Below are 121896 nucleotides of genomic sequence, written 5' to 3'. Positions count from 1 at the left end.
GCGTAAATCATATAAAAAAAGTTTTGTTTTTGGTATTTAAATTATAATTTCAGATTTATAATTATGATAATTTGATATTATAATTGTAGATATGAACATAATTTTCATATTTAATATTATCATTAAAAGTTATGACTTTTAAGCTTAAAGCATGGGTTTTTATAAGTTTTAATACATATTTAACCTAGGGTTTTGCATGGAAATTAATTAGGGCTAAAGCATGTTCGTTTAAGGTCATGATGCACTTTTAAGTTCATAATAGTTGTTGGAAGTTTATTAAAGTACAAGTAATAATTAGTGTATTATTTGCTACATGAGGAAGGTTTGATTAGGTGATCATTTGGGAAAAGTGACACCTTTGTTAGCATACTCAAGATACGTACATATTTAACAAAGTGCTTTATGTATATAGTATCATAAATAAGAACTTATTTGATCTTGTAGTATCATGTCATAGACATGATGCAGTTATTATTTGATTTTAAGATATGTATTGAGATTCATGTTTTAATATGTGATCATATATCTAATAGTGCATGTTTGTCATATTTTATTATGCAACCATGCAATGTGAATTCTTTATGTTGTAATTCATGCTAAAGAAAGTTAATTATTTACATGTTATTTATACTCCATGTAAAAAGAATAGTTGACTCCTCATGTAATCTTGAGTTGAGATAGAAGTGAATATATGTCAATATGACATAAATGAATAGTCAACCTGCTCATAGTCAGGTTGTACTAAATAGGCAAGGGAAGTTAAACGGCAAGCTAGGTCTTTGTCCACTAAGTGAAGAAATATTTTAAAGGAAATGTTTGTTGTATGCTTGTTATCATTTGGGATGGTAAATTAAATGGATATCCAATTACCCAATCCACCCGCAATTATTAAATAGATGGATACGAGAACTAAATGGATGACATGCGGGTGACGGAACGAAGCGGGTGGTGGATCGGGCCGGATACGGCTGACCCTCACTCCATTGGTTTAAAATATTTTCACCCAAATTTAAATAAAAATAATATGTACTCAAGTAAATATTTTAAATTTTTGTTGCAATTTATTTTTTTCGAAGCATTTGTTGTTATTTTTTTATACAAATAATATTTTATTGATGAAAATGACTATATATTATAGTTGATGTAATTTTTAAAAAATAAATCAATAATCCGTTATTCACCCGATCCACCCCTTTCACCTGCGGATGGCGGATGGGTGGATGTGGATGATGGGTTAAGTGGGTGATGGATGGATCGGATTGATAAACGGGTGGATGCGGGTGAAGCTCCACCCGACTCGAATCCGATCCATTGCCATCCCTAGACTTATGATCGACTTATTAACTTAAGTAAGCAACATGATAAAAACTAAAACTCTTGAAACGTATATCCTAGAGTATTGAACATATGGGGGGAGTAAATGGTAGCAACTCATGACTTTAGTTGCGGTTCATGATGCTGCACCATTTATTATGCGTTAGAATTCCGTCACAGATACGTGACACCGATATCTCATAATAGTTCGGTAGCTCCATTCCTAGTCTCATGTAGACACCGATATACAAGAAACTCGTTTTCTTGATCCAATCGGAGAATTTCATATTCCAATAGTAGAAATGGAGAACGTTTGATTTAATAGCAAGTCAAGAGTAAGTCAACAATATTATTTATTTATTCAATGATTGTTACGAACCTTGAATTGTCAAGGAAGTAAAGTTGTTTTATGAGAGCGAAGTTACAGTATTACAAGTAAAGTATGTTAGTAGCATTTCGATTTCATGTATATATTTAACTTTGCTGATTCATGCTTTCTTGTTAGTTTTGGTCATGGCCTATTCATTGTTGACCATGTAACGACCGATATTTTACACTTGTAAGTATGGTGATCAATCATCAAGTGTCATGAAGGAGGAAACATTGCATGTTGCATTCATCATTCGGGATTTAAGTGTTGAGTGTTCATTTTACGGATTGAATTATTTTAATTCAAGTTAAATTCATTTAATGGTTGGATTCTTAAATGTTTTAAACAAGTTGGTTGTAAGTTTTGTGGGCCTTAATGTTCCAGTTTGTGACTTTTATTTAAAGTTTGACTTTTCAAAGTTAGTCATTATAGTTAGTTCCGCTGCAAAATTCTGATACACGCCTTAACCTTTATCATGGTGGCGATAATACTTTGAGTAGTTCCTTTAATGATAATAATCAAGAATTTTTTTTGTAAAAGTAAGGAGTTACTAGGGTACGTGTTACGATCTTAATGATATTGAACATCTTATCACCAATATCATTAAAAATGAAATTTTATCAACTCATATTTCTAGACTCTTACGACTTTACAAGATGGAGATATATCAAAGAATGGGATCAATATAATGATTGTTAAAGAAGCCTACGACGCTCTCACACACACAAATATTTTCACCCTGCTCCGATAATGAAAGTAATATTCACCTGTTTAGAGATTATTCAGCTATTTATCGTTGTATGGAATATGATTTTTTTTAAAATCACTTTGCCTAAAATGAAAGAGGACCATCTATAAAACATCAATTATGATTCATACAAATGCTCATCTATATTTTATGTTATAAGTGAACTCTGAAAGTCATTATGGTAAATGACCTTTTGGGTGTCCCCTTATATAATAGTCTACAATACCTTCTGTAGGCACGCAATTTGTTAATGCATGTGCCACGTTGGATATTATTCGAGTCAAAAGTCAAAATATTGATTATGTAATTATTTGACGGTTAACAAAATTAATTAATTTGGGTGCATAAATTAATTTGGCCCATTTTAGTTATTTTAATCAAACTCGGGTATGTTTAATGGTTAAACCTAACAAAATAGGTAAAACTATAATAAAAATTCAAGAAGCCCAAAACATATAAAACCCTAAAAGTTCAACTCACTCCTATAAAGAGGAGTTTCCTGCATCATTTGTGAGAGGAGGAGAAAACGGACGGCAAACCTAAAACTCTCAAGTATTCTCCATGCCGGTCAAGTCCTATAAAACTCTCTCCCTAGAAGAAGAACAACAAGCATTCAAATTGACGTGCCGTTCCATTCTAGAAGATCAACCTTGGACGAGATCAAGCTCGAAGGCCCTTATTCAAGAAGATCAAACCTGTTCATGAGCAACACCAAAATCAACATCAAACCATCCTGGTGGAAGAAGAACAACAAGCATACAAAACCGGTATGCCGTTTTATTCTACATCAACATTCTTGAACGAGATCAAGCACGAAGGCCCTCATTGAAGTATAAATCAAATCAATCCGTGAACCAAATCAAACAAGTCCGTGAGCGAAGACAAATTCAAAGTGGAGATTGAATCAGAGGAGCAAATATTAGAGATTGTACCCCAAAATTACACAAATTAATTAATAAAATATATTTTATTCACGTTATTTTAAGTTTATTATTTTACAGACTTGAAATTTGTGTTTACACCTTCACTCACAATTCAAATTTTATTAAACAAAGAAAATAATAATTAATGTCGATATTTAGGGAAATGTTATGCAAATTTTCAACTTGTGTTATTTTCGTAAGGAAAGTGATCTGATTGGAAAAAAAGTAAAAGCAAGATTATTTAGTGATAGCGATTATTCGGGTAAAAGATTCAAATAATACATATAGTATTCACTTTTCAAGATTAAGATAAATACGAAGTACTAAAATTTATCAAATTATACACTAAAGATTTAGAATTCACTTTTCGAGATCAGTGGCAAACAATACGAGTATTAATCATGCACTGGAGATGTAGAAAAAAAACTTACATTTACTCGGCAAAAGACTAACGTAAGATCAACAAAAAGTATAGTAATAAGGTTGATTAATAATGTTGGTAAAATAATACTTGGACGAAGATAATGATTAAGGTATGCAAGATCCAAGGTCGTAATGGAGGGATAATATACTCCATTTCGATCTATGATCGAAACTAATATCTAATATTTTAAAGGGAAAATTAATTACTCCGTATCTGATTTGGTTTAATACGTTATTGTATGGACTAAACATAATTGATAGAAGTGGTAATTTGAGAGTAATAATATTGTGTGACCTTGCATAACATGCACATTTTAGGCTCCTTAACTACTGAAATAAAGTCAGCATTTAACATCTTTCAGTCTACTATAACTAAATATTCTTCTGATTTAATTATCTCATATTTATTTAAATTAAAAGGAAATTTTTTTATGTTTATGCAGCTTAATGAATGTAATCGGGTCATGGAAAAAAGTATTTTCAACCTTCGCAACCAAACCTTTTTCGTGGGGTGGTATACAGTTATCGTACACCAATTGAATATTTTATTCCAAAACATTCATATAAAGTTGGAGTAGTTATGTCCTGCAAATCGATTAGGCGGAGGAGTGCACATGATTTGTCAAGTGATTGAGAGTAAAATAAAATAAAAAAAAAAAGTAAAACACACTAGTTTTTATGTTTATTTTTTTTGTTTTGGTACTGCAATTTAGATTTTTTGGCATGTTATTGCATTAGTATTACATTGTTTCACTACTCATATATTTTGATTCATGATATCATGTCTAATTTTTCTTTAGATAAACTTTTTGAACAAATTTTCTTGCACATTGTTTGTGGTGATTAGTTGTAATAACACATTTTTTTTTGGGGGGGGGGGGTTCATTGGTGGCCATCTTGTTTTGAAAATTCTCAATGTAATAATTGTTTTGCCAAGTTCTCTCAAATAACATTGCTTTTTAAAATTTTCTCTACTATAGCAATATTTTTATAATTAGTAGCTAATTAAACTAATTATTAAAAATTAATTAAAAGAAAAAGGGAATTTCATTAACTCCTCCCGTCTTCTTGTTGTAAAGTGTAAACCATGGATCCAATCCGTTATACCTACATCATTCACAAACTTGCGACAACAAAAGCACAAACCTCCGGCAAAATCTATTCAATCCGCAACAATTTAACTAGGATTTTGAAGAATTGTGGCGAAATTAATGATGACAAAACCTTCCCAGCGCGTGAATGTAAGGTACACGTAACAAGGTATTGAAGAACCATACTCACACAACTCTTCCTTCCTCCATTTCCGATTTCCGGTGTTGTTTTCTCCATCAGTGGTGGTGTTCTTCACCATTTGATCTCACCGCTGGTGGAGCTTGTTTGGTGGTTCTGACACTATTAGACTCATGAAGGAATTGTTCTTGTTAATGGTAGTCGGAGAAGGAGACCGTGGTGGTTTGTTTGCGTCGTGAATTCTCGCCGTTGATGGGGTCGATTTTGCGGTGACTAGAGAAGTTTAAACCTCTGTTGCATTCGTTTTTTGGCTGGGGGAGGTACGTGATGGAATGACTTGTTTTATGATTATGGTGGTGATTGTTGATTGATGAAGTGATGCGAAGAGGTGAAGCTTGTTGAAGAAGAATAAAAAGAAGTAGGGGAAGTACGCTTCTTTAGGTGATGCGTTTTTGTAAAAATCCAATTTATTCCTAATTTATCCAGGGTCAAAGTGGGTCAAATAGCCATCTTTTGATTTTCGTTTTTTTGGTACAAAATTAGGCTAGCTAGGTTAATAAATTAGGTGTTACTTACAAGAATAATATTACTATGGAAAAACTTTTAAAAACTAATGTCTTCGAAGATAAATTGGCAAAAATTTTGTTACCATTGAAAATTTGTAAAAGTTCATGGCTACCAAAAAGAAAATTCCCCCTTTCTTAATTACTCCCGCACGCATCAGACTAGTATTATGCCAAATATAGTGTTAACTTTAGTGGCTATTTTTTGCGTAGTTTTGGAATAATTAAGTCTTTTCGTTGTTGTTCGTGAATCGTAGCTAGTGTTACTATAACCAAATGGTACCGAGTCTACTGACCTTTCAGTGGAAATGTCGGGCATATATTTATGAAATTATGGGCACATGTAGTGAAATAAGGAAGATTGTTAGCACACTAGTAGAAAAAACCCCTGTTGCAACCCCCTTGTTGCAGCGTACATGTGTTAATACGCTTCAACAACCAGTCGGTCAACGCGGGTCAAACCCTTTAAAGGGTTATTGCAGCGTACAATTTAATTGTTCCCTGCAAAAAAGTTTGTTGCAGCGTACATTTTAAAAGCCCGCTGCAATAGCTCGTTTTTGTTGCAGCGTACTTGTTAAAGCCCCCTGCAATAACCCGGGTAAAAAAAAATTCGCTGCAATATTCGTTGAAACTAATTCAAAACAAATTAAGCATCTCTCACTCTCAACTCCCTTCTTCTCCCTTAACTTTCCCTGCGTCATCCCCTCAAAAAAAAACCCTTTCTCTTCTTCGGTGGTTCTAGCCTCCTCGCCAGAGGCCACCTATTAGCTTGCTCGGCCGTTGGTTCCAAGGAAAAACTTAGCTTGCTCGCGCCGGTGGTTTCAAGAAAGAAAGTTGCTCGCGTCCTATTTTCCGTCAACCTCTTCGCCGCGGCTACCTGTCCCCTCTTTTAGGTTTGCTCGATTCGTTTACCTGATTTTTGTTTTAAGAATTAGGGTTTTAAAAATCAGATCCTAAAGTGACGCGCCAAATTTAGAAGCGAGAGAGAAAGAGATTTAATGGAAAAGGGAATTGGGGAAGAAAAGGGTTTGGGTTGGCGCAGAGATGCCCATCGTCTAACTCGAATAAATGCACATGAATTCGACACCGGGAAGAAATCCAGGTACAGTTTTTATCATCATTCTGCCTTTTGATTTCGATTCCAATTTCACAACTAGGTTTTGGTATTGTAGATGTCGAGTTGCAATTTCTAATCAATTGGAATTGCGGAACTTGATTTTGGTGGATTCATACATTTAATTTTTTTTGTTTGTTTGAGTCCTATTCTTGATGTGCGGAAAAGGAAGGCGGTTCGATTGAGCAAAGATGTCGACTCCAAACGTCTCCAAATTAACAATGGGTAAAATTTTCTCTTAAGCACCTTAATTTATGCACAATTTCAGTTTTCTTTGTTGTTGTTGTTGTTGCTGCGAATTTGAACATCATTAACTGGGTTTTTCCATTAAGTAATGATAAAGTGTGAGCTACTGTATAATTGAGTTGGTTATGCTTGTGAATTTGTTTGTTTTGATTGAATTTAAAGCCTTTTATGTGGGGGGGATTGGCAAAGGAACCATGGGTCAGCTTTTAATTGGGGATTCAGTTCATAGATTCGATTGTATGGTTTGGTTAATAGAGGATCTCATTTTCATGTGTTATTTTTCCTATGCTAAGAAACTCCTGAGCAAAGATAATTACATGTTGCAACCAGTTACTGTGTAGAAAAGCAAGGAATTCTGGAAATCAAATATATAAAATTTTTTTGTAATTGGTTCCATTAGATAGTTGGATTTCATTGTTCTGCATTCTAATGCCAATCTTTTCCTCCATTTATGTGATATTTTTGTTTATTTGGTAGTCTGTGTATCATGAATGTAATCATTGTTTATTATAAGACGACTAGTAATTTGATTTCTTCCACAAGTATATTTGGTGTGGTCTTATTAGATGTGGGATTGGATAATGAAACATGAGCCGGTGGTTTCAAGAAAGAAAGTTGCTCGCGTCCTATTTTCCGTCAACCTCTTCGCCGCGGCTACCTGTCCCCTCTTTTAGGTTTGCTCGATTCGTTTACCTGATTTTTGTTTTAAGAATTAGGGTTTTTCAATTCGTTTTTAGGGTTCTTTGCGTTTGTTCAATTCTTTTTTAGGGTTTGTTCAATTCGTTTCTTCAATTCATTTTTTCAATTCGTTTTTAGGGTTCAATTCGTTTGTTCAATTCGTTTTTAGGGTTTGTTCAATTTGTTTTTACGGTTTGTTTAATTTGTTTGTTCAATTCGTTTGTCCAGTCACTGTAGCTAGGCCTAACATGGTAGGAGTATGTGAGAGACACTGACAAAATAAATCAATGTAACAATGCAACTATTTTCTATGCGCATCCTCTGCTAGATTTTCCTGTATATAGACTTAGTGAGGTAGTGTACAGTTGTTGTCACTGACTCATTGGTTTGGCTTAACTTCCCTTGCTTTATTCCAAATCATGTTTTGATGACGAGTTCTGGTCTTCCCGTTATGATTATATTTTGGCCTTCATCTCTGTTCCACATTACAAGCTTTTTGCTTAAAAGACATCCTAATTTGAAAGTGTAACAATTTTTTTCATGAAAGTACTATTCTTAGAGGTCGTACCCAGTTATTCTCATAAAGTTGTGAGATCTCGGTAGAGTCCAAGAAGTCAATGATCTCTTTGCAACTACCATTTTTCCATATGATATGTAAGGTCGGTTATTAGTTTGTTGTAGTGTAGATTCCGGGTGATAATCATTCTTGCTTGTGAGTATAATTTTTAGGTCAGCATAGCTTCTTCATCCCTGAAAATAAATCATTCGTGATAGCCTCAATCTCAAAATAGTATAATCCCCCCCCCCATTTGTATATATGTTTTAAGTTTTTAACAGAAGATTGATTAGTTAATTCGGCTTTGGTAGGCTGTCGTTCATAGAGCTAAGAACTCAAAATATTCAGCTGATGAGGATATGGAGGAGACAGATGTTAAAGATCCAAATTTAAAGCAATCTCTGGAGTCTGCTACTTCTCAGATTAGCCAGCTAGCTCTTTCTAATAGTCCTACTGGTAAATCTTCACTGAATTCTATTGTGGGATCAGATACGGCCAATGCAGGTGTAGATATTGACTTTTTGACTTTTTATGTCTGTACATTGATGATCTGCATGCAGGTGTTGCCAATCTTGCAGCTGTTTTTCTGTTCCCGCTTTTCATAAATTATTTTCAGATGGGTGTCACTGGAGCAGCCACTGCCACCGTTGTGTCTCAGTATGCACTTTCTTCCTGAAGTCTGTTAGTCGGCTTTCTTTTAACTATATTGGTAATCATGCTGCTTGTTTGTGCTCCAGATACATAGGTAGCTTCTTGATGATTTGGTTTCTTAGCAAGAGAGTAATATTATTACCTCCAAAATTTGGAGATCTGAAGTTTGGGGTCTATTTAAAATCTGGTGAGTGTCAGAGAAATGTTTATGGTTATTTTCTGTTTTTGATTCTTTATCCAACACATTGATTTTAATAACCTTCTACTTAATAATCACCATTACAAACTTCTTAAATTAGTCTGCTTAAGTGGCCATTGTTTGTACCTACTTAAAGTGTTACTCGTACATGTTTGGATTGCCGTCTGTTTCCTTATGTTTACCTTTTTTCCAGGTGGATTTCTGATTGGAAGAACTGTGGCTGTTTTGATAACTATGACGATTGGGACCTCGATGGCTGCTCGTCAAGGTCCTCTAGCTATGGCTGCTCATCAAATCTGTATGCAAGTGTGGTTGGCTGTCTCTCTTTTAACTGATGGATTGGCCGCATCTGGTCAGGTATGAGCTTTCATCTAACTAGGAGGTTCGATATCCAGGCTATAGGTTTTTCAGGCATCTAGACTACCTCTATTCTACAGTGCTTGTCCATTATGATTTATGATTATCACAAAAGTTGAAGATTGTGAATAATGTGTGGGTTTTAACCAAATAGGAAAAGCTTCTTGGATTAATAAGCATTTGTTGTTGTCCAAAGATCCTGATTTGTGAACAATAAACCAAATAGGAAAAGCTACATATTTTCTCAGAGTATTACACTTATTACATGTTTAATATGAATAGTTTTAACTTTCTAACACTCATTCCAATCTACTTATGCAAATTTAAGGCTTGTTTGGTCGTTATAGGTCATATTAGGCTAAAATGAGGCTTTTTTGCTCCCAAATATGAAATAAAGAACCTTAGGACTCATTTTAAACATATTAAATGTTTTATATGATTAGTTTTAACTTTACAAGACTTAATCCAATCTATTTATGCACATTCATGACTTCTTTGGCCGTTATAGGTCATATTTAGGCTAAAATGACATTTTCGCTCCCAACTTTGATCTAACGAACTTAAAAACTAATTTCAAACTTATTACATGATTCATATGATTATTTTTAACTTTTTAAGACTCAATCCTATCTATTATGCACATTTGAGACTTGTTTGGTCGTTATAGGTCCCAACTATGAACCAAAGAACCTAAGGACTCATTTTAAACTTACTAAATGTTTTATATGCTTATTTTTAACTTTCTAGGACTCATTCCAATCCATTTATGCACATTTAAGGCTCATTGTGTCGTTATGGGTAATATTTAGGCTAAAATGACATTTTCGCTCCCAACTTTGAACTTAAGAACCTAATGACTCATTTTAAACTTATTATATGATAAATATGCTTAGTTTTAAGTTTCTAAGACTTATTCTAATCTACTTATACCCATTTAATGCTTGTTTGATCGTTATAGGTCATATTTAGGATAAAATAAGGCATTTTCGATCCCAACTTTAAAATAAAGAACCTAAGGACTTATTTTAAACTTATTACATGTTTAATATGCTTAGTTTTAAGTTTCTAAGACTTATTCTAACTACTTATACACATTTAAGGCTTGTTTGGTCGTTATATGACATATTTAGGCTAAAATGACATTTTCGCTCCCAACTATGAACCAAAGAACCTAAGGACTCATTTTAAACTTACTAAATGTTTTATATGCTTATTTTTAACTTTCTAGGACTCATTCCAATCCATTTATGCACATTTAAGGCTCATTGTGTCGTTTTAGGTCATATTTAGGCTAAAATGACATTTTCGCTCCCAACTTTGAACTTAAGAACCTAAGGACTCATTTTTAAATTATTATATGATTAATAAGCTTAGTTTTGAGTTTCTAGGACTTATTCTAATCTACTTATACCCATTTAATGCTTGTTTGATCGTTCTAGGTCATATCTAGGCTAAAATAAGGCATTTTTGCTCCCAACTTTAAAATAAAGAACCTAAGGACTCATTTAAAACTTATTACATGTTTAATATGCATAATTTTAACGATCTAAGACTCGTTCCAATCTATTTATGCACCTATAGGCTCATTGGGTCGTTATAGGTCATATTTAGGCTAAAATGAGCATTTTCTCTCCCAAATTTGAAATAAAGAACCTAAGGACTCATTTTAAACCTTTTAAATGATTAATATACTTAGCTTTAAGTTTCCAAGACTCGTTCCAATCTATTTATGCACATTTAAGGTTCATTGGGTCGTTATAGGTCTTATTTAGGCTGGATTGACATTTTCGCTCCCAACTTTGAACTAAAGAACCTAATGACTCATTTTAAACTTTTTACATGTTTAATATGCATAGTTTTAACTTTCTAAGACTCATTCGAATCTATTAATGCACATTTAAGGCTCATTGGTTCGTTATAGGTCATATTTAGGCTAAAATGATATTTTCGCTCCCAAATTTGAACTCAAGAACCTAAGGACTTATTTTAAACTTTGTACATGATTAATATGCTTAGTTTGAAGTTTCCAAGACTTATTCCAATCTATTTATGCACATTTAAGGTTTGTTTGGTCGTTATTGGCCATATTTAGGCTAAAATGAGTATTTTCTCTCCCAAATTTGAAATAAAGAACCTAAGGACTCATTTTAAACCTTTTAAATGATTAATATACTTAGCTTTAAGTTTCCAAGACTCGTTCCAATCTATTTATGCACATTTAAGGTTCATTGGGTCGTTATAGGTCTTATTTAGGCTGGATTGACATTTTCGCTCCCAACTTTGAACTAAAGAACCTAATGACTCATTTTAAACTTTTTACATGTTTAATATGCATAGTTTTAACTTTCTAAGACTCATTCCAATCTATTTACGCACATTTAAGGCTCATTGGGTCGTTATAGGTTTTATTTAGGCTAAAATGACATTTTCGCTCCCAAATATGAGCTACATAACCTAAGAATTCATTTTATACCTTTTACATGATTAATATGCTTAGCTTTAAGTTTCCAAGACTATTAGGACATTGTTATTAGTTGCTTGAATGTTAAAGTGTGATATTTAATTTGAATTTAATCTAATGCTTAGTTGAAATTTCTGTTTTTGTAAAGGTCTACACTCCGAGGAATGCGCCTATACTAGTGAGGAAATTGATGTGGTTCGTGAGCAACGGGCTAAGTGTTTTACCCGCAAGTATTTACTATTGGCTTGAGCGCGCTTGATCGAGGTGGTTTAGTTGTTATAGAACAATCGTTTTCATTAAAATGTATGCGTACATTGAAATTGGAACGTATATTTGAATGTAGTACGTGCACTTTGGTTTTGGGATATATATATGTATACAAAACACCAGTTATTATTTTTTATATTTGTTCTACAGGTTGCGATATTTTATTTATTGTTGTTGACAGGTTCCTATATTTGGTGCAAGACACCCTAGGTATAGATAAATAAAACTAAAATTTTCCCGCCAAAAGCACAGCTTTGTTGCAGGGGGCATATACTTGTTCGCTGCAACAAGTGTGTAAAATTAGGCAAAAATCAAGACTTGTTGCAGCGTACAAAATGATGTACGCTGCAACAGACTGGTTTGTTGCAGCGGGCTTTTATTTGTACGCTGCAACAAACTGGTTTGTTGCAGCGTACAAATAAAAGCCCGCTGCAACAAACCAGTCTGTTGCAGCGTACATCATTTTGTACGCTGCAACAAGTCTTGATTTTTGCCTAATTTTACACACTTGTTGCAGCGTACATGCAAATGTACGCTGCAAAAAAGTACTTTTCGCAGCGTACATTGTACGCTGCAACAAGTCAATACTTGTTGCAGGCCCCCCAGTTGCAGCATACGATGTACGCTGCAACAGGGGTCTAAAAGCCCGCTGCAACAAGGGTTTTTTCTACTAGTGGCATCAAAAATAAACAAGGAAGAATGTTCTAAGAAAGTTGCCCATATAATGAATTATTTAAGATTAAAGTATCACAAATTCTTATTTAAAGTTGGTGTACAATAAATATTGTACATCGGAGTAAAAGTTAACTCAAAATGTTTTGTAAGGCAAATTTCAAGTCTGCAAAACAAGAGAATCAAAATATGTGAACACCATAATTTTATTGATTTTTGATGTATTTGGTCACAATCTCTAATGTTTACTCCTCTTATTCGATTTCCACGTTAAATTTGACTTGGCTCACAGACTTATTTGATTTGGTTCACGGACTGATTTGATTTGTACTTGAAATAGGGCCTTCCGATTTGATCTCGTTCAAGAATTAGGATGCAAAATAGAACGACACGTCAGTTTTGTATGCTTGTTGTGTTTCTTCCACCATGATGATTTGATGTCGATTTGTGTTGCTCACGAACGGATTTGATCCTCTTGAATAAGAGCCTTTGGGCTTAATCTCGTCCAATATTGATCTTCTAGAATGGAACGGCACGTCGATTTGAATGCCTTTTGTCCATCTTCTAGGGAGAGAATTTGATTTGACTTGAATGGCAAAGAGAGTATTTGAGAGTTAAACTTTGTTGTCTGTTTTCACCTCCTTGGTAAATGAACTGGAGTACTCTATTATAGAGTTAGAGAACCTCTAGGATTTTCAATGTGCTTTGGGATTTTTAAGTTGGACTTATCAATCACGACTCATTAAATAGTTTTAACTTTTTTTTTTTGGGTTTTAACCATTAAAATAAACGAGTTCAATAAAAATAACTAAAATGGGCTAAATCATTTTGGTCACCCAAATTAATTAAATTTAATTGACCGTCAAATATATAACAAGTCAATATTTTGACCTTTGACTCTAATAATATCCGATGTGGCACATTTACAAATTTTCCGTGCCTACAAGGCTACAATGTTTAAAAGTTACCCCTGTGTAATGTCAAAGTTATCCTTCCAAAAATTTACTTTTACACTTATATAAAAACTATCCTTTCAAAAAATAAATAATAATAATGTATAAAGGTAACCAAACCATTTTAATGTTTATTCATCAATTTTTCTATAATATAAAAGTTAATTAAAACACATTAAAAATTATCCCGATGTACAATAATTTATTTGTACACCTTGTACGTACAAGACCTTTTGTTAAAATATACTCCGTGTTTGTGATTAGAATAATACTCCCTCCGTCCCGGAATACTTGACCTGTTTCTAAAAATGGAAATATTCTAACAATATTATATTATTTCTCACTCCACCCCTATTAACCCACCTACCCTCTACTCCATACAAAAAATAATTAAAAATTCAACCCCTACTCTCCCCAACCCCACCCCTTTACATATTTTCCACTAACTACATTAAAATAATACCCCATTATTAACTACTACCTATTAAATTAAATAAGTCAATTCAAGTCCCTTAAACTCTGTGCCGGTCAAACCGGGTCGAGTATTCCGGGACGGAGGGAGTAATACTGTAATAGTTAAGATTTTTTTTTTGTTAATTATTCCCAAATAAAAATGGCTTGTTGAACCCATATAGTTATATTTGTTGAGGTTTTCAGAAAGTGACTCGTGATCAAATTAGAATATAATAATTTTTTTTAGTACTAATGCAAAGTATGTCGGTACCATAACGCGAGTGACTCATATTAATAATACTCAATATTAGACTAAGCCACTAATCAATATTAATACCAAATTAATAAGTACCAATAAAATCACTTTTTTCCAATTACCATAGAAATAAATTGAGTAGAAGAAATAAGGCAAATTTGCTAAAAGGGACCTTTTATAGTCCCAAATTTGCGAGAAATGACCTTTTTAAAAAAAAAAGTTGTGAAAACACACTTAAACGTAAAAATTATTTGCAAAAGACAAAAAAATGAGACTTTCCGGCGTTGACTCGTATTTTCCGACGGTTGACTACCACGTGAGGCTCACGTATTCCAACTGATTGCTATTTAAACCCATTTCTGGCATTTCATTCTTGTTAAGTTGCTGCTGCCTGCTGAAAATGGCTCCTCCTTCTTCAACTACGGGTTCTGGTAATGGTTCTAGTTTTGCAGTCAATATAATGGAGTCGTTCCACATTTCCCCACAACAACCTTCCACCACAAATTCACATTCTGTCCTTCTCACTTTCTTTGACATTCCTCCGCTTCAATATCCTCCGCTCCAACCTCTCTTCTTCTTTCAACTTCCATCTACACCCCATTCTTCTTCTTCTTCTTTCAACCACAACTTGTACTTGGAGTTTAGCTCCACCATCCTCCCTAGGCTCAAACACTCCCTCGCTTCTGCCTTGCAATATTACTTTCCCTTTGCTGGAAAACTCACCACTACTACCCATACTATCCCGAACAACCTAGTTTTCTCGACAGACTCATCAGATTCTGTTGAGTTGACTGTTGCTATGTCTGATGCTGATTTTAATGGTTTTGCAGCTTTCTACGAAGGTCTCCTCATCTTTTCCAACAATTGGTTCCCTCCTTAATTGCCAAATATTGAATCCTCCAACCTCACTACTTTCCCTGCTCCTTTTTTAGCTATTCAGATCACATTCTTCCCCACATCTTCTCCTGGTTTCTCCATTGGCTTTGCTAGCAGCAACATAAAAATGTAGCAGCAACATAAAAATGTAGACTTGTTTTCTCAATCAAAGCCACGAGCTCCAAGCTCGTCAATGACTTCTCTTCTATGTTCTTGCTTACTTCTTTCCTCCTAAATTCACAAATTCAACATAATATAAGAGCGGGAACGATCCCAACTCTTCAATTCTGTATTAAACTTCCGTCCGAATCAAATTACAAATCTTTCCCAAATTTTCCCTGCTTTAAAATGTTCTCAAATTGGGTCATAAATTCGATAGATAAGGGTTTTAATCTGCCCTGATAACTTCTGGTTTTACTCACCGATCATTATTTTTTAATCTTGAATCAAGTAATTGTTGATTCTTGAATTCCCCTTTAGGGTTCTTCTTCGTCAGCATTTTCTGCGATGGCGTTTGGTCTGAGTTTCTTTTGAGTAGGTTTAACTGGTATGTAATTTGTTGATGCTCTTGGAACTCCTGATCTTAGAGCAAAAATGCATGTCATTGTTGATGAATTTTTTAGAGTGTTAGGTTTTGGAGGAAGAAGAACAATAGGGGGAAGAAACTAGGAAAAGGGGTGTAAATAGCAATCAGATGGAGCACGTGAGCCTCACGTGGTAGTCAACCACCGGAAAATACTAGTCAATGCCGGAAAATCTCATTTTTTTTTGTCTTTCGCTAATAATTTTACGTTTAGGTGTGTTTTTACAATTTTTTTTAAAAGGTCATTCTCGCAAATTTAGGACTATAAAAAGCGCAATTTGGATGGTGCAGGCGTGTGCACGTAGCTCTAGGTGCACCGGGATTAAAATGACCAACATTAAACACAAAACGCGCGTTTTCATTAAATTCCCAGAAAAAAGAACAATGCCCTTGAACAAAAGAACACCCCTGAACAAAAGAACATTAAAGGCTCTGTTCTTTTCAGTTATGTTTATCGCGTTTTTATTTGATTTTTGTTATTTTTGCGATATATATTCTTCTGGGTTTTATGTTTTGAATTCAAACTGTGAAGAGGAGAGAGAAAGTCTAGGTTTTCTAAAATGGGTTTTAGAGAGAGAAATTAATGAAAATCCCCAAAAATTCGTTGATTTTTCTGCTTCAACATCAAATTAAATTGATTCTTCTTCTTCAAATCTGAATTCTACAGCTGATAATCAGATTTTGGGAGGTAAATTTTCAATTTTGTAATAACAAATGGCATGTTTTGATGATTTTGATTTTGTAATAGTTGTGTTTTTGATGATTTTGACTATTTTGATTTTGTAATAATCGTGTTTTGATGAATTTGATGATTTTAATGAATCAAATTATGTAATAACACGCTGATTTCGTTGAAATCGTTGGTTTTGAAGATTTTGATTATGTAATTACGATTTTTTCCAGAAAAGAACAGTTTTACGTATTAAAAGAACATATGCTCGAATGAAAAGAACAGTTACATTATGCTCGTATTAAAATAACAGTTTCATTATAGTAGAAAAATAGACCATTTGCGTTTCATAATTTGTTCTTTTATTTTATTGTGTTCTTCTTTTTTATTATTTTCAATTTTATTTGCATTTCATAACTTGTTCTTTTTATTTTATTGTGTTATTTTTCTTGTTACTTTTTATTTATCCTTTGTTATTTTGATTGCGTTCTTGTTCTTGTTTTTATACATATTAACCTATTATTTTTTCAGATATTATGAATAATGTGCTTGATAATTCATAACAGAATGATGAAAATGATGATTCCGAATCATATGTTATTGTGGGACAAAGTACTTGACTTGTTCTTTTAGTCTCTATATTTGTTCTTTAAGACTTTTCATTTGTTCTTTTCATAATACTCTGTTAAAAGAACAAAATAAAAACACGTGCACGGTTCTCATTATGCACTCCTTTAACAATTTTTCTTTTCTCCTTCTCTGTTCTTCAATTCTTTGATTTTACTTCCTATTTGTTCATTTTCTATTTTTCAGCAACTATATATATAATAATTGTACTTATGAGTCATAACCATTAGTCATTTTAGAAATACATTTTAGAGAGAGAGAGAGAGGGGAGAGGATTTATATTCTCTCAACATAAGAGAGATTTTTCGAGAGAGAAAGAGTGAGATGGTAAATGAAAGAGTAAAAAAATACATTTTCTCCTTATTCTCTCTCTAAAATTCCTTCTGAATGTTTCTCGTTTGTTGAAAATGAGTGAATTAAGAAAAACACTAGTTCAATGTTGATGCTCCTGATAAATGTTGATCAAGTGTTTAAGGTACGTTTCCTTGTTTTTTCATCTAATGTTCTTTTCGGATTGTTATGTTCTTTTTCACAACTTTATTTTTACTGTGTCATCAACATAGTTTGTTCTTTTATATCAACGTACATAGATTGTTAAAAAAGAACATATAATGGTTTGAAAAGAACAAATAACACTTAAAAAAGAACATAGTCTGATTCGTGGTAAAAGAACACATATACTTTTTTTTTAAAATATAGATTTAGTTTTAAGTGCATCAAAAAATCGTCGTTTTGTCTTTTTAATTAGAACATAAAATCGTTTGAATAGAACAAATAACACTTAATAAAAGAACATAGATCTTATGTGTGGGATAAAAACAAAAATACATTTAAATAAAAATATAGATCTAGTTTTAAGTGCATCAAAGTATCGTCGTTTTCGTCTTTTTAATTAGAACACTAATTGGTTTGATAAGAACAAATACAACTAATAAAAGAACATAGATTTGTTGTTCTTTTCGTCCCTTTCATTCTGTTCTTTTGTTTGATAAGGAAAAAGAAAATGATGTTCTTTTTTCATGTGTTCTGTTCTTTTTTCTTTTTTTATTGTGGTTTTTTTTTTTTTTTTTTTGAGTTTTTGTTATTTTATTTTTCTTCTAATTTTGTTCTTTGTGTTTTGTAAAAAAGTTGTTGTTCTTTTTTATAATTATTTTGTGTTCCTTTTAATTTTTTTACAGTTTTTTAATATTTAATAATATTATCGATAATATGTATTTTTTTTTTGTTTTTCTATTGCATTTTTCACACGATGTTCTTTTTGAAAAATAGTTGTTCTTTTTATAGTTATCAGGAGAGAGAATATGTTATTTTTATTTTTGTACATTTTCTTTAGTTTTTTGACATTAGTGTTCTTTTCAGGTTTAGTTAATGTTCTTTTTGTTTACTCTAGTTCTTTCTGTTTAGTTTTTTATGTTCTTTTTCGTTTTTTTGTTTTTTGCGTTTTCTTTTAATATTTTTGCGTTTTGGTGCAGGTGCACGTAGATCTACGTGCAGGCCCCTGCACCATCCACGCGTTGTATAAAAAGTCCCTTTTAGCAAATTTGCGCAGAAATAAATTCCCACATTTATCCAAGTAGTTCTTCTTCTTGAAGAGTTGAAGGGGCGAGTTTCAAAGTTCAAAGCGGCTCAAAACCTGAACTTCCCCGCCATAGCAGTATTTTGCTTAGTTCTAAGCTCAAATGACAATGGCGGCAATGGCGGTTCTTCCTTCCCGCTTTATCAAGTGCTTTTCTCTCTCCTCCGCTTCTGCTCCTGTCAGCACCCTCCAAGAAATCGCCTCCGCTTCTCCTCAAGGTCTCTTTCGCTTTCTCTCTCCTCATTTCCGTCTTCTTCCATGACTTCGTCTCGCATCATTTGATGTTACTCATTGTATATAATAACTGTTAGTTATTACGAAGTATGATATAAGTTTGCAATTAAGAAATTAATTCGCCAAAAGTGTTAATTTTTGGAGTTTTGTTTTTGTTTGTGCTTTCTGCATTATTTGTGATTTCTTGGTGGGTCAAATTAGGATTTATACATAAGTAGTATAGAACTTCGAATGCTTCCTGTGTAAAAATAAAAATTCAATTGCTTATGATTTCAATTATTTTCATGATTTTGGCAGCATGTTGGATTTCAGAATACTTTTTTTTTGGGGTCAATTTGTGCTAGTTGATAGAAAAATTTGCACAAGTACATGATTTTGTGTTGTGTTCATTTGTTTTGTTTTCGGAGAAGTATACATTGTTTTTTCTTGCTGTGGCAATTTTGTTGCTGATTTTTGGCTTGATTGCTCCAGACTCCAGAATTTGTGTTTGTGCTTCATTTTTCGGGTGATGATTTGGTTGTGTTAGAGGACTAGAAATCATTTGTACTTGAGTTTGTGTTCCCTTTGGTGGTTGAACAGATTTGGGAGAATTACTGTCCCTAAGAGATACTCCCTCCGTTTCGAAATAATAGAGACACTTTGGCTTTTGACATTATTCACAAATTTCAAGTTGACTATCATTTGCGATTTATGGGTAAGGAAAAATATAGTCTTGTGTGGTCTTGTTTGATTCGTCTCGATATGTACTTTCGGAATATCAACTTTTTATAATTTTTACGAATACAAAATTAGAGATATTAATGTCCAAACATTTACATTGACAAGCGTGAAAAGTTAAACTGTCCCCGTTATTTCGAAAGGGAGGGAGTAGTCAAATTGTCAAATTTAATTGTAGTGACTGTAGATGTAAGCAAGCTAATATAACTTGGAAAGAACCATCTACTTCCTCTTAAGAAAGTCTATGAGGGTTTCAAGTAGTCAGTCTCATTTGTTGAAATGAACCCAAAGGGGTTGGAGGGAGGGTTTCTTCATCAATGATCTCCTTGTTCTTTTGGGTGCAGAAACGACATAGTTGGTTTAAGCGCCATACATATGCTACTGATCACTGGTGTTGTTGTTTTTACTTTGCAGGAGTTGCGAAGGTTGTTCTAAAGAAAGGGAAGACCCAACTCTTCAAGTATGGAAGTCCTATGGTCTACAGCGGGGCAGTTGATAGAATAATTGGTAGACCGCCTCCCAAGACTGGAGAAGTTGTTTTGGTAGCTGATGGAGCAGAAGTCCCAATAGGATGGGGCTTATACAATTCCGTTTCTATGTTTTGTGTTCGTTTAATGCAGCTAGAGGAGGAAGCTTCGAGGTAACTATGCTTTAGATCTTCCTGTATTTTCCTGGTTTTGTTATGCAGGGGATTAATCTAATCTCTTTTTTTCTACAACTGAAGAGAGCCTACATGTGCATTGAACATGGAGAGACTACTGGAGCATAGAATTAATGCTGCCACAGATTTACGAAGACAATTGGGGCTCCCTTCTATAAACACAAATGCATATCGTCTTGTCAACAGTGAAGGAGACAGGTTTGTACTTTGTACATCAAATTTGGGAGACGTTCTATTTCACGTATGCCTGTGCACCTCACAGTTATAGAGTATCATGCATTCATTTATATTTGTCATGCATTCTTTTAACATTGTGTTTAAAATTTTCTTCATCTCATGATATTTCCACTTTGGGCTCAGGTTGTCCGGGCTAATTGTTGATGTGTTTGGTGATGTAGCTGTTGTTGCATCTTCTGCTGCTTGGGTTGAGAAATACAAGCAAGAAATAGAGGCTTTTATCAATAAAGTTGATGGAATTAGTCATATAAACTGGAGACCTTCTGTTGACATACTTAAAGAAGAGGGTTTAGACCTTTTACAATTAAAGCATGCATCTGTTGCTTCTCCTTCACAAGTAGAGGTATTTACCTCCTTGAAAGAAGGCATAACAGAGAGAAATAACTTGCTTTTCCTATGTATAATTTGTTTAACGTGGAGAAAAGTTGTGTGAGTATTTCCTTGCGATGCCATTCACTCATTCCCTCCCCACCCGTCAGTGAAGCAAGTGCAATCTTACTGTAATTTTTTTTTCAGGTCAAGGAAAACGGCATTAGATATGCTATTTCTCTCGAGGGACAGAAAACAGGATTTTATGCTGATCAGCGTGAAAACCGCCAGTTCATTTCGACAATTGCAAAAGGCAAGAGGGTCCTTGATGTATGCTGCTACAGCGGTGGGTTTTCTCTTAATGCAGCACACGGTGGTGCTGTATCAGTGACAGGTATCTATTGAAATCTTGATTACATTTTTCCCCCCTTTTTAACTTTTCCGCCTTTAATCTGGAAAAAAAAATTCATCACATTTTGTCAGCTATTCATTTTGTCAACTCAATGTCCCACAACCTATATGAGCCGAATTTTGGGATAAGGCCAACAACATAATATGGCTAAGATGATTTCTGGACCTTTTATTTTTCTAATTTATTTTTGTTTGTATTTTTCTTACTAAAAATGAAATATCCCAATTATGTCGCAAACATGATTAATGGCAGTTGCATTTTGTCTTGGAATTACATTTGTACATTATGGATATTGGGGTTTGATTATTGTCTTAATTTATGTCCAAAGGTTATGCTATATAACATTTGAAGACATCATGTTCGTTACTCTTGTTTGCATTCATTGGTGTCTGTTTTTACATAATTGGACGGATACTGACAATTGTTATGGGTTGCAAGGTGTTGACTCATCAATGCCTGCTTTGGAGCTTGCAGAAAAAAATATTGTACTCAATGGTTTAGATTCCGAGAGAATAACATTTTTGAAGCAAGATGCATCCGACTTTATGAAGAAAGCTGCTGCTCGAAATGAGACATGGGATATTGTCGTTTTAGACCCTCCTAAATTGGCACCTCGGAAAGAGGTAAGTTAAAAAGTGTCCGAATCTCATTGGTTATCAGAAATAAAGACATCAAGTAGTTTGCAATTTTGTGACATAACTGAGTTGTTTAATGCCTTTTGTTTCTCGTAGCTCTCTTTTCTCAACACAGTTCTAGCTAGGAGATGCCCTATTATTTAGAGTCATGGATCTTGGCCCTTAAAAATTGAGCCTATGAAGAACATTTATCTTGACCTCACACTATTGTACTTGTTACTATTTAAGGTTATGTGATTGAGATTACGTTAAACTTAAAATGTAAGAAACTGACGTGAGTTTTGTTGCTAAAATAACTTGTGTAATCAAGAGGGTAGTCGACTGGGATTAATCTGTAGTCAATTAAAGAGTTTTTCTTTCATGTAGGACCTACTTTGGTGTGCTTGAGAAGCTGTAATAAGAGCTATATTGATACTTAGTATCATTGGTTTGGTCCCTGATTGATGTGTTTTCCTTCTTTACATATGATGTTATGATGAAGGTCATTAAGTTCAGGATTAATTTGTTTTTGCCTCTGCCTGTATCCTGTTAAGAAATGCTACTTTCCTGTTCCCATAGAACAATATAATCCCCACATTTTCTGGTGGTACTCTTTTTGCATTTGCCTTACCGCTCTTTAAGATTTCTGGCCTTTATGTAACTCTTCCTTAGGGACGTATGTACCTTCAGAAAAGGCGGGTTAATGACTTAATCCTCTTTACAATGCTAATTGTATATTGCAGGTTCTACAAAATGCATCTGGAATGTATAGGAATCTAAATGCCTTAGCCATGAGATTGACGAAAAAGGGTGGTGTCCTAATGACTTGCTCTTGTTCTGGTGCTATGACACAGAGTGGGACGTTCATGCGTGTTATCCAGGCAAGTATTCCATGTTTTCCTTCTTAAAACTTTTCAGTTCTCATGCTCTCATTTCTACTGTCATAGACTCATAGTAGAGATATGGATTGGAATTTCGAATGAAGCATTTAGGAGTCGCTTCTCTTTTCCATGGTTGAGTAGCTTTTATTTGGTGCTTTTTTAGGTCGTATACTGGTAATTGTGGTAGATTATACGTTTTCTACTTTGAAAGTGTATGATAGAGAATTATAGATACCGTTTCGCACAACATCTCACAATAATTGTGTCTGATACGGCTATGTTTTGAGTAAAAGTTGAATTACTCTCTCACGAAGTTTGGGATTTTTTTTTTCCTATGGGAATTGGTTTGACTCGATCCACCAAGAGGAAGTTATCTATTTAGCTCTCATCAGTCACAACTATAATTTGTTTTCTTCTTTTTGGTCCTACTTGAACTAATAGAGAGGATAATGAGGATTACTTTTATGGGTCAGAATTTGTTGTGGTAGCTCAACAAACCCACTTGAAAGTTGCATGTAAGCTTGCTCTTTAGTTGGTTATTTAATATTGCATGTATTTTGAGTCCAATGGCATACATTTAGAAAATATTCTAAAGTGGGTGCTCTATTTTTTTAATTTTTTTAAAAAACTAAAAAAAGTTGGGTTCCTTTTGTCTTAAGACATTCACCAATAATGCTCTGATAAATTGGTTAGGAAATTGTTCAAGTTTAACCAAGGTCTCGAATTTAAGCCCACGTTATGCAACTTATGGCCTTGGGAATTGCCAAGAGAGCTTCCCCACCCTTAGAGACTGACAAGGCCTCAAATCTGGATTAGTTAAGAGTCTAATACTGAATGAAAAAGTTTTAAAAACATTCAAGTGTCATTGTATTTAGTAATATAGATTTCAATTATGTAATTTTAATTGTTTATGTTGCATATTACTATCTACAGGGTGCAGCGGCAATGGCAGGCAGAAAAGTGACTATATTACGACAAGCTGGAGCCGCAAGTGATCATCCAATTGACCCATCATACCCAGAAGGAGCTTATCTTTCCAATATCATGCTCAGAGTTCTATAAGACGCGTTTTTGTAGGCAATAAATCAGACTGTAACGTAAAAACCTTACGTGTATGTATATTCATAAAATTAAACATAATACATTTCTCTCGTAGTAGTATCCTCGTTACAATAACCAAACATTTGGATCTAGAATGTACTTCATCAACCTTCAATTACAATACTAACCAAGTATTTTTAATTTACAAAACAACTTTCTTCCAGATAAAATTAACGCAGCCAACAACTAATTATCTCCCCCCTGGATTCCTGTTCCATGACAAGTATGAAGGATCTCCAAGTCGTCTGCAAAAATATAAACAAACCGAGTGCCAATCAGGGTATGTTAATCATTCATTATCTAAAAGCTTTTGAGACGAAGGAAATGCAACTGTTGATAAGATTAATTGTTGAAAACTCAAACCCTAGATATTACAAGTAGCAATTGAAGAAAACCAAGATGAAAATAAGGTGTGCAACAACAGAAGTTTACCTTGGCTTAACAAGATAAATGAGAGTGAATAACATGGCCAAAAAGAAGCATAAGCCACCAACAGTTAGATATGCAATGCCAAGGAAGTCATTTTTCCCACCGAGCCAGCTAGTGGTAGAGAGTACCAGCTTCTTCTGACCGTTGAAGTTGTATGTGTTGTAGTTATTCATCAAAGTAACATTTATGACATCTCCTGCTTGCAAATCCTCATGTATTCTGCCGTATAATTTCCTAAACGTAGGAAGAGCTGCGGTTCGCATCCATACTATGAGATCCTCTTGATCGCTAAGCTGTAACAGAAAACATTAGGGAATAATAAAAACATGAACTGCTCTCTCTTTGAAAAGCTTCGCACTTGTTTTTTTTTTTTAATAAAAAGAGTGATATAAATACAACATCATCAACCACCAAGGGAGGAACCCACTAATTAGGCTTTGGGGAGGATGATATGATAAATGCGTTCACGTGTTTTTACAAAAGATTACTTCAGGAAACTAAGAGTAAAAAATTAGAGCGAAGTCACAAAGACAGTTTTCTGACTCAAAGAGTAGAGAAAATTAACAGACTACTAATGTCATTCAATCACATGCACACACACTCAGAAGACTGCAGTACCGCGCCTTTTTTCAGAGGATGTTTTTTGGGGTGTTTGGAAATAGTCTCTTACTATTTCTCACTAATTAGAGGAAAGACTAAATACATTTACACCTCCCTCATCCTTCCCCGTGAAGGGATTCATTACGCCATTTGTTTAAAGAACCACGTCATACAATAGTTACTCTTATCAGTTTTGCCACTTATTGCTAGTTATACAAGCATAAAAATGAAAACTAAAATGCATTTAGTGCACATTCAAATGCTCATTTCGACATTAATACAGATTCATTCAAGACATGGGCAGCAGTATATCCTGTTAAGCAATCAAATAATCAACTTACTGGGATAGATTCATTTAAACTTGCACCACCAATAAGGCCTCCACTCTGAAAGTTACTTGGGAAGACATCTCTCCCGAATTTGTGATCTCTATCACTCTTCCATGCAATTCCATGCTTGTTAACAGTAAGGTTCCTGTTACTTATAGCAAAACTATAGGTATCATTAAACAAGCTCCAAGCTATAAGACCACAAGGCACGATTGGCCTTCCATTCGCTGTATCTTCTGGTCTGCAAGCGCTTACATCATTAACACTGCTATTATGCCTCAACTGCTGGTCACTTCGACTTTTCACATATCTGCATGAATCAATCAAAAATTGGCAAACATATAAAATTTTGAAATGCAAGGTGAATACTAAACAGAAAAATGAAAACAACCTTGGAATGTCTAAAGCTCTAAACATATTGCCAAGGCTATAAAATTGAATGCCCAGACACTTTTTATATACCTAGATTAAGCTCCACAATTAGATCTTGTCCATTAAGTACTTAATAAAATACAGTCAAGTCCTGCTTGACTAATCTGTCCACAGCAACTTTAGCATAATAATAATACAGCACGGAAACCACAAATGTCTCTAAAATTATTACCCTCGTATACTGGTAGAGACCCATTCCCTGCCCATATACATGGTACAGCTTTATGTCCATACAACTAGAGGGGCTGAACCGCTGAAGGAGGAATTCTTATGTTTCGATCGTATAAGAACATTTTCAAGCATATTTAAATTCTATTTCTACCAATGATTGCTTTTGGAAAAAAAGCCACATGAAGGTAAAACTAAAACCAAAAACTCCTAGCTTTGAAGTCTTTGTGCACATCCAGGTTGAGTCATACACTTGTAAAGCTGCAATCACCAGGTCATTTAGACTTCCTTACAAACTTCTATACTGAATCCAATGGCAATAAGTGCAGAAGTAACTCCAGACGCAAATATTGATTTTATTGAAACAAAAAAAGTACGTACCTGCGATGGTTCTGATAAAAGTTATCAAGCTGGTAGTATATATAAATAGGTGCTCTCATATGCTTTGACACCTACATAGATAAAGGGAGGGCAGAAAGAACTAAATTAGAAGCAACATTTATGTTGATGCTAAGTGGCATAGTGATAACACTTCTGTTTCCAGTTGGCAAATACTGACAATGGTAGTTTTGTGTTCAAATAGATTTATGTATCAATTATAACACATAAAACAGTTGCATGAAAACTTACTGTTAGTGTTCTATTGCAGGTTTTATCTCCAGGTCCTGTAATGAAGTTAACCTTTGCACTTTTAGACCCAGGTGCACAGTCATCATCATAACGGTCTACAATTTCAACAACCTTATAGCGAAAAGAGTATCAATAATTATTTGCCGGAAAAAAAAAAACAATGATTAACAAACACATCAATTTTAGAGGTGTCATAACACTTGCATATAGAAACATATTGTACGTATGTGACCTACATGCATATACATAGAAATGTCATAACCATCTGCGCAAAAAATCAAGTTCAAGTCTGTCTCGTCATTTAACAAAACCGTGAGAGCTTTCAACCTAGATCATCAATGTTTAAAAGCTGGTGTTAATCACCCTCATCATAATGACACAAACATCATCATAATTTTCATAAATTATTAGCATAATTCATATTACAATTTATCAAACAGTAGAAAGAAATACTCCCTCCGTCCCTTAATACTCGCATCGCTTTCCTTTTCGGGACGTCCCTTAATACTTGCACCGCTTCTATAAAAGGAAATCTTTATCAATATTATATTATTTCTCACACTTACCTACTACCCCACCTACGCCCCTACTCCTTACAAAAAATCATTTAAAATCCACACCCCACACTCACCACTCCCCTAAGGGACGGAGGGAGTACTTCGTAACCAAAAAAAGAACAAAAAAAGCTGTGAATTACTAATTTTTTTTGCACGAGTCCACTTCCAATCTACATTTTTGGGCAGAAAAGTCGAAGTTTCATAGATCTAAAACCTCTTTCAAAATGGTGTAGTGGGTTCTCTAAATTCCTCACTTCTTTTATCCCCAATAATTTATTGCTCTCCGGCATATCACCACAATCCCTGATAGAGGTAACATGTCTCTTCCTTTCATTAGGGTTGCCGATTATTTATAGAAGTTTAATTAACAACAGAAATAAGGGAGAAATAGATAACGAATTGAATTGAAATGGGATTACGGGGCCAAAAGAAGGTAGTGAATGCGAAGGGCATTGAACAAGAGAAGCCATTGGTTAGCCAATTGGAGACCCTAACACGATAGAGGAGCATGGTGAGTTAATAGTAGGAGAACAATGTGGAGGTATAGAAGAGCTAATTGACAACCATCATTCAATCATTATGGATATTCATTCAATAAGATGATATGGACAAGGAGCCGAGGATAAAGGAAGTTGGAGGTGAGCTAGGGAAAGGTTGAGATTGTAGTTTGAGTTAAATATAATTCTCATGATGGGGGAAGTTGGTGGGCTAGGGCCTAGGTGGGAATAGGGAAGTGAACACGACTAACAAAAGGTAAGAGAGTATTTGTTTTCCTTTTTCTTTTTAAATTAAATTGCATTCTGTGAGGCTTGGACAGATGTAACAATGCAACCCATTTTCAGACTGACCACTGGAGTATGGTTTCACACAATTCATAGTAAACTGGTGGCTCTTATCTGAATTCATGTAATATGTTCTTAGAATTGAATCTATGTATAAAAGGGGAATACATATAATTCATGAAAAAACATACGTCACGAGATGCGAATAGTGAAGCAACTCCAATTGGAATAAAGATAATGCTGACAACCATGAAAGCGGATATCACCTGCACATAAACATAAAAGCATGAGATAGCTTAATGTAGAAGAAAACTGGGACTAGGAATAAAAAAATAATACGAAGTACAACAAAAAAACAGAAATCAATTCTTTCATACCCAACGAGGAGTTAAGATTGGTTTGCAAGCTGGAAGTTCCTGTTGGGTGAACCTTGAATCTAAAATAAATAAAATCACATGTGAGACAATATCCTCTAAACACTTATTTCCAAACATTGGAAAGACTATGTTAGAGACAAGTTGGCAGAATAACAAATAAAGAAAAAAACAAACAAACTACCACTACCCGTAACTCCATAAGAAGACCAACACCAAAACTGTCTCATCAAAGTAACTCTCGTAGAAGTATCCCGATCAGAATATTAACCTCTCTAATTTTTATTTTAGGTTGAAGGGTTTAACACACATCATGTCTAATACTGTAATGATGCATCATCTGTTTCTAACAATTTATATTCATCCTTTATGTCCATGAAAGGTGGAAAGCTATTGATAACCCTTTCCCATCGTAGAGATGTATCGAGCTATAACAAAAACATCGTCTTCTTATCATAAGACCTCATACATGTTCAATAAGTATACTTGATGAATAAGTGCGGCCATAAATACAATATAACCCTATAAGAGTAGCGCATAAGAAGAAAAACATAAGCCTAAATGAATTTAAGGAAACCTACAAGGTAAGACTGAGAGAGTGCCAATCACACAAAAGTGTGGCAAAGAGCAGCTCCCGAAAGCCACAAAAACAATCCTTCCTTTAAGGTTAATAGTAACCCAAAATATTTTCCCCGAGTCATAAGCAATTGTGGATTTTACTATGCCACTTGATACTTACCTAAGATGTATTACAAACACTACTCACACTGAAATTTCAAATCAAAAAGGCCATACAGAGATGGTTATAGGAAAAATAAAATGATACTACAAGTCTACAAGCAAAGTCAAAGAGTTTGTATAAGAGCTTGTGACAGACAACATCCCCAATAAAATCAAATAAAAAAGACTAAGCACTGAATTCGTATTTCAGATTCCTGAGAAAAGGACAATGCATATAGGCATTTGTAACTAGATAATAGAAACTACAAGAAGGATATAAAAAATTCATGTCCAAAACTGAAATGAGTAAATGAATAGATCTTTTTTTTTTCTTTTTTTTGAGAGGAGATCTTTCGTTATTATAATCACCTCTTACTTTTAAATCTGCTTACCTACTAAATCCCTTTCAATACCCTTAAATATGGAAATTATTCTCAATCACAATGTTAAACTACCAATTTGATAAGCCAATCATAAAGCTCCTATTCACCTCCTTTGTAATTTCAACGTTCACTCTTTTTAGACCATAACTAAGATACACAGAACTTACAGTTTAATAACCCATGTCCATCCAACGCAAATTTCAGGATAAATCATGACATACTTTGCAAAAGTGAAGTTCTTAGATTATGAAGGTTCAAAAGATCAATGAAAATCAAATCTGTTACAAGAACATCAAAGAAGTATGTCTGAATATCATTGGCAATAGAGTCCTCTAAAAGCTGGGACCTCTCTTTGCCTAACTAACTCCTTATTTCATATTAAACTCTATGTCTTCATTTTTTTTAATCCTTTTCTCTATCTCCCCGTACAATTCAGTAACAAATTCCTGCGCTGTCTTTAAACACAAATCACTATTATAGAACTCACTCAAGCTCCTATAGCTAACCATGTCATCCTGTTTTACTTCCTTACTTTTTAGGTTCGTGATCATCAAATATGTGAAGTTATCTGAATCCAACTATATGGCTCCTAACCTTGCTTCATCAACTCTCACTTCTAGTCACTTCTAAAATCTGCATTTCAAATCAACATCTTCTGGAACAGTATGTTGTAAATTTTGTAATGATAAGTTTACGGATTTTCTTTCAAAACTTGATTGTGATTATGGCCTATGAGTTCAAGATCAAGTGAGTGTTATGTCTCACAGGCTGTGGCCTCCGGTTAACCCATAATAAAATATTTTTTGGTTTGTCAAACAATAAAGAAAGACATCAACTACATCAGATCCTTATCAAAAGGGAGTAGCCATAAGCATCACCTTTTGAAATTGGCTATCCCTTAATTCTTTATTTTATCTAATACCCACGAAAGTCACTCAACATCACATGTAAGTAACCCTTCAATTTTCAGCAAAAAGCGTCATTATATCAAGCAGCAGTACAGTATATAAAATATAACAAGAGGGGGAGAAGATAGAAAGTTGTGATCCATAAGTGACATATTCTTACCAGATGGGAATGAGAAAAAACTTCACAAAATATTTGAATATTTTTTAAGGGTAAGAAAAAAGGAAAAATTAGGATTTGTTCATTGCAACCACATGTCAATATAAGATAGGTTAACCTTAAACGTATTCGCATGTCCAAATAACCTTTAGAATCTAGAATATCATTCAGGCATGCCAAGATCCTGGTGACAAGAAGACAGAGTTGTGATCCACAGAGAAGCAGTTTACATTTTGAGAGTACCAAAAGATACTCCAGACAAGGATGAAAACTTAAGGTCTTGGACATATGGGTTTGTCATGATAGAAACTTATGTTTTCTTATTTATGCATGAGGAATAGGTTGATTGCAAAGGTGATCACTCACATAGTGAATATATGGTTCAAATTTCGTAAAACTGAGAATAGAAAATATACTTCGTATTTTCAACCCAATGTAACTAAATCTCTACTAAGTTCAAGCTATTATTTTAAGATCTGATTGCCCAATAAGTTCCTCTTAAATAGTGCTGACAAAATCTTTAAAATAGATTTCCGTAACACAGGTGCTATAGAACTATAAATTTGTTAAGAAAAAAGCTCAATCATCTTATATTCGTGTATGCATAGAGTACCAAGAGAGTTGTGGATTTGTGATCAATAAAACCCGTAATATCAAATAAAACAAAGGGAGGGCGCTTTTAGAAGTTATAGCTAATAAAGTAGGAATACAACGGGAAGTGAAGGAAAAATGTCAACCAAATAAGTGGGTGAAACTGTTATCTGACACTACAAGTCTAAACATTTTACTAATTCAGCTGTCTCTTCGGCAAGAAGGGTCATTTCTTGTCTCCACATTCTGTATTGATGAAACAAAAATATAGGTATTGGCTAATAACATAACCACAGAATTCGAACTAATAAAAAAGAAAATCCATTTTAAGTGACCCAACATGAAGCCTAACTTGCCATCCAGCTTATCACATGCTAGAGCTGCATTATTTTGACTTAAATATACACTTATTTTCTTTAACCTGCAATACTATAATTGGAACTCAAAGATCGAACCCAGTTGTCGATACAGGGCACAGATCATATGCGCAACGGAGTTTCCTCAAAGTTTGTCCCCCAGTTTATTTGGCTAAGGAGCACAACCCTTCTATATATTTTTTTGGACAACATTTGAAATATGGGGCATGCACAAATTGTTTTTCTCCCTCGTGGGAAATCGCCTCTTCCCTTCGTAGGAAGAAACCTATCCTTCACCAAGCAAAGTGTATATTCCAAAATTTCTTACTACCCATCAAGCAAAGAACATAAACAAGATTGAAAAAAGTCCTCCTCTGCACCAAATGAATCCTATGTCTAGCACTTGCAGGCCACCATGCCAATTTCAATTTCAACAAACAAAACGAAACACGAAACTACAAGAAAAAAAAAACGAAAAAAAAAACAGAAAAAAACATAGGGCATCGGCACCACAACCTACAATACCGAGGATCAAGCACCAAATATGATATTCACAATCAGTTAAGGCGATTATTGTTAAATTCACACAATAAAAGAACCAAAAACGTGATTCGGCCAATAAACAATTATTCAACTAAAACCACCCCAACAAGCAAGAATCTGAGCATGTATCTAGAACAACAGCCAAACAACCCAGAACAGATCCAACAAACTGCCAATTGACAAATAACAGCCAATAGAATTAAGAAACCCACATTGAGAGATGACAACTAACACATGATACGAAGTCAGAACTCAAAATGGACGTTGAAATCAAAATCATACACTAAAAACCCAAGAATCGCAGTAATTGGAAACTAAAGGAGGAAGAAATTACATTTGGGTCGCTTTGAATTTCTTCTGGCAGCTGCAGGATCGGCTGATCCAGGAGTTCCAGAACTCGATGTAGGGTTCGAACTCATGGCAAACGGCTTCAATACTTAAATACCCACAAAAGAAATTGAACCCTTTTAGCAGAAATAACTACAATTTTGATCAAAATCAAAGCACCCCAGAATATTTTAGAAGAAATTAAAGACTAAGATGATGAAATTGAGGAGATTGAAAAGATGGGTTAAAGGTTTTGGTTAAGATGAGGGGATTTTGACTATGGTTTTTCTAAAACATTTTCCAAAACTTCGTGAAATTTTGACTTTGAAAAGGAATTGAAAAGTCGTTAGGTTGAACAGGTAGCCACCTCTCTACCCAGACTCAAGCAGTCGAGAAGCGAGGTAGAAACTGCAGATGAAGAAGAGATAGCAAAGCCGGTGAAAGGGTCAAAGCTTCTGCGTTTTGGTAAAATTATAACTGTAATAGTATATGAATAATACTATGCCTACTTTTTATTTCCTTATTTAAAAAATATTGAAAAAACGAAAAAAAAATATGGCTATTCTATGACTTCTAAACATGGTTTCTAAATGCAGGAAAAGAATTCTTTGTATAAAACTTAGACAACTCCATTCCAGTATTCTCTTTGAATCTGTGGTATGCAGATCTTTTTTATCATTGTAGACGCCGTATGGCTTATTATAATGTATATTGTTCTTCCCCTAAATAAAATAAACAAAAAAGTAAATAAATCCATTCTAGTATTCTACCCCTGAATTTTATGAAAAAAAAAAAAAATACATTATCACTTTCGTTAACCTCATCCTTTAACCCCCATTTCCATATCCGTACGGTTCACCTTCCATTTTTTCAAAATTCAATTATCTTTAACTTTCTGTTTATCGTAACTAACTAGTTCATGGTCCGAGCGATACCCTGTAGTGTTGCATATAGTATGCATATTTTTATTCATTTCAAATTTATAACATTAATTAGTTATAAATTTCTTTATATATGTGATTTGAGAATACTATGAATTTCATCATGTATGTAATTTAAGATTTTTTTTTTTGATGAATCATACCTTTAAAAATAAAATTGGTTAACCAAAAATCGGTAAACTAAAATTTTGAGTAATTTTTATTATTTTTGTTAAACTTTATTTTTTGTACTACTTTAGTTATAACTTAAAAGAAACTTGTTTAAATTACAATTAATTGCATATTGAGTTACTCGAAATACGTTTTGGAGGAAAAAACACACATTTGTTTAGTTAAAAAAAAGTGCACTATTATTTTTTTCCTATTATTTTCTCTGTTAATTTCATGGTTTTATGTTCACTCTAAATAAATTTCTAGAAATGATATATGATTTGATTAATAAATGAATAAAAATAAAAATAAATTATTATCATAATTTGTTATTCAAATACATAATTTTGGGCGTTAAGTTTTTTTATACATTTATAAGAATGAATTTTCTTCTTTTTAATTATTTTAAAGTCATAAGTTGTACAGTTGGAGTGATAGATAAAATTTGCATTAACTTATGAGAGGTCATGAGTTCAAGGTGTGTGCGTATGAGTTGAAAATGAGAACTATAATTATTGTCTCTTTCATTTAAAGAACAATAAACAAGCTTCACCATCAGTCAAAATCCGGATTAGATCTCAACCAAGATAAATTGCTTAACTCTTATATATTGTGGAGAAATAAGCTAAGTTTGATAAAATTACGAAGTAGTGGAATAGCTATGAATCGTAAATAAAAATGGATGGCTAACTAATTAACTTGTCATCAAATACAAACTACAAATAGATCACACCAAAAACAAAAATGACCGATTCGTGTAGAACAGACCGATTGAGACTGAGAGGGAAGTTGTGAGTTCTTTTTCTTGGTTTTGGGAAATTTCGTCATTTTAAATTTTGCATAACGATATTATTTTCTGCATTTAGCAACTTCCACATTCTACTCAAAAAAATGAGTCATTTTTTGTTCTAAGGGGAGCATTAATGTGTTGAGCAGGGGGACACGAGAGGCGGTATGGTTATAAGAAGGGAAAACACCATTATACCTAACAATTGTACGTGAAGGATTTCATAAATATTACTCAGCTCAAACAAGTTGATTAAAATTATAGGTACGAGGTATACAAGAGCGCATTGATAGAATTACAAGTACGAAAATTTTACATAATATATTTTTTTTTTGATACAAACATAATATAGTTATAAAACTAAGGTTTGAAGTTTTGAGCAAAAAGATCGGTGAGGTTGAAAAGAGCTCGAATATGTACATAATTAGCCAAATGTGGTCAAACTAAACCAATTAGATCAAACTAAATCGATTTCGATAATAGAATCCAATTTTTTTAAGGAAGAAATAAAGGGTAATTTGGTAAAACTTAATCAATTTAGGTCAAACTTAGCTAATTTTATGAAATCGGATTCAATTATACAAGATGGTGATTGTAAATTACAAAAATGCAATTCTAACTGTACGTGAGAACCATGTTTAATGACATTTGACTGTATGTGAGACCCACACAATTTTCGTTATAAAATCAACTAATCCTAACACTTATAAAGCTTCATACTTTGATTACTATTCACCCAATAGTGCATTTACGTGCATGCCCCTCATTTCCTTCTTTGTTTTATTTTGTCTTATTCTTAACAATAAAGCATTTACGGTTTCACCCTTCCATTGCCATACAAAATGTATTATTTTCTTTGGGTATAATTTCCTATATATTGTACCTTCGAACTATCAATTAAAACGCATATTGTTTCTATTTCCCGTTACATGTAAATCCAACATCTAACTTTAACATATCATTTCTAGCATTTACCATAAATTGTAAGTTCCTAGCTTTTAAGTAACATTTTTACAAAAATAATTTTGTTTACCTTGGGGGGACCGTGCGCGCTAGCGCACGATCCAACAACTAATATTTACAAAATTGTCCTTTGATTAATCAAAGACACTGACTTTTGAGAATTTCCTAAGCAATTGTATTTGCTCAAAACTTTTCTATGAAATTAATCAATGGCAAACTTGTAAATCGTCAAAGTTTTTAATTCAAAATAAAAGGTTTTTTTTTCTTTACATACAACATTTCTGGTTTTCTATGCAACATTTATTCTTGAACATACAACATTTGTGTTTTTTGTTGTTGTTGTTGGCAACTCAATATGAGTAGATACAATTAAAGCTCTTTCCTAGCACAAGCTGCTAGTATATGAGCTCTTCTAACTAGAGAGCGGTCCATTTTGATTTAGCTATAGGAACATAGGCAAAGAATACAGCTAAGTCGCGAATGTTTGTCAAAATAGAGAGCGCTTTCACAACAGTGCTTCCACAACTAATCTCAGAATCCGACTGAACACGGACATTACCCCCGTGAAGCTTGATATTCGTCAAGGGCGATAAAACTGCATGTGCTTCCGCATGTGGAGGCGAGGAAGCAAATAATTTGGTTGCTCCAACCTTGACCTCACTATTCACCGTGCAACTCTCCATCCTGCCGCAACTAACCATCTCCCTTCCCTGGAATTCCCCTTACACTTCCACGATCCATCCACCTCTAAAAGGAGGTCGTCTACAATCGGAGTCCCTATTTGCCACGCCATCTACTCTTCTCTTGCGGCCAACTAACCTTGCTCACGTTTGGAAGCTCCAACCTCCTCCATCTCCCCATCCACACACTACTGATATCAAGCACCGTTTAGACAAAATCTATCTTTAATAACACATTCATTTCAGTAAAGCAAAATACCCAAAAATGAATATTTGTATTATAAAGAACAACATAAGGACAACATTTTGTACCTTCATGAAAACTCCTTCCACATAAACTGTAACACCCCGACAATTCTCTCTTTTCTAAAATAATATTTTAATATAAAACGTAGAGAATTATCAAGGCATTATCGCCCGTGTGAAAACGTAACGGCTTATTCAGAATTTTGCAGCGGAAAACATAAAACTAACTGTAGGTTTATAAATAATCGATTACAGGTTTAGTCCCAAAAATCATCCAACGAAAATAAGGAAATATAAATAGCATAACAAGTTTAAAGTCCCAATTAACAAACCCAAGTCAACTTAGCAAATCAAACTAAATACAAGCTCTCTATTCCCGATCCCAATGATGCAACATCTTCCAACCTGCAGATGGACAATGCTTATTGATCCTTAGAGACTGCTCACCAAAGATTGGGTCATCACAGGATCAATAAGGCATAGCCATGATCAACATGCACAAGCAAAAGCACGTAATCAGCAAAGCTGAGTACTACATACTAAATCAATAATAATCCTAACATGATTCTATTAAACGAACAATCATAACATGATGCTGATGAATCATAAGTAAGGGCAAACGACACATATTAACTTGAATACCACACTTGACTAGACTAAGCTAGACTGGACTAGACTTTTATAACAAGAGTATTATTTTAATTGAAATAGTCAATGGACTGAGTTGTCTACTAAAAACTTCTTCTTCTTCACTAAGGAAGACGAGGTACGGGCGCGACTCCGTAAACCCCAATGACCTGCGATATCGAGGGACTTTTAAATAAAAATAGAACCGGTGATCAATCCGGCCCCAGAAAAAGCCATAGGCGACCCATGACCCCAACTCCTGATTGTCCGTCACTTTAGACGTGCACCGTCTAAAGCTATTGCTACTCAGTTTCACTTTACATGATTTACAAATTAAACTCTGTTATGACTCAACAATCACATAAGTCATACAATCAACAATTATTCTCCACTGTTTTTATCTTGGAATTTAGTACGTGACCACAGATATGTCAATCAAGACTCATTCCAATTAAATCCAACATTTCCTTTAATACTGATCAACCCCTCTATATGGGTATAAGGTTTCAACTTACTAAACAAGGTCCTCGGCCCTTATAAAGTAGTGAAAAGCTAAAAGGGAAACAATGAACGATCGATCTGAATCAATATATATAATAATCTAATGTTCCCAACCAACATGTTCGCATCAATCATCCATACTAACATGCTATAATTCTCACAACGAAATATATATGCTTAACATGTCCATCCAACAATATTAAACATGCACTTCAACATAACCTAGTTCATCAACAATTTCAACATAACCAAGTTCCTTAATCATTTCAATATGGTTTCAACAAATCACACTCATTCCAAGCACACAGGTATGTACGTACCTTGTGTAAACAAACCGATAGGCCACTTTAACGAATTCAAAAATCGCCTACAAAGAATTCTCCGCCTAAAAACAACCAATAAAATTCCCCAATTAACATCCAACAATTTACAGCAATACTAAAGTATTCTAAATACATCCCAAACATATTTTGAACCATCACAAATATCGAAACTTAACTAAATAACTTCCTAGAATAGTAACTATTAAACTAATGATCCCAAAACGTTCTAAACTCCAATAAAACATCCCTTTTAAAATTTCCAGCAATATAGAATAATTTCAAACGTCCACAAAACATAATCAACGTTCTTAAAATCGTAAAAATAATAGCTTTAATAATATATAGTCATTCTATTATGATTTAATCATTAAAACCTTAAAAATTCACACTTTAATAATTAAAAACTCTTATTTCAATTCAATTATGTAATCTAAAAATTAAATTATTAATTAAGCATAGTATATAATCTGAAAATCTAACTTAATCATAAAAGCTTATAATTTATATTCAAGAAACATGAATTAAATTATTAAAACTCCATTAAAACCCTAACTTAACGTAATTAACAAATCTGAAAATAATTAAATTAATTTCAACAACATATAATCTGAAAAAAATTGACTAAACCATAACGATTATAATTTTAATTTAAGAAACATAAATTAAATTAATAAACATAATTAAAACATCAATTTGTTTAGGGTTTAAGAAAATAACCAATTCAAGAGGGAGAGAAGAGCTGGCCGGCGGACAGGCGGTGGCTCGCGGCGAGGCTGAGCAAGGTGGTTGCGTGCGGTGGCGACACGCGATGGTGGTGGCTGCGCGGATGGGCAGAAGTCAGCCACGAAAAGGAGAAGGACAAGCAATGAAAAAGAACGAAAATAGAAAGAAAAGGGCGGAAGGAGAGAGGACTACCGTGCGCGGTGGTCGGGGTTGAGCTGACGGCGAGGAAGACTCACGGCGGTGAGGCTCGTGACTGCTGCTGTTGCGTGCGAACCGACACAACAAAAGGAAGAAGAATGCAAGAAATTAGGAGGCAAGGAACGATGGAGAAGGAGGTCGAAGGAGCAGAAGGTGAGGAGCCTTACCGGCGGCGACGGATTGGTGGTCCGGCGACTGAGCAGGACGCAGTGGCGTGAAGGAAGGAGAGAGAAAAACGGCTGAGTGTTGCTTGCTGTACGTGAAACAGAGAGAAAGAAAAAGGGTTTTGGTGTTTTACGTGAAAATGGTTTGGGTGGGGTTTTGGCTTTGGATTTTAGTGTTGGGCTTTTCCAAGTGGGCTAGAATTAGGATTTAGCTTTTATGATTCGAATCCAAAACTGAATAGGATCATTTTCTAAATTCAATCAATTTTCGTAATTTAAATTCTTTTCAACTTAAAATTCTAAAATTATTCTTGATTGCACAAATCGTTAAAATATTTAGAATATATTTAAATAAAATTAAATATACATTAAATATATAAATATAATAAAGTTCAAAAATCGTTAAATATTTAGAACGTACTTAAAATAAAATAAATATACGTTAATTATATATTTATTACTTAAAATTCATAAATTCTATTTAAATATAAATAATATACGTTAAAATATATTAATAAAATTTATAAATTTACGGGGATTACATAAACACACATCACTACCAATTGCCTGTTGGTTCAGTGCTTCAGTGCTGATTAAGGCTGAACTTGATAGGGAAAACTCGTGTTCGATCCCCCGCAACAACAATTGGGAGGGACTAGAACCTATTCATCCAAAACTCACCCCAAATCTGGATTAGCTCTAAGAGTGAACCGGGTTCTAACACGGAAAAAAAAAAAAAAATAATTTGTTTTGTGCAACTCTTCTTAAAGACCAAGTTGTATGTAACAAACTTTTCTGTAACTCCAACGAAGAAGTTGGGAATCCATTGATCGATTGAAAAATGGCACTGATGATGAGAAGAGTGGTATCAGGCATGGCTGCTTCTGCCACCGTCAATTTGCTTTCTCGCTCCTCCTCCGTCGCGTCCTTGCACCGTTCTTCTGCTCTTCTCTCTCGCCAGGCAATCATCTTTCTCTCGCTTCTAACATTTTTTCATTTCTCTCTCGCTAATTCAATCACACAAATTTGAGAATGTTTTCAGTGGTTATATAATTTGTATTTGTGAGAAACTTGAGCCAATAATATTGAGTATGAATCCAATAGCATTAATTGTGATTCAATTTTATATTAAGGGAGGAAATGTTTAATTCCCTGGGATGTTGTGATTAATGATTTTCTGCAGATTTAAAATATACATTCAATCTTTAAATTACCAGAAATTTGGATGTATGATATCTGATTATGATATATTATTGTATTTTACGAGGAAAATTGAAATTTCTATTCTATTCTATTAATTTCCCAGATTATTAAAGTATGTGGATGATTCTGGAAATATTGATATATCCGTCTATTTTCTGTTGGCATTGTATTCCTGAAGCTAATATGATGAATGACTAATATTTTCTTCAGATGAGCACTGAAACTGAAAATATTGTTACAAGACTTAAAAGTTCGGGATTGCTACGAAGTCAAGCTCTGATTGCTGGAAAGTGGACAGAATCTTATGATGGGAAGGTTATCGAGGTGAGAGTCTCTTGATTTAGAGGTTTCAGAAATTGTTAAACTTTCAATTACTTGTGATTGTTAGTAGGTAAGTGGTCGACCTCTCTTATTTGGGTTTCAGTAAATGTGTATACAGATTTTGTAGGTTAGCAATATATTATTCATTCTTCATCTAGTTATGCATTTACTTAGCAGTATTTCTAGCTGAAGGGTAACATTTTGTTTCTAATGCATTGAGAACAGACTGGGGATTTTTCATTCAACTTTCCTTTCCTATTTTGGGGATAGAGAAGGACCAGTGACCACCGCCTCCTTAATATGACTGGGTAATTCATTTTACTCTATAGATCAACACATTACCAAACTTGACTTTGAATAATAGATCCACACTTTGCCAATGCACAAACCATAAAGAACATTTGCACTACAAGTGGCTGACTTGACATAAGTAGAGCATGGAAAGTTCTTTATCTCATTCGGCCACATAGTTTTTTTTTTAAACTATAGATCCTTCTCGAGTCTACTTCTACCATCCTTGGATCTGATACTTTCTTTTTCTTAGTTAAGAAGCCGTGGAGGAAAATGGTGATTCTTGAGTGGAAAATTGTTTATTTCGGAAGTACATGGAAAACAACCCAAGGCCAAGCACTAGGCAAACCGTCTCTTCTTTAAGAGGCTTTTTGGTTACCCCTTTTAAAGAGAGGTTTTGGGCTGCACCTCACCTCTCAGCAAAGTGGAACATGTAACCTGCTTGTCAGAGATGCAGCGCCGAGGTCTTCGAACCTTGTGCGAGTGTGTTGCGGAAAATTTAGACGGTTGGTAGGAGGCCGTAGGACTAAAAAACTGTCAAAGTGACCCTCAAGTAACATGCATGTGAAGTCAATTAGGAGCAACACAACAACCAAGCTGAAGCACAACGACCCAGGTGTTGTAGACTTGTACATGTCCGTGCATCATAATGGAAGGGTGAGCACACCAGAGGATACTATCTTTACATAAAAAGTAACAGTGATTTACAAGGAAAAGAAGTTGGGCAATATATAAAGAGATATCAAAATAGAATCTCCAGGAATTAGCAAGTATCTCCGTTCAAGAAGAAAAACACGGGTCTTCCTGAATATCAGGTGTCTATTTTTTTATAGTTTCATATTTTTGTGGTTATAAGACTTATAACCTATAAGGCGCCATCTGAGTGGAGTTATTAAGCTAATGCCTGTTCTTAGATGAAAATACTGCTGCCAGGTGGAATAATTGTGTGTTTTTTTTTTGGTAATTAAAGTACTTAATTATTAAATACCAAATAGAACAAATCAATGTTGAACAAATCTGTAAGACTTATAACCTATAAGGCGCCATCTGAGTGGAGTTATTATGTTTCTGAAGGAAAATAGTAGGCATCTTATGCACTGGCAACATTTTAGCTCTATTTTATTTGATCATATTGTTGAAGGAAGCAACACTCTTTAGTCTTTTCCTACATTTGTACCTTTTAGTCAACCTGTATGCGCTTCATGAACTTTTCTCATACTAAAGCGCATACAACATGATGCCAGGTAACCAATCCTGCTACTGGTGATGTTGTAGCGAATGTTCCATGCATGGGTGGGAGGGAGACAAATGATGCAATATCTGCAGCTTATGAAACATTCAGTTGTAAGTGACTTGAGCCATCAGCTCTTGCAACTTTTGACATTCTGAAATGTTCTTTATATTTACAATTCCCATTTTTAATTCATTGGTCCTATTGTTTTAAAAATGTTTCGAATATATAAATCTCTTTCTTATATACTTTCTTTTATTATTATTTGGCCATCAGAAGATAGTTGAAGCATAAATTAAGTCTGTAGTGGGATTTATAGTGGAAAATGGTGCTAGACTAGATTAAGATTACCTTGAAGTTACTCGAAATGATATTGTAGAAGCTGCAATCTCATTACAAAACACCCTTGTTCACAGGACCAATTTACTCGGAGGGCGTGATATTTGTAGAACCTACTTTTACCTCTATTATGAAGTCGTTTGAATTTCGTTAGGTTTTCTGGAATTCACCATTTTGATATTATAAAGTCCAAAACGTAGTGTTTTCATTATCGAAGAAAAGCAATTAGAAATATAGAAGGCAACATATACACTTAATAAAAATCATCTAAAAGGTTATTGACTAGAGTGAGTGTTGTGAGCAATGGGGACAGAGCTTGACTGGGGAGGAAAAGGGTGTTAAGAGGTATGGGGGATGGGAGAGGGTGGTTGTTGCTTGCTAGTGGTAGATTGAACTGGTGTTTGGTATGTGGGCAGACGGAGGTGAGAAATATGGGGTATGAGACATGGCTGGCAGAGAGGAACGTTCTTTAAACTCAGCACTGGTTGGCTTTCTGTTGGTGGGAAAGGGTCCCTTGTTGACTACTACCCTGCTTTAGGGATAGAAGGCTTGGGGAAGGAGGAAAAGGGGAGATGGAAGCGAGAGAGGAAAGAGAGGAAATGACTCAATGAGGACGTTGTTCATACCCATGTAACTCGGCTTGCAATTCTTATGGTGAAAGCATGCGTTGGAGTTCTTTACAGAATGAAAGGACCTACTCAAATAGATAACATTGTCTGTTAACAGTTGTGAACAATGTTTAAAGAGGAGCATCATAATACCACAGGGATCCTAATGGATACTTATTGTTTTATTTTGGCTTCTATTTTGTATCTGAGTTCCCAGTCTCTGGACCTGATATCCTAGTTTCTTTGCCTCTTTGTTTTCTCTATAGCATGGAGCAAAACCACAGCATCTGAGAGAAGCAAATGCTTACGGAAATGGTACCAAATATTATCTGTCTCCTTCCATGTTATATGCTTTTCAATCATTGTCTGCTTCCATTTATAAGTATCAATTTTATGCAATTTGGTTTTGAATGGATGTTTCAAAAAATTCCAGATCTAGGTATACTTAGTTGAATACGCACCAATATAAATCTTTCCAATAGAAAGATAATGTTGGGTACTAAAATCAGGTATTGACAGGGTTTTGGGTTGGCGAATGTCCTTCTAATATATTTTCCTCACCTTATCACATGTTTACAGTTCATGATACTTTACTTTCGACTTCAATTGTGAGATAATAATCTAGTTTCTAGAAAATTTCCCTTCCAGAGTGATCCCAAAGTTATTGAAGCTGACTAATATGCAGCTATTGGAAAACGTTGATGTCTCTGAATTTTCGGATAAGATGGTGGTAGTGGGGGCACCCTTTTGGTCTTTTCATAAGTGTTTCTATTCTCATTAGCAAAAGCTTCTGCATGTCTCAGTTTGTTCATATGCATATTAAAATCTTTGTGTGAATAGACTGTCTGGGTAGGCTCAACACCAATGATGATTGGGGGAGGTATGGAAAAGTATGTATTCCCTGGTGTGCGAGTGACTGTGTGCTATGCTTACAGTACTATCTTTTCCTGCCTTAAGAAAAAAATATGCGCCCATGTAGAAAGATTGTCACATCCTCACGTTTTGATTATTAGATTCTATATCATGAACGTATGCAGGAACTGGCAAATGAAGTTTGTTTGGGACCTTAAATCGTCTTCTTAGTAATAATATGTCAACGATTTTATCCTGTAATCGCCTAATAGGGCTTGTTTGTGTATTTTGATAATGTTATACAATATTCTACTCCCTCCGTTTCTTAAATTCTTTCCACTCTCTATAGATTCTAGTGCAAATGGAATATAGTACTATATCAATCAATATGTTTTTAAGATATTGATGCTTTAAATATACTTATACTGGGTCTTGTTTGATTCATCTTAGTTTGTAATTTCAAAATATCAACTTTTTTATGATGCGTTTTTAAGATATTGATGCTTTAAATATGCATTAAAAAATGTGCAAAAAAGCAAATGGAAACAAATTTAAAGAAACAGAGGGAGTATTATTCGGGAAAGTACTGTCTGCTTTCTTTGATTTTATGTTTAGAAATTTCAGCAGACTTGATCCTATTAATCAGACAAGCTATAATCAGTAAAATTAAGTTTGTGAGAGAAATACAGCAAGAGGACAAGGTTTAAGGGTATGAAGTAAAACATCAGTTTAAAAAAAATAGGAATCAGTTTTAATAAGTAGAAATCTGTTTTTACCAATAAAAATATGTAATCCCTTGTAAAAAAAAATATACTAGCTAATCAGTAAAAATAAAGATTCTTCTTTAATTAATAAAAATCAGTTTAATTAGTAAAAAGCAGATAAAGAGCACAGGGCCTTAGTATTCATTTCTGTTGAGTATTGTCTTAAAATTAAGAAACTCTGGAATTTATTTATGTTCTCTCCAGGAAATTTTGGAAGGTTAGTAGATGAGCATTTAGATGCTTTTATGTTGTACATCCGTTTAGAATACTTTTACGTAAGCAGTCATTATTTTTAGTGTTCTGGTGACAATTTATCTGTTCATTTTTAGCTTTTAAAGTTGTGTTACTTAACCATGCACCAAATACTTGTTACTTAATTTTAACTGTCATTTTCTTCAAACAAAGCCTTTATTTTTGGTATTGTAGTACACTACTGTTGTCTATGTAGGGCAATTGCGTAGACAAATCCCTGAAATGGGAGGGTTACATGTCATTTGTTTTCAATATGTAAGAATTTCCAAATCAATTTAGTATAATGTTCCCCGATCTGGTAGTTGCCCACGGTTTGTGCAAAGCCATGTTTCTATTTACTAGGTTAGCTGATACCATTTTTTTGTGACAGTTTCAGATCATGTGTCATTGTTCCATTTCCTTAACCATATTTTATTCAGGTATGATTTGCTGATTGCTCACAAGGAGGAGCTTGGACAACTTATTACACTAGAGCAAGGAAAACCCTTGAAAGAAGCAATTGGAGAGGTAATATTCCAGTAGTCTATCGTCTTAGGAATTAGCAGGATGTAATTGAAGTATGTCTTACTATTATAGTACTTCTCCTGGACTTGAAGGAGCATGTTCTTGTGGATGTTATGTAGTGCACAACTGATACTGCTTGAGACTTGTCTCCCAGACTTTAGTATTTCTCATTATTTTCTCCCCAGTTCAATCTACAGTCTTTAATATCTTTCTCCTGTTAATATATTGGGAAAGAGTAGATTCTTCACAATCTACTCTATACCAACTTACCAAGTACTGGTTAATCTACTATTTGGGACGGTATATTCTCTTGTTAACCTGATGTGATTTTTTTTTACCAAATACCTTTTCGTATGAAATTGATCTTATGTAAAACAGAGAAAATATTGAAAAACATTGGATCATGTAAGACATATAACAATTTTATTCACTTCACAATCTAACCTAAAATTGGGTTAAAAAAAAGGCAACTATCCCACCTAACCTGGAATTTAGACTTAATTTGCAAAATATTAACGTTCCAGATATTCCCTTGGGGAACTGAAATTTAACATCTATTATGAGGTAATTGACGATTGGTGTTTAGTCATAGCATTCTTCTCCAATACCTCTTTCTTCCACCTTCCTCCCCTGTAACAGAAGAAACAGATGTCGTAGTTGGAGTGTCTGACCCATGGCCATGTTCTTTTCATTATTAGTGCAACACAACAATAATTTTTGAGTTCATAAAAAAATCACAACCACCCTTTCTGAAAACAAACGTATTAAAGCCAGATATTGTAGAGCATCAACATTTTGAAAAACATAAAACCCTAATTTCATAGTCCAACAAAAACATTTAATGAATCAAAACAAAGAATCTTTCAATTTTTAGGTTATATGCAAAGTAACATAATAAAAAAAAGTAAATGATCTTACCTTAGCTAATATTAGCATTTCCCTTAAGCTGAGAATAATTGGAGTCATTAAGAAGTGAAACAAAGGAGATGGATTTTCATTTGATGCAATTTCTTAGCCTTGATTTATGTTTGATAGGCGGCGATGATCAAGTTGACAGTTAATTCAGTGGAGCAGTAGAGATCTGGGGGGGGGGGGGGGACACCTTGTATTTTTTCTACTCCACTATAGGTTTGTTGAGGCTTCTGAGGGTGTATTTTGAATCATGGAGGACATGAAAGTACTTTATTTTTTTTATTTTTTTTGAACTAATAACTAATATTCAAGAACAAACTGTAAGTAGATGTCATTAAAGAGACAATACCCCAGTTAGAGGATTTTTTTATTTTTTTATTGTTGTTATTAGGGGTTAGTAGCAGCACCCTAGTTAGGGTTGTTTCGAGCAAATTTTATTTAGTACTTCGTATTTTTTTCTTCCAATAATAGAAATACTTGTGTGTACTACTTAGGGATGTCTCACATTTGACACTATTTTACATGTTCTTGCATTGCTTCTCTGTATTTGAATAGCATGGGATGTTTTACTTTGCTGTAGCAAAAACTGAAGTTCTCATTGCAGGTTGCTTATGGGGCTTCCTTTATTGAATACTTTTCAGAGGAGGCAAAACGTGTCTATGGTGATATCATTCCTACTCCACTATCTGATCGTCGGCTGTTTGTTTTGAAACAGGTGTGTCTACAAAGTCTTTATAATTGATTCATGTGCTTTTTTCCGAATCAGATAATATTCACTTGTGCTCTAGTTTAATGTTATTTGATATTTGTGGAATTTTCCTTTCAGAAAGTAGGAACATAATAGGTTATGAAATCTTCATATCGTTCGACATAAAGAAAAAATAAGAACAGAATTGGTACTATGCATTATATAGAGGCACGACAAAGGTGAAACTTCACTTCAACATGTTTGTGAGAGTAAAATGAAGCCCCCCTGAAGATATTAAGGGTTTTGCTTGGAGAGATTTTGGGAAGGCTTGACACACTTGATACAATTTTAGATTTGGAAATTTCGAAAATTGGATTTCTTGTGTGTGTGTTTTATTTGTTACGTTAGACATGTACGAAGTGTAACTGTAAATGTTAGGATTTGATTTCTATTGTAAATGTTTTTTGGCTATCGATTATTCCTTATGTAAAAAAGTGTCTTTACCTGATGTACTCCCTCGGTCAGTCCGTCCCCAATTCTTTGCCCCCAACCCATTTTTGTACCAATGTATTTTACGTGAGAGTAAAGTTGTGGTTCCCCCTGATCATTTTTAGCATGGGGCAATCTTTTGGTGACATCCCAAAAAGGAAATTGGATAAACAAAAGGGGACAGAGAGAGTATGTTTAAAGAGTGATAACCTTAGTGTGAGGTGAATTGATATTTTTGGTCCCTAACCCTATCATGAAATGTTTGGAGGTTAGCTATACTTCAGGGGGAATAAGGGGCAGAGTTTTCTTGATACATCTATATCGTTGGCTATCTTGTTTGTAATTTTAATGGAAGAAAGGACTGAGTTTTCGCTGAGAAAACCTCGATTCATCAGGCTCTTTTGGGATAAGGTTTATCTGGCCTCCAGGCCCTCCATATGTGCTATTCCGTGAGAGAATTTTTTTATTATTGTTATTCAGCATGATGGGACTGCCATTTAACTTTTGGGTTCTTCTTTGAGGAAACCTGGTTCTCTGTTATTCTTTAATGTGTTTTAGTCTTTAATGTAATTTCCTTTTATCTAAAACCTCTTAAGTTAGTCGCTTATCTGCTACTATTTGAAGGATTGATCAATGTTTGTCTGTCATGGAGCAAGATATTTATCACTCTTCTTTGAGTAATCACCACCAGTAATCTGCATCAATGTATGATAGAAGATAGAAAGTCGTTCTTCTTTCAACAATGGGTTGCTCTTTAGATTAAAAACATTTTTTTTGCATGAAGAATAAAAAAGTGTCTTGATCAGGTAAGTTCTAGTCTGTGCTCCTATTGTGTCTTACTTTATAGTGCAGAATCCTGAATTCTACTCTCTATGTCCCATGTTAAGTCTTATTGCAGTAGATATATATTTCACTAGTGCACCTTTTTTCCTTTACTGGTGTTTAGGGATGTCAATGGGGCGGGGCGGATGCGGATGTAGGTCCCTCCATCCCCATCCCCACCTAAAATTTTCATCCCCATCCCCGCCCCATCACCCATGGCGGGTACATAATTCATCCCCATCCCCGCCCCAACGGGTGTAAGCTAAAATCCATCCCCGCCCCGCCATCCAACTGGGTATCCATCCCCGTCTTATCCCCGCTTCATACCCGCGCTAATACCCGCCTAATTTTTCTTATTTAGCAAATATTTGCTATATATACGGATTAGTGAAAGTTAACTATAGAAAATAAAATAAAATACTAATGACTAAAGTAACCTATATAATCAAAAAATACTCGTCATAAAAAAAATTCAAACAAAAAACATAAAAATCTCACCTAAACTTATATTATCACCTAAAGATGCAAATAAATCCAAACTCACCCCATCACCCATGGCGGGTATGAAGCGGGGCGAGTGGGGATGGGGCGGGGCGGGCGGGGATGGGGCGGGTTCAACACAAAATCCACAACCGCCCCATCACCCATAGCGGGTACGATTTTTATACCCATCCCCACCCCATCACCCGCCAAACCTACCTCCATCCCCGCCTACTTGGGGCGGATGCGGGGCGGGTCTCCCGCGAAACCCGCCCCACTGACATCCCTACTGGTGTTAATGTAGGACAGAGGACTCATGAAATTATCTTATGTGCAAAGGTCTGAATTTCGGATTCAGTTGTGCTGTTGTGGATTACTAACATCATCTACATCAAAATTTTCATTTAATGTTGTTCCCTAATGAATGGCTGAAAATTCTTTCTGCAGCCCGTTGGTGTTGTTGGAGTTATTACTCCTTGGAATTTTCCGCTGGCAATGATTACCAGAAAGGTCTGAACTTCGGCTCCTTTATGATTGATTAACTACCTTGAAGAAAATTGCTATGAAATTGGGAAATACCATCTCTAAGCGATTGAGTTTGAATCAATTTGTCCATACTTCATATTAGATTGATAACTGGTAGAATAAATGCTCCCTCTTAACTGTGTCAGGTTGGTCCTGCTCTTGCTAGTGGTTGTACTGTAGTGATAAAACCATCAGAGCTTACTCCTTTGACTGCTTTAGCAGCAGCTGAGCTCTCCATTCAGGCTGGGATACCTCCGGTAAGTATATCATGTTTGAAATTTCAGCACTAATCAAAAGAATTTTGAAATTTTCAGCAAGAATAGTTGAAATTAAAAATAGAAGATGTGTTTATTGTACATTCTCAAATGAATATCAATTCAATGCTGTGTTTACGGATAGGTAAAGTTTGATAAAGCAAGATATTAGCTGTACGTACGACTGAGATGATTGGCAATCTATCTATACTATATATTAAAAAGCGTTCCTAAGAAAATCCATGTGCCATGTGGCGCTCTCCGTTTCTTATGGGTCTCATTCCATGTCATTCACATACATTTAACAAAATAAGGTTAAAAATAAGTATTTCAGGTTTATTGCAGGAAAAGGACTCAGGATGTAGAGCTAGAATAATGTTGTCAATTATCAATTCCGAGGGCCACTATCTTTGGAAGGGCTTTATAACGGGATGAAAGCTATATATTTCCTCCTTAGATTTTTTTACGACTTCTTCTGGCTTATGTTTACTTTTTCTGTACTATAATTTTTTTTTTTATCCGTTTTTACAAATTAATGGTTTCTTTATTCTTGAGAAAAAATAGTTTTGTAAGACAGCATTACAGGAAATACACAGTTAAAGGATAGGATGTCCTCATAAAGAAACCACATGTCTAAGTTACAAATTTATCCTATTCCTTTGTATAGTATCTTTGTTGAGATTTTAAGACTTGTCACAAGATCAAATGCATCTTGACTTAACTAATTAAATGTGCGTCATTCTTGTATATTTAACAACTCTTTGGTATCCCATTATATTCTTATTGCTTACTCTTAAAATATGCAAACTTAAACTTATAGGAGGTTTCATAGTTTTCCTAAAGTTTCCTTAAAGGTATCATCACACTTGCTTATCATTACAAATCTTTAAATTTATACTTTTGTATCAAAAAGCGGGACCTCAAGTTTGAACACTATGGACTTATCCATTAAGCTATGTCATATAATATATTACCATTTACTTGACATGTTTTGACCGGCGCATAGTTGTAGGCAATTTAATTGACTTATGTGCTAGTTTGTAGTGGAGTACTCGTTTTTTTTTTTATTATTATTATTACAGTTGGTGGAAGTGGGGTAATTTTTTTTATTAGAGTTAGTAGGTGGTTGGAATTTTTTCTTATTATATCTAGTGGATAGTGGGGGGTGAAGACAGAGAAATAATAAAAAATATAGTGAGTCCATGCCATTTAATAAAAGAAATAAAAGTACGTTAAGTAATTGGGGACGACTTATAAGGAAATAGTGTAAAGTAAATAGGGACGGACGGAGTATAGTAAATTATAATGAAATTAAGAAAATAATTGTGTAAATGTAGGATTCAATTTATGATTCTTTTTTGCTCAAGGCCATAACACTATTATCCTTGTAATGACGGGGCATTGCCTGGGCTCAAAAACTAGTTGGAAAACTAAAATTTTATATGTTGCTCCTGAACAAACTGATTGTAGTTTTAAAATGAAAAGGAAATCTGAAAACTCATAGTGATATAAAATGAGACCCTAAATACATATTGTAATTCTTCTGTTTTGCGATTCGTGAAACATATAGAATACTTTGTTTTTTGAGGAAAGAGGAAAGGTTTAGTAAACTTTGTTTTTTGACTCCTTTATTACTTGCTTTCTATAATATGGTTTCTTGTGTTGTAGAGGTGAATCCTTCCTTCTGAAGATTTTTTTTTAACAATCTTGAGTCACTTCTCTAAGGTGTTAATGTTTACATATTTCAGGGTGTAGTGAATGTAGTCATGGGAAATTCTCAACAAATTGGGGATGCTTTACTGGCCAGCACACAGGTTAGTATTTCAATTTTCAATAGAGATTCTTATTTTTTTCCTCCTAATCTTTGTAGCTGAATGAGTTATAATGCCTGTAATGTTGTTAGGTGAGAAAGATTACCTTCACAGGCTCAACTGCTGTGGGAAAGAAATTAATGGCTGGTGCGGCCGATACTGTTAAAAGGGTATGGTTTAACTCTTACTTTTGTATTATTTGGATGTGTATGACGATCTCCTAATTACGTCCACTATTTGTGCTAGGTTTCTCTGGAACTTGGTGGCAATGCACCTTGCATAATATTTGATGATGCAGACTTGGATGTGGCAGTAAAAGGAGCTGTGAGAATAAAATATTTCTTTCGTCATTTTTTCTTGAATTTTACAGAAGTTAGAGATTATAGCTAGTAAAAAGTCTTCTGTCACTTTTCTGCTGAAGTTTATCACTGGTTTTGAGGACTTTAAGGGTCATTGGAAACTGGTAAGAGTGAGTTAGATTTGTTGCAAGGAGTACATGAGGGGTAAACGTCTAATAATGAGGGTTCAATAGGAGCTTAACTCAGGATGCCATAGGGTCTGCGTGGACATCGACTGGTCCTCCCTACTGCATGAGAAACTTTATTTGGGGGGGGGGGGGGGGGGGGTGTGTGTAAGTGGGAAAAGCTCTTCGGTGAGTTGCTTCGTTAGACCTCTTGTTTGCTTTATTAATGTATCATGGATATGCCCTTGCTGTTGGCCTTCCTTTAATGTTTTCTTTTCAATATCTAGTTTTGCAAATGAAACACTTAAGAAACTCCAGGCTAGCAAGTGAAATGCTTCACGGCATTTCGTAGTTTGCTTGGCTGTCCCGTGTGCATTTCCTTCGGCGAAAGAGTCCATGTTATACAGGGTTTTATAGTTGGACAACAGTCAGAGGAGCTTTAAATCTTTGAAAGTCCTTTGGTTGCGCGTGTCTTGGTCAAATAGACTTTTTTCTGTTTATGCTGTTTTTTTTCTTTAAATTTCCAGAGGAATCTTGGCCTTCCTTCTGTGATATTTTCTCTTCCATATTAATGAATGTTTTGTATATCTTTTGCAGTTAGGGACCAAGTTCCGTAATAGTGGACAAACATGTGTATGTGCGAATAGGATCCTTGTTCAAGAAGGTAGGGTGGAATTTATCTTAAACAGTTGTCTATGTATACAATTGATTGTTCATGTCAGTGGAAAATAAGAAAAAAGAGCAGCTCCTTGATGCTGTGATGCTGGGTCGGCATTTACCCCGGTCCATACCCGTTTCGACATGATCTGACTCGGTTGTGGACACGGGGTATTGGTCGAAAATGCCGTGAAAAAACGGACTCGACATTTGTTAGGGTTCAGTAACCCTAGATCTGAAAATTTTGGCATCAACTCAGGGATAAAGAAAATGGGAACTTTGGGCTTTGGTCTCCTGATTGATGTGAGCCCACGGCTGCAGATGTTGACACGTTGGAGAGAGAGAGCGGGGAGGGGTGAGTGAGAGTATGGGAAAGAGAGGTGAAGGAGGACAAGGTGAAAGTGATTTTACCTTCACTGACGTTACCATGGACTACACCAGTACACCTTTAAAAAAATCCTCCTTTCTTTAGTCAGTATATTCCCTATGCAGTCCACACCGTTTTTATAAAAATAAATAAAATCGGTGGTCTGCTAGTTTCAAACTTTCAGTAAGTCAAATGCTCAGTATTTTACTTTTCTTAATGAAAAATTTTGAATCAAAAAAATAATAGTACTACCATCCCATTTTACTTGCTTCATTTGTTTTTTGAGATGTTCCAATTTACTTGCCTCAATTCCTTTTTAGTAAATTTTAGTAAAAGGACGGAGGAAGTACAAAATTACAACTGTATTAATAAAAAAAACATTTTAGTATCGGTTGGCAGGTCCCTGAGTCCAATTCTGAATCTGGACACATCCCAGACGTATCCCGGTGTCCTCGACTCTAGAATTTCCGGGCTGACCCTCGGATCCATACCAAACAAGAGTAGGAGCATCGTAGGCTCATAGCCTTCATGAGCGTTCAGTATCAGTTTTAACTCTCCGTAATCTTGTTTACCACTTATGTCTGTCCATCCCATTGTGGATGATAGCTGTACTTCTATGGAGACTCGTACCCTGCAGCTTGAAGATTCCCTTCCAAAAGATACTCAAAACACCCTGTCCCTATCAGACGCAAGACCTAAATCTTTCAAGCATAAAAACAATCTAACCAAAGCCAGGAGCATCTTGATAGTAGAGACTAGAGAGTCAATTTATTGTGACATTTACTCTATGCTTTTGTGTTGCCTCTGTAAATACCCACTTATAATATAGCGCATGAGAGTTGTAGCAAAAATTATGCATTCTCTTCTCCGTGTAAAAGCTTGAAAATTTTCATTATGAATTGCAGGTATTTATGAAAAATTTGCTAGTGCTTTTTCAAATGCTGTCGAGAAACTTCAAGTTGGGAATGGTTTTGTTGATGGTGTTGCACAGGTAATGTGCTCATCTAACATTGTTTATTTGTTATATTTCTAGAAAAATGTGTGGTTGTTGACATACCTGTTAGTCAATGTACGAGTTAGTTTCACTCCATTAGGTTTTCAGATTATGTTCAAATTCTGAATTATACATATTTCCAACCAAGCATTGTTAAAGAAGTGCGCCTAAATGTTGCAGGGACCACTTATTAATGAAGCTGCTATTCAGAAGGTAATTTTGATATCAAGCTTATAGAAATTGTTATTTGGGAATACAGAAGATTACATGGCTACTTATAATTTTTAGTTTTCATGGTGGTGTGGTACAGGTTGAAAAGTTTGTTCAAGATGCCATCTCAAAGGTAACTAATTCGTTTTTGGTACACACTAGCCTACTTCCCCTCCTCTCTTGGTTCTTTATGCATAAGCTCTGAAATCCTTTAACATGAATAGGAGAGCATTGCAATGTTGATGAATTCTGAAGTTCATCCCCCGCCCCCTTGGTACTCTGATTAGTGTTATAGCTTAAATAACTGAAACATTTCTTCTATCTTTCCTTTTAAGGGAGCAAAAGTTCTTCTCGGGGGTAGAAGACATCGTCTTGGAATGACCTTCTATGAACCCACAGTCATGACTGGCATCAACAGTGATATGCTTATGTCGAGGTACTTACTGAATCCTCGTGGTTATTCTGATCTCATTCATATTTATGTGGTGTTTTCCTAAAAATAAGTTGGGAGCTTACCCACTAAGTACAAGAGAGCTATTGATCCAACAAACCTCCAACTTTGTTGTCGAGCGTTTTTCTTATTTATTTTGGTTGGCGGGGGATGGGAACATAAAGTAAGAAACTTGTAAGAAACTGTTGCCCGTTATCTCATTGCCTCCATATGGCTATAGCATTTTATTCTTTGGATCGTTTTATTTTCTTCTTAGGTTACCTTGAAGAGAATCTTTGAGTTACACTTGGCTTGTGATAACTTTGTAAATTGTCAGTAAATTAAATTATGATTTATATGTTAATGAGGTCTGATTATAGGACAATTGTGAAGAATACGTTATTTGAAGTGTTGAAGCAAGGAACTTAATTAGTTATTTGTGCCTTTCTTTAATGTTAAAATATGTCCAGTTTAGAGTGTAGTGGAAGGCAGATTCACTTTCCCAGATTTTTTGGGTAAGAAGCTGCTGGGAATTTAATTGCTGAAAATAGTCATTCTGTGTAGTGATTTTGTAACTGTTGCTTTTGATATGTAATATTCTTGATGATCTTGTTAGCTAGGTGCCGCTTTCTTTGTTGTGATGTTTAAGAGTTGGTATTGTTACTTCTTATATGGGGTAGGTTTAAGAGTGGATATTTTTACTTCTTATACAGAGTACTATTTGGTTAACTAAGAATCTTCATATACAAATTTGATGTGTGGTCTAGATTCTTGAGTGGGACTATCACATTCCAATCCTCTAGCTGTTTTTTGAAATCTTGCAGGGAAGAAGTATTTGGACCTGTTGCTCCTCTTCTTTCCTTTAAGACGGAGGAAGAAGCCATCAGCTTGGCAAATGACACCAATGCAGGTTTGTTCGTTGAGCTTAGATGGCAATTCATCAAGTTATTCTTCAGTCTATCCCTATTGTCCTCAAAGTTCACTGGTGTAACCTTTTGTTGGAAACTACTTATATATGTGATGTGAATTTCTCAAAAAAATTGCAGGATTAGCTGCATATTTTTTCACGACAAATATCCAACGTTCTTGGCGTGTCAGTGAAGCCCTTGAATATGGAATTGTTGGTGTTAACGAGGGATTAGTTTCCACGGAGGTCTGTGCGCATTGTCAAAGTATTCAATAGATACGAGCTAGTATGTTATTCTAAGACCAGTTTATGTGAAACAGGTAGCTCCATTTGGAGGTTTCAAGCAGTCTGGTATTGGACGAGAGGGTTCAAAGTATGGCATGGATGAATATCTTGAAGTAAGTCACTTGACTTGGCTTTCCTTAAGGAGCCAATTACTACTCTGTTGAAGGATCTAAATAAGTTAAATTATAGAATTATTACCAAGGTTGATCAAAAGTTCAAAACTGTTAACTTAATGTAGTTTACCAGAAGATCTTAATATAGTTTACCAGAAGACAAATAGGGATCTACATTTGGACACCGAAACAAGTTCAATTTATAATGGCAGATTAAGATTATGACACTCTCTCGTTCTCTAAGATGGAGATTTGAAATATAGGCTGTTCATGATCATTCATGAGAACTTTGTCTACTAACTTTAGATTTTAATCAAAGGCGTTAAGAAAATTAATGTTAGCCTTTATAATAACAGTCTGATAATTGGTGTAGAAACCAACTTGGTAGATCAATGTTCTGTGTTCTGTGTAGCTTAGGTCAAGGCTGTGTAGATGTGGCTGAATTTTGAGAAACAGTTCTCATTCGCAAATTCTCTCTGATCTCAATGCTGAATATTTCAAATGGAACGTAGAATTTGTTTGATTGTGTTATTAATCACACTTTCTGTGGTGAAATTGCAGGTTAAATATGTATGCATGGGTAACATGAATGGTTAACTCAATTGGGATATGCATTTATCTACAATGGTAAGCCCTAGAAACTTACGCGTCTTGTTGTAATCTTTCAACTACTTTTATCTGCTGTACAAATTTCTTCTCAAAGATTTACTCTCTTGAAGTTCAATTGGCTCGCGTGTATGCAGGTTCGTGTTCGTTCGTGCTGGGGGAAACATGCAATATAGTTTAGTATGTACACAATGAGCTTGTGTTGAATAAGTGGCTTTTTCTTAATAAATATGTAATTTTATGTTTTCCCTCCACCGACTAATGTACACTTTGGTAGTGGAGTCGGCAATCTTTGGCATGACATGAAAACACGACCGGAATCGACATGACTTTCACACGAAATTAGCGAGAGAAAACCTGAAGTGGCCAGGCATGACACTTCACAAAATTCACCCGAAAATGACACATGTTGACCAATTTGAATTGCACAATATGACAACACGAGATCAAACACGACATGTTTGAGATATGTTTTTTTTATAGGAAAAAAGAACTAGGTTAACCCCTTTGAGAAGGTAAACCTTGAAAGGATGATGGGGGGAGAGGGAACGATTAAAAAACGAAAACCATAACGACATAAAAGGACAAGAGCTTTCTTTTGTCGTCAAGAATGATGTCGTTTGATTTGCGTCCCGGTAAAAATGAATGATAAAAAATGAATCTAAATTTGATAAATCTCGATAAGCATCCTCAATGAGCTCACTAATCTCCTGCGAAACCTGTCAAAACTTGTTCATTGAATTGATCACCACCAAGTATCCCATTCGATAGTGAGATTTTTACGTCCCATGTTTGACCGAAAATGATGTTGTTTTATGTGACCACGCAAGTATAGGTGTGGCTCAAATAGTTGCTCTTGGATACTGCTCCAGTTGCCACTTGCCAGTTCTAAGTTACAAGAATTACGTTAGTTTTGGGTTTTTGATAAAAAAAAGGCCAATGGCTCCTAATTTCATCAACGTGTAAACAGAAGTTAGAATTTACAATAGTAATAATCTTATCAAGTTGTAGCTTGAAGAATTTTTACTATGACCTTGACTGGATATGGGCCATATGGCCCGGTCTTAATTTAACCTGAACCATCATATCCGAGTTGGATAAAAGTACTACTCCGTACTTCGTATTTGACTTTGACCCTTCTTGACACTAATATTCAAAATTACTTGATCTATTCAGATTGATGAAGTCTTGACATAGAAGTCGTTTGGTATGTGGAAATGAGAATTTGGGGAATATAAGAAAGGAAATGAATTGGTAATTTAAGAAAATATTACCTTTCCCATGTTTGTTTAATGATAGGAATAGAGTGGGAATAAATAAGCACAAATTCTTACTCCGTATTTAAAAGTTGTGTGCGATAAATATTGTACGTAGGAGTAAAAGTTGACTCACAATGCCTAAGAGTTACTCCGATATGACACTATAGGTAAATTATTTAATTTTTAGTGATAAAATTTTAATTTAAATAAAAAGTATTCTTTCAAAATCACTAATAATTCATAAGGGTTACTATTTAAAATTAACCTTTTAAAATGTTTAAAATTATCTATTTAAAGTTAACCTTTTAAAATGTTTATGCGTCAATTTTTTTTCAAAATATAAAATTTAGTCAACATATTAAAAATTACAAAAAATCGAGTATAACTCATCCCCATCTACAATAAATTTGTTGTACACCTTGTGCGTGCAAGACATTTTGATAAATAAAAGATAAATCACTAAAACACCCGACCTTCACAATATTATTCCTTTTGGTTTCATTAATGACAAGTTTGTCAATTTATTTTCCATATCAATTCTCTACCCTCTCCATGGGAATTAAAACGGAGGTAATATACCCCTTTATTTCTCATTCCTAATTGCACTTTCATTTCCCATTTCCGCAAATATGAGAATTAAAATTGCCCCGATTTTCTTTTTGATCATTCTATTTGAGTTTTCCTATCCCATTTTGTTATGCGACCCTCACATTTTCTTATCTCACACGCTATTGTTTAATGTAGAAAAAAAGAATAAACCTACTCACCCAGTCCTTTACTTTATCCAAATCTTAAAGAAAGTGAAAATAAAAACATTCGAATTAATCTTTTAGAGACGGTGTGAGTAAAGATTACTCCTGTAGTTTATGCTAAAATTTGTGATGACACAAAGAGCTTATTCACTTTGGGAAATTAAAGAAGGTCGAGGTCCTGCATGTTACCATAAAAAAAATAGGGTATACCTAGCTAGCTAGCTTTAACTTTTTATACATAAAATTGATATATAGCTTACTCTTTCAACAAGCTAGAATGAATTTGTTCCCCCTACTAGACAGACTTAAAGCTAATTAAAAAAAAAAAAGAAGATACAATTGAATAAAGATGAAGGACCAACAGAAACTCTTCCTTATAAAGAAGTCCAGCATCCTATTCTTTCATTCTTCATTATTCGTATTCTACAACCTCATTTACAAGCTAAGTTAAGAATGTTTCACTCTCAAAATGAAAGGTCTTCATCTTCTATGTGTACTCAAAATGATTCTGGACTCATCCTCACCACCGATCCTAAACCTCGTCTTCGTTGGACTCTCGAGCTCCATGACCGCTTCGTCGACGCCGTTGCTCAGCTTGGTGGCCCTGATAGTAATTATAATTAATACCTCTTCTTAATTACCATGCCTTCATTCATTAATATTTCATACTATATGCATGTTTTTCTCTAATTTTTTAGGGTTTTTTTTAACATGTTTTTTCAAATTTTGATTTCAGAGGCTACACCTAAGACTATCATGAGAGTAATGGGTGTAAAAGGGCTCACTTTGTACCACCTCAAGAGCCATCTTCAGGTTTATTATTTGAGTTTTTATATATTAGGGTTATTTTGCTTAATTACTGGATTACTCCCTCCGTTTCTGAATAAATGCTTTTTTATATATTACTTTTGACTTAATCCTTTTACTAATATGTGTAAAAACATGTTATCATATAATATACTATGTTATTGGATTAGACACAATGTATATTTTTGTAATATCAACTTTTTATAACTTTTATTACTCCGTAATATATAATCTGATATGACAGTGGCTAAAATTGTGCGTTGACAAGTGTGTTAATCAAACTGATGCATTTATTCAGAAACGGATGGAATATTTGCATTTGAATTCTTTGATTAATTTGACCAATTTAACACTTTTTTTTGTTTCTTTTATACTTTCAAATAGAAATTCAGGTTGGGAAAGCATCCTCATAATAAGGACTTCAATGATCATTCAATTAAGGATGGTAAGAGAGGTGACGGACCATTAATTAATAAGTTAATGCCAAGTGTTTTAAATGTTCCATTCGTGTAATATATTCATATGTTTCCACTTAATTAATATCATCGTTTCAATTTAATTGTCACATTTTCATCACTTCCCCTCTAAATACAATAACGCAAACAAGACCTAGCATACTGCTATTTTCTCACCACGTCTTTAAATCGAAAGGAATGCAATTTTACATTTATAAGTCCAGAAACAATACGGAGTAAGTATTCTTGTGTAATTTATTTTTTGATATATATATTTATTAATTACTGATAAACTCATTTTTTTTAGGAAAGGTGAAAATGTTTAATAAAAATTTGATCAAATTAAGAGAAGTAAATACAAAGTTGTCTAGATGTGTAAGCTTAAATTTATACTACGTAACAGAATTAAAATTGGTAGAATAAAATAAAAACTCAAAAGATAAAGTAGAACATTATTTGTTTGATGATCGAATGAGGATTAGTGACATTACAAATTACAAATAGGTAAGGAAATTAAATTTGTGATCTATTAAACACGTTACGAAAGTTGTTCGTGATTGTTAAGTATTGTTATGTTTATTATGTAGGTGTGTCTTCGGCGTTGGATGGTCAAAGGAACACTCCATCTTCATTTATGTGCCGCAATAATATGAACGAGTATGTTTCTTTTTCTAATATTGTATTTTGTCATATGAACACGTACCACTTTATTAAGAAACTTCTAATTGAAGTAACCTTAAAATTATTTAAGAATCATCCACAAAAATCTTTTTATCTGGCGGCATGTATTGTTCCTTTTGCACTTTTCCATTTAATTATTTCCTCATCGATCTTTTTCTTTAATATTCTTTTAATAAATTTTGAATTTTTATATTATATTATATTATATTGTTCATTTCATAAATGAAGTTTTGTGTTTTACCAATTGCAGCAACAGTTCGCACATAAGTGATGCTATCCAAATGCAAATGGAGGTGCAAAGAAGACTCCAAGAGCAATTGGAGGTGAGCCCAAATTTTTATACCATAACATCTCTAATAGAGTATAAAATTAAATATATTAATGAATAAAGTCGTACATTTTCAAACATGTATAACTTTCAAAACGTATTATTGTTAAAAGGAAACAGAGGAAATATATAGGAATAAAAACTTTATGAATTTCAAGCATTTGTGTAATTAGGTGCAAACACGCAATGTCATCCACAAGAAATTGTACTATTAACGATGGGAAATCCCGTTATTAAAGGGCAATAATTGTCGATTAATGACGTGATTTCCTGTCGCAAATCCGTCATAAAAGGGGACCGTCATTAATGGAAAATCACGTCGTTCACCCGTCGTAAAAGACATTTGCGACGGTCGTTGCCGTCTTTGTTTGGTTGTTAGCCCCGTCGCAAAAGGCTTTTGCGACAGGATTTTTGACCCGTCTTTATTAGGTTGTCATTAAATATACAAATTCTTGTAGTACATGTACACTCTCAGTTCCACAAAATTTCTCACTTTTTACTTACGTGTGGTCTCTCATGTATTACTTTGATCGTTCAATTTTTCAATTGCAAATTAATAAAAATTACAAAAATTTAATTTTTCAAAAATTTACATTGAAACGAATCCAATGAAATTACGCGGGTTTATAATATGTTAATTCCAAATGGCAGGTCCAAAGGCATCTACAACTAAGGATCGAGGCACAAGGGAAGTACATGCAAAACATAATAGAGAAAGCATGTCAAACATTAGCAGGAGAAACAAACTTAGCAACTAATAATAATTTCTCTAATATAAATTGCATTGAAGAATCTCAATCTCAGATCGTCTATGGAGGAGATCAACCACTAATCCAGCATTGTATGGACACGACGAACCGAGCATCGTCTAATTACGAAAATGCAGGTCAATTAGGGAAGAAGAGACCAAATCCATACAATAATAATGGCATTAATAATAATAATGGTAAGAGCCCTATGATTTGGTTTGAAGATTTACGCCTTCAAGAACAACTTGGCCCCTCTGCCAATTGAATTATTACAACATTGTTATAGAAGATGGTTGTGGCTTGTTAGTAGGAGAAGATCATATATACATGTACGTCTTAACTACAAGAAAAAGAAAAGAGAAACTCATTTTATATTTTGTACATCTTTGACACTTATTGTCCTCTAGCTTATGATTATTATACCTTAGCTTGTGTTTTGTTGAATTAATTGTAATTGCTTGTTACATTAATCATATTTTGAATTGCTAAGAGCACCTTATACAATTAAAGTTTGTATTAATTGAAATATATACTACTTTGACATGTAATAAATTTATCATATTCCTTACCCTCCCTTTCCCGCCCACCCGCTGTGAAAAAATGGGTAGATCTTAAATAAGACTGTTATACACATAATATTGTTGATGTCATCATTTTAAAAAATAGATACAATGATGACAGAGTGTAACTATATACTCCAACTTGATTAGAAATTATAACTAATTGATACTACCTTCGTTTCAGAAAGTTTTTTACGCTTTAGAAAATGTGTCCAAAGTATAAAAATTATGACCGTAAATTCTCACCATTATATACATCAAAACGTTACAGGTAAGATCTTGTTAGATTGGTCTCGGGATGTATTTTCATAATATCAAATTTTTATAATTTTTTCACATACGAAATTGAATATATTAATAGTTAAATATTGCATTGGATTCCGTGCAAATATTAACTGTAAAGGTCTTTTTGAAACGGAGGTAGTAGAAAATATAACTACTCTCTATTTGATTGTAGAGTATATATAATTAATTCAATACAAATATTGGATATAAAAAATACAATAATTTGGTAAGGATCGGAGTTGATTTTTACACATAAGACCGTCATGTATAAGTTGTTTTTTTATTCTACTTATGGTGTATTTGTATTAGGTATTTAAAATCCATTACCTCTTTCTAATAACATGCTTTGTACAAACACCAACCAATAAGTTAATAAATAATTTAATAAAACGTAATGAACCACCTAAAAAATTACTCCCTCCATTTCTTTTTGATCTTCCTGTTTCTATAAATGTCGTTCCTATTTGATCTTCCTGTTTCTATTTTGGGACATGACTTTTTACCATAAATTTCCCCACCATCCCTTATTTAATTCATTCACATTTCCCTATTCACCCACCCAACCCCACTTTTATGATTTTTTATTACTTTCATAAAAATATCTTCTCTCTCCTTCATTTCTTTATTACTTTCTTCATTTATTTATTATTTTCTCTTACACTCAATCATTACTCTTACACCCAATCATTAAAAGATTGCAGTTTCTTAATTTCCACCCAAAACTCCAAACAGGAAGATAAAAAAGAAACGGAGGGAGTACTAAATAGTGCACAAAACATCTTAAATTATCCGATCCACTAAACACCAAGTTTGTTCTCCTTATCATTTGAACTCTAATAACATTAATAAATAACTTTTTGAAGCAATTATTAAAAGCAAATACTTAGTACAATAAAGATATTTGAGTATTTTATTGCGGTAAACTAATCAACAGTTCCAAGTAAAATAAACAACAAATTTCCAATTCAGGTGTTTGACTCGTGAGAATTAGTCCCTCCGCTCCTTTTTCATGGTATAACCAAAATTCATTTTATTAAAGTTGAGTGTATGTAAAATGTGCACATGAGTTGATTAAGTGGACCTAAGAAAAGAAACACACCTTACTCCGTTCGTACCTAAATATTTTTCCTGTTTCTTTTTAAGGTTTTCCAAAATGATCTTCTTATTTATTTTCTTTCCTATTTAATCTCCTCTTTTATTCCCATTACACCCTTATCAAAACATTTTAAATACCATAATTGTCCAAATTTTGTCAAAAAATAAATAAATATATGTGCAAGAAATTATTGTATTATTATATTCCTTGAAATCATTTTTTTGGGGTGATTTTGAGTGTAATATGTGTTCTTATAACCTCGAATTCTATTCGTTTACAATAAAAGACCTTGTAATCTCCTTGGTTTATGTTTGGATGAATTAATGAGTTGACAACCCTTGCAACGTAACTGTTTTGTTTTCTGGTGAAAAAAGAATAATACTTCCTCTGTTCCGACAATATCACATCATTTGATTTTTTACACTATTTACACTACGACTTTGGCAATTTTTTGTGATTCATATGTAAGAAAATTGTAGTCATGTGGGTCATGTTAGATACGTATCGATATATATTTTTTAAATATCAATTTTTTATAATTTTTACTTACACACAATTTGAGATATTAAGAGTTAAAGTCGTGTTAGAGAAGTAAAAATCAACCATGGTGTGATATTTAAGGAACAGAGGAAGTAATAAATTATGATTGTTAATTTTATAATGTTCCCTTTTCCATAATAACCGCGTAAAATGAGAAACAGAAAAAAAAAAAACTTTTAGAGATGAAGTGAGTAAATAGAGAGCAAGTGAAAAAAATTCTCATTTAAGATATGGACAATTTCAAAGGGACATCCCAAAGAGAAATATGGAGCAAACAAAAAGAGACCACTTGAGTGTTTATGCTTTCAAAATACATTAAAATCAAAAGGCACAAATTCCGATGTTTGAATAAGAACCAAAGAATAGAAAAAGGAAAAGAGAAATTGAGAGAAGGAAGTGTGAGTCCATGTTTGAGCTTTTGTAGGCTAAAACAATATGACATCGGCTTTGCTTTAGGCTTACGTAAAAGAATTTAGATTACTCATTACTCACTGTCTACTGATCCATGCTGTCTTCTGTATCTGGCACACAATTCGAGAAGGATACTATTTGCTTACTTTACTCAAATCCAAGAAGAATGTTGATGTTCCAATTAACTAATCTACTGATCGATTCTATTTGTAACTATTTAATGTTCCGCAAATCCTGGGAAACTTCTAAACAATTCCAATTGCGGGTTCAAAAGTCATGGAGTAGTCCCTTCCACGAGGGTACATAAGGGTAAAGGGTATATTCGTCTTTTCAACCTAGGTAGTCCGTTCATCTAATAATAACATTAAGAAGTGAAATAATACGCCGTATAATTGAGTAAGTAATGATACTTTTGGTGTGCCTGAACGTCCGATAGTATGTTTTAATTTATGATTATAAACCTATAACCAAATTGACCAATGGTATTGACAAAATATGGTTTATGCACTCGGGTGCACATTTGCACAATGCTCATTGTGCACCCTGTTTTACAAAGAACATATAGTTCAAATACAAAGAACATATTGTTCATACCCAAAGTACATATAGCCAATGAACATATAGTTCAAATATTTCACAAGTACATGTACATTAAAATCGTTCTCAATGTTCACTAGATTTTCAATAAATGTTCAACATGGTGCACAATGAACACTGTGCACCCGGGTGTATAATCCAAATTGCGCGGTACTGACATGTTGTGGTCTCGATCAACAAATTTAAAACTAATACAGAGTACTACTTTCATTAAGTAGTTAATTTATGATGCAGTGGATTAATATAATGGTACTTAATTTGATGTGGCTAATACGAGTAACATTTCTTTAGTGGTTATAATGATACTGATGTGTTGTGGACCCGACTAGCTTAATGTTTTATAAGTCATTTTCATTTTATTTTCTTGCTACCATTTTCTTGTTGGCACATATGGCTATGTATTATAGGACTTTCCTTTTATCTCTCAGTCTCTTTTTATTTACCCTGTATGAATATACTACATCATTTTATAATGTTTTATACTTAAATGATGATTTTTTTTTTTTTTTGAGACTGATGTTACATTTTACAAGATTATGGCTAAGTGAATAAAAGTTTGAGCACCAACCCTGTGGATAAAGAGTAGTACTAGTTACACAATATTAGAAACCTCATATTACAAGATTGAATTGTAAAGTCACAACTTATGGTTAAAATCTCATTCCGTAAAATAGTAAATTTATATAAAATACTTAATTATAGTTTCTCCCATTTGATAAAAATAAATTAACTTACTCAAAACTCGCCTTATTTTTAGCAGAAGCTTTAATCCTTGACAAGAGGATACCTTCAATAGAGGAGAGAGAATAATGAAAATTTAGGCCATAATGGCCTTCCAAATCAACACCAAGAAAAACTAATTAAAATATATAATCATCTTTTATTTCGGAAATCATTTTTCTTTTTGCCACCCCTCAAAAAAAGTCATTTCATTTCATCTCACGTCTTTTCCTGAGGGGGACGGAGAATGGTAAAAATGTATCTTCTTCCCAGAATTTACCTGGTTTTTTTCACTGCGATAATCATCGTGTTTTACTCCAACACGAGATTCGCAGATTCATCAACACCGGAAAAGACGACAAGGCCCCCAGGGCGGCTTTCCAAGTTAATAAAACACGATCTTTCTCGATACAATGGGATATCTCAAAGGGTAAAGAAGAGTTTATTAATGAACAAAACTCGACCATCATTACCCAGAAGTTTATTCGAAGAAGACGATGTTCCTATGGAAGAAAGAGAAGCGCCATTGAAAAGTAAGATACAAGGTTCGGTAAAGCTACCAATGTATGCGGCGGCGCAATACGAGATGGGTGAGTATGTGGTGGATATCGACGTCGGAAGTCCGCCGACGAAGCTGAGATTGGTGGTTGATACGGGGAGTGATCTTACATGGGTTAAGTGTAGGAATGGAAACTATAAATGGCTTACCGACAAACAACAACAAGAACAAAATGTTAATAAGTCTTTATCGTATAAAGCTGTTACTTGCAAATCTGACAATTGCGTTATAGATTTCCCTTCACTTTCTGCTCTTGATATTTGCCCTAATGACAATGCTCCTTGCCTTTATAATTACAGGTAATTGATTTAACTCCCTCCTTTTGTTTAATTTTTATATGTTAGTCTTGGTTGGAATCTTAGACAATCTGTTTTCTAAAGTCACCTGTCAAACAATCTTATAGGCATCTTACACGTGTGATCGATTACCAGAAAAGATTAAGGGTACGTACTTACAAGGGGAATTTACTTGAGACCAGATAATTGGAGTTACAATTTGATATGAGGGTATAATAGGGATAACTATTCGTTAGAAAAAAGAAGAAGGAAAGATACCTAGGATTATTCTTGCATGTATCTAATCCATAATAATATTAGTATGGACCCAAAATCAATTATTTTTTTTATCGCCCTTTTTATTTACATAGTGACATCTTTTATTCATATAGTGAATATAATAAATTCAACACCAAAATTCTTAGATATGGTAATCATTTTTTAAATCATAGTAACCATATATTTTTAAAAGTGAATTGTAACTTAAATTGACATTACGTATTCAAGCACAAGAATGTATCAACGATACTAATTTGATATTTTTTTCATAATAATCCTAATAAAAAAAAATACTAATAACTCAATAAGTAACGAAGACTAATAAAAAAAACCGGACGGAGTAATATATTAAAAATGATCACATGAAAATTTATTTCTCATTTGTCTCATTGTCATTCAATTAGTCTAATTTTATGTCCTTAAATTACCGGTAAAAATTAGGTAAAATTGTCAAAAAATACCTTGTAAAATCGTTTTGTTTGAATGTGAACATAGTTATGGCGATTACGGTTTATGGACGTATGGAGAATTCGGGTCAGAACTGGCAACCCTACCCACAACAACAGGAAAATCAGTAGTACTACCAGACTTATTAGTCGGATGCTCCGAATCATTTACCGACAACGACACAATGAAGCACGCAGATGGTGTACTTGGATTAGGTATCAACCCGTTTTCCTTCTCACTCAAAGCCGTAAAAGAGTTTGGTGGATCTTTCTCCTATTGTTTAGTAGACCATCTTAGCCCAACCAATGTAACCAACTATCTCATATTCGGAGATGCAAAAGAAAAAGCTCCGACCCAAGAGTTCATGAGATACACTGCACTTTTACCCATCGAAACCGCCCCGTATTACTGGGTCAGCATAAAGGGTGTTAGCATGAACAACAAGATGCTCGATATTAAACCCGTTGTTTGGAACCGTGATAGTGATGGTGGTACTATACTTGATTCGGGTACTGCTGCTACTTACTGGGGCGGACCCGCTTACCGAGCTATTATGGATGTTCTTATACCCGCTCTTGAAAAGGATCACCCGAAGATAACGGATTTTGATGGAGATGGTAAGCTTGATTTTGAGTATTGCTTTAACTCCACAGCTACACCGTTTAACCCGAAAATGGTACCAAGGTTAGAGATCCATTTTACTGATGGGGCAAGGTTTAAACCACTTGTTAAGAGTTATATTGTGGATGATGGTCCACATGTTAGTTGTATAGGGTTTCTTGAAGCACCTACTGGTTTAAATGTTATTGGTAATATCTTGCAACAAAACTATTTGTGGGAGTTCGATCTTCACCAACATACTATAGGATTTGTTTCTTCCACTTGTGGTTAATTTTATTTTATTTTTTTATGCATCTAGCTGCAACCGGTTGTACCATATTTAAGTACTTTTTTATTTGTCTGTGTGCTTGGTCTTATGACCGAGTATATGCATGTGTTTGGAAATAGTGTTGATTGTACCTAGAAAGGTGTTTCCGGTTGTACTACAATGAAAATTTCTTAAAAAGTTTTGTGAGTTCAAATTGTTATATATGACCCACATTTATATGTATTACTTACTAATTTAACACTTCTTTTAATGTTTATTTTCACACTTTTATGTATCTTTAATTTGGTTCTAATTTAATGAATAAAAGTTAAGTAGGGGGCCGGTGTTAATAAGACGAACTATGTAAACTATATTTCTATACATGGAGTAAAAATATAGATAGACTGTAATAGAACATATACTTAAGATGCACATTCTCTCACATTTTCATTGTACTTGTGAGGAAAAAATGCATGTGAAAGGGACCATCAATCGATATAAAAATACCCTTAGGTGCATGATGTAAATAATGATTTTCAAGACTGTAACACTTTTTTTTTTGGTGCAAATAAGCCACAATGGTGGGGATGAGAATTGATCCCAGGATCACCTGGAACTGGGAGGGAAGCTCTAACCAACTGAGCTATCCCACACTCTCTCAAGACAGTTACACTAACATTATATAGAGTGGCACGTGGCCATTAAACTCAACTTAAAACATCAAATTAAGATGACAAGTTATGCTAATAATTAAGAATACAATTCCCATCCAAAAAAAAAAGAAAAAGAAAAAAATGAATACAATTAAAGGTTAGGGCTCGACTTGTTTAAACCCCTACTAGTGTTTGTACTTGCGATTCTGCTTGCGCTTGAAGTTGTGCTTGCGCAGCAACCAAGGTATGGTTGGTTTATTGAGCATCCACTCCGGTTTGACCACGAATGAAACATCTTTCGGTGAACACAAATTCTTATTATATATAAATGGTACTAGGGTAAAAGTTAATTCAAAATTCTTATAACTTACCCTTATCTATGTAAAAATTATCTACTTTTTTATCATACAATTGTTTATTTTAATAAAAATTATTTTTTCAAAATCACTAATAATGTATAAAATTAAAGGTTAAAGTGCTTATCTATCAATTTTCTTTTATATAATATAAACGTTAATTAAAACATGCTAAAAGTTACAAAAATTAGGTAAAAATTACTCCGTAAAAAGATGGATAAAAGCTATACTGTTGTATAATAAATTTATTGTACAGTTTGTTCCATGAATGACACACATACACACAGTAGAGATCTCAATTGATCTCAATTACTCCATCCGTTTCTTTTTGTTTGTTACGTATTTCTTTTAGGGTGTTTCACAATGTTTGTAACGTGGGAGAATCTTTCCTTTTATAAACTTATTATACTATATCATTTTTTGTGCCATCTTTTAATTTGAATTATATTGGTCCAATTTTTTCAACTCATTAAATTTCTTTACAATTTCCCAAGTATGTTAAGTTAGCAATCTTTGTGCTTTTCCATTATTGGTTCATTTTGATAAATAAAACAATCTTATTGACTGTTGTAATGATTAGTGGATTGAAGTTTTACTTGTCTTTATTTTTTTAATAAAAAGGAAACAGAATCTTTATTGTATGTTAATAAACGTGCAGAAGTCCAAACGTAGCAAACAAAAAGAAATGGAGGGAGTATATTTCATTGCAACTTTGCTGAGAAGATCAGGGGACAACATGCACCAATCAGCCATATGATATACCTCCTACGTTTCAAAATAATATAGACTTTGACTTTTGACACTATTTATAAATTTTAATTTGGTTATCATTTGTGATTTACGGGTAAGGAAATATATACTCCGTAATCGTGTGGGGTCTTGTTGGATTCATCTCGATATGTACTTTCGGAATATCAATTTTTTATAATTTTTACGAATGCAAAATCAGAGATAATAATGTCCAAATATTTACATTGGCAAGCGTAAAAAAGATAAACTGTGCCTATTATTTCGAAATGGATGGAGTATATATATATATATATATATATATATATATATATATATATATATATATATATATATATATATATAGTATCTTTTTATTCTTCTTCGGGAAAAATATGGTATTCGTGTTTGTTGACTTCTTATTCTACTTGATCGACAACTCTTTGGAGAGGTCTCTAATTAAAATGTAAGCTAGCAACTTGAGCTCATCATCAGTCCCATTAAGTCCTGTTATTTCAATTGTCGTAAGCTAAACAATCTGGCACTGTATCTGGTGCAGACCACCACATATTAGCCTACCACATTATTTCTGTTGACCCTAAAGTTTTGATGATGACAAAGCAAACTCCTGACAATTGGTTAAGTTATGTTGCATAATAGGTTCCGAGATCCTTAGAGGGATAATGCTAAGTTAAGGAGATCCTGAGTTGGATAAACTAAGCAACGTGGAATATAAGCAAGTAATTGATCCATGTCAGACACTACATTGAAGAAATAATCATTAAGCAAGGCGAGATCCTTAGGCGAGTTCCTAAGGCGAGATCCTCATATATTATGTGGATCCTCGGCGTTCCAGAGAAGGAACAAATTGGGAAGTCTTCGAGTGAAGCTTCTAAAGGTGCAACATGAAGACTACAACATATGAGTTTATGTTTTAGGATTTATGTAAGTATTTAATAAAGTTTATAAGTAATTTGGTATGAAAGGGACATAGTATTTTGGTACGTTTTTAAATGAAATATGTTAACTGTAATTATAAAAGAGTTTTAACTTGGAAAATCTTTTTAATAAATAAAATATATTTAATTAATAAATGAAACATAGGATTCTGATTTACTCTCCTTGTTTCTCAAGTAAAAATTTTTCCACGTTCCTTAAAACTCTCCCCACGTATTTCTGTTCAACGTACATTTAGTGTTTTGATTTGGTCTCCCTTGTTTCTCTCCAACTATGCCCATGTTACTGAGCAGTAACTGTTAGTGGGTAGTTGAGGAGAACATGGGTACCCAACCCTAAGTAAAACTCTCCTATAAAAGGAGAAGAGTTTTAGCTTTTCAAAACACACAACTGATCTTTGCAAAATATATCTTAAGAGCTTAAACGTTTTAAAAGAGAATCAGTTTTCAAAAGAGTGTCCCTTGAGTTCCTTATTACTTTGAGCTTTATTACGTACTAGAGTTTTATATCAAATTGTATTTTGGGTTTAAGGATTGAGTGATCCTTGAGTGACTTAGAGTTAAGTCAAAAAGAGAAACAGAGCGACTTAGAGTTAAGTCAAAGAGAAAAGGAGCGACTTAGAGTTAAGTCAGAGAGAGAAAGAGGAGCACAGTAATCAAGGGGGATTGCTGTGGGGAACTCGTGTTCGAGAGGAACTCGAGTTAAAGAGTGTATTTGTAATAGAGTTATTGCATTAATACAAAAGAGTAGTGAGGTTCTTCTTGATTAGGGTCAAGAAGGTTCCTCCATTTTATATCTTTCTTCGCTCATTATTCTCAGTCTCTTTATTGTTTAAATTCCGCAAGAAACTTACCCAAGTTCCCAAGAAACAATTCACCCCCCTCTTGTCAAGTGTTCCTACTGAACTATCAGTTGGTATCAGAGCAGAATCTCACAAAAATACAGGAAACCCTGTTGAGAAAAAGTTCCTGGAAAGTATGAACGCTTACGAGAAACTCGAGGAAGGTTATTCCACTCAAAGACCTCCAATGTTCAACGGAAAATTCTACACCTACTGGAAGAACAGGATGGAGATCTACATCAAGGCAGAGAACTATCAAGTCTGGCGAGTCATAGAAGTCGGTGATTTCGAGGTAACAATGACCAATGCTCAAAATGAGGTAGTTCCTAAACCTATGTCTGATTTTACTAAGGAAGATTTTGAGAAATTTGAAATCAACGCAATGGCTGTGAAAATCTTGCATTGCGGCCTTGGACCTCATGAACATAACAGAGTTATGGGGTGCAAGAGCGCAAAGCAAATCTGGGATCTCCTTCAAATAACACATGAAGGAACTAATGAGGTCAAACGTTCAAAAATTGATTTATTAATGTCTAAGTATGAACGTTTTGAAATGCAACCAAGAGAAACAATACAGGAAATGTTTACTCGTTTCACTAATATCACTAATGAACTAGTTTCTCTTGGAAGAAATATTCCCTCTGATGAACAGGTTAGGAAGATCCTAAGGAGCATGCCACAGGATGATAGATGGAGAACCAAGGTCACGACATTGTTCGAAACAAAGGATTTCACCAAATTCAACATTGAACAATTGGTGGGATCCTTGATGACGCACGAATTACATCTAGGAGCAGCTGTTCCTGAGATTCCCAAGAATCGAGGCCTTGCTCTTAAGGCTGAGGAACAGGAGGACTCGGATCCTGATGAAGAAGAAGCTGCCATGTTGGTCAGAAGAATGAAAAGATTTTACAGGAACTCTAAACCTGGAAATCTAAGAGGAAGGAACTCAATGAGAAAACCAAGCGGTTCCAAGCCTGACCAAGGATGTTTCAAGTGCGGAGAATCAGACCATCTAATCAAAGACTGCCCTCAGTGGGAAAATGAAAGAGGGAAAGGCAAGGGAAAGGATCTGTCCAAGGAAAGATTCAACAAATCAACCTTTGCCAAACCAAACTTCAAGAAGGCTATGATCGCAGCTTGGGGAGATGCTTCTGACTCGGAAGAAGATGAGGATCAACCAAATGAAGAAACAGCAAACCTTTGTCTTATGGCAAAGATTGATGGAACAACCCAAGATCCATCAAGAGAAGTAAGTTCCTCAACTCTTCAATCTCTGTCTAAAAATAAGTTAGTGGAATTATTGATAGAAACTCTAGATAACTTTAAAAAGCTTAGTGTAATAAAGGCTCAAAGTGACAAAGCCTTGGAACTCACCAAGGGACACATGACCTACCTTAATAATGTTAGATCTGATGTACAGGGTAGGTTCTTTGACTTGCTTGATAGAAACACTGCTCTTCAAAACTCCTTTGAGAGAGTCAAAAATGAAAACATTCTTCTCAAAGTGGAACTCAGTCAATATAAACTGTTTAATTTAAGCCTAGATCCTAGCAAGTCCACTGAGATTAGCATGGGGGTCTTTAACGTTGATTTGGAAAACTTAAACAGTGAGTTGGTCACAGTAAAGGAACAAAAGGAGAAATTAACCAAGGAACTAGCCTTAGCAAATGCACATAAACAATCTCCTAGAATCACGCCTAAGTGGATTGAGAAGGCTCAATTTAAGAGAACCGAAGGCCTAGGTTTTTACTATAAAAGAAACAATGGTAAAAAGAAAAATTATGTGGAACTGCCTAGTGTCAAAGTTTGTTCCTTTTGTGGTACTGGTGATCATGTTGTGACTGAGTGTTCCAAAAAGGAGGAACTGTTCAATAAAAACCAGAACATTGTCAAGAAGATATGGATTAAGAAAGATGATCCTTTAGTAGAAAAGGAACTCGAGGAAACCCGAGTTCCTGTATCTAACAATTGATAATATTGCAGGTCCTAGTGAGGGGGAACAACTCGTGGTACCTTGATAGCGGGTGTTCCAAGCACATGACAGGAGATAAAACCAAATTTCTCTCACTAGAGGCCTACAACGGAGGAACTGTGACCGTTGGAGACAACAAGAAAGGTGAAATCATCGCCATTGGAAAAGTAGGAAGGTCAAGTTCCCATTCAATTGATAATGTGTTCCTGGTAGAAGGTTTAATGCACAGTCTGCTTAGTATTTCACAATTCTGTGACAAAGGAAACTCGGTAAGCTTTACTTCAGAAAGTTGTCGAATTATTAACAACAACAGTAAGGAAGTTATTTTGGAAGGAACTCGCAAAGGGAACACATATACTGTGGATCTCAACAAAGTTCCAAGGAACAACTTAACTTGTCTTAGTGTTATTGAGGAGGATCCACTTCTATGGCACAAGAGATTCGGACATGCTAGCTTTTCATTGCTTGACAAACTGAGATCAAAGGAACTAGTGAGAGGTCTACCTTCCATCAAGTTCTTTAAAGACAAAGTTTGTGAAGCATGTGCCAAAGGAAAGCATGTCAGGAGCTCTTTCAAGCCTAAGAAAATGGTCAGCACAACTAAACCATTGGAACTCATCCATATGGATTTGTGTGGACCTATGAGAATTCAAAGTAGAAGTGGAAAACGCTATGTCTTGGTTATTGTTGACGATTTTTCTCGATATACCTGGGTTATTTTCTTAGCAAGTAAAGATGAAACGTTTAATGAATTTGTTGCTTTTGCTAAGAGAATACAAAGATCCACAGGACGTCAGCTAATACATATAAGGTCAGATCATGGAACTGAATTCGAGAATCACAAGTTTGATGAATACTGCAAGGAACAAGGTATGGATCACAAATTTTCTGCACCTAGGACTCCACAACAAAATGGAGTCGTTGAAAGAAAAAATAGAACCTTGGAAGACATGGCTAGAACCATGTTAATTGCCAGTTCCTTACCAAGGAACTTCTGGGCTGAAGCAGTAAATGAAGGAAATAATGCCCTTGGTCCAAGTATGCATTCTATGTTAAGTCTAATAAATGCGGTTCAGTATTAATTAACAAGTTAATAATTCAGTGAGATCAAGTGAGCTGAATGCCTAGCTAGAGGCCGCTTCAGTTCAAGTGGAATTAATGATATTAATCCACAGCTTACTCTTGACTGAACCCGTAGGGTCACACAAATAGTACGTAAACGGATCAAGTATTTAATGGCATTAAATACTCCATCTATGAATATTCGGAACCGACGGATCTTGGTTTCAGTGGGAGCTAAGATCGTCACAGGCAAGAAATGAATACTCCGGAAACGATGATATTGCCGGAAACGGAAATATGGATCGTATCGGAAATATGAATATTATCCAAATCGTAGATGTTGCCGGAAACGGAAACATGGTACGTATCGGAAAATATTATTGGAAATGGAAATATTACCAGAATCGGAAATATTGCCGGAAACGGAAATATTGTCAGAATCGGAAATATTACCGGAATCGGAAAATAATTCCGGAAACGGAAATATTAAATATTTGTTCGAAACGGAAATTAATTCCGGAATCGGAAATATTAAATATTGTTCGTATCGGAAATAAATTCCGGAACTGGAAATTTAATCGAAGCGTATCGTACGAATTAGCATCGGACGAGGCCTGCCGGACGAAGGCCCAGCACGAAGCCGGGCCATCGCCCAGCAAGCACGCGCGCAGCCAAGGCAGCGCCCAGGCCTACCGCAAGGCAGGCCCAGCGCGCGCCAAGGCCACGGATGCGTGGGCCGCGCTGCGTGGGCTGCTGCTCGCACGCGCATGGGCAGCCCTTGTGGCTGCCGTGTGTGTGTGAGTTTGTGCTCATGCGTGATTCCTAAATCTACAAGAGTCAGTGTATGATTAAATTTCTAATTGGATAAATTAATTAAATAGAATTCATGTAGGATTCTAATTTCAATTAATTCGTATCCTACTAGGATTACGATTCCTTTTCCATAACTCTATAAATAAAGGCCTAGGGGTCATTATTTATACAATAAGTTTTAAGTATTCAAAACTAAGATTTTTAAGCAGAAAAATCAGCCAATATTCTTGCCTACCTAACCGAAAATATTAGAACCTTAAGGGCGATTCTAGTTGGTCAATCTTAAGGCGGATCCGGACGTGCTGTGGACTATCTACGGAGGGACGACACTTGGAGTCCTAAAGACTTGTTCTTGTTCGGTTCGGGCGCAGCTAGGGAAGGCACGCAACAAAGAGTATGCATCTAAACTATGCTAAATGATTATGTGTAAATAATATGTTTCCTGGCTTTATGGTTTTTCCGCATGATTTATGAACTGTCATATGAATCATAACCTAACAGTGGTATCACGAGCCCCTTATTATTTTCATAATCTAAATTGCATGAACATGGTTAAATATTACAAATTTGCAAGAATTAAAAGGGGTGATTAATTTTCGTAATTGTTAATTAATTGCAAATTGCGTTTATTTAATTATACGTACGCAGTTTTTCGGCAGTTTCTTCGTTACTCATCCAAATCGAGTGATTTTTGTGTCAATTCCGCATGTAAAAGGCATTCTAAAATTTTGACAAAAATAGTATTTTTCTGCCGAACCCAGAATTCTCAAATTCGAAGCCTAACTATGACTTTTCGAAGGTTTTAGTTTTTCGAATGCAAAATTTCGTAAATTTAAGATGTTAAATTAAATATTTGCAATTCTTGTTGATAAATCTTGAATTTTTGATTGACCTACTGCATATGTTTAACAAGTTTGAATGCCTAGTCTTGTTAATTATGCAATCTAATTTGTAATTATGATTAATTTGTTGAAAATTAGAATAATTTAGAATTAATTTGATTTTCATAATTAATTGTAATTTAATTAGAAACCTATGATTAAAAACCACCATAAAAATTGTAAATTTACGATAAATTTTAAATTTTTATGACCTAGACTTGAATCCATAACAATCGGAAATCAATTGGATAATAAATTTTCGATTTTTCGCCCTAAAATTATGAAATTAATATTATTTATTAATTTGTCATTAATTTTAAATATAAATTTTGAATTTTTATGCGATTCGTTCATAAAACTTGCACGCACGAAGCAATGGACGCTTCGTGTTACCCTTAAGGGGTGTTGTATAATGCGGGCATGCGACGACGAGCAAGGGAGCTCGTCGCCCGTGCGGCACGAATGCAATGAGCAAGGGCGTAGCGCACGAGCACAAGGCAGCAGCCCTGCCTTGTGTCGTGTGCCACGAGCAATGAACGAATGGGCATGGGCGAAGGGCGAGCCAAGGCAGTCGCGTGTGGGCAGCAAGCGAGCTGCGCCACAACGCGCGCTGCCTCGCACAAGAGCGCGCAGCCTCGCGCGCAGCGAGCGCAAGCTCGCGTGCCACGAGCGCTGCGCCCAGCATTACTCGCGCGCACAGCGCGCGATGTCGCCCGCCCAGCGAGCGATGTCGCGCCCCAGCGAGCGATGGCTCGCGCGCACAGCGAGCGATGTCGCGCGCCCAGCGAGCGATGTCGCGCGCCCAGCGAGCGATGGCTCGCGCGCCCAGCGAGCGATGTCGCGCGCCCAGCGAGCGATGTCGCGCGCGCGCACAGCGAGCGATAGCTCGCGTGCGATGAGCGCTGGCGCGCGCAGCGAGCACAATGTGTGCGGAGGCTTGCGATAGGGAAGCAGCAACTATGCGACGAGCGCATGGGCTGCGCGCACATGGCCAGCAATGGCTGTGTGCGTACGGCCCATGGGCGTGCAACGCGTAGGGTGTTTGCGTTACGATTAGATCGTTTTGAATGTTTAATTTGAAAATTTCAGTTCACGTAATTTTAATTAATTTTAAAATTAATAATTTGAATTATTTTCTTGGATTTTAATTTTGAATATTATAATTATAATAAATGTTATTTATTCTAATTATTTTACTAAAATTAAAATCATGAATTAATTTAAATACGACTGAAATTAAATTAAATTTTTTGGATTCAATTATAAATTGATATGAGCTTTAAATTTTAATTAAATTTGTACGTTTCCGGTTGGACTAGAAATACATTTTTATGTTTAAAATTGGTAAAGCATATGAATTTATTGGTTTAAGTGGGAGCGCTTTTTAGTCATAAACTCTTGATTAGGTCTACAAATCCTTAAGGTTAAAACAACTTGATTAGAATTAATAAGGACTGAATAATTGGTAGATTATTGGTGCCCTTGATTAATTGCTGCAAATGTTTACGTGATGCATAATGTGTTTTACTAACCAGCTATGTGGGCCATTCATGATAATGAATGGGTGAATGGTATATATTGTATATGTACTGTTTTGCAGGTTATGAAGTGACTAGTATGGCCCAAATAGGATAGAAAATATGGTCTGCGTACCATTAATTTGAATGTAATTGGTCTAAAGTACCAAAGTTATTTTTCAATTCAAATATGGTCTGCGAACCATCAAATAGTTGTAATTAGTTATAGCTTATCCTATTTGAAGAAAATGGTGCCTCCCACGGAGATTTTCATGACGGACTTTGAAGTCAAAGCTTCAAGATGAAGTCGGGCCATACTAGATCACAAATATCTTATGCATGTTTTAAGTTATTTATTGTTTTAAATATGTCTTAAAATGCATGAGATCAAAAGCTTGATTATGTTGCATGATTAAGGATTTTAGTTCACTTAAAATCTAACCAACATAGTAAGAGCCTTAAGTTCCAAACTTAAAAATTGAGTTAAAAGGTGCCATGCCAAAATATACACTTGCTTGGATATCCTTTACATCAATCTAGTAATAGTTTTCGCTCAGCGAGGTGTTACTTATTGGTCCTAAAGGGGCAAGGTACACAAATAATTGTGAGTACATGTTAGTTTTGGTGAAACTCAACGATATAAGTAAGGAGTCCTTTTATGTCGTGGCAAATTCGATAGGTTTACCTAATAAGTTCTTAGACGTACCTATCAACCAAGAATAGTTTCTAGACTATTAGCAAAAGGCTTTTGCTTACCTAAGATGTTCTAGGATTAAGTCGACAAACTGTGCTTAGTTCTTCAATGATTTTAGGATCTTGGAATCATTTTATTCACACCTGCCGGAACACATAACTTGAATAAAATGCTTAATAAACATTGAATTATGCATGAATGCTAGAATTTAAGTTTATTAAGAGAAACTGTGAATGGTTATTTATTTGTTTATTCTTTTCAATTGTAGTTTTTAATATGGCAAACAACAATTCATTCAACATTCGATCAATTCTCGAAAAGGAGAAGTTGAACGGGAAAAACTTCCTTGACTGGCAAAGGAACTTGCAAATAGTTCTTATGCAGGAAGAAAAGGAGTATGTCCTAGATGAGGCGATGCCCGAAGCTCCAGGCGACGGGGTCACTCAGGCAGCCCTCAATCGTTGGATTGATGCCAACAAGGATGTGAAATGTCTAATGCTCGCCACCATGAGTGCGGATCTGCAGAAAACGTTCATCAACTCAGATGCTTTCACAATCATCAGTGAGTTGAAGAACATGTTCCAAGATCTGGCTCGAGTCGAAAGATTCGAGACTCATAGGCAAATTCTTGAGACCAAGCTTAAGAAAGGCGAGCCCGTAAGTCCACATGTTCTCAAAATGATTGGACTCATTGAGAATATGAGTCGGCTGGATCAGCAATTTTCTCAGGAAATGGCTATAGACACCATCCTCCATTCTCTTCATAGCGGGTATGATCAGTTCAAACTGAACTACAGTATGAATAGTCTGGACAAAACGCTCACTGAGCTTCACGGTATGCTGAAGACCGCTGAAAAGACGCTCAAAAGTGATAAGCAGGATGTGCTTATGGTGCGTGGGGGCAAGTTCAAGAAATCTGGAAAGAAGAGGAATGCTAAGAAAGGTGGCAACAAGGCCAGCCCAACTAAGCAAACTGGCGCCAAATCTGCAAAGAGGAAGGTCAGTCAACCCACTTCTGAATCCGAATGCTTCTACTGCAAGAAGAAGGGGCATTGGAAGAGAGATTGCTTGAAGCTAAAGGAAGATCAGAAGAACGGAACAGTCGTTCCATCTTCAGGTATTTTCGTTATAGACTGTATACTTGCTAATTCAACTTCTTGGGTATTAGATACAGGTTGTGGCTCACACTTATGTTCCAATCCACAGGGACTAAGAAGAAGTAGAAAGTTAAGCAAGGGTGAAGTCGACCTACGAGTGGGAAATGGAGCACGGATTGCTGCATTAGCTGTAGGAACTTACTTTTTGTCGTTGCCCTCCGGGCTAGTTTTGGAACTGGAAGAATGTTTCCATGTTCCAAGTCTTACTAAAAACATCATTTCAGTTTCTTGCTTAGATGCTAAGGGATTTTCCTTTATAATAAAAGACAATAGTTGTTCGTTTTATTTTAAAGAGATGTTTTATGGATCTGCTAGATTAGTCAATGGACTTTATTTATTAGATCACGACAAACAAGTATATAACATAAATACCAAAAAGGCCAAAAAGGATGATTCAGATCTCACCTATCTGTGGCATTGTCGATTAGGCCATATAAACTTGAAACGCTTAGAAAGACTTCAAAGGGAAGGAATTCTAGAACCATTTAACTTAGAGGATTATGGTAAATGCGAATCATGTTTACTTGGCAAAATGACAAAGCAACCTTTCTCTAAAGTTGGAGAAAGAGCAAATGAACTATTGGGTTTAATCCATACAGATGTATGTGGACCAATGAGTACAAATGCTAGAGGTGGTTTCAGCTACTTTATCACTTTCACTGATGACTTCAGTAGGTATGGTTATGTCTACCTAATGAAGCATAAGTCTGAATCCTTTGACAAATTCAAGGAATTTCAGAGTGAAGTAGAGAATCAATTAGGCAAGAAGATCAAGGCACTGCGGTCTGATAGAGGCGGTGAATATCTGAGCTATGAATTTGATGACCATCTGAAAGAATGTGGAATTCTATCAGAATTGACTCCTCCTGGAACACCACAATGGAACGGTGTGTCAGAACGGAGGAACAGAACCTTGCTAGACATGGTCAGGTCAATGATGGGTCAGGCCGAACTTCCATTAGAATTTTGGGGACATGCACTAAATACAGCTGCACTCACTATAAATAGAGCTCCGTCTAAAGCTGTCGAAAAGACTCCATACGAATTATGGTTTGGAAAGCCTCCAAATGTGTCTTTTCTTAAGATTTGGGGATGTGAAGTATACGTCAAACGATTAATTTCAGACAAACTTCATCCAAAATCTGACAAATGTATCCTTGTGGGCTATCCAAAGGAAACAAAGGGGTATTACTTCTACAATACATCTGAGAACAAAGTGTTTGTTGCTCGAGATGGTGTCTTTTTGGAGAAGGATCACATTTCCAAAATGACAAGTGGGAGAAAAGTAGACCTCGAAGAAATTCGAGTCGAACAACAAACTCTAGAGAATGCTCAAGATGACATTCAAGATGAAACTCAGAGATCTTTAGAAGAATCTGGTGAGAATCATGGTCAATCTAGAAATGTTACCCCGCGTAGATCGCAAAGATATAGATCTCAACCGGAAAGGTACTTAGGTATTTTGACGAACGAGAGCTATGACGTTCTATTACTTGAAAGTGATGAACCTGCGACTTACAAGCAAGCTATGACGAGCCCTAGCTCCAAGCAATGGCAAGAAGCCATGCAATCTGAATTAGACTCCATGTCTGAAAACCAAGTATGGGATTTGGTCGATTTGCCAGATGGCTACCAAGCCATTGGAAGCAAATGGGTTTTCAAACTGAAAAAGGACAAGGATGGGAAACTTGAAGTTTTCAAAGCTAGATTGGTTGCAAAAGGTTACAGGCAAGTCCACGGTGTGGATTACGATGAAACCTTTTCACCAGTTGCAATGCTAAAGTCTATTCGGATAATGTTAGCAATCGCTGCATATTACGATTACGAAATATGGCAGATGGATGTCAAAACTGCTTTCTTAAACGGCGTTTTAACAGAAACTGTGTTTATGACACAGCCTGAAGGTTTTGAGGATCCAAAGAATGCTAAAAAGGTATGCAAGCTAAAGAAGTCAATCTACGGATTGAAGCAGGCATCCAGGAGCTGGAATATACGTTTTGATGAAGCAGTCAGTGACTTTGGTTTCATCAAGAACGCGGACGAATCTTGTGTATACAAGAAGGTCAGTGGGAGCAAAATTGCTTTCCTAGTATTATATGTCGACGACATATTGCTTATCGGAAATGACATTCCTATGTTGAACTCTGTCAAGATTTGGCTTGGGAAATGTTTTTCGATGAAGGATCTAGGAGAAGCACAGTACATATTGGGCATCAAGATTTACAGAGATAGATCTAAAAAGATGATTGGACTTAGTCAAAGCACTTATATCAATAAGGTGCTTGATAGGTTCAAGATGGCGGACTCCAAGCGAGGCTACCTACCCATGTCTCATGGAATGACTCTAAGCAAGACTCAGTGCCCAAAAACACTTGATGAGCGTAGACGAATGAATGGGATTCCATATGCATCATTGATTGGTTCAATAATGTATGCTATGATATGTACACGCCCGGATGTTGCGTACGCACTCAGTGCTACGAGCAGATACCAGTCAGACCCAGGAGAGGCGCATTGGACTGCTGCCAAGAATATTCTGAAGTACCTGAAAAGGCACAAAGATGACTTCCTGGTCTATGGTGGAGATGATGAATTAATTGTTAAAGGCTATACGGACGCAAGTTTCCAAACCGACAAAGATGATTTCAGATCACAGTCTGGGTTTGTCTTCTGCCTCAACGGAGGAGCAGTAAGCTGGAAAAGTGCTAAGCAAAGCACCATTGCGGATTCTACAACTGAAGCGGAGTACATTGCTGCACATGAAGCAGCAAAGGAAGCTATATGGCTAAGGAAGTTCATAGGAGAACTTGGTGTAGTCCCCTCCATTAAAGGACCAATAGCCCTGTATTGTGATAATAACGGAGCTATTGCACAGGCAAAAGAGCCTAGACACCACCAGAGAGTCAAGCATGTACTTCGTAGATTTCACCTTCTACGAGAGTTCGTTGAAAGAAAAGAAGTCGAGATAAGCAAAATTGGAACTGATGACAACATATCAGATCCATTAACTAAACCTCTGCCGCAAGCGAAGCACAACTCGCACACTGCAGCTATGGGAATCAAGCATATTGGAGAATGGCTTTGATGTCTCTGTTTAATGTTTTAAAGTTTTAGAGTTTAAATCTTTGTAAAACATTATTGGTTAATCATTCACAATAAATGAAAGGAATTCATTTTTCCATTTAATTTGTGGTTTATTAAATGATGAGTCCCTTCAACTTGACGATATATTCAAGATAGACTGTCAGGACCAGTCCTGTGACTAAGAAATGTCTATCAAGTGAACTTGAATGTCAAAGGTTGAAAATGGTCCCTAATCGGAGTTTTCTATAAAATTGGACGCATAGAAAACGTTAGACGATTAGAATGCAAGATGACTAGTAGTTCTGTTTCTTGAACTATGTGGACATGGCAATGTCATAATCATTTGCATAGATACTTACTTTGGGAAGACTAGTATCGGACGAGACCTATGAAACTTTACTGTAAGAGATGAAAGTCTGTCATAAGTAAATTTCATTAAATTATTAGACACTAAATCCTCAATACCTGAGTGATTTGAGATTACTTGTTTGAGAACTGGTTGCTTTGACGTTGACCAACCGTCGCACCGTAAAAGGAGGCTATAAAGGCAACGCTCAGGTAATCACCTATCAAACGAAGTCTAATCTCAAGATCGCAAGATTGGGATTGTCCTCCCATAAATCGGGAAGAGATGCTTAAAAGTTGTACAAGGCCACTCGGAGAGCTAGAAACTGTGAAATGCATGGCCGTGCTCGGATGAATCATAGGCTATGATTATCTGTTTATTTGATCAGTTGAACTCTGAAACCGAGGAACACCTCTGGACATAATAAGGATGACAACTCTTACCTTATGTTCAAGAGCAAGCATCGAGCGACAAAGGAATTAGGAAATGCACACTTGTCCCTAAGGACAAGTGGGAGACTGAAGGAAATAATGCCCTTGGTCCAAGTATGCATTCTATGTTAAGTCTAATAAATGCGGTTCAGTATTAATTAACAAGTTAATAATTCAGTGAGATCAAGTGAGCTGAATGCCTAGCTAGAGGCCGCTTCAGTTCAAGTGGAATTAATGATATTAATCCACAGCTTACTCTTGACTGAACCCGTAGGGTCACACAAATAGTACGTAAACGGATCAAGTATTTAATGGCATTAAATACTCCATCTATGAATATTCGGAACCGACGGATCTTGGTTTCAGTGGGAGCTAAGATCGTCACAGGCAAGAAATGAATACTCCGGAAACGATGATATTGCCGGAAACGGAAATATGGATCGTATCGGAAATATGAATATTATCCAAATCGTAGATGTTGCCGGAAACGGAAACATGGTACGTATCGGAAAATATTATTGGAAATGGAAATATTACCAGAATCGGAAATATTGCCGGAAACGGAAATATTGTCAGAATCGGAAATATTACCGGAATCGGAAAATAATTCCGGAAACGGAAATATTAAATATTTGTTCGAAACGGAAATTAATTCCGGAATCGGAAATATTAAATATTGTTCGTATCGGAAATAAATTCCGGAACTGGAAATTTAATCGGAAGCGTATCGTACGAATTAGCATCGGACGAGGCCTGCCGGACGAAGGCCCAGCACGAAGCCGGGCCATCGCCCAGCAAGCACGCGCGCAGCCAAGGCAGCGCCCAGGCCTACCGCAAGGCAGGCCCAGCGCGCGCCAAGGCCACGGATGCGTGGGCCGCGCTGCGTGGGCTGCTGCTCGCACGCGCATGGGCAGCCCTTGTGGCTGCCGTGTGTGTGTGAGTTTGTGCTCATGCGTGATTCCTAAATCTACAAGAGTCAGTGTATGATTAAATTTCTAATTGGATAAATTAATTAAATAGAATTCATGTAGGATTCTAATTTCAATTAATTCGTATCCTACTAGGATTACGATTCCTTTTCCATAACTCTATAAATAAAGGCCTAGGGGTCATTATTTATACAATAAGTTTTAAGTATTCAAAACTAAGATTTTTAAGCAGAAAAATCAGCCAATATTCTTGCCTACCTAACCGAAAATATTAGAACCTTAAGGGCGATTCTAGTTGGTCAATCTTAAGGCGGATCCGGACGTGCTGTGGACTATCTACGGAGGGACGACACTTGGAGTCCTAAAGACTTGTTCTTGTTCGGTTCGGGCGCAGCTAGGGAAGGCACGCAACAAAGAGTATGCATCTAAACTATGCTAAATGATTATGTGTAAATAATATGTTTCCTGGCTTTATGGTTTTTCCGCATGATTTATGAACTGTCATATGAATCATAACCTAACAGTAAACACAGCTTGCTATATTGTTGATAGAGTAATGATCAGGACCATTTTAAACAAGACTCCCTATGAGTTATTAAAAGGAAACAAACCCAATATCTCTTACTTTAGAGCCTTTGGGTGTAAATGCTTTGTTCACAACAATGGCAAAAGGAACTTAGGGAAATTCGATGAAAGAAGTGATGAGGCCGTGTTCCTAGGATACGCCTTAAACAGTAAAGCATACAGAGTTTATAATAAAAGGTCGATGTGTATTGAAGAGAGTGTACATATAATATTTGATGAAGCTAACAATGTTGATGAGATTCAGGAACAGGAAGATTTCGAAATTGGATTAACTCGTTTTACAGATTATGATGAGGAAATCTCTCCTGGAAGAAAGCAAAATGGAATAGCAGATCCACAAACACAAGAAACTGCTACTAACCAAGGAGTTCCTGGAAGAAGAACCCCTGATCCCGAGGAACCAGAAAATGTTGATCATGAGGAACCAGAAAATGCAAATCCTGAGGAACCAGAAGATGATGATTCTGAGGAACCGGAAGAAGATCAAGAGACCTCTGAAGCAGAGGAACAAGGATCTCAGGAAACAGAAGGAACTGAGGAGACCTTAGATGTTCCAGTGGCACAATTTCAACCTAAGCCCTGGAAACATCAAAGTTCTCACCCAATGGATCTGATTATCAGTGATATTAGGAAAGGAACTCAAACAAGGTCCCAACTAAGGAACTTCTGTGCTTTTCATGCGTTCCTCTCCACAATCGAGCCAAGGAACCACACCGAAGCTTTGGAAGATGCTGATTGGATCACTGCCATGCAAGATGAGTTAAATGAGTTCCAAAAGAACAAGGTATGGCATCTGGAACCCAAACCAAAGAATCAGAAAGTCATAGGATTAAAGTGGGTGTTCAGAAACAAGCTCGATGAACATACTACAATCATCAGGAACAAGGCAAGGTTAGTAGTCAAGGGCTACAATCAACAGGAAGGTATTGATTTCGAAGAAACCTTTGCTCTTGTTGCTAGATTAGAAGCTATTCGTATTCTAATTGCTTTTGCAGCCTTTATGGGATTCAAGTTGTATCAGATGGACGTCAAATGTGCTTTCTTAAATGGTTTTCTTGAGGAAGACGTCTATGTGGAACAACCCCCTGGTTTTGAGAATCCCAAATTTCCGAACCACATCTATAAGCTTGATAAAGCTCTTTATGGGTTAAAGCAAGCTCCTAGATCGTGGTACGAGAGATTATCAAAGTTTCTTTTACAAAATGATTTTAAACGAGGAAGAATCGATAAAACTCTATTTTTAAAATCAAAAGGATCTGACTTATTAGTTGTACAAATTTATGTCGATGATATATTATTTGGTGCTACTAACGAAAATTTGTGCAAGGATTTTGCTAATTTAATGTGCAGTGAGTTTGAAATGAGTATGATGGGGGAACTTAATTTCTTTCTTGGTTTGCAAATCAAACAAACTAAGGAAGGAATTATGATCCACCAACAAAAATATGTGAAGGAACTCCTCAAAAAGTACGAGCTAGATTCAGTGAAAACAAATCACACTCCCATGGGAACAGCCACAAGACTAGATGAGGATCCCACAGGAAAAAGTGTGAATCAAACGACGTACAGGGGAATGATTGGATCTCTGCTATACCTAACCGCAAGCAGACCAGACATATCATTCAGTGTTGGGTTGTGTGCAAGATTTCAATCAAACCCAAAGGAGTCCCACATGACTGCAGTGAAGAGGATATTCAGATACCTCAAAGGAACAGACGATCTATGTCTGTTTTATCCAAGAAGTGGAACTTTTGATTTAAAAGGATATTCAGATGCAGATTATGCAGGTGATTTAGTAAACCGAAAGAGCACATCAGGTATGGTTCAATTCCTAGGATCTTGCATGGTTTCTTGGGGTTCCAAGAAACAGAATACCGTTGCCTTATCCACAGCAGAAGCCGAATATGTAGCAGCTGCTGCATGTTGCTCTCAAATGCTGTGGATAAAGCAACAGTTAAGGGATTTTGGGATCATATATGATTGTGTTCCTATTTATTGTGATAACACTAGTGCAATCTGCATTTCTAAGGATCCGGTACATCATTCCCGGGTTAAGCATATTCATATTAGGCATCACTTTCTTAAGGATAATGTTGAAAAAGGTTTAATCAAGTTGGACTTTTGTCAAACTGAGAATCAAATTGCAGATATTATGACTAAACCGTTAAGCAGAGAGAAGCATGAGAAAATGAGAATGGAACTCGGGATGATCAAAATAAGATAAGTAAGCTGACAGATCCTCATGAGGTATGACTCTTTTAGATTTATGCATTACTACTGTATACCATTATAAATACATGTGCGTAAAGCATAACTGAAGTTTACCATCGTTGAGGAACAACTAAAAATTTCGAATTAAAAATGTGTATTTAATTAGTCAGTAATATGAGATACGTAATTCACAAAGTTCCACTAATCTAGGAGGATCATGGTTATTTTTTTTGTTACAAATTTCTATTTACTCATTTTATTTTATTTTTCCACAAATTTTATTTTTCCACAAATTAATTTTTTTTCTCTTATAAATATATCCTTAAACTTTTTATTATTCCACCAAATTTTATCTTTTCCAAATTTTAAAGCTAATGGAACTCACACCCACTCCTATGGATCTATCATACCCTAGCCCACCTCAAATACAGAAAACATCAAAGGAACAAGCCTTGATAATCTACACTCCTCCTCTCCATCTTCCTTCATCTTCTCCACCATCTCCAACAATGGTGAGAACAAGTTTAAACACAAATCTGAAACGAAAAAGAAAATCTCTATCCCCTACTCCCATGGATATCTCACCCATTCCACAACAAATCCAACAAATCAAAAATCCCCAAATTCCATCACCAAAAACCCTAGATTTTCAAAATTCAAAATCTAAAACCCTATCCACCATGGCCGGCGGCCGGCTACAAGCAACCGACGGCGGCGGCAAGTCGGCGACCGAACCCAGACCGGCCGACCGACCGACCGACGCCGTCGAGCCTAACTCCCTCGCCCCATTCAAGAAACTAAGCCACGACACTTCTCATCTCCTCACACAAACCATCGACGGCGACGGCTCACAGCCATCCCAACCGTCCGACACAACCGTCGCCGGACCACTACCGTTCGCGAGCCACCCCCCTCCACCCTCCCTCCCGTGCGCGACCCTCCCTCCTCCACCAACTTCCCTCGCGACACCCAATCCCAACAACCAAATCGCGACAACCTCTCACCAAAAACCCGACCTCGCCCGTCCCACCCCCGTCCTCGCGACCTCACCACCCAACCCCGACATCCCTCCGCCCAGCCCAGCACCGTCCTCCCCCTCTATTCTGTCGACCGAAAAGACCCACCACCGACCCGCGAAGAGGCAGCGGCGGTCGGGTGGTGGGGTGGCTGTGAAATCAAAAAAGACCGTGGATTGTTCTAAGGGGGAAGTAACCCCAACCCGGGTCCTTTCGGCAGATGAGGCGAATTTGGTTAAGGCTTTTGCCGTAAATCAGACTTGGTGTGAAACTAATCTTGAGGAATTCATGGAAATTCTTAAACATCAGGGATGGGTAAGCTTATTTTGTGATTATTCTAAAACCTCCATATTTCCGGATGCTATGAATGAATTTCGCGCGAATTTTAAATATGTGGATGGTGTTTGTTCAAGTAGTGTGAATGGAACAACGTTTGAATTTAATGCTGAATATATTGCAAAGTTATTGAATATTCGTAATGAGGGATTTGATTTATATGTGAAAGGAGCAACCGCTAAAATTCAGATTGGTGTGATGACTAATGAACAACTTGTGGAAGCAATAGGAGGAGATCTTAAAGTGTGTTCCTTAACTAACCAAAGCTTGTTTCCCACCCCTCTACAAAAACTCCTTTTTAACCTTGTTCGTAGAGGTATTGTTCCTCGAACTCAAAAGCGTACCTTGGCCAACCTCTATGATGCTTCTTTGATGTATTGCCTTGAACACAAAATACCAATCAACTTTCCTGCCTTAATGATTAAACACTTATCCTATTGTGTTCCTTCAGATTATAAAGTTGGTTATGCTTCATTGTTGACTATGGTGTTTAGGAGTTTCTCTGTGGATTTGCGTGACTTTGGAGAGTTGATGGTCACTAGTCAACAAATTGTGCAAAGTGATTTATTAAGAAGCATGAATCTAGCAGTAGTTAATGGGAGATTATGTTGGGCCGTGGCTACAGTGAAGGAACCTAAAAGTAAGGGGGAAAAAGAAGGTGTTCCTAAGGTAGTTCCTAAGAAGGTGGAAAAGGCTACTAAGGTGGTTCCTAAGGTGCCAAAGGATGTTCCTCGTGGTAAACGTAGGAGCATAAGGGTAGCCACTAGAGTTCCTAAGGTCATTGTTCCTCCGGTGTTCGTTGACATATCTTGTGACAATGAGGATGATGATGGGAACGTAGAGGTGTTGGAGGACACTGTTGAATTTGAAAAGGAGGAAAAGGAACTTGCTATGATTGAGAAAACATCCACCCCTGTTCCTACACCAAAGGTGGATAGCCCTGTTCCTCAACCAAGGTACATCCCTGTTCCTCCCACTCCTACTGTTCCTTCTTCCATTACTGGCTTTGGTGGGTTTGCTGCTTTTGGTTCTTCAAGTTCCTTAGGATCTCATGATCCCAATAAGGAGGAACTCAAGGAACAGGTTATCAAGTTGAGAAAGGATATGGATAGAATGATACTGCTTCAAGAGTCCACAAATGCTATGATACTACAACTCCAGAATCAGATTACAGCTTTGTTATCTGGAGTTCAACCAATGGATTCAAGTCCTTCCCATACTTGAGGATCTCTTTGCCAAATCTAACCTTGTTCCATCCCAATTTCCAAGATCCCAAAATTTTTGTGTGTGTGTGTGTGCTACATTACGCTTTATTTTTATTTTGGAACTTTTTCTTTATTTTTTTGGTTTGTACTCCTTTCATGGGATACAGTTACATCCTTTATTTCCTTTATTTTATTTTATTTCCTTTAATTTTAGTGGAACTCATCAATGACCGTATCTCTAAAATCATGACTAGTTATTTATTATGTTTTCTATTCAAATCTAGTACGTTGGAACTTAACTTTGAGGCTAACTTAGTTTGCCAACCGTTGATCGGAGGGCGCTCTAATCGGTATATATTAGTATTGTGTATTTCTACTTTTTGTTAATGCCAACAGGGGGAAATGAATGCAAACTTAACTTAAATTGATCACTTGAATCCGTCTCACTACTCTCTTCTCGATGTAAGTTTATAAAATTTTATTTCTCGTTTTTAATTTTATTTTCGTTTATTAAAATTAATTTCAATTTTCCTTAATTTCATTTAGGAAGTTTAGATTAATTTTTATAAAAATAATTTATTTAATTTATTTCTTTATATTTATGCTAATTGATTATTGCTGCATTTAGTGAAAGTTTGCTTTTGTTGTCATCACCAAAAAGGGGGAATATTGTTGACCCTAAAGTTTTGATGATGACAAAGCAAACTCCTGACAATTGGTTAAGTTATGTTGCATAATAGGTTCCGAGATCCTTAGAGGGATAATGCTAAGTTAAGGAGATCCTGAGTTGGATAAACTAAGCAACGTGGAATATAAGCAAGTAATTGATCCATGTCAGACACTACATTGAAGAAATAATCATTAAGCAAGGCGAGATCCTTAGGCGAGTTCCTAAGGCGAGATCCTCATATATTATGTGGATCCTCGGCGTTCCAGAGAAGGAACAAATTGGGAAGTCTTCGAGTGAAGCTTCTAAAGGTGCAACATGAAGACTACAACATATGAGTTTATGTTTTAGGATTTATGTAAGTATTTAATAAAGTTTATAAGTAATTTGGTATGAAAGGGACATAGTATTTTGGTACGTTTTTAAATGAAATATGTTAACTGTAATTATAAAAGAGTTTTAACTTGGAAAATCTTTTTAATAAATAAAATATATTTAATTAATAAATGAAACATAGGATTCTGATTTACTCTCCTTGTTTCTCAAGTAAAAGTTTTTCCACGTTCCTTAAAACTCTGCCCACGTATTTCTGTTCAACGTACATTTAGTGTTTTGATTTGGTCTCCCTTGTTTCTCTCCAACTATGCCCATGTTACTGAGCAGTAACTGTTAGTGGGTAGTTGAGGAGAACATGGGTACCCAACCCTAAGTAAAACTCTCCTATAAAAGGAGAAGAGTTTTAGCTTTTCAAAACACACAACTGATCTTTGCAAAATATATCTTAAGAGCTTAAACGTTTTAAAAGAGAATCAGTTTTCAAAAGAGTGTCCCTTGAGTTCCTTATTACTTTGAGCTTTATTACGTACTAGAGTTTTATATCAAATTGTATTTTGGGTTTAAGGATTGAGTGATCCTTGAGTGACTTAGAGTTAAGTCAAAAAGAGAAACAGAGCGACTTAGAGTTAAGTCAAAGAGAAAAGGAGCGACTTAGAGTTAAGTCAGAGAGAGAAAGAGGAGCACATTAATCAAAGGGGATTGCTGTAGGGAACTCGTGTTCGAGAGGAACTCGAGTTAAAGAGTGTATTTGTAATAGAGTTATTGCATTAATACAAAAGAGTAGTGAGGTTCTTCTTGATTAGGGTCAAGAAGGTTCCTCCATTTTATATCTTTCTTCGCTCATTATTCTCAGTCTCTTTATTGTTTAAATTCCGCAAGAAACTTACCCAAGTTCCCAACAAACAATTCACCCCCCTCTTGTCAAGTGTTCCTACTGAACTATCAATTTCCCATTTCCATGTTCATTTCAACATGCTTTAATTTTGGAAAGTGTTGCATACAAACTAACAAATCCTTCCAGACAATATCATCCAATCCCGCTCCAAGACGAGTTAAGTTAGGAAAGATTGGCTGATTCCCTGAATTAAGATAACTGTATATATTATTTTTTGTCTCTACCCTTAAGGCAAGCTCCCTAATATTAGACATTCCGCCTACAAACTTAGGCTCCGTTTGGTAGGATATAAAACGTTTTCATTGTAAAATGATTTTCCATACCCAACCAAACAACGTAAAATGATTGAAAAGGATCAAACGGAGCCTTAGACATTTGGTGTAGATAATCTTCATGTCCGTCAATAAAAAAAGTGGTAGTTTCTCATACCATCTGGAATCCCAGTTCAAAAAAAGAGATGAATCGAGTAATGAAGTTGGATTCTGGAGAAAATAATAACATGAAATGCCATCAACTATAGATCGAGAGGTGTTCCAGTTTGGGCGCATCAATCAAGAATTTGTTCCGGTAGTCTTGAGTGTAGTAGTACATCTTGATCTCTATAGTTACGTTAATGACTGCAGTAGTTTGTATCAAATGCCAGAATCAGATCTTCCAACAAAGGGCAACACCTACATAGATTTTCCAACCAAGGATAGACTTCCGAAAGATTAAGCAAACGAAGCTTTTTTAAATTAGGAAGTCGAATTTCGAAATTAAACTCAGATATAATAAGATCATTGTCTAATTTCAAACTTACCAAAGATTGAGTTTTGAACACAAACTCAGGTACCTCAACAAATCCGTCATCGGAGCAGTAACCGATAGTTATTTTCTCCACATTCTGGCGACAAACTTCATGGAAGCATGATACTAGGCTATATGATATAACATAGAAGTCTATATGAATTAGGAAACCTAAGAGTAGGAGTATAACATAGAAGTCTATATGAATTAGGAAATCTATGAAGAGTAGGAGATCTGGTTTGTATTATAAATAATGACAATATAACACAATACAACACACAATATTTCATACATAGTATTTCAAATAAGGAGATCAATAAGATAATACCAAGAGTCTGAGAATGGTGAGCCCTAATCAAGTCAGAAACGCCCTTGGAATTATAGGAAATGTCATATCTTTTGGTCTCTTCCTTTCTCCTTGGCCAACTTTCTACCGAATTATCAAGAACAAATCTGTCCAAGAGTTCAAGCCATGGCCATATGTTGTTACCGTACTAAATTGTTTATTTTGGATGTTGTACGGTCTTCCCGTCACACACCCAAATAACATCCTTGTGACTACAATTAACGGCATTGGTTTGGGCATAGAGCTCATCTACGTCATCATCTTCCTCTTTTATTCATCTAGCACAAAAAGGGTACGTAACCTATTTATTTATTTTAACTTATATTACATACTTTAATAAATTTAAACTAGTAATGTGACAATTGTTTTATCTATTACAGCAAAAGGTCTTGGGGACTTTGATCGTAGAAGTCATCTTATTCGCGGCAGTATTGGTTTTAACCTTGAAGGTGTTCCACACCACAGACGCTAGGACTGTATTTGTTGGAGTATTTTGTGTCATCTTCAACTGTTTCATGTACTTTTCACCATTGTTGGCCATGACACAAGTGGTGAAATCGAAGAGTGTGGAATACATGCCCTTCCTTCTAACACTCACTGGATTCCTTGTAGGTTTGGAAACTTGCGTCCGTATAGCCTTTAACAATTAATTCATCATCTCCACCATAGACCAGGAAGTCATCTTTGTGCCTTTTCAGGTACTTCAGAATGTTCTTGGCAGCAGTCCAATGTGCCTCTCCTGGGTCTGACTGGTATCTGCTCGTAGCACTGAGTGCGTACGCAACATCCGGGCGTGTACATATCATAGCATACATTATTGAACCAATCAATGATGCATATGGAATCCCATTCATTCGTCTACGCTCATCAAGTGTTTTTGGGCACTGAGTCTTGCTTAGAGTCATTCCATGAGACATGGGTAGGTAGCCTCGCTTGGAGTCTGTCATCTTGAACCTTTCAAGCACCTTATTGATATAAGTGCTTTGACTAAGTCCAATCATCCTTTTAGATCTATCTCTGTAAATCTTGATGCCCAATATGTACTGTGCTTCTCCTAGATCCTTCATCGAAAAACATTTCCCAAGCCAAATCTTGACAGAGTTCAACATAGGAATGTCATTTCCGATAAGTAATATGTCGTCGACATATAATACTAGAAAAGCAATTTTGCTCCCACTGACCTTCTTGTATACACAAGATTCGTCTGCGTTCTTGATGAAACCAAAGTCACTGACTGCTTCATCAAAACGTATATTCCAGCTCCTTGATGCCTGCTTCAATCCGTAGATTGATTTCTTTAGCTTGCATACCTTTCTAGCATTCTTTGGATCCTCAAAACCTTCAGGCTGTGTCATAAACACAGTTTCTGTTAAAACGCCGTTTAAGAAAGCGGTTTTGACATCCATCTGCCATATTTTGTAATCGTAATATGCAGCGATTGCTAACATTATCCGAATAGACTTTAGCATTGCAACTGGTGAAAAGGTTTCATCGTAATCCACACCGTGGACTTGCATGTAACCTTTTGCAACCAATCTAATTTTCCATCCTTGTCCTTTTTCAGTTTGAAAACCCATTTGCTTCTTATGGCTTGGTAGCCATCTGGCAAATCGGCCAAATCCCATACTTGGTTTTCTGACATGGAGTCTAATTCAGATTGCATGGCTTCTTGCCATTGCTTGGATCTAGGGCTCGTCATAGCTTGTTTGTAAGTCGCAGGTTCATCACTTTCAAGTAATAGAACGTTATAGCTCTCGTTCGTCAAAAGACCTAAGTACCTTTCAGGTTGAGATATATATCTCTGCGATCTACGCGGGGTTACATTTCTAGATTGACCATGATTCTCACCGGATACTTCTAAAGATCTCTGAGTTTCATCCTGAATGTCATCTTGAGAATTCTCTAGAGTTTGTTGTTCGACTCGAATTTCTTCGAGGTCTACTTTTCTCCCACTTGTCATTTTGGAAATGTGATCCTTTTCCAAAAAGATACTATCTCGAGCAACAAACACCTTGTTCTCAGATGTATTGTAGAAGTAATACCCCTTTGTTTCCTTTGGATAGCCCACAAGGATACATTTGTCAGATTTTGGATGAAGTTTGTCTGAAATTAATCGTTTGACGTATACTTCACATCCCCAAATCTTAAGAAAAGACACTTTTGGAGGCTTTCCAAACCATAACTCATATGGAGTCTTTTCGACAGCTTTAGACGAAGCTCTATTTATAGTGAGTGCAGTTGTATTTAGTGCATGTCCCCAAAATTCTATTGGAAGTTCGGCCTGACCCATCATTGATCTAACCATGTCTAGCAAGGTTCTGTTCCTCCGTTCCGACACACCGTTCCATTGTGGTGTTCCAGGAGGAGTCAATTCTGATAGAATTCCACATTCTTTCAGATGGTCATCAAATTCATAGCTCAGATATTCACCGCCTCTATCAGACCGCAGTGCCTTAATCTTCTTGCCTAATTGATTCTCTACTTCACTCTGAAATTCCTTGAATTTGTCAAAGGATTCAGACTTATGCTTCATCAGGTAGACATAACCATATCTACTGAAGTCATCAGTGAAAGTGATAAAGTAGCTGAAACCACCTCTAGCATTTGTACTCATTGGTCCACATACATCTGTATGGATTAAACCCAATAGTTCAGTTGCTCTTTCTCCAACTTTAGAGAAAGGTTGCTTTGTCATTTTGCCAAGTAAACATGATTCGCACTTACCATAATCCTCTAAGTCAAATGGTTCTAGAATTCCTTCCTTTTGAATTCTTTCAATGCGTTTCAAGTTAATATGGCCTAATCGACAATGCCACAAATAGGTGAGATCTGAATCATCCTTTTTGGCCTTTTTGGTATTTATGTTATAAACTTGTTTGTCGTGATCTAATAAATAAAGTCCATTGACTAATCTAGCAGATCCATAAAACATCTCTTTAAAATAAAACGAACAACTATTGTCTTTTATTAAAAAGGGAAATCCATTAGCATCTAAGCAAGAAACAGAAATGATGTTTTTAGTAAGACTTGGAACATGAAAACACTCTTCCAGTTCCAAAACTAGCCCAGAGGGCAACGACAAATAATAAGTTCCTACAGCTAATGCAGCAATCCGTGCTCCATTTCCCACTCGTAGGTCGACTTCACCCTTGCTTAACTTTCTATTTCTTCTTAGTCCCTGTGAATTGGAACATAAGCGTGAGCCACAACCTGTATCTAATACCCAAGAAGTTGAATTAGCAAGTATACAGTCTATAACGAAAATACCTGAAGATGGAACGACTGTTCCGTTCTTCTGATATTCCTTTAGCTTCAAGCAATCTCTCTTCCAATGCCCCTTCTTCTTGCAGTAGAAGCATTCAGATTCAGAAGTTGGTTGACCGGCCTTCTTCTTTTCAGATTTGGCGCCAGTTTTCTTAGTTGGGCTGGCCTTGTTGCCACCTTTCTTAGCATTCCTCTTCTTTCCAGATTTCTTGAACTTGCCCCCACGCACCATAAGCACATCTTGCTTATCACTTTTGAGCGTCTTTTCAGCGGTCTTCAGCATGCCGTGAAGCTCAGTGAGCGTTTTCTCCAGACTATTCATACTGTAGTTCAGTTTCAACTGATCATACCCGCTATGAAGAGAATGGAGGATGGTGTCTATAGCCATTTCCTGAGAGAATTGCTGATCCAGCCGACTCATATTCTCAATGACTCCAATCATTTTGAGAACATGTGGACTTACGGGCTCGCCTTTCTTAAGCTTGGTCTCAAGAATTTGTCTATGAGTCTCGAATCTTTCGACTCGAGCCAGATCTTGGAACATGTTCTTTAACTCACTGATGATCGTGAAAGCATCTGAGTTGATGAACGTTTTCTGCAGATCTGCACTCATGGTGGCGAGCATTAGACATTTCACATCCTTGTTGGCATCCACTACAAGAATTTGTATCTTTAACGACAACCTAATTACGACGGGTCAAAAATCCCGTCGCAAAAGCCTTTTGCGACGGGGCTAACAACCAAACAATGACGGGAATAACCGTCACAAATGTCTTTTACGACGGGTTTATGACGGATTTACGACGGGATTTCTATTAACGACGACCCTTTATGACGGGTTCGCGACAGGAAATCTCGTCGTTAATCAACGATTATTGGCCTTTCGCGACGGGATTTCCCGTCATTAATAGTACAATTTCTTGTAGTGATCAATCCAACGATTGAGGGCTGCTTGAGCGACCCCGTCGCCAGCGGCTTCGGGCATCGCCTCTTCCAGGACATACTCCTTTTCTTCCTGCATAAGAACTATTTGCAAGTTCCTTTGCCAGTCAAGGAAGTTTTTCCCGTTCAACTTCTCCTTTTGGAGAATTGACCGAATGTTGAATGAATTGTTGTTTGCCATAATTAAAACTACAATTGAAAAGAATAAACAAATAAATAACCATTCACAGTTTCTCTTAATAAACTTAAATTCTAGCATACATGCATAATTCAATGTTCATTAAGCATTTTATTCAAGTTATGTGTTCCGGCAGGTGTGAATAAAATGATTCCAAGACCCTAAAACCATTGAAGAATTAAGCACATTATGTATTTTGACTCAATTCTAAAACATTTTAGGTAAGCAAAAGCCTTTTGCTAATAGTCTAGAAACTACTCTTGGTTGATAGGTACGTCTAAGAAATTATTAGGTAAACCTATCGATTTTTCCACGACATAAAAGGACTCCTTACTTATATCGTTGAGTTTCACCAAAACTAACATGTACTCACAATTATTTGTGTACCTTACCCCTTTAGAATCGATAAGTAACACCTCGCTATGGCGGAAACCTATTACTAAGATCGATGTAAAGGATATCCAAGTAAGTGTTATTTTGGCATGGCACCTTTTAACTCAATTTTTAAGTTTGGAATTTTAGGCTCTTACTATGTTGGTTAGATTTTAAGTGAACTAAAATCCTTAATCATGCAACATAATCAAGCCACTATCTCATGCATAATTAAGACATATTTAAAGCAATAAATAACTTAAAGCATGCATAAGATAAATGTGATCTAGTATGGCCCAACTTCATCTTGAAGCTTCAACTTCAAAGTCCGTCTCGAAAATGGAAACTTCGTCTTGAATTTCACCGTGGGAGGCGCCATTTTCTTCAAATACGATAAGCTATAATTAAACTAATTACAACTATTTGATGGTACGCAGACCATATTTAAATTGAAAAACAAATTTGGTGCATTAGACCAATTACATTCAAATTAATGGTACGCAGACCATATTTTCTATCCTATTTGGGCCAAACTAGTCACTTCATAACCTGCAAAACAGTACATATACAATATATACCATTCATCCATTCATTATCATGAATGGCCCACATAGCTGGTTAGTAAAGACACGTTGTATGCATCACATAAATATTTGCAGCAATTAATCAAGGGCACCAATAATCTACAAATTATTCAGTCCTTATTAATAATAATCAAGTTGTTTAACCTTAAAGGATTTGTAGACCTAATCAAGAGTTTATGACGAAAAGGCTCCCACTTAAACCAATAAATTCATATGCTTTACTAATTTTAAACATAAAAATGTATTTCTAGTCTAACCGGAAACATACAATTTTAATTAAAATTTAAAGCTCATATAAATTTATAATTGAATCCACTTAATTTATTTTCAGTTGAATTTAAACGAATTTAAATTAATTCAAGGTTTAATTTTAGTAAAATAATTAGTATAAATAAAATTTATAATAATTATAATATTCAAAATTAAAATCCGAGAAAACAATTTAAATTACGAATTTTAAAATTAATTAAAACGTTTCCGAACTGAAAATTCAAAATTAAATTTGAAACGACTCAATCGAGACACGACGAGGCACTTGGGCTTGCGCCCAAGCCCCGTCGAGTGCACGAGGCTTAACGCCCCTCGATCGATCGTCCAGCACCACGAAAGCAGGCCACACGCAACGCATCAAGCCTAGGCCACGCTGCGCGCAACTCGCTCACCCGTCGCGCCAGCTTGCTTCGCGTCTGCTTGCTTCGCTGGGCGTGGCAGCACGCGCTGTGGCGCAGCACGCTTACTGCCCACACGCGTTTTCTCGCAGGCTTGCGCCTTGCCCCTTCGCCCTTGCCACTCGCCCACGCTGCGCACAGCACTCGACACAAGGGCAGCGTGCTGCCTTGTGCTCGTGTGCCATGGCCCTTGCTCGCTGCATTGTACCGCATGGGCGACGAGCTCCCTTGCTCGTCGTCGCATGCCCGCACTATACAACACCCCTTAATGTTAGGTTATGATACATATGACAATTCATAAATCATGCGGAAAACCATAAAACCAGGAAAACATATTATTTACACATAATCATTTAGCATAGTTTAGATGCATACTCTTTGTTGCGTGCCTTCCCTAGCTGCGCCCGAACCGAACAAGAACAAGTCTTTAGGACTCCAAGTGTCGTCCCTCCGTAGATAGTCCACAGCACGTCCGAATCCGCCTTAAGATTGACCAACTAGAATCGCCCTTAAGGTACTATTATTTTCGGCACTTTATAGGCAAATGTGTGACTGAATTTTTCTCTCAAAAACTCACTTTGAATACTTTGAAACTTTTTATAAATTGTGAGCCCTAGCCTCATATTTATAGGGGTATGGAAAGGGAATCGAAATCCTATTCAGATACAAATTAATTAAACCTAGAATCCTACAAGAACTCTAATTCAATTAATTTATCAAATAGAATTAGGAATTTAATAATTAACCGAACTCTGCATGTTTTAGGAAACGTGCACGAACACAAACACTTGCACACACACGCACGGCAGCCACGATGGGCCCCCATGCGTGCGCGCGAGCAGCAGCCCACGCAGCGCCCGCGCGCGCTGCGCGCTGCGCGTGCTGTGCGCGCTGTGCGCGCTGCGCAGCCTGCTGGGCCTGGCCTTGCGCTGGGCCTGGCGAGGCTGTTTGTGCGGCGCGCTTGGCTTGCTGGGCGATGGCCTGGCTTCGTGCTGGGCCTCGTCCGGCAGGCCTCGTCCGATGCTTATTCGTACGATGCGCTTCCGATTAAATTTTCCGATTCCGGAATTCATTTCCGATACGAACAATATTTAATATTTCCGATTCCGGAATTAATTTCCGTTTCGAACAAATATTTAATATTTCCGTTTCCGGAATTATTTTCCGATTCCGGTAATATTTCCGATTCTGACAATATTTCCGTTTCCGGCAATATTTCCGATTCTGGCAATATTTCTATTTCCGATAATATTTTCCGATACGTACCATGTTTCCGTTTCCGGCAACATCTACGACTTGGATAATATTTATATTTCCGATACGATCCATATTTCCGTTTCCGGCAATATCATCGTTTCCGGAGTATTCATTTCTTGCCTGTGACGATCTTAGCTCCCACTGAAACCAAGATCCGTCGGTTCCGAATATTCATAGATGGAGTATTTAATGCCATTAAATACTTGATCCGTTTACGTACTATTTGTGTGACCCTACGGGTTCAGTCAAGAGTAAGCTGTGGATTAATATCATTAATTCCACTTGAACTGAAGCGGCCTCTAGCTAGGCATTCAGCTCACTTGATCTCACTGAATTATTAACTTGTTAATTAATACTGAACCGCATTTATTAGACTTAACATAGAATGCATACTTGGACCAAGGGCATTATTTCCTTCAGTCTCCCACTTGTCCTTAGGGACAAGTGTGCATTTCCTAATTCCTTTGTCGCTCGATGCTTGCTCTTGAACATAAGGTAAGAGTTGTCATCCTTATTATGTCCAGAGGTGTTCCTCGGTTTCAGAGTTCAACTGATCAAATAAACAGATAATCATAGCCTATGATTCATCCGAGCACGGCCATGCATTTCACAGTTTCTAGCTCTCCGAGTGGCCTTGTACAACTTTTAAGCATCTCATCCCGATTTATGGGAGGACAATCCCAATCTTGCGATCTTGAGATTAGACTTCGTTTGATAGGTGATTACCTGAGCGTTGCCTTTATAGCCTCCTTTTACGGTGCGACGGTTGGTCAACGTCAAAGCAACCAGTTCTCAAACAAGTAATCTCAAATCACTCAGGTATTGAGGATTTAGTGTCTAATAATTTAATGAAATTTACTTATGACAGATTTTCATCTCTTACAGTAAAGTTTCATAGGTCTTGTCCGATACTAGTCTTCCCAAAGTAAGTATCTATGCAAATGATTATGACATTGCCATGTCCACATAGTTCAAGAAACAGAACTATTAGTCATCTTGCATTCTAATCGTCTAACGTTTTCTATGCGTCCAATTTTTTAGAAAACTCCGATTAGGGACCATTTTCAACCTTTGACATTCAAGTTCACTTGATAGACATTTCTTAGTCACAGGACTGGTCCTGACAGTCTATCTTGAATATATCGTCAAATTGAAGGGACTCATCATTTAATAAACCATAAATTAAATGGAAAAATGAATTCATTTCATTTATTGTGAATGATTAACCAATAATGTTTTACAAAGATTTAAACTCTAAAACTTTAAAACATTAAACAGAGACATCAAAGCCATTCTCCAATATGCTTGATTCCCATAGCTGCAGTGTGCGAGTTGTGCTTCGCCTGCGGCAGAGGTTTAGTTAATGGATCTGATATGTTGTCATCAGTTCCAATTTTGCTTATCTCGACTTCTTTTCTTTCAACGAACTCTCGTAGAAGGTGAAATCTACGAAGTACATGCTTGACTCTCTGGTGGTGTCTAGGCTCTTTTGCCTGTGCAATAGCTCCGTTATTATCACAATACAGGGCTATTGGTCCTTTAATGGAGGGGACTACACCAAGTTCTCCTATGAACTTCCTTAGCCATATAGCTTCCTTTGCTGCTTCATGTGCAGCAATGTACTCCGCTTCAGTTGTAGAATCCGCAATGGTGCTTTGCTTAGCACTTTTCCAGCTTACTGCTCCTCCGTTGAGGCAGAAGACAAACCCAGACTGTGATCTAAAATCATCTTTGTCGGTTTGGAAACTTGCGTCCGTATAGCCTTTAACAATTAATTCATCATCTCCACCATAGACCAGGAAGTCATCTTTGTGCCTTTTCAGGTACTTCAGAATGTTCTTGGCAGCAGTCCAATGCGCCTCTCCTGGGTCTGACTGGTATCTGCTCGTAGCACTGAGTGCGTACGCAACATCCGGGCGTGTACATATCATAGCATACATTATTGAACCAATCAATGATGCATATGGAATCCCATTCATTCGTCTACGCTCATCAAGTGTTTTTGGGCACTGAGTCTTGCTTAGAGTCATTCCATGAGACATGGGTAGGTAGCCTCGCTTGGAGTCCGCCATCTTGAACCTATCAAGCACCTTATTGATATAAGTGCTTTGACTAAGTCCAATCATCTTTTTAGATCTATCTCTGTAAATCTTGATGCCCAATATGTACTGTGCTTTTCCTAGATCCTTCATCGAAAAACATTTCCCAAGCCAAATCTTGACAGAGTTCAACATAGGAATGTCATTTCCGATAAGCAATATGTCGTCGACATATAATACTAGGAAAGCAATTTTGCTCCCACTGACCTTCTTGTATACACAAGATTCGTCCGCGTTCTTGATGAAACCAAAGTCACTGACTGCTTCATCAAAACGTATATTCCAGCTCCTGGATGCCTGCTTCAATCCGTAGATTGACTTCTTTAGCTTGCATACCTTTTTAGCATTCTTTGGATCCTCAAAACCTTCAGGCTGTGTCATAAACACAGTTTCTGTTAAAACGCCGTTTAAGAAAGCAGTTTTGACATCCATCTGCCATATTTCGTAATCGTAATATGCAGCGATTGCTAACATTATCCGAATAGACTTTAGCATTGCAACTGGTGAAAAGGTTTCATCGTAATCCACACCGTGGACTTGCCTGTAACCTTTTGCGACCAATCTAGCTTTGAAAACTTCAAGTTTCCCATCCTTGTCCTTTTTCAGTTTGAAAACCCATTTGCTTCCAATGGCTTGGTAGCCATCTGGCAAATCGACCAAATCCCATACTTGGTTTTCAGACATGGAGTCTAATTCAGATTGCATGGCTTCTTGCCACTGCTTGGAGCTAGGGCTCGTCATAGCTTGCTTGTCAGTCGCAGGTTCATCACTTTCAAGTAATAGAACGTCATAGCTCTCGTTCGTCAAAATACCTAAGTATCTTTCCGGTTGAGATCTATATCTTTGCGATCTACGCGGGGTAACATTTCTAGATTGACCATGATTCTCACCAGATTCTTCTAAAGATCTCTGAGTTTCATCCTGAATGTCATCTTGAGAATTCTCTAGAGTTTGTTGTTCGACTCGAATTTCTTCGAGGTCTACTTTTCTCCCACTTGTCATTTTGGAAATGTGATCCTTCTCCAAAAAGACACCATCTCGAGCAACAAACACTTTGTTCTCAGATGTATTGTAGAAGTAATACCCCTTTGTTTCCTTTGGATAGCCCACAAGGATACATTTGTCAGATTTTGGATGAAGTTTGTCTGAAATTAATCGTTTGACATATACTTCACATCCCCAAATCTTAAGAAAAGACACATTTGGAGGCTTTCCAAACCATAATTCGTATGGAGTCTTTTCGACAGCTTTAGACGGAGCTCTATTTATAGTGAGTGCAGCTGTATTTAGTGCATGTCCCCAAAATTCTAATGGAAGTTCGTCCTGACCCATCATTGACCTGACCATGTCTAGCAAAGTTCTGTTCCTCCGTTCCGACACACCGTTCCATTGTGGTGTTCCAGGAGGAGTCAATTCTGATAGAATTCCACATTCTTTCAGATGGTCATCAAATTCATAGCTCAGATATTCACCGCCTCTATCAGACCGCAGTGCCTTAATCTTCTTGCCTAATTGATTCTCTACTTCACTCTGAAATTCCTTGAATTTGTCAAAGGATTCAGACTTATGCTTCATTAGGTAGACATAACCATACCTACTGAAGTCATCAGTGAAAGTGATAAAGTAGCTGAAACCACCTCTAGCATTTGTACTCATTGGTCCACATACATCTGTATGGATTAAACCCAATAGTTCATTTGCTCTTTCTCCAACTTTAGAGAAAGGTTGCTTTGTCATTTTGCCAAGTAAACATGATTCGCATTTACCATAATCCTCTAAGTCAAATGGTTCTAGAATTCCTTCTCTTTGAAGTCTTTCTAAGCGTTTCAAGTTTATATGGCCTAATCGACAATGCCACAGATAGGTGAGATCTGAATCATCCTTTTTGGCCTTTTTGGTATTTATGTTATATACTTGTTTGTCGTGATCTAATAAATAAAGTCCATTGACTAATCTAGCAGATCCATAAAACATCTCTTTAAAATAAAACGAACAACTATTGTCTTTTATTAAAAAGGAAAATCCCTTAGCATCTAAGCAAGAAACTGAAATGATGTTTTTAGTAAGACTTGGAACATGGAAACATTCTTCCAGTTCCAAAACTAGCCCGGAGGGCAACGACAAATAGTAAGTTCCTACAGCTAATGCAGCAATCCGTGCTCCATTTCCCACTCGTAGGTCGACTTCACCCTTGCTTAACTTTCTACTTCTTCTTAGTCCCTGTGGATTGGAACATAAGTGTGAGCCACAACCTGTATCTAATACCCAAGAAGTTGAATTAGCAAGTATACAGTCTATAACGAAAATACCTGAAGATGGAACGACTGTTCCGTTCTTCTGATCTTCCTTTAGCTTTGGACATTCTCTTTTGTAATGGCCTATTCTATCACAATAAAGACAGCTTGATGTGGACTTGTCCTGCTTTGATTTAGCATTGCCCTTGGACTTTCCACCTTTCTTGAATGGTCTCTTTCTAGCCTTGAGTAAATCTTTGGCTTCACAGTCCAGTATTATTTCAGCCTTTCTGACAAGGTGAATAAATTCTGCAACTGTTTCTTCTCTTGGTTCACTTAGGTATAGTTGCTTGAAGCGACCAAACCCACTGTGTAGTGAATTGAGCAAGACAGAGACTGCCATCCTTTCGCTTATTGGTGTTCCTAGTAGACTTAGGCGATCAAAATATGAACACATAAGATCCACATGGAACCTCAGTGGGACGCCTACCCTCTGTTTAGTGCGAAGGAGCTGAACATGTGTTTCTTGGACCTCCATCCTATAACACCTGTTGGGAGAACTAACCTTTAGACCAGACATTGATTCAATCAACTCATGGACGTTCAGGTCCCTGTCCTCCGTACTTCCACGACAGATATCCCTCAGATTCTTGATGAGCGTAAAAGGTTCATAGGCTACAAACCTTTTAGCCCAATCATCAGGGATATTGTTTAGCATGAGACTCATAACCTTTTTGAGATCCGCATCCCAGGCGTAAAATCTCTCAGGGGTCATGTCTCTGGCATAGTAGCTTGGCATGGGATGTGACAGTACATACTCAAGTCCATTGAGTTTGACTATTTCAACTAGCTTAGCTTCCCATTCAAGAAAATTTGTCAGGTTCAGCTTGACCATAAGCTCAGAACCCATGATGATGTTTTGATTGTTGTTTGCCATATTAAAACTACAATTGAAAAGAATAAACAAATAAATAACCATTCACAGTTTCTCTTAATAAACTTAAATTCTAGCATACATGCATAATTCAATGTTTATTAAGCATTTTATTCAAATTATGTGTTCCGGCAGGTGTGAATAAAATGATTCCAAGATCCTAAAATCATTGAAGAACTAAGCACAGTTTGTCGACTTAATCCTAGAACATCTTAGGTAAGCAAAAGCCTTTTGCTAATAGTCTAGAAACTATTCTTGGTTGATAGGTACGTCTAAGAACTTATTAGGTAAACCTATCGAATTTGCCACGACATAAAAGGACTCCTTACTTATATCGTTGAGTTTCACCAAAACTAACATGTACTCACAATTATTTGTGTACCTTGCCCCTTTAGGACCAATAAGTAACACCTCGCTGAGCGAAAACTATTACTAGATTAATGTAAAGGATATCCAAGCAAGTGTATATTTTGGCATGGCACCTTTTAACTCAATTTTTAAGTTTGGAACTTAAGGCTCTTACTATGTTGGTTAGATTTTAAGTGAACTAAAATCCTTAATCATGCAACATAATCAAGCTTTTGATCTCATGCATTTTAAGACATATTTAAAACAATAAATAACTTAAAACATGCATAAGATATTTGTGATCTAGTATGGCCCGACTTCATCTTGAAGCTTTGACTTCAAAGTCCATCTTGAAAATCTCCGTGGGAGGCACCATTTTCTTCAAATAGGATAAGCTATAACTAATTACAACTATTTGATGGTTCGCAGACCATATTTGAATTGAAAAATAACTTTGGTACTTTAGACCAATTACATTCAAATTAATGGTACGCAGACCATATTTTCTATCCTATTTGGGCCATACTAGTCACTTCATAACCTGCAAAACAGTACATATACAATATATACCATTCACCCATTCATTATCATGAATGGCCCACATAGCTGGTTAGTAAAACACATTATGCATCACGTAAACATTTGCAGCAATTAATCAAGGGCACCAATAATCTACCAATTATTCAGTCCTTATTAATTCTAATCAAGTTGTTTTAACCTTAAGGATTTGTAGACCTAATCAAGAGTTTATGACTAAAATACGCTCCCACTTAAACCAATAAATTCATATGCTTTACTAATTTTAAACATAAAAATGTATTTCTAGTCTAACCGGAAACATACAAATTTAATTAAAATTTAAAGCTCATATAAACTTATAATTGAATCCAAAAATTTAATTTAATTTCAGTCGTATTTAAATTAATTCATGATTTTAATTTTAGTAAAATAATTAGAATAAATAAAATTTATTATAATTACAATATTCAAAATTAAAATCCAAGAAAATAATTTAAATTATTAATTTTAAAATTAATTAAAATTACGTGAACTGGAATTTTCAAATTAAACATTCAAAACGATCTTTAATCGTAACGCAAACACCCTACGCGTTGCACGCCCATGGGCCGCACGCACACAGCCATTGCTGGCCATGTGCGCGCAGCCCATGCGCTCGTCGCATAGCTGCTGCATCCCCATCGCAAGCCTCCGCACGCATTGGTGCTCGCTGCGCGCGCCAGCGCTCATCGCACGCGAGCTATTGCTCGCAGTGCGCGCGCGACATCGCTCGCTGGGCGCGCGACATCGCTCGCTGGGCGCGCGAGCCATCGCTCGCTGGGCGCGCGACATCGCTCGCTGGGCGCGCGAGCCATCGCTCGCTGGGCGCGCGACATCGCTCGCTGTGCGCGCGAGCAATGCTGGGCGCAGCGCTCGTGGCACGCGAGCTTGCGCTCGCTGCGCGCGAGGCTGCGCGCTCTTGTGCGAGGCAGCGCACGTTGTGGCGCAGCTCGCTTGCTGCCCACACGCGACTGCCTTGGCTCGCCCTTCGCCCATGCCCATTCGTCCATTGCTCGTGGCACACGACACAAGGCAGGGCTGCTGCCTTGTGCTCGTGCACTACGCCCTTGCTCATTGCATTCGTGCCGCACGGGCGACGAGCTCCCTTGCTCGTCGTCGCATGCCCGCATTATACAACACCCCTTAAGGGTAACACGAAGCGTCCATTGCTTTGTGCGTGCAAGTTTTATGAACGAATCGCATAAAAATTTAAAATTTATAAAATTAATGACAAATTAATAAATATTATTAATTTCATAATTTTAGGGCGAAAAAATCGAAAATTTATTATCCAATTGATTTCCGATTGTTATGGATTCAAGTCTAGGTCATAAAAATTTAAAATTTATCATAAATTTACAATTTTTATGGTGGTTTTTAATCATAGGTTTCTAATTAAATTACAATTAATTATGAAAATCAAATTAATTCTAAATTATTCTAATTTTCAACAAATTAATCATAATTACAAATTAGATTGCATAATTAACAAGACTAGGCATTCAAACTTGTTAAACATATGCAGTAGGTCAATCAAAAATTCAAGATTTATCAACAAGAATCGCAAATATTTAATTTAACATCTTAAATTTACGAAATTTTGCATTCGAAAAACTAAAACCTTCGAAAGTCATAGTTAGGCTTCGAATTTGAGAATTCTGGGTTCGGCAGATGTAACGCCTGTAAGGTTATGATACATATGACATTTACATAAATCATGCGGAAACAACCATTAACCCAGGAATCATATTATTTACACATAATCATATAGCATAATTAGATGCATACTCTTTGTTGCGTGCCCTCCCTAGCTGCGCCCGAACCGAACAAGAACAAGTCTTTTAGGACTCCAAATGTCGTCCCTCCGTAGATAGTCCACAGCACGTCCGGATCCGCCTTAAGATTGACCAACTAGAATCGCCCTTAAGGTACTAGAAAATTCGGCACTTTGATGAGCAAGATGTGTTTTAATTTTCTCTCAAAAAACTCACTTTTGAATACTTTGAAACTTGTATATAAATTATGAACCCTAGGCCTTTATTTATAGAGTTATGGAAAAGGAATCGTAATCCTAGTAGGATGCGAATTAATTAGAATTAGAATCCTACATGAATTCTATTTAATTAATTTATCCAATTAGGAATAGACATTTAATCATACACTGACTCTTGCAGATTCAGGAATCATGCATGAGCACAAACTCACACACACACGGCAGCCACAAGGGCTGCCCATGCGTGCGAGCTGCAGCCCACGCAGCACGGCCCACGCAGCCGTGGCCCTTGGCGCGCGCTGGGCTTGTGGCGTGCGTGCTTGCTGGGCGACGGCCTGGCTTCGTGCTGGGCCTTCGTCCGGCAGGCCTCGTCCGATGCTAATTCGTACGATACGCTTCCGATTAAATTTCCATTTCCGGAATCTATTTCCGATACGAACAATATTTAATATTTCCGATTCCGGAATTAATTTCCGTTTCGAACAAATATTTAATATTTCCGTTTCCGGAATTATTTTCCGATTCCGGCAATATTTCCGATTCTGACAATATTTCCGTTTCCGGCAATATTTCCGATTCTGGTAATATTTCCATTTCCAATAATATTTTCCGATACGTACCATGTTTCCGTTTCCGGCAACATCTACGACTTTGGATAATATTCATATTTCCGATACGATCCATATTTCCGTTTCCGGCAATATCATCGTTTCCGGAGTATTCATTTCTTGCCTGTGACGATCTTAGCTCCCACTGAAACCAAGATCCGTCGGTTCCGAATATTCATAGATGGAGTATTTAATGCCATTAAATACTTGATCCGTTTACGTACTATTTGTGTGACCCTACGGGTTCAGTCAAGAGTAAGCTGTGGATTAATATCATTAATTCCACTTGAACTGAAGCGGCCTCTAGCTAGGCATTCAGCTCACTTGATCTCACTGAATTATTAACTTGTTAATTAATACTGAACCGCATTTATTAGACTTAACATAGAATGCATACTTGGACCAAGGGCATTATTTCCTTCAGTCTCCCACTTGTCCTTAGGGACAAGTGTGCATTTCCTAATTCCTTTGTCGCTCGATGCTTGCTCTTGAACATAAGGTAAGAGTTGTCATCCTTATTATGTCCAGAGGTGTTCCTCGGTTTCAGAGTTCAACTGATCAAATAAACAGATAATCATAGCCTATGATTCATCCGAGCACGGCCATGCATTTCACAGTTTCTAGCTCTCCGAGTGGCCTTGTACAACTTTTAAGCATCTCATCCCGATTTATGGGAGGACAATCCCAATCTTGCGATCTTGAGATTAGACTTCGTTTGATAGGTGATTACCTGAGCGTTGCCTTTATAGCCTCCTTTTACGGTGCGACGGTTGGTCAACGTCAAAGCAACCAGTTCTCAAACAAGTAATCTCAAATCACTCAGGTATTGAGGATTTAGTGTCTAATAATTTAATGAAATTTACTTATGACAGACTTTCATCTCTTACAGTAAAGTTTCATAGGTCTTGTCCGATACTAGTCTTCCCAAAGTAAGTATCTATGCAAATGATTATGACATTGCCATGTCCACATAGTTCAAGAAACAGAACTACTAGTCATCTTGCATTCTAATCGTCTAACGTTTTCTATGCGTCCAATTTTATAGAAAACTCCGATTAGGGACCATTTTCAACCTTTGACATTCAAGTTCACTTGATAGACATTTCTTAGTCACAGGACTGGTCCTGACAGTCTATCTTGAATATATCGTCAAGTTGAAGGGACTCATCATTTAATAAACCACGAATTAAATGGAAAAATGAATTCCTTTCATTTATTGTGAATGATTAACCAATAATGTTTTACAAAGATTTAAACTCTAAAACTTTAAAACATTAAACAGAGACATCAAAGCCATTCTCCAATATGCTTGATTCCCATAGCTGCAGTGTGCGAGTTGTGCTTCGCTTGCGGCAGAGGTTTAGTTAATGGATCTGATATGTTGTCATCAGTTCCAATTTTGCTTATCTCGACTTCTTTTCTTTCAACGAACTCTCGTAGAAGGTGAAATCTACGAAGTACATGCTTGACTCTCTGGTGGTGTCTAGGCTCTTTTGCCTGTGCAATAGCTCCGTTATTATCACAATACAGGGCTATTGGTCCTTTAATGGAGGGGACTACACCAAGTTCTCCTATGAACTTCCTTAGCCATATAGCTTCCTTTGCTGCTTCATGTGCAGCAATGTACTCCGCTTCAGTTGTAGAATCCGCAATGGTGCTTTGCTTAGCACTTTTCCAGCTTACTGCTCCTCCGTTGAGGCAGAAGACAAACCCAGACTGTGATCTGAAATCATCTTTGTCGGTTTGGAAACTTGCGTCCGTATAGCCTTTAACAATTAATTCATCATCTCCACCATAGACCAGGAAGTCATCTTTGTGCCTTTTCAGGTACTTCAGAATGTTCTTGGCAGCAGTCCAATGCGCCTCTCCTGGGTCTGACTGGTATCTGCTCGTAGCACTGAGTGCGTACGCAACATCCGGGCGTGTACATATCATAGCATACATTATTGAACCAATCAATGATGCATATGGAATCCCATTCATTCGTCTACGCTCATCAAGTGTTTTTGGGCACTGAGTCTTGCTTAGAGTCATTCCATGAGACATGGGTAGGTAGCCTCGCTTGGAGTCCGCCATCTTGAACCTATCAAGCACCTTATTGATATAAGTGCTTTGACTAAGTCCAATCATCTTTTTAGATCTATCTCTGTAAATCTTGATGCCCAATATGTACTGTGCTTCTCCTAGATCCTTCATCGAAAAACATTTCCCAAGCCAAATCTTGACAGAGTTCAACATAGGAATGTCATTTCCGATAAGCAATATGTCGTCGACATATAATACTAGGAAAGCAATTTTGCTCCCACTGACCTTCTTGTATACACAAGATTCGTCTGCGTTCTTGATGAAACCAAAGTCACTGACTGCTTCATCAAAACGTATATTCCAGCTCCTGGATGCCTGCTTCAATCCGTAGATTGATTTCTTTAGCTTGCATACCTTTTTAGCATTCTTTGGATCCTCAAAACCTTCAGGCTGTGTCATAAACACAGTTTCTGTTAAAACGCCGTTTAAGAAAGCAGTTTTGACATCCATCTGCCATATTTCGTAATCGTAATATGCAGCGATTGCTAACATTATTCGAATAGACTTTAGCATTGCAACTGGTGAAAAGGTTTCATCGTAATCCACACCGTGGACTTGCCTGTAACCTTTTGCAACCAATCTAGCTTTGAAAACTTCAAGTTTCCCATCCTTGTCCTTTTTCAGTTTGAAAACCCATTTGCTTCCAATGGCTTGGTAGCCATCTGGCAAATCGACCAAATCCCATACTTGGTTTTCAGACATGGAGTCTAATTCAGATTGCATGGCTTCTTGCCATTGCTTGGAGCTAGGGCTCGTCATAGCTTGCTTGTAAGTCGCAGGTTCATCACTTTCAAGTAATAGAACGTCATAGCTCTCGTTCGTCAAAATACCTAAGTACCTTTCCGGTTGAGATCTATATCTTTGCGATCTACGCGGGGTAACATTTCTAGATTGACCATGATTCTCACCAGATTCTTCTAAAGATCTCTGAGTTTCATCCTGAATGTCATCTTGAGCATTCTCTAGAGTTTGTTGTTCGACTCGAATTTCTTCGAGGTCTACTTTTCTCCCACTTGTCATTTTGGAAATGTGATCCTTCTCCAAAAAGACACCATCTCGAGCAACAAACACTTTGTTCTCAGATGTATTGTAGAAGTAATACCCCTTTGTTTCCTTTGGATAGCCCACAAGGATACATTTGTCAGATTTTGGATGAAGTTTGTCTGAAATTAATCGTTTGACGTATACTTCACATCCCCAAATCTTAAGAAAAGACACATTTGGAGGCTTTCCAAACCATAATTCGTATGGAGTCTTTTCGACAGCTTTAGACGGAGCTCTATTTATAGTGAGTGCAGCTGTATTTAGTGCATGTCCCCAAAATTCTAATGGAAGTTCGGCCTGACCCATCATTGACCTGACCATGTCTAGCAAGGTTCTGTTCCTCCGTTCTGACACACCGTTCCATTGTGGTGTTCCAGGAGGAGTCAATTCTGATAGAATTCCACATTCTTTCAGATGGTCATCAAATTCATAGCTCAGATATTCACCGCCTCTATTAGACCGCAGTGCCTTAATCTTCTTGCCTAATTGATTCTCTACTTCACTCTGAAATTCCTTGAATTTGTCAAAGGATTCAGACTTATGCTTCATTAGGTAGACATAACCATACCTACTGAAGTCATCAGTGAAAGTGATAAAGTAGCTGAAACCACCTCTAGCATTTGTACTCATTGGTCCACATACATCTGTATGGATTAAACCCAATAGTTCATTTGCTCTTTCTCCAACTTTAGAGAAAGGTTGCTTTGTCATTTTGCCAAGTAAACATGATTCGCATTTACCATAATCCTCTAAGTCAAATGGTTCTAGAATTCCTTCCCTTTGAAGTCTTTCTAAGCGTTTCAAGTTTATATGGCCTAATCGACAATGCCACAGATAGGTGAGATCTGAATCATCCTTTTTGGCCTTTTTGGTATTTATGTTATATACTTGTTTGTCGTGATCTAATAAATAAAGTCCATTGACTAATCTAGCAGATCCATAAAACATCTCTTTAAAATAAAACGAACAACTATTGTCTTTTATTATAAAGGAAAATCCCTTAGCATCTAAGCAAGAAACTGAAATGATGTTTTTAGTAAGACTTGGAACATGGAAACATTCTTCCAGTTCCAAAACTAGCCCGGAGGGCAACGACAAATAGTAAGTTCCTACGGCTAATGCAGCAATCCGTGCTCCATTTCCCACTCGTAGGTCGACTTCACCCTTGCTTAACTTTCTACTTCTTCTTAGTCCCTGTGGATTGGAACATAAGTGTGAGCCACAACCTGTATCTAATACCCAAGAAGTTGAATTAGCAAGTATACAGTCTATAACGAAAATACCTGAAGATGGAACGACTGTTCCGTTCTTCTGATCTTCCTTTAGCTTCAAGCAATCTCTCTTCCAATGCCCCTTCTTCTTGCAGTAGAAGCATTCGGATTCAGAAGTGGGTTGACTGACCTTCCTCTTTGCAGATTTGGCGCCAGTTTGCTTAGTTGGGCTGGCCTTGTTGCCACCTTTCTTAGCATTCCTCTTCTTTCCAGATTTCTTGAACTTGCCCCCACGCACCATAAGCACATCCTGCTTATCACTTTTGAGCGTCTTTTCAGCGGTCTTCAGCATACCGTGAAGCTCAGTGAGCGTTTTGTCCAGACTATTCATACTGTAGTTCAGTTTGAACTGATCATACCCGCTATGAAGAGAATGGAGGATGGTGTCTATAGCCATTTCCTGAGAAAATTGCTGATCCAGCCGACTCATATTCTCAATGAGTCCAATCATTTTGAGAACATGTGGACTTACGGGCTCGCCTTTCTTAAGCTTGGTCTCAAGAATTTGCCTATGAGTCTCGAATCTTTCGACTCGAGCCAGATCTTGGAACATGTTCTTCAACTCACTGATGATTGTGAAAGCATCTGAGTTGATGAACGTTTTCTGCAGATCCGCACTCATAGTGGCGAGCATTAGACATTTCACATCCTTGTTGGCATCAATCCAACGATTGAGGGCTGCCTGAGTGATCCCGTCGCCTGGAGCTTCGGGCATCGCCTCATCTAGGACATACTCCTTTTCTTCCTGCATAAGAACTATTTGCAAGTTCCTTTGCCAGTCAAGGAAGTTTTTCCCGTTCAACTTCTCCTTTTCGAGAATTGATCGAATGTTGAATGAATTGTTGTTTGCCATATTAAAAACTACAATTGAAAAGAATAAACAAATAAATAACCATTCACAGTTTCTCTTAATAAACTTAAATTCTAGCATACATGCATAATTCAATGTTTATTAAGCATTTTATTCAAGTTATGTGTTCCGGCAGGTGTGAATAAAATGATTCCAAGATCCTAAAATCATTGAAGAACTAAGCACAGTTTGTCGACTTAATCCTAGAACATCTTAGGTAAGCAAAAGCCTTTTGCTAATAGTCTAGAAACTATTCTTGGTTGATAGGTACGTCTAAGAACTTATTAGGTAAACCTATCGAATTTGCCACGACATAAAAGGACTCCTTACTTATATCGTTGAGTTTCACCAAAACTAACATGTACTCACAATTATTTGTGTACCTTGCCCCTTTAGGACCAATAAGTAACACCTCGCTGAGCGAAAACTATTACTAGATTGATGTAAAGGATATCCAAGCAAGTGTATATTTTGGCATGGCACCTTTTAACTCAATTTTTAAGTTTGGAACTTAAGGCTCTTACTATGTTGGTTAGATTTTAAGTGAACTAAAATCCTTAATCATGCAACATAATCAAGCTTATGATCTCATGCATTTTAAGACATATTTAAAACAATAAATAACTTAAAACATGCATAAGATATTTGTGATCTAGTATGGCCCGACTTCATCTTGAAGCTTTGACTTCAAAGTCCGTCTTGAAAATCTCCGTGGGAGGCACCATTTTCTTCAAATAGGATAAGCTATAACTAATTACAACTATTTGATGGTTCGCAGACCATATTTGAATTGAAAAATAACTTTGGTACTTTAGACCAATTACATTCAAATTAATGGTACGCAGACCATATTTTCTATCCTATTTGGGCCATACTAGTCACTTCATAACCTGCAAAACAGTACATATACAATATATACCATTCACCCATTCATTATCATGAATGGCCCACATAGCTGGTTAGTAAAACACATTATGCATCACGTAAACATTTGCAGCAATTAATCAAGGGCACCAATAATCTACCAATTATTCAGTCCTTATTAATTCTAATCGAGTTGTTTTAACCTTAAGGATTTGTAGACCTAATCAAGAGTTTATGACTAAAAAGCGCTCCCACTCAAACCAATAAATTCATATGCTTTACTAATTTTAAACATAAAATTGTATTTCTAGTCTAACCGGAAACATACAAATTTAATTAAAATTTAAAGCTCATATAAATTTATAATTGAATCCAAAAATTTAATTTAATTTCAGTCGTATTTAAATTAATTCATGATTTTAATTTTAGTAAAATAATTAGAATAAATTCCATTTATTATAATTATAATATTCAAAATTAAAATCCAAGAAATTAATTCAAATTATTAATTTTAAAATTAATTAAAATTACGTGAACTGAAATTTTCAAATTAAACATTCAAAACGATCTAATCGAAACGCAAACACCCTACGCGTTGCACGCCCATGGGCCGTACGCACACAGCCATTGCTGGCCATGTGCGCGCAGCCCATGCGCTCGTAGCATAGCTGCTGCTGTCCCAACGCAAGCCTCCGCATAGCGCCCATCGCACGCGAGCTATCGCTCGCAGCGCGCGCGCGCGACATCGCTCGCTGGCGCGCGAGATCGCTCGCTGGGCGCGCAAGCTCGCTCGCTGCGCGCGCGAGCCATCGCTCGCTGGGGCGCGAGATCGCTCGCTGGCGCGCGAGATCGCTCGCTGCGCGCGCGCGAGCCATCGCTCGCTGGTGCGCGACATCGCTCGCTGGGCGGGCGACATCGCGCGCTGTGCGCGCGAGTGATGCTGTGCGCAGCGCTCGTGGCACGCGAGCTTGCGCTCGCTGCGCGCGAGGCTGCGCGCACTTGTGCGAGGCAGCGCGCGTTGTGGCGCAGCTCGCTTGCTGCCCACACGCGACTGCCTTGGCTCGCCCTTCGCCCATGCCCATACGTTCATTGCTCGTGGTACACGACACAAGGCAGGGCTGCTGCCTTGCGCTCGTGCACTACGCCCTTGCTCATTGCATTCGTGCCGCACGGGCGACGAGCTCCCTTGCTCGTCGTCGCATGCCCGCATTATACAACACCCCTTAAGGGTAACACGAAGCGTCCATTGCTTCGTGCGTGCAAGTTATTTGAACGAATCGCAAGAAAATTTAAAATTTATATTTAAAATTAAGGACAAATTAATAAATATTATTAATTTCATAATTTTAGGGCGAAAAATCGAAAATTTATTATCCAATTGATTTCCGATTGTTATGGATTCAAGTCTAGGTCATAAAAATTTAAAATTTATCGTAAATTTACAATTTTTATGGTGGTTTTTAATCATAGGTTTCTAATTAAATTACAATTAATTATGAAAATCAAATTAATTCTAAATTATTCTAATTTTCAACAAATTAATCATAATTACAAATTAGATTGCATAATTAACAAGACTAGGCATTCAAACTTGTTAAACATATGCAGTAGGTCAATCAAAAATTCAAGATTTATCAACAGGAATCGCAAATATTTAATTTAACATCTTAAATTTACGAAATTTTGCATCCGAAAAACTAAAACCTTCGAAAAGTCATAGTTAGGCTTCGAATTTGAGAATTCTGGGTTCGGCAGAAAAAAACTACTTTTGTCAAAATTTTAGAATGCCTTTTACATGCGGAATTGACACAAAAATCACTCAATTCGGATGAGTAATGAAGAAACTGCCGAAAAACTGCGTACATATAATTAAATAAACGCAATTTGCAATTAATTAACAATTACGAAAATTAATCACCCCTTTTAATTCTTGCAAATTTGTAATATTTAACCATGTTCATGCAATTTAGATTATGAAAATAATAAGGGGCTCGTGATACCACTGTAAGGTTATGATACATATGACATTTACATAAATCATGCGGAAACAACCATTAACCCAGGAATCATATTATTTACACATAATCATATAGCATAATTAGATGCATACTCTTTGTTGCGTGCCCTCCCTAGCTGCGCCCGAACCGAACAAGAACAAGTCTTTTAGGACTCCAAATGTCGTCCCTCCGTAGATAGTCCACAGCACGTCCGGATCCGCCTTAAGATTGACCAACTAGAATCGCCCTTAAGGTACTAGAAAATTCGGCACTTTTATGAGCAAGATGTGTTTTAATTTTCTCTCAAAAAACTCACTTTTGAATACTTTGAAACTTGTATATAAATTATGACCCCTAGGCCTTTATTTATAGAGTTATGGAAAAGGAATCGTAATCCTAGTAGGATGCGAATTAATTAGAATTAGAATCCTACATGAATTCTATTTAATTAATTTATCCAATTAGGAATAGACATTTAATCATACACTGACTCTTGCAGATTCAGGAATCATGCATGAGCACAAACTCACACACACACGGCAGCCACAAGGGCTGCCCATGCGTGCGAGCTGCAGCCCACGCAGCACGGCCCACGCAGCCGTGGCCCTTGGCGCGCGCTGGGCTTGTGGCGTGCGTGCTTGCTGGGCGACGGCCTGGCTTCGTGCTGGGCCTTCGTCCGGCAGGCCTCGTCCGATGCTAATTCGTACGATACGCTTCCGATTAAATTTCCATTTCCGGAATCTATTTCCGATACGAACAATATTTAATATTTCCGATTCCGGAATTAATTTCCGTTTCGAACAAATATTTAATATTTCCGTTTCCGGAATTATTTTCCGATTCCGGCAATATTTCCGATTCTGACAATATTTCCGTTTCCGGCAATATTTCCGATTCTGGTAATATTTCCATTTCCAATAATATTTTCCGATACGTACCATGTTTCCGTTTCCGGCAACATCTACGACTTTGGATAATATTCATATTTCCGATACGATCCATATTTCCGTTTCCGGCAATATCATCGTTTCCGGAGTATTCATTTCTTGCCTGTGACGATCTTAGCTCCCACTGAAACCAAGATCCGTCGGTTCCGAATATTCATAGATGGAGTATTTAATGCCATTAAATACTTGATCCGTTTACGTACTATTTGTGTGACCCTACGGGTTCAGTCAAGAGTAAGCTGTGGATTAATATCATTAATTCCACTTGAACTGAAGCGGCCTCTAGCTAGGCATTCAGCTCACTTGATCTCACTGAATTATTAACTTGTTAATTAATACTGAACCGCATTTATTAGACTTAACATAGAATGCATACTTGGACCAAGGGCATTATTTCCTTCAACGCCCCGACTTCTAAACACCATTAATTAGGTTAATTACCTTTAATTAGCAGCGGAAACCCTAATTTAGTCGGAGCGTCACTGCCGTATCTCCCTCGTGGGAAATACAAGGCGACATAACCTTTTTAAATTTACTGACTACTGTTGAGTAACTGTAATTATACTTCACTTCGATTAATTCTTTAATATTTACACCGAAATCTAAATGAACTTTAATAAATATTCCTAACATTGATTAAACATAAATATTAAAATCTAACTTAATACTTAGAGTTTAATTAATACATCCATTATTACTAGTGAGACATAGTTATCTTTATCGATCGTGAATTTGATGGTTGCATCCTCACTCTAAGGCATCCCATGATCTTCTTCGTACCTAAAACAAAAGCAACATCGTGAGCCGAGGCCCAGTAACATACTACCCTAACAACGTAAATTCATTTCAATTCATTTTATTTAATTTGCAATCAGGGAGAATAGAATATAATAAAACACTTTCATAAATGCATTATAATAAAACATCACTTATAACTTGAAACTTTAATAGATCCCATTATCTTTCATAAAACCTTCATTTTACTTGGTAACTGACAAGTTAGCCTTGCGGGACGTCTCCCACCTTGCGATAGTCCTCAAGGAGCACTCTCCCTTGTTGGACATACGCCCGTACCTAAATAGTTTCTCTTTTAGCTTGCGGTAACCCTCAAGGAGCACTCTCCCTTGTTGGGTATCCCGCGGTACGGCGGTACGTGCACGACCTAAAAATAGTAACCCCACTAACTGCCAGAACCTGTTACACTTTTATTTATCATGTTTCGTATCTTATTAATAACTCGTAAACATCATCTTATAAAATCATTCATAAACATATTTAAATATCATCATTCATAAAACACACTTCATAAATACATTTCATATCCCACAATCCAATAAAAACACATCATTATAAACATATTTCATAATCACATAAACACATTTTATAAGGGGATTGTGGGTGTTAGCAGTAGATGTTACCTCAACCGTAATTTTATACTTCCCGTTCGATGGGCCGTTCTTCCTGAGCTCCAAAATTGAATATTCGTCTATTTATAAATTACCGAATTAGTAAATTAAAAAAAAATTATAATTAAACCTTTTATTAATAGCCTTTATTTTATTAATAATACTAGATTTTAGTAAAACCTTACTTTTTAACAAAACAAAAAAAAAATTCAAAAAGTCTTTTATTTAGTTCCATGACATAAATAAGTACGGAGTACTCCGTATCACTTACCCAACTTGGCTTTCTTGATTGTTATTGGGTTTGACCTTTTGACTTAGAATATAGGCCCACTAGTTCCAAAAATTTAGGAAGTTGAAAGACCAAACTTGGTCTTCATGAACAGAACACGAACCAAGAGAAAAGGAAGGAGGAAGGAAGGCAGCAACTGGGTATGACTCGTATGTCCCACGAAAGCAGAGGAAGCACAAGGCGGCAACAGGGAGGTGGTCAGGTGGTCGGATAAGGTTTTCGCCGGTGGTTTGGGCGGTAGTGGTCCGCGTCAATGGAGAGAGAGAAAAGAGGTTGTGCGTGAGTTAATGTTCGGTTTCGGCAATGGAATGCTACAATTCGAGCTTGATATTTGTGAGTAGTGAATGAGCATATTCCAGGGGTGGATAACAGAAAATTTTGAGGGTGGTTGTATCAGGTTGGCCGGCGGCAGAGCCGCTGTGGTGACGGTGGTGGTGATGCGCCAAAACAGGGGATAGTTACGGGAATTATAGCTAATTTCTTGTGCTTATTTTTCTGTGACTTGGTGCTTGGTTGGGTGAGTTTTATGGCCAGGTTTCATGAGTATTTATAGGGAGTTTTGAGGAGAGGAATCACGTAAGCCATGAGCTCATGCTAATGGTTTTGCAAAACCTCAAAATGAACCATGGAAGCTTTTGTGAGAGAAGTAACTAAACCGGGTGCTTTTGCACTTGAGGAGTAATCTCAAATGGGTGAGTTGCTTGTGACATTTGTCAAGAAATATTGACCTTTAAGGTTTTGCACTTACACGTAAAAGTCTAGAGGGAGTAGGGAGGAAGTAGAAGATGACCTTGTGGACCAAGAAAATGAATTTGGACAGAATAAGGGAGAAAAGGGGTCAAAGGAGTAAGACAAATCTGCTGCTCATTCACTTGGTTGATGCGTGGAAGAGAAGCAGAAGATGAGTGTGATGGGTGAGCAGGGGCATTTTCGTAATTTCACTTAGTTAGGCTAAAATTCAGAAATTTCTTTGCTATATTTAGGAATTGATATAAATAGAAATGTTTAAATTAAATCAAATTTTCAAATAATTCTTTATAAAATATCGATAGCATAAAATAAATTTAGTTTTCGAATAAAATGAGAACGTTCCGAATTTATTAAAAATTCGAAATAAATAAGATTTTAAGCTCGAAAAAAAAAAATATTAAATTATAAAATCAGAAAAATAAATCATGTAACGATATTAAAATTCAATCGCAATAAAACTTCGTAAATTAAAATAAAGTTTGAAATTAGGATTTAAAGCGGTTTAAAGCTAAATAAAAATAATTTAGCATAATTAATCAAGTTTTAAAATTCGGGGTATTACAGCAGAAAAATACTATTTTTGTCAAAATTTTAGAATGCCTTTTACATGCGGAATTGACACAAAAATCACTCAATTCGGATGAGTAACGAAGAAACTGCCGAAAAACTGCGTACGTATAATTTAAATAAACGCAATTTGCAATTAATTAACAATTACGAAAATTAATCACCCCTTTTAATTCTTGCAAATTTGTAATATTTAACCATGTTTATGCAATTTAGATTATGAAAATAATAAGGGGCTCGTGATACCACTGTTAGGTTATGATACATATGACAATTCATAAATCATGCGGAAAAATCATAAAACCAGGAAAACATATTATTTACACATAATCATTTAGCATAGTTTAGATGCATACTCTTTGTTGCGTGCCTTCCCTAGCTGCGCCCGAACCGAACAAGAACAAGTCTTTAGGACTCCAAGTGTCGTCCCTCCGTAGATAGTCCACAGCACGTCCGGATCCGCCTTAAGATTGACCAACTAGAATCGCCCTTAAGGTACTATTATTTTCGGCACTTTATAGGCAAATGTGTGACTGAATTTTTCTCTCAAAAACTCACTTTGAATACTTTGAAACTTTTTATAAATTGTGAGCCCTAGCCTCATATTTATAGGGGTATGGAAAGGGAATCGAAATCCTATTCAGATACAAATTAATTAAACCTAGAATCCTACAAGAACTCTAATTCAATTAATTTATCAAATAGAATTAGGAATTTAATCATTAACCGAACTCTGCATGTTTTAGGAAACGTGCACGAACACAAACACTTGCACACACAAGCACGGCAGCCACGATGGGCCCCCATGCGTGCGCGCGAGCAGCAGCCCACGCAGCGCCCGCGCGCGCTGCGCGCTGCGCGTGCTGTTCGCGCTGTGCGCGCTGCGCAGCCTGCTGGGCCTGGCCTTGCGCTGGGCCTGGCGAGGCTGTTTGTGCGGCGCGCTTGGCTTGCTGGGCGATGGCCTGGCTTCGTTCTGGGCCTCGTCCGGCAGGCCTCGTCCGATGCTTATTCGTACGATGCGCTTCCGATTAAATTTTCCGATTCCGGAATTCATTTCCGATACGAACAATATTTAATATTTCCGATTCCGGAATTAATTTCCGTTTCGAACAAATATTTAATATTTCCGTTTCCGGAATTATTTTCCGATTCCGGTAATATTTCCGATTCTGACAATATTTCCGTTTCCGGCAATATTTCCGATTCTGACAATATTTCTATTTCCGATAATATTTTCCAATACGTACCATGTTTCCGTTTCCGGCAACATCTACGACTTGGATAATATTTATATTTCCGATACGATCCATATTTCCGTTTCCGGCAATATCATCGTTTCCGGAGTATTCATTTCTTGCCTGTGACGATCTTAGCTCCCACTGAAACCAGGATCCGTCGGTTCCGAATATTCATAG

The 121896-nt window shown here is 36.3% G+C and overlaps 6 protein-coding genes and 1 long non-coding RNA gene across 9 annotated transcripts; 5 read left to right on the top strand and 2 right to left on the bottom strand.

The window, feature by feature from the left end:
* The first annotated feature begins 7338 nt into the window (after positions 1-7338).
* LOC130466077 (protein DETOXIFICATION 45, chloroplastic-like) lies at positions 7339-12191 on the top strand. Its single transcript, XM_056834811.1, has 6 exons — positions 7339-7605; positions 8477-8621; positions 8726-8822; positions 8903-9003; positions 9209-9372; positions 11982-12191. Exons 2-6 carry the CDS (start codon positions 8525-8527, stop codon positions 12090-12092), a joined length of 570 nt encoding a protein of 189 aa, XP_056690789.1. The 5' UTR covers positions 7339-7605; positions 8477-8524; the 3' UTR covers positions 12093-12191.
* Positions 12192-18752: 6561 nt separating this feature from the next.
* LOC110803282 (uncharacterized) lies at positions 18753-23992 on the top strand. Of its 2 annotated transcripts, none has more exons than XM_022008784.2 (8): positions 18753-18984; positions 20132-20357; positions 20442-20576; positions 20739-20958; positions 21132-21318; positions 21811-21959; positions 22694-22831; positions 23765-23992. In XM_022008784.2, the coding sequence occupies exons 1-8, from the start codon at positions 18870-18872 to the stop codon at positions 23891-23893; spliced, it is 1299 nt and encodes a 432-aa protein (XP_021864476.1). In that variant the 5' UTR covers positions 18753-18869; the 3' UTR covers positions 23894-23992. The 2 variants fall into 2 exon arrangements, with proteins under 2 accessions (XP_021864476.1, XP_021864474.1); XM_022008782.2 differs by having other exon boundaries at positions 18754-18984; positions 21775-21959.
* LOC110803283 (ALA-interacting subunit 3) lies at positions 23925-32700 on the bottom strand. The gene is made up of 8 exons (XM_022008785.2): positions 32226-32700; positions 28237-28295; positions 28051-28125; positions 26521-26631; positions 26272-26342; positions 25303-25600; positions 24365-24654; positions 23925-24177 (listed from the first exon to the last, which is right to left on the bottom strand). The coding sequence occupies exons 1-8, from the start codon at positions 32308-32310 to the stop codon at positions 24123-24125; spliced, it is 1044 nt and encodes a 347-aa protein (XP_021864477.1). The 5' UTR covers positions 32311-32700; the 3' UTR covers positions 23925-24122.
* Positions 32701-39279: 6579 nt separating this feature from the next.
* On the top strand, positions 39280-56241 carry LOC110803266 (succinate-semialdehyde dehydrogenase, mitochondrial). The gene is made up of 21 exons (XM_022008764.2): positions 39280-39482; positions 39935-40048; positions 41581-41680; positions 42781-42829; positions 44802-44889; positions 46403-46513; positions 48725-48787; positions 48949-49059; positions 50805-50870; positions 50960-51037; positions 51114-51191; positions 51928-51994; positions 53260-53345; positions 53529-53561; positions 53659-53691; positions 53894-53994; positions 54813-54898; positions 55035-55141; positions 55216-55293; positions 55855-55920; positions 56037-56241. The coding sequence occupies exons 1-20, from the start codon at positions 39363-39365 to the stop codon at positions 55888-55890; spliced, it is 1605 nt and encodes a 534-aa protein (XP_021864456.1). The 5' UTR covers positions 39280-39362; the 3' UTR covers positions 55891-55920; positions 56037-56241.
* Positions 56242-58255: 2014 nt separating this feature from the next.
* On the top strand, positions 58256-61378 carry LOC110803268 (myb family transcription factor IPN2-like). Of its 2 annotated transcripts, none has more exons than XM_056837718.1 (6): positions 58256-58520; positions 58647-58723; positions 59102-59171; positions 59760-59829; positions 60104-60176; positions 60833-61378. In XM_056837718.1, the coding sequence occupies exons 1-6, from the start codon at positions 58364-58366 to the stop codon at positions 61193-61195; spliced, it is 810 nt and encodes a 269-aa protein (XP_056693696.1). In that variant the 5' UTR covers positions 58256-58363; the 3' UTR covers positions 61196-61378. The 2 variants fall into 2 exon arrangements, with proteins under 2 accessions (XP_056693696.1, XP_021864458.2); XM_022008766.2 differs by having other exon boundaries at positions 58266-58520; positions 59102-59162.
* Positions 61379-65221: 3843 nt separating this feature from the next.
* Positions 65222-67787, top strand: LOC110803286 (aspartic proteinase NANA, chloroplast). The gene is made up of 2 exons (XM_022008788.2): positions 65222-65997; positions 66748-67787. Exons 1-2 carry the CDS (start codon positions 65387-65389, stop codon positions 67589-67591), a joined length of 1455 nt encoding a protein of 484 aa, XP_021864480.2. The 5' UTR covers positions 65222-65386; the 3' UTR covers positions 67592-67787.
* A 50232-nt stretch (positions 67788-118019) lies between these two features.
* On the bottom strand, positions 118020-119576 carry LOC130466076 (uncharacterized). Its single transcript, XR_008926096.1, has 3 exons — positions 119147-119576; positions 118888-118955; positions 118020-118249 (listed from the first exon to the last, which is right to left on the bottom strand). It is a non-coding gene; the product is annotated as an uncharacterized lncRNA (long non-coding RNA).
* Positions 119577-121896: the final 2320 nt, after the last annotated feature.

This window comes from Spinacia oleracea, chromosome 1, assembly GCF_020520425.1.
Source record: "Spinacia oleracea cultivar Varoflay chromosome 1, BTI_SOV_V1, whole genome shotgun sequence".
Lineage (NCBI taxonomy): Eukaryota > Viridiplantae > Streptophyta > Magnoliopsida > Caryophyllales > Amaranthaceae > Spinacia > Spinacia oleracea.
This window is presented reverse-complemented; position numbering and strand designations above follow the sequence as displayed.

Excerpts from the sequence above, each read along its gene's own strand:
- LOC110803266 (XM_022008764.2), top strand. The coding sequence starts at position 39,363 with ATGGCACTGATGATGAGAAGAGTGGTATCAGGCATGGCTGCTTCTGCC. Across the intron at positions 53,562-53,658 it reads ATGAAGCTGCTATTCAGAAG|GTTGAAAAGTTTGTTCAAGA; the intron begins GTAATTTTGATA and ends GGTGTGGTACAG. Across the intron at positions 55,294-55,854 it reads GCATGGATGAATATCTTGAA|GTTAAATATGTATGCATGGG; the intron begins GTAAGTCACTTG and ends GTGAAATTGCAG.
- LOC110803286 (XM_022008788.2), top strand. The coding sequence starts at position 65,387 with ATGGTAAAAATGTATCTTCTTCCCAGAATTTACCTGGTTTTTTTCACT. Across the intron at positions 65,998-66,747 it reads CCTTGCCTTTATAATTACAG|TTATGGCGATTACGGTTTAT; the intron begins GTAATTGATTTA and ends ATGTGAACATAG.
- LOC110803268 (XM_056837718.1), top strand. The coding sequence starts at position 58,364 with ATGTTTCACTCTCAAAATGAAAGGTCTTCATCTTCTATGTGTACTCAA. Across the intron at positions 58,521-58,646 it reads TCAGCTTGGTGGCCCTGATA|AGGCTACACCTAAGACTATC; the intron begins GTAATTATAATT and ends TTTTGATTTCAG. Across the intron at positions 59,172-59,759 it reads AATTAAGGATGGTAAGAGAG|GTGTGTCTTCGGCGTTGGAT; the intron begins GTGACGGACCAT and ends TTTATTATGTAG.
- LOC110803283 (XM_022008785.2), bottom strand. The coding sequence starts at position 32,310 with ATGAGTTCGAACCCTACATCGAGTTCTGGAACTCCTGGATCAGCCGAT. Across the intron at positions 28,296-32,225 it reads AAATTCAAAGCGACCCAAAT|ATTCAAGGTTCACCCAACAG; the intron begins GTAATTTCTTCC and ends TATTTATTTTAG. Across the intron at positions 24,655-25,302 it reads GTTTAAATGAATCTATCCCA|CTTAGCGATCAAGAGGATCT; the intron begins GTAAGTTGATTA and ends TTTCTGTTACAG.
- LOC130466077 (XM_056834811.1), top strand. The coding sequence starts at position 8,525 with ATGGAGGAGACAGATGTTAAAGATCCAAATTTAAAGCAATCTCTGGAG. Across the intron at positions 8,622-8,725 it reads TCTTTCTAATAGTCCTACTG|GTGTTGCCAATCTTGCAGCT; the intron begins GTAAATCTTCAC and ends ATCTGCATGCAG. Across the intron at positions 9,373-11,981 it reads GATTGGCCGCATCTGGTCAG|GTCTACACTCCGAGGAATGC; the intron begins GTATGAGCTTTC and ends GTTTTTGTAAAG.
- LOC110803282 (XM_022008782.2), top strand. The coding sequence starts at position 18,870 with ATGACAATGGCGGCAATGGCGGTTCTTCCTTCCCGCTTTATCAAGTGC. Across the intron at positions 21,319-21,774 it reads TGGTGCTGTATCAGTGACAG|GTGTTGACTCATCAATGCCT; the intron begins GTATCTATTGAA and ends ATGGGTTGCAAG. Across the intron at positions 21,960-22,693 it reads AATTGGCACCTCGGAAAGAG|GTTCTACAAAATGCATCTGG; the intron begins GTAAGTTAAAAA and ends TGTATATTGCAG.